We start from the raw sequence: 144179 nt of genomic DNA on the forward strand, positions 1-144179 counted from the left end.
AATCCAAAAAATTTACTCATCCGGGCCACTGTCATGTGGGCCCGGTGGATGACTTTGAATTGAATCAGGCTGAGCCTGGCGCATGTTGCGGTTGCGTTTACCCTACTCAATGCCTCCGCCCAGAAGCCCTCTTCCACCTCACCCCCGAGCTCCTCTTCCCACTTAAGCTTCAGCTCCTCGATCAGCGTCTCCTCTGCTCCCATAAGTTCTTTACATATATCCCAGACCCTCCCCTCCCCCACCCATCCACTGGACACCACCCTGTCCTGGATCCCCCAAAGTGGCAGGCGTGGGAAGGATGGAATATGTCTGCGTAGAAAGTACCGCACCTGCAAGTACCTGAACTCATTCCCTCTCGCTAGCCCGAATTTCTCCTCTAACGCCCTCATGCTCTGGAAGCTCCCTTCCAAGAACAAATGCCCCATCCTCTCAATCCCAGCCCTCCGCCATGCTCGGAACCCACCGTCCATATTCCCGGGGCAAACCGGTGATTGTCGCAGATCGGGGACCAAACTGATGCCCTCACTTCCCCCACGTGCCTTCTTCATTGGCCCCAGATCCGCAAAGTCGCCACCACTATAGAGCTGGTGGAGTACCGTGCCGGCGGGAGCGGCAGGGGCGCCGTAACCAGGGCTGCCAAGCTGGTTCGTGTTTGGAGAATTAACCACAAGATGTAGTGGCAGCAATGAGAGGGTTGTTTTTGTGAAGTTTTGACAGTGGAATTTTTTCTATCATTTCAGATCAATATTTGTTCCCAGGGGAATCTGTGATTGGAAGAAAACCCAAGGCACAGACACCAGTTATTTATCCTCCCCTCTCTCTCAGAACTTTCCCATGCAAGACCAGAAGGTGCAACACTTTCACCTTCTCCATCTGGGGGCCCAAACACTCCTTCCGGATGAAATAGTGATTTAATTTTTTTTCTGACTTAATATACTGGATTCACTGCTCATGATGCAATCTCAGCTACAAAGAGGAGATCAAATGCAGATTGGGTGATCACTTTGCTGATCACCAGCATTCAATCCTCAAGCATGACACTGAGCTTTTGGTCACTTCTCCCTTCAATTCCGTATCTCATTCCAACATGGCCTTTGGTCTTCCCACCCCACCCCCCCTCCCCCTCCCCTCAGTAGAGGGTGGATCTGAGAGGCTGGAGCAGGGATAAAAGGATTACGGCCTTGCGGGGGGAGGGGGTTAGACCATAAGACCATAAGGCATAAAAGCAAAATTAGGCCACTCGGCCCATCAAGTCTGCTCTGCCATTCAATTCTGGCTGATATTTTTCTCATCCCTATTCTACTGCCTTCTCATCATAACCCATGATCCCTTTATTAATCAAGGATCTATCTATCTCTGTCTTAAAGACACTCAGTGATTTGGCCTCCACGGCCTTCTGCAGCAAAGAGTTCCACAGATTTACCACCCTCTGGCTGAAGAAATTCCTCCTCATCTCTGTTTTGATCCCCCCGAGAACCCCGGAGGCCGCCCACGGAGCTGGGTCCCGCCGGTAGGGACCAACCTTGATATACGCCGGCAGGACCCTCGTTTAAAGGGTGGGACTTCGGCCCATCGCGGCCCGGAGAATCCGTGGCCCATTGAGTCGTGCCGGTCCCCGCCATTCTCCGAGGCGGGCGGCGGGATTCACGCCTGGGCGATTTTTGGGGAGCCGGAGAATTCGGAGGACGGCGGGGGCGGGATTCACTCTGACCCCCGGCGATTCTCCGACCCGTTGGGGGGTCGGAAGATCCCGCCGTTGTCTGTGGGAGGACTATGGGGGTGTTAAACTTTTACATTCTTTTCTTCAAGAATGAAAACATTGGGCGTCATTCTCCGACCCCCCGCCGGGTCGGAGAATGGCCGTTGGCTGCCGTGAATCCCGCCCCCGCCCCCGCCGAAGTCTCCGCTCCCGGAGATTGGGCGGGGGCGGGAATCCGGCCGCGCCGGTTGGCGGGACCCCACGCTGGATTCTCTGGCCCGGATGGGCCGAAGTCCCGCCCAGGAATTGCCTGTCCCGCCGACGTAAATCAAACCTGGTATTTACCGGCGGGACCAGGCGGCATGGGCGGGCTCCGGGGTCCTGGGGGGGGCGCGGGGCGATCTGACCCCGGGGGGTGCCCCACGGTGGCCTGGCCCTCGATCGGTGCCCACCGATCCGCGGGCGGGCCTGTGCCGTGGGGGCACTCTTTCCCTTCCGCCTCCGCTACGGTCTCCACCATGGCGGAGGCGGAAGAGACTCTCCCCACTGCGCATGCGCGGGAAACTGACAGCGGCCGCTGACGCTCCCGCGCATGCGTGGGAAACTGACAGCGGCCGCTGACGCTCCCGCGCATGCGCTGGGAAACTGACAGCGGCCGCTGACGCTCCCGCGCATGCGCCGCATTTCCGCGCCAGCTGGCGGGGAAACAAACGCCATTTCCGCCAGCTGGCGGGGCGGAAATCCCTCCGGCGTCGGCCTAGCCCCTCAATGTTGGGGCTAGGCCGCCAAAGATGCGGAGCCTTCCGCACCTTTGGGCTGGCGCGATGCCCGTCTGATTGGCGCCGGCTTTGGCGCCAGTCGGCGGGCATCCCGCCGTTGGGGGAGAATTTCGCCCAATTGTCCTTGACCTCGTAAAGCGACAGCTGAACATTCTGTGCAACAAATGTAACATTTATTTTTCAGGATTCATGGCAGGACAACTTGCCTTTTACCTGTGGGCTACATACCCTTTTAGAGGAATAATTAAATAGAAACATCTGTCATCTGTTCTATCAAAGCTATTAGAAAAGTTCAATGACATTTCAACAGACAGCATGTGCAGAACCAAATTCAAGGGAATGCAGATTTTTGTGTGAATACTCTGATGAATCCAGCACTGCTTTCCCGGCAGCACTGAAAGCGTTGAATGCATTTAGCATAAGATACTTAGGCAAAGCTAGACTTTCAACAATTACATCAACAAAACGAAGTGCTAAGCCAGAACGAACATTGGCCATGAATACACGTGGGCTTAACAAGGATTCTCCAATGTCTTGACGGAATTGTTGCTCAGCAACCTCTGCCGACGGGATTCTCCGTTCCTGAGACCACGTATTGTCGCCAGGATTGAATCAATGGTGCTCCACAACAGGAAAATTGCCGTGATTCCCAGAACAATTCAGCAACCTTGGGTCACTGTCTGTGCGGAGTTTGCACTTTCTCCCCTTTCTGCGTGGGTTTCCTCCCACCGTCCAAAGATGTGCGAGTTAGGTGGACTGGCCACGCTAAATTGCCTCAGTGACCAAAAAGGTTAGGTGGGGTTACTGGGTTACGGGGATAGGGTGGAGGTGTGGGCTTAGGTAGGGTGCTCTTTCAAAGGGCTGGTGCAGACTCGATGGGCCGAATGGCCTCCTTCTGCACTGTAAATTCTGTTAACCGTTAATGGGCTAGTACCGGCGCCATGTGGAACACGGCCAATTTGCATGAAAAACGGTGTCCGATTCGCCGGGGTCAGGATTGACGCTTGAGAGACTGACAAGCTGCAGCCGCAGACATGCACTCCACTCCCCACGCACACTCATCCCAGCCAACATGGTGACACCATGGAGAGCTGCACGCAGTTTCACTGATTCAGAACTGGAGACACTGCTGGATGCAGTGAGGAAAGGTATGTTATCCTGTACCCTGGGGTAGGGAGGATGTTACCACCCACTGCCATGCACGAGGCTTGACACAGGTTGGAAAGGCTGTGGGCAACACCGCCAGGATCGGCCAGCAGTGCTGTAAGAAACTGCACAACCTCCTCAGGGCGGCCAGGGTGAGTAAGCAGCACTGTGCCCCTGGCACTAACCCCTGACCCACACACCCGTAACATGCTCCCCCACCCCACCCCGCGGAGGACGGCCCCACCCTCCCTGCAAGCACTCATACCAGCCGCCATGGTCGGCTGCCCTGGTCACGAAGGCTACCAGCTACCCGTCCCCTGTTCTGCATGCGTTCGACTGCCTCACACTGTGCCTTTTCTGTCTCAGCCCAAGGAGAAGTTGGCCCACAACTGCCGTGAGAGGGAGAAGACTGGTGGGGGATGCCGGATTTGTGACCCCTCACTGCAGCAGAACAGCGGGCACTGGACCCGATCGGTGGGCCGGGGAGAGGGCAGTCACCGAGGTGGAGGTTGGAATCGGGCGAGAAAGTGAGATCCCCCCATGGCATGTGTACCATCACTCCCTCCACCAGCCCCACTCACACCACCTCCACACCCTTGCCCACAGCGTCCCCTCCATCACGACCACCCCACACCACTCTCCACCCCCACGCCCCTATCATAATATGCACCCATGCACATCATGAGGTAAAGACAGGCAGTGACAGACACCCAGGTTAGCCAATCAACACACAGGACAGAACACAACCAATCATCAGACAGAACACCAGAGGGGGGCTTCCTACTATAAAACACATGAGGCATCAGCATTCCGTCTCTTTCCACTGGTGACAACTGTAGTGACAGTCAGGGTGTATATATCAGTCAGCACCTTCTACACGTGGATCAGAGTTAGTCTGGTCTAGTAAGTTAGAGTTAGTACACTTAGAGTAGTAGAGTGTCAACCCACAGCCAGCTGTGTGCATTGTTACAGAAGTTCAATAAATCGAATTTAACCAACGCCTATGTTTGGTGTATGCTTTACAGTCCAACTGTATCCTGTTGCAGTCCGTGTTACCCAGGGTGAATAACACGACAGCCCCCACACTACCCCTCCCCCCGACCACCCGCACACCACGTCTCTATCCCAATCATGGTCACGGCACTTCAGGAAAATGTGAAGACCTGAGAGTGGATGCAGAGGAGATTTTCTGGAATATTCTCTGGTACTCCTTAACTGAGGGGCTTCAGTTATTTAAAGAAACTAGAGACTCTGGGATTGCTTTCTTGAGAGCAGTGAAGGTTCAGGAGAGATACCATAAAGGGGACATCACAGCAAGTTCTGATGAATATTTAGGTGAAATTGTTTCCAGGGGCAGAATATTTGGCAACAAGAGGACAAAAAAGAACAAAGACGACACGAGGGGAAAAAAAATACTCAAAGGTTTTTATGACCTTGAATGCACTGCCTGAAAAGATGGTGGAAGCAGTCTCGTTGATAACCTTCAAAAGGGAAATGGATAAATATTTTAAATTGATAAAAATGCTGGCCGATGGACAAAAGACGGGGGAATAGGGCTTATTGGATATCTCTTTCAAAGCGCCAAATGGCCTCATTACGAGCTCTATAATTCTACGATCACATTGATAATTCTAAAAATAATCCTACCACACAAAATCAGTGACAAATATGTTTAAAATTTCTCATGCTTCTCTGTAATGTATTGATGCAAATTTGGACACTAGAGGGTGGTATGGTGCAAGATTTTGTGCTTGGAAATACTTGGATTGTGCAAGTAACTGGTGGAGTTTTCAAAGATCAAAGAACTATACAGCACAGGAACAGGCCCCTCTGCCCTCCAAGCCTGAATACCACCTTTGGCCAAAACCCTCAGCACTTCCTAGTGCCATATCCCTCTATACCCATCCTATCCATGTATTTGTCGAGATGCCTTTTGAATGCAATTAATGTATCTGCTTCCACAACCTCGCCTGGCAGCGCCTTCCAGGCACTCACCACCTCTGTATAAAAAACCTGCCTCGCGCTTCTCCTTTAACCTTTGCCCCACGGACCTTAAACCTATGCCCATGCAGTCTATCCATGCCTCTCATAATCTTGTAGACCTCTATCAGGTCGCCCCTCAACCTCTGTCATTCTAATGAAAACAGTCCGAGTCTATTCAGCCTTACACATAGCTAACACCCTCCAAACCACTTATTCTTCAAGTCAAGTTGTTAAATTGCCTTATCTGTGTTCAAGGACATACAAATTCATTGATATCATCAATACTTTCCAGGCCAAACCACCATAGCTACAATAAAATACAATGAGGCCCTTCAGAAAAAGTGCCATAAATAATGCAATGCAATTATCGGGCGATTTGCAACTGGATTCTGATACAATACATCTCGTTCCTGTTTATACTGAAGAGTCACATGGGGCATATGGAAGCTTTTAATGAATAAATCTGGAATTAAAAGCGAGTAATGGTGAGCTTGAAACTACTATATTGTCATAAATAACCCATCTAGTTCACCAGGGGCTGGTTTAGCACAGGGCTAAATAGCTGGCTTTTAAAGCAGACCAAGACAGGCCAGCAGCACGGTTCAATTCCTGTACCAGCCTCCCCGAACAGGCGGCGGAATGTGGTGACTAGGGGCTTTTCACAGTAATTTCATTTGAAGCCTACTTGTGACAATAAGCAATTTTCATTTTATTTCAATGCCACTACAGAAGGAAATCTACCATCCTTACTTGGTTTGGCCTAGGTATGACAGTGGCCTAGGCTTGACTCTTAATGGCCTAGCAAGCCAATGAGCTAAGCTGGCCCATTTAGTAAGGACACTGGAATCCACAGAGAGTAAGATTAAAGAATTTTGATTTATTTACAGTTAAGTTATGTATAACTCCCCGTAGATCTCCACAGGATCTCTCTTCGTTCGGTGCCTTACTGGTAGACCTTTTATATATAGCTGACTGGAGTTTCCCCACCCTTCAGGGAGGAGTCTGTGCTCTGTGAGAAACAGGGGAAGATACGCATTCCCATCCCATAAGTCCCGTGAGGGATATCTCAGTGATGGAATACTCTCCACTTGTTTGGATGAGTGCAGCTCCTCGAACCCTCAAGAGTCTTGACGCAATCCAGACGCAGCCCGCTTAACTGGCACCCCATCCACCAAATTGACCATCCACTCCATCCACCTCGGGCATGCAGTGTGTACCATCGAGAAGTTGCATTGCACCAACCTACCAATGCTCCTTCAATATCATCTTCCAAAACCATGACCTCTATGAGCTAGAAGGACAAGGCCAGCAGATGTACAGGAACACCACCACCTACAAGTTCCTCTTCCCAGCCACCCTCCAACCTGGCTGGGAACTATATCACTGTCCTTTCAATGTCGCTGGGTCAAAATCCTGGAACTCCCAACCTAACAGCACGGTGGATGCACCTACGTTAGATGGACTGCAACAGTTCAAGACGGTAGTTCAGCATTGCTTTCTTAAGTATAATTAGGGATAGAAAACACACGTTGGCCTTGCAAGTGAAATAAACCACATCCCAGAAAGGAATTTAAAAAGGAATTTAAAACATACTGACCGGGATTCTCCGTTGGCAAATGGCAATCGCAAAATGCGATTGGATGGAAAATGAGTTTTGACGCTGAAATCATGGCTGGCGCCGGGTTCATGCCAAATCATAATTCTCCAGTGCCTCTGTAGCGGCATCAATGCATTCCATTCGGCACGTAAAATAAACGCCATTGGCGTATCATTAGCGGGCCTGACACAGTATTCTCCGGGACCTCCACGATTTTCCGCCTCCACTGGGGGGAATTCCCGATGGCGAAGTTCTCTTGTGCTTTCAAAAATCTTGAAACTGGCGCTGAGGGTGAGAGCGGGGGTTCGAAAAGTGTCCAACATCACCATAGTTTGCTGACAGTTGTGCCGCTGGCTGGGAGGCTTCTGCCAGGGCTGGGGGGAGTAACGGAGGGTGGCCAGGCAGTGGGCGGTGGGGTCGGGGTGGACTGGCACGGAACACCATTACTGCAGCATGCCAGGCAGCCATGCAGCTGCACACGCTGCTGACTGCCCACTGTGAACCTAGCGCCATGGGTTATATGGGTGCCTCCCCACCAAGCAACCCCATCCTAGGTACCAGCTGACCCATCAATGGGATGAACGCGCTTCAGCGCAACCAGTACTATCTTGTTGGCTGGGATGAGTGTGTGTGGGGAGTGGAGTGCTAATATGTGGCTGCAGCTTGTCAGCCTCTCGAGTGTCAATCCCAACCCCTGCGAATTTGACACCATTTTCCATTGGAATCTATCGCGTTCCACATGGCGCCGGTGCTAGCCCCTCAATGGTCGCTGATCTCGAACTGACAAATATTAATGGTTTGACTGTGCGCATGGTGCACACACAATCTGCCCTATGGAATTCCAAAATCCAGACCACTCCCCCAATACTCTCCCAACACTCCACTTTCAGGGTGAGAGATACTGTACTGATATGTATGCAATGTTTTGAAGGTTGAAGTTGGCTGAAGTGGTTGAATTTGGACTGATCATCGATGCTGTGCCAACTTGCTAAACTTCCACCTTCCCCAAGATCTGAGGTAATGCTGGGAACCTTAACTGACACATAAGCAATTCTGCTTATTCATAGAATCATAGAATTCATAGTGCAGAAGGAGGCCATTCAGACTACTGAGTCTGCACTGGGCCTTGGAAAGTGCACCTACCTAAGCCCAACCCTCCACCCTATCCCCACACCTCCATCCTATCCCCGTAACCCCACCTAATCTTTTTTTTGGGACACTAAGAGCAATTTAGCACAGCCAATCCACTTAACCCTGCACATCTTTGGACTGTGGGAGGAAACCGTAGCACCCGGAGGAAGCCCACGCAGACACAGGGAGAACGTGCAGACTCCGCAGAGACGGTGACCCAAGCCGGGAATCGAACCTGAGACCCTGGCGCTGTGATGTCATAGTGTTACTGTTCTGCCTGTATGTGTGTGCTAATTAGTGTTCTTGGATCACTTGTGGGCATCACGGTAGCCTTGTGGATAGCACAATTGCTTCACAGCTCCAGGGTCCCAGGTTCGATTCCAGCTTGGGTCACTGTCTGTGCGGAGTCTGCACATCCTCCCCGTGTGTGCGTGGGTTTCCTCCGGGTGCTCCGGTTTCCTCCCACAGTCCAAAGATGTGCAGGTTAGGTGGATTGGCCATGATAAATTGCCCTTAGTGTTCAAAATTGCCCTTAGTGTTGGGTGGGGTTACTGGGTTATGGTGATAGGGTGGCGGTGTTGACCTTGGGTAGGGTGCTCTTTCCAAGAGCTGGTGCAGACTCGATGGGCCGAATGGCCTCCTTCTGCACTGTAAATTCTATGATAATCTATGATCTTCCTTCACAGCAGTTTTTGCACTAGTGATAACATAAGGCTGATTTAAGCTGATTTAGCACAGTGGGCTAAATAGCTGGCTTTTAAAGCAGACCAAGGCAGGCCAGCAGGACGGGTTCAATTCCCATACCAGCTTCCCCGAACAGGCACCGGAATGTGGCGACTAGGGACTTTTCACAATAACTTCATTTGAAGCCTACTTGTGACAATAAGCGATTTTCATTCATTTCATTTCATTCAAGGCTGTGAAATGTCCTGTGGTGTGCTGTTACTTAGCCATTGTTAATTTCGATGCCCTTTAATTTACAATAATCGGATTCTCCGCCATCACACATTTTACAGTGCATGCTGCGCTTTGTAAAGCTGGTCCTGCTGTTTAAGACTTTTAACTGATAACAGAAAGCAGAACATGTATCATGATGTGGAACATTGATTGTTCCTGCTCCTCTTCAACACTCAGATCAGGTGTAGTTTGTCTATGATCTTCGGTATCATTCTTTACATCCTGTTGTTGAAATTTTATTCCAACAGTTTTCCGTAACCCTGTCTCATTGTAATCAAAGCGTAAGAACTTTAATTGAGTATTCTAATTGCCAATTATATCAAAAGTGCAGTGAGTTTACAAACACAGAAGCCTGCTTCTGAATCTTCACCATTGATGCACTATCAATTACCACAAAGAGAGTAGTGGCATAATCAAGGCTTTATTGAGCAAAGATGTTGTGCCTCCTGTAGCTGGAACCAGAATGGCTGCAGCACCGGCGAGCACACACATTTATACACCACCTACAGGGCGGAGCCAGCAGGCAGAGATTTATCCATGCCTCTATTATACGTGTCTTACCGTAATACATATAATACTGCTAGTGGTGACTACCACAACCATGTCAACGTGAATTTTCCTGGGTGGGTTGGGGATCAGGAAGAGGAAGTAGGGGGACATTGGAAGCAATCTTTTGGAGGTGGTCAATTAAAAAGCCAGCTCTGGAAGCCGTGTCCAAATAGGGACAGCATCGAGGTTTCTGCACACCTTGTGAATAGGACCACTGCCACCCTTGCAGTGTGGTTGCTGCTGAGGTGCCAGCAGCATGTGTGTCAGCAATGTCATGGAGGCATCTACAGTGGGGGGGGGGGGGGGGGGGGGGGGCGGGGATCAGCTGCCATTTCAGCAAGAGCTACATTATTGGAGACATCAGTGCAATGACATCTGGTTGAGGAGAAATAAGCACATCACAATGTCACAATTGAATATCTGAGAAAATAATCAACACCTGAGAAAACTTTTTTCAATGTCCATTCTGTTTGATTAATGACAAGCAGTAATGTTGGCTGTGGGGCAGTTTTGATGTTAGCAGTCATCAATATTGATTAACTTGTTTATAACAGTATACTTTGAAGTTGTATAAACTTCCATCAAGTAATGGAATTGCATTTCAGCCAATTATAGATCACGATTTTAATATCACCATCTTCAGATTTATGGCTGGTTTATTTAAAAGAACCAAATATGGCTCTCTCCCAGTGATATCTTTTCTTTGTTTTCCTCTCCTCAGTCTTCATCACTTCTTTGTTTCCTCGAGGCAGTGTCCCATGATGAATGCAGGTTCACAATTGTTGGCAGCCCGCCAGTATTTCTCATGAGTAACTATTCTTCATGTGTGACCCTGGACAGTGAATTTTTATAGATAGGAGGACATCTCCGGCATGTCTGACCCTGGTCCTCACTCAATGCTGACATGAACTCAATGCACCGGGAATACCAGATAGTGATTAACAACAAGAAAACTGGATGATTTTCTTTCCCTCCCTTGCCTGGAGCAAGGAAACTTTAGTGTTCCAAACACTGCCTTGACTCAGAATGGACTGAGCAAGCGAACCTGGTGTCAGTCCCGAAGATCAGCCAGTTGGCAAAAGTGGGTCCCCGGAATAAAAGTTTGAAAACTCGGAAAACTGCTTGGAATAGCATTTCAACGACAGTACGTGAAGCATGATACTGAAGATCATAAACCGATTACACTGGCTCTGAATGTTGAAGGGGAGCAGGAACAATCAATATTTCATAGCATGCCTGAGAAATCGAGACTGGCGAGTTAATAATTGAGAACACAGAATTGACAAAGACCCTTAATCAATATTTTGCCTTGGCTTTCATGATGGAGGACACTAGAACCATCCTAATAGTAACAAATAACTGGTGGTGGCATAGTGGTATTGTCACTGAACTAGTAAACCGGAAACCTAGAGTAATATTTGAGGACCCAGGATCAAATCCCGCCACTGCACGTGGTGGAATTTGAATTCAATAAAAATATGGAATTAAAAGTCTAATGATGACCATGAAACATTGTCGATTGTCGTAAAAATCGATCTGGTTCACAAATGTCCTTAGGGAAAGAAATCTGCCATCCTTACCTGGTCAGGTCGGCCTTCCTGAGAGTGAACCTTCAGAAGGCGATGAGTCCGGACGGGGTCCCTTGTCGTAAACTCAGATCCTGAGCGGACCAGCTGGCAATTGTGTTCATAGACATCTTCAACCTCTCCCAACTCCGTTCCGAGGTCCCCAACTGCTCCAAGGAGACCACCATCATACTGATGCCAAAGAAGAACCAGGCAATGTGCCTCAATGATTAACGTCGGGTGGCCTTGACATCGATCATAATGAAGTGCTTCGAGACGTTAGTCATGAGGCACATCAACTCCATATTCCCAGAATGCCTAAATCCACTGCAATCGACATACCGCCACAACCGGTCCACAGCAGATGCCATCTCCCTGGCCCTACACCCATCCCTGGAGCATGTCGACAACAAGGACTCCTACATCACACTCCTATTTATTGACTACAGCTCCACCTTCTATACCATATTCCCAGCCAAGCTCATATCCAAACTCCAAAACCTAGGACCCGGCTCCTCATGCTGCAACTGGATCCTCAACTTTCTGGCCCATAGAACACAAACAGTAAGGATAAAAACCAACACCTCCTCCACGATAATCCTCAATAACGGGCCCACGCAAGGCTACGTACTTAGCCCCCTATTATACTCCCTATACACACACGACTGCGTGGCAAAGTTTGGCTCCATCTCCAAGTTTGCTGACGACAAGACCCTGGTGGGTCGGATTCTCGAACAATGACGAGTCAGAATACAGGAGGGAGATAGAGAACCTAATGGAGTGGTATAACGACAATAATCTCTCCCTCAATGCTAGAAAAACTAAAGAGCTGGTCATTGACTTCAGGAAGCAAAGTACTGTACACACCCCTGTCTGCATCAATGAGCCCGAAGAGGTGATGGTTGACATTTTCAAATTCCTAGGCACATCACCAAAAATCTGTCCTGGTCCACCCATGTCGCGCTACTTCCAAGAACAGCAGAACAGCACCTATACCTCCTCAGGAAACTAAGGAAATTCGGCATGTCCACATTGACTCCTACAAACCTTTACAGGTGCACCATAGAAAGCATTCTATCTGTCTGCACCACTGTCTGGTATGGCAACTGCTCGGCCCAAGACAGCAAGAAACTTCAGATAGTCGTGCACACAGCCCTGTCCATCACACGAACCCGCCTCCCATCCATTGACTCTGTCTACACCTCCCGCTGCCATGGGAAAGTGGGCAACCTATTCAAAGACCCCTCTCACCTGGCTTACTCACTCTTCCAACTTCTTCATCGGGCAGGAAATACAAAAGTCTGAGAACACGAACAAACAGATTAAAAACAGCTTCTTCCCCACTGTTAACAGACTTCTAGATGACCCTCTTATGGACCGACCTCATTAACACTACACCCCTATATGCTTCACCCGATGCTGGTGTCTATGTATTTTATAATAATCTTTCTTATCACAGGTAGGCTTACATTAACACTGCAATGAAATTACTGTGAAAAGCTCACATTACGGCGTCTGTTCGGGTACACAGAGAGAGAATTCAGAATGTCCAAATTACCTAACAGCACGTCTTTCATTGTGTACCTTGTGTTGACCTTTTGAATATTTTCTTTTCTTGCACTAAGTGATCTATTTGAGCTGCATGCAGAAAAATACTTTTCACTATGCCTCGGTACAAGTGACAATAACCAAATCCAATCCAATCCAAGTCTGGCCTACATGTGACTACAGATCCACAGTAATGTGGTTGACTCTTAATTGCCCCTTCAAGGGAAATTAGGGATGGGCAATAAATGGTGGCAGAGCCTGCGACAACCACGTCCCATAAACAAATATAAAGAAAAGGAGGAACTTAAAACAATTGTCATCACTAGGGAAAACGTACTGCATAAACTATTGGGTTTAAAGGCAGACAAGTCCCCAGGGCCTGCTGGCCTCTATCCTAGGGTTTTAAAGGACGTGGTAGCAGTGATCATGGAGGCATTGGTTCTAACATTCCAAAATCCCCTGCATTCTGGAAAGTTTCCAGTGGATTGGAAAAAGGCTAATATAATGCCTCTTTTCAGAACTCAAGCAAAGCAGAAAGTAGGGAACTATAGACAAGTTTGTTTAACAGCTACTGTTGGGAAATTGTTAGTATCCATTATCATGGAAGTACTAACAAGGCATTTGAAAAGTCAAGCAGCAATTCATCAGAGTCAGCATGGTTTATGAAAAGTAAATCATGTTCGACTAATTTGTTAGAGAGTTCTTCGAAGATGTAACAAGCAAAAAAAATAATGGGGGTCCTGCAGATGTAGCGTATCTGGACTTCCAGAAGGCATTTGATAAGGTGCCGCACAAAAGATTAATACACAAGATAAGATCCCACAGGGTTGGGGGTAATTTATTAACTTGGATAGAGGATTGGCTAACCAACTGAAAGCAGAGAGCAGTTGGCAAGCTGTAACTAGTGGTGTGCCACAGTGTTTGTGCCTACTGCCCCAAATATTTACAATCTATATTAATGACTTGGATATAGGGATCGAATGTGCAGCAGCCAAATTTGGAGATGGCACTAAAATCGATGGAAAAGCAGGTTGCAATGAGGAAATAAGAAATGTATAAATGCATATGGATAGGTTAGGTGAGTTGCCAAAATTTGTCAGGTGGAATTTAACATGAATAAATGTGAGGTTATCCATGTGAGGAATAAAAAGGCAACTTATTATCTAAATGGAGAGAAACTTAAAAATGCTTCCCTGCAGAGGGATCTGTGTGTCCTCATGTACGAATTGCAGAAAGTTAGTATGAAGATGCAGCAGCTAATAAGGAAGGTAAATGGAATTTTGGCATTCATTGCTAATTGAATAGAGTTTAAATGTAGGGAAGTGCTGGTGAGACTGCATCTGGAGCACTGCACACAGTTTTGGTCCCTTACTTGAAGAAGGACATAAATGCATCAGAGGCGGTTCAGAGAAGGTTCAAAGAACAACAAAGAACAAAGAAATGTACAGCACAGGAACAGGCCCTTCGGCCCTCCAAGCCCGTGCCGACCATGCTGCCCGACTAAACTACAATCTTCTACACTTCCTGGGTCCGTATCCCTCTATTCCCATCCTATTCATGTATTTGTCAAGATGCCCCTTAAATGTCACTATCGTCCCTGCTTCCACCACCTCCTCCGGTAGCGAGTTCCAGGCACCCACTACCCTCTGCGTAAAAAACTTGCCTCGTACATCTACTCTAAACCTTGCCCCTCTCACCTTAAACCTATGCCCCCTAGTAATTGTCCCCTCTACCCCGGGGAAAAGCCTCTGACTATCCACTCTGTCTATGCCCCTCATAATTTTGTAGACCTCTATCAGGTCGCCCCTCAACCTCCTTCGTTCCAGTGAGAACAAACCGAGTTTATTCAACCGCTCCTCATAGCTAATGCCCTCCATACCAGGCAACATTCTGGTAAATCTCTTCTGCACCCTCTCTAAAGCCTCCACATCCTTCTGGTAGTGTGGCGACCAGAATTGAACACTATAAAGAAGCCACCGACCTCGAGGCCGCATCGGACGCCAGGAAGATCGCACTATTCCTCTCCACAGCCGGGAACCACGCCATCCACATCTACAACTCCCTTACGTTCACTGAAGGCGAAGACAAGACAAAATTTAAAACAGTCCTACTGAAGTTCGACAGCCACTGCGACATTGAGGTGAATGAGAGCTTTGAACGGTACGTTTTCCAGCAGAGACTTCAGGGTAAGGATGAACCTTTTCAATCCTTTCTGACCCATCTCCGCATCCTCCCGCAGTCATGGAACTATGACTCGACCACTGATTCCATGATCCGGGATCAGATCGTTTTCGGGGTCCACTCCGATTCCCTTCGCCAGCAGCTCCTGCAAGTCAAGCAGCTCACCCTCACCATCGCCATCGAAACGTGCGTTCTCCACGAACATGCTAACAATCGGTACTCCCACATCAGGGCGACAGAAACGGCAAAGCTAACCTCCCACGAGGTGAACGGGTGCAGGCCATCGCACAAATGCAGGGCCTAAGTATCGACGACAGTGGCCATTCCGCGCGCTTTTCTCGGGCCCCTGCACATGCGCGCCACGACCGAGGGGACGGCGAGACCGACGACCAGACTGCGCAGTTGCGTACGTCATTCAACCGCACTGCGCATGCGCAATGGCGCACGGAACGCGCTGACGTTGACGTCATGACGTGTCCAAATTGCGGCTCCGCCCATTTAAGCGGCAATATCCGGCAAAATCACGACGGTGTCTACAGTGTGGCAAGCTTGGCCACTACGCAGCCCTTTGCAGATCTGCTCCACTGCCCAGCATCCAGCGATCCCAGCCGCGGCGCAGAAGCGTCCGGTCAATACAGCAGGCCATGCCAGACTCCAACCCCGACAGCCCAACAGATCCTGATGCTGCGTGCCGCAAATCTCCATACCGGGGGGGCATCATTACGAAGCATGCGCTGCCTTTCTCCAAGACAGCGAAGCACCTCCCGATCCTCAGCGTGGATCCCGACGATGAGTGGTGTGCTGTCCTCACAGTCAACAAGGCTCGCATCCGGTTCAAACTGGACACCGGCGCATCGGCGAACCTCATCTCCAAATCCGATCTCGACACCATCTGCGTCAGACCAAGCATTCTTCCACCGGCCTGCCAGCTCCTTGACTACAATGGCAATGCCATAGCTGCCAGTGGCTCATGCCAACTCAGAGTTTCCAATAAGTCATTTAAAGCGACACTGCGATTTGAGATCGTGGGACCTGACAGAGCATCCCTGCTCGGTGCTCGGGCCTGCAAACTCCTGAACTTGGTTCAGCGGGTCCACACAATGTCATCCTCACAGGCGACGGCCTCACCTGATGAGAACTTCCAGGCTGAAATTGATGACATCATCACACAGTACCACAGCGTGTTCGACGGAATGGGCACACTCCCATACCGATACAAAATCCTGCTCAAACCAAACGCCACCCCTGTGATCCACGCACCACGTCGGGTGCCGGCACCCCTCAAGGACCGCCTCAAGCAGCAGTGACAGGACCTCCAGGACCAGGGCATCATATCAAAGGTCACAGAACCCACGGACTGGGTCAGCTCCATGGTCTGCGTCAAGAAGCCGTCAGGGGAGCTACGAATCTGCATCGACCGCAAGGATTTAAACCGCAACATCATGAGGGTACACTCGGATTGAGAAGGAATGCCTGGGCTTCCTAACGAATCGACAAATTTCCCGACTATGTGTATGACCTCCCAAAATTCACAGTTGAGACGGACCACAGGCCATTAGTCCACATAATCCAGAAGGATTTTAATGACGTGATGCCTCGGTTACAACGAATCCTTCTCAAGCAACGCCGCTATGACTTTGAACTTGTCTACACGCCAGGCAAAGAACTCATTGTTGCAGATGCCCTTTCCAGGTCTATCACCACACCGTGTGAACAAACGGACTTTGTCTGCCAAATCGATGCGCAGGTGCAATTGTGTGCCTCCAACCTTCCGGCCACTGATGAGAGGGTCATCCAAATTCGTGAGGAAACGGCCAAGGATCCTCTGCTACAGCGTCTGCTGCAGCACCTCACGACTGGCTGGCAGAAGGGACAGTGTCCCCAGTTTTACAACATCAAGGACGACCTGACGGTGGTGGACGGCATCCTCATGAAGCTCGATAGGATTGTGATTCCGCAGAGCATGCGAGCTATGGTGCTCGGCCAACTCCATGAGGGTCACCTGGGGGTCGAGAAATGTTGACGCAGAGCTCGAGAGGCAGTCTATTGGCCGGGCATCAGCCAGGATGTTGCCAAACCAGTCCCACATGTCAGAAATTTCAGCCAGCTCAACCCAAAGAAACTCTGCAGCAACATGAGATAGTGACCTCCCCATGGTCCAAAGTCGGTTGCTTCCATTTTGGAGTCTGTCCACGAGCTCGCTGTGGAGGCTTGTGTCACTCTCTCTGGGGAGTCTTCAATTGGTCTTGCAGTGGAGACTGTCATCACTTCTTGTGTGGAGGCTGGGACCCTTCGTGATGCGTGGACCACTCTCTGTGCGGAGCAGTTTCATTAGATTGATTCCACAGATGAAGGACTTATCTTATGAAACAAGATTAAGCAGTTTAGGCCTGTACTCCCTGGAGTTTAGAAGGATGAGAGGATATCTAATTGAGGTATATAAGATGTTAAAGGCACTGACAGGGTAGACATAGTGTGGATATTTCTCCTTGTTGGACATTCTAGAATGAGAGGACATAGTTTTAGACTAACGGGTGAAAGATTTAAAACAGAAATGAGGACGAATTACTTCACTCAAAGGGTCTTGAATCTGTGGAATTCTTTATCCCAGAGTGCAGTGGATGCTGGAACACTAAACGAATTTAAGGAAGAGATAAATAAGTTTTTAATTAATAGCAGGATGAATGGTTATGGGGAGTGGGTAGGAAGGTGGAGGTGAGGCCACGATGAGATCAACCATGATCATTTTGAAAGACGTAGCAGGCTCAAGGGGCTGAATTGCCTACTCATGCTCCTAGTTCTTCTGTTCTTATTTAACCCTCCTTCGAGAAAAATAATGCCATGGAATCCTTTCTAATACATCCAGCCAAGCAAGCAGATTGGGTCTCGGTTTAAGGTCTCATTGGAAAGATGCAATCGCCAACAATGCAACATTCCCTCAGTGCTGTACTATTTTTATACTGAAGCTTTAGAGTGGGAATTGAATCCAGGATGCTGTGACTGAAAAGTGAAAGTGCTGTCAGCTGATACACAGCTGACACTTACATGATTCATAAGCAATTTGAATTTATCAATATCTTGCCCTTGTGTGATGACCATCAGGATTGAGGGTTCGCATGTTGGAAAGGTAATGATCTGTGACATCCAGATGTAAGAGGGCAGGAAATGTAGAAGGGTGTTTCCCAAGACATCAAGACTGTCCTCACTACAATCGTGGCTCATACAGTCTTGTGACAACCATAGGAGATGCAAACATAGGAGTACATTACACTCAGAATGAATATGAAACATACCATTAATGATGTTAAGTTGTTCAAGCTTAGTCTGCTTTTGTAACAATTGCCCAGTAAACCCACATTATAAAACACAAACATTGTGGTCTTATCCAGAGGAAGCCATCCATTTCACTAATGCCCTACTCTGCCAGTTCTTACTGGCCATTAATGTCAAGGGCAGCACCCTCAAATGGGGTTTGGGGCTAAAGTTGCTTTGAGAGCCAGCACCTTTATCGGTTAGCTAAAACCAATTAAACACAATGTCATCCTGCAAGCCGCAAAATATATTGAAATTTGGCAAGTGTCTTAATCTTACACAATAATAATCTTACACAATTTACACAAGGCTGTGAAACATGTGCGAATTAAACACGTATAATCCAGTTTGATTAACTGACAAATATTTTTTGCATGGAGCCCCTTTAAGAACAGTTCCCTTGCTATCAACTCAGTATTTGTATATTTTCTCATTATATCTTTCCCAGAGGGAAATATGCCCATTTGTGCCAAATGTTCTTAGCCTAGTTCTGGACTAGAAGCACAGCAGAGCTAAATCCACACTTAGCTACTCACATGATTCAACAGGCAATGATCCATTTTGTTAGGACATGTGTGCTTGCAGCAGACTTTTCCTCTCCACTCAGTTACTTCTGTTAGGATCCTGGGCAAGAACCCAACTAATTTCAATTTGTAAAACTATGAAGAAAGATTACTCACCAATATGTATCTTTTATGTTAAAACAAACTAATTTAAACACAAACTTAATCACATTAACAACAGAGAAGTAGCTTTACAGTTAACAATTACCACAGTTCTTAAGTAAAAAAAGAAAATTTAACTTACTTCCTAAACCTGCCACTATCTTCCAATTAAGTAAAGCAATATAGTTCAAATACCACTCATGAATAAAGTTAACAGCCAAGTGTTTCAAATTTCCTTTACTCTGTGCAATATCTTTGGAGAGAGAACCTTTAAGTACCAAAACTGAACACCTCTGTTCAGATTAAAATCCTAGGAAGAACTAACTTTTTCAGACAGACCTGGCTCCTCCCCTTAATTATATCATCTGTACCCAGGCCTTCTTCAGTCTCCCCCCACAAGATGTCCTATGGCCTGTTTAGCCAGGACCAAACACAATGCCCCTCATAAATGATCTACACCCCTGTTGTCCTTTAAACAATATTCCATTAGCTAGTTAGCGGTGAGAAGTAAATGGTTCTCAAATCTATTATGTGATGAATGTAGGAATTTCAGATTATATATTGTACTATATGTATCTGATGCAGTAATGATTAAATGCCTGGTGTATGTAACTGATGCAGTAATGTTTTTTTAAATCTTGGTTTAAAAGACAGGTAGATACTTTGGCCACAGAAGGGATAATTAAAGCATCGTAAAAGTAAGATCATAATTCAATCCAACCTTGTATATTGTTTACCTGAAAAGGCAAATGGAATTTTGTTTAAAGAAAGAAAGTTCCCTGGGGAGTAGATAATTAGATACAATGTGTTTATCCATCGTGCAAGAAGTGTGTCCAGTTACAGCTCCTGTTAGACTGCTTGACGGCGCTGGAGCTGTGGATGGACTCACTTTGAAACATCCGCGATGCTGAGGACATCGTGGATAGCACGATTAGCGAGTTGGTCACACCGCAGGTGAAAGTTACTGAGGGAGATAGAAAATGGGTGACCAAAAAACAGAGCAAGAGTAGGAAGGCAGTGCAGGTTTTCCCTGCGGTTATCTCCCTGCAAAACAGATATACCGTTTTGGATACTGTTGAAGGAGATGGCTCACCAGGGGAAGGCAGTAGCAGCCAGGTCTCGGAGTGACTGCAGGACATTCTGGGAGGGGGGGGGGGGGGGGAGGGGGGGGAGGGTGAACAGTCAGCTGTCGTGGTGCACATAGGCACCAACGATATAGGTAAAAAAACGGGACGAGGTCCTACAAGCTGAATTCAGGGAGTTAGGAGTTAAACTAAAAAGTAAGTCCTCAAAGGTAGTAATCTCAGGATTGCTACCAGTGCCACGAGCTAGTCAGAGTAGGAATGTCAGAATAGATAGGATGAATGCGTGGCTCGAGAGATGGTGCAACAGGGAGGGATTCAAATTCCTGGGGTATTGGAACCGGTTCTGGGGACGTGGGACCAGTACAAACCGGACGGTCTGCACCTGGGCAGGACTGGAACCGATGTCCTAGGGGGGGTGTTTGCTAGAGCTGTTGGGGAGGGTTTAAACTAATGTGGCAGGGGGATGAGAAATGATGCAGCAAGTTGGAAGGTAGTAAAACAGGGACAGAAACGAAAGGCAGTAAGGGGGAAAGTGTAAGGCAGAGAATCCATAGTCAAAAATCAAAAAGGGAAACAGGACAAGGTGCAGTGACTGAGGGGAGCTCAGTGAATAGGCCCAGTAACACTGAAAGGAATAAAACGGTAAGTAAAAACATTAATGGTAAGCGACGTGGCAGGTTGTTACATGAAGATATGGGTTCAACGACAAGGAAAATTAGGAGAAAAGTTAAGAGGGAATATAACTTAGGAGAGGTTAGTGATTGAGGTGTTAAGATTCAAAACAGAGGTAAAGAAGCCAACATAAGTGTACTTTACCTGAATGCTCGTAGTATTCGGAATAAGGTAAATGAGTTGATGGCGCAAATCATCGTGAATGACTATGATTTAATGGCCATTACTGAAACATGGTTAAAGGATGGTCACAGCTAGGAGTTAAATATCCGAGGGTCTCAAACTATTCGGAAGAAGAGAGTGGATGGTAAGGGAGGTGGTGTAGCTCTGTTATTTAAGGATGACATCCGGGCAATAGTAAGGGATGACATCGGTGATATGGAGGATAAGGTTGAATCCATTTGGGTGAAAATCAGGAATAGTAAGATGAAAAAGTCACTGATAGGAGTAGTCTATAGGCCACCAAATAGTAACATTATGGTGGAGCAGGCAATAAACAAAGAAATAACGGATGCATGTAGAAATGGTACAGTAGTTACCATGGGGGATTTTAATCTACATGTCGATTGGTTTAACCAGGTCAGTCAAGGCAGCCTTAAGGAGGAGTTTATAGAATGTATCCGCGATAGTTTCCTAGAACAGTATGTAATGGAACCTACGAGGGAACAAGCGTTCCTAGATCTGGTCCTGTGTAATGAGACAGGATTGATTCATGATCTCAAAGTTAGCGATCCTCTTGGAAGGAGCGATCACAATATGGTGGAATTTAAAATACAGATGGAGGGTGAAAAGGTAAAATAAAACACTAGTATTTTGTGCTTAAACAAAGGAGATTACAATGGGATGAGAGAAGTACTAGCTAAGGTAGACTGGGAGCAAAGACTTTATGGTGAAACAGTTGAGGAACAGTGGAGAACCTTCCAAGCGATTTTTCACAGTGCTTAGCAAAGGTTTATACCAACAAAAAGGAAGGACGGTAGAAAGAGGGAAAATCAACCGTGGATATCTAAAGAAATAAGAGAGAGTAGCAAATTGAAGGAAAAAGCATACAAAGTGGCAAAGATTAGTGGGAGACTAGAGGACTGGGAAATCTTTAGGGGTAACAGAAAGCTGCTAAAAAAGCTATAAAGAAGAGTAAAATAGATTATGAGAGTAAACTTGCTCAGAATATAAAAACAGATAGTAAAAGTTTCTACAAATATATAAAACAAAAAAGAGTGGCTAAGGTAAATATTGGTCCTTTAGAGGATGAGAAGGGAGATTTAATAATGGGAGATGAGGAAATGGCTGAGGAACTGAACAGGTTTTTTGGGTCGGTCTTCACAGTGGAAGACACAAATAACATGCCAGTGACTGATAGAAATGAGGCTTTGACAGGTGAGGACCTTGAGAGAATTGTTATCACTAAGGAGGTAGTGAAGGGCAAGCTAATGGGGCTAAAGGTAGACAAGTCTCCTGGCCCTGATGGAATGCATCCCAGAGTGCTAAAAGAGATGGCTAGGGAATTGCAAATGCACGAGTGAAAATTTACCAAAATTCACTAGACTCTGGGTGGTCCCAGCGGCTGGGAAATTAGCAATCATGACACCACTGTTTAAAAAAGGAGGTAGGCAGAAATCGGGTAATTATAGGCCAGTGAACTTAACTTTGGTAGTAGGGAAGATGCTGGAATCTATCATCAAGGAAGAAATAACGAGGCATCTGGATGGAAATTGTCCCATTGGGCAGACGCAGCATGGGTTCATAAAGGGCAGGTCGTGCCTAAGTAATTTAGTGGAATTTTTTGAGGACATTACCAGTGTGATAGATAACGGGGAGCCAATGGATGTGGTATATCTGGATTTCCAGAAAGTCTTTGACAAGGTGCCACACAAAAGGTTGCTGCATAAGATAAAGATGCATGGCATTAAGGATAAAGTAGTAGCATGGATAGAGGATTGGTTAATTAATAGAAAGCAAAGAGTGGGGATTAATGGGTGTTTCTCTGGTTGGCAATCAGTAGCTAGTGGTGTCTCTCAGGAATCAGTGTTGAGCCCATAATTGTTCACAATTTACACAGATTGTTTGGAGTTGAGGACCAAGGGCAATGTGTCCAAGTTTGCAGACGACATAAGATGAGTGGTAAAGCAAAATGTGCAGAGGATACTGGAAGTCTGCAGAGGGATTTGGATAGGCTAAGTGAATGGGCTAGGGTCTGGCAGATGGAATACAATGTTGACAAATGTGAGGTTATCCATTTTGGTAGGAATAACAGCAAAAGGGATTATTATTCAAATGATAAAATATTAAAACATGCTGCTCTGCAGAGAGACCTGGGTATGCTAGTGCATGAGTTGCAAAAAGTTGGTTTACAGATGCAACAGGTGATTAAGAAGGCAAATGGAATTTTGTCCTTCATTGCTGGAGGAATGGAGTTTAAGACTCGGGAGGTTATGCTGCAATTGTATAAGGTGTTAGTGAGGCCACACCTGGAGTATTGTGTTCAGTTTTGGTCTCCTTACTTGAGAAAAGACGTACTGGCACTGGAGGGTGTGCAGAGGAGATTCACTAGGTTAATCCCAGAGCTGAAGGGGTTGGATTACGAGGAGAGGTTGAGTAGACTGGGACTGTACTCTTTGGAATTTAGAAGGATGAGGGGGGATCTTATAAAAACATATAAAATGATGAAGGGAATACATAGGATAGATGCAGGCAGGTTGTTTCCACTGGCGGGTGAAAGCAGAACTAGGGGGCATAGCCCCAAAGGGTTGTGAATCTATGGAATTCCTTGTCCAGTGAAGCAGTAGAGGCTCCTTCATTAAATGTTTTTAAGATAAAGATAGATAGTTTTTTGAAGAATAAAGGGATTAAGGGTTATGGTGTTCGGGCCGGAAAGTGGAGCTGAGTCCACAAAAGATCAGCCATGATCTCATTGAATGGCGGAGCAGGCTCGAGGGGCCAGATGGCCTACTCCTGCTCCTAGTTCTTATGTTCTTATGTAAGATGGGGATAACCCAGTTACTGGGATAGAGATGATGTAGTTAATGGGAGGAGCCATGGGCTGAAGCAGTCACATGCGTATCCCACCATCATATCTGGGTACCTTATTTAAAAGGCATCCAGCATTGCTGAACCACAATTGAAGAAAGAAAATGGATCTTCTGATGAAAGAAGATTGATCTCCAGGAACACTCTGAAGCTGGAAGATGGGTCTTAGTAATGGTGACCATGAAACAATCATCGACTGTTGTAAAACTCATCTGGTTCACTAAAGTCCTTTTGGGAAGGAAATCTGTCACCCTTGCCTGATCTGGCCCACATGTGACTCCATACCCACAGCAATGTGGTGACTCTTAGCTGCCCTCTGAAATCACCTCGTAATCCATTCATTTCAAGAGCAATTAGAGATGGGTAAAAAAGATTGCCCATGCCAAGTGATGCTCACATCCCATGTCAAAACAATACAAATATTGATTAAAGATAACTTTTCTCCATTGAATTCTCAAAGCACAGCTAGGTGAAACCTAAAGAACCTTCTCCTGGCCAGTAATCCCATACCCCTTTCTCCCTACACCCACATGACTATGAGAGTCTGTCAGAGGGAGGAGTAAAATAATGTAAAGCACCTGCAACGCTACTCACCATGGATACCAAAGTGTGGAAATAGCTCTGCAGCAATGTGGGGACCTCTCCCCTCTTCCCCCAAAGTCATGACAAACAAAGGATCCATTGAAATCTTAAATTGAGTGATATCGGCTTGCTCCAGTCTGGCTAGAATAACACCAGTTGTAAGTGTGTAATAATCAAAATCCTAAACACCTCAATCAAATCGGCCCTTAACCTTTTATATTCCAGGGAATATAACTTAATCTGTGTAATCATTCCTTATAATTTGACCCTTGAAGCTCTGGTAAACTTTTGATGAATCTATGCTGCACGAGTCTTTGCAAGGCTAACGTATCCTTTCTAAGGTATGGTGCCCAGAACAAAACAAACTGCTCCAAATGTGGTCTAATCAGGGCTTTTTAAAAAAAAATCTTTATTATTGTCACAAGTAGGTTTACATTGACACTGCAATGAAGTTACTGTGAAAATCCCCCAGTCTCCACACTCCGGCGCCTGTTTGGGTACACAGAGGGAGAATTCAGAATGTCCAATTCACATAACAGATTGTCTTTTGGGACTTGTGGGAGGAAACTGAAGCACCCGGAGGAAACCCACTCAGATACAGGGAGAACGTACAGACTCCGCACAGACAGCGACCCAAGCCGGGAATCGAGCATTGGGCCCTGGAGCTGTGAAGCAACAGTGCTGACCACTGTGCTACACTGCCGCCCACCTCCCGGAGACACCTGCCAAGTGTGCGGGCGAAGATGCGGTTCCAGGATCGGGCTCATCAGGCACGTGAGGATCCGCAGGACCCCATGGTCAGTAACACGGAGTTTCTTAGGTGGACAATGATACCCATTAGCGAGTGATCGCCGAGGAAGAAGAAAGCACATTGGGACATTTGTACGACATATATGTGCTACATAAATGCCGGTTGTTGTTGTTGAGTTTCGACTCTTGTAACCATCTGATAGCAGGGCAGAAGGGAATAATACACCCAGCCTGGGCAGATCAACAAGATGGCGAGAAGAGACTGTATTGAAATAAATCGATGACTCCACCGTTTGGAATGTTAGCAAATATATGACTACTTGTGTAAGCTTTCACTTTCGATTCTGGGAAGGCAGCACGCAGAGATGAGCATTTCCGTGGAACCTGGTGTGATTGAGCTTTCAAAGCAGAATCGCTTTGACACGATTGAACTCTCAGTCGGACAATCGCCCTCACTGACCCTTCAAAAAAAGACTCCGGAGATCGAAAGGCGTGGAGGCTGAGCCAAGGGATGGCTGGATTTCCCGTGTTGGTGGAAGGGCTGCCTTTCGAGCTGGAGTCTGTCAGAAGTAAATTAGCCATTTATTTCCAAAGTAAGAAGAAATCCGGTGGAGGAGAATGTGAGGTTCGAGCACATCAGGATCAGAGGAAGGTGCTGGTATATTTTAAAAGTGAAGAAGGTAAGGATTTAACTTGTTAAATAAATTTCGAGCCTCTGGCTTCTAATGATGGACAAAATATCGGGCAGTTTCCCGGTCATAAACCTGACAAAGTGAGGATGTTGAAGTATTTTAAGTGCGATTTAATAGTGAATGTTGACTGCCGCCACTGGTCTTAGAACCTACGTCGAGGCAACTTCTGGGAGTGTCATTTAGTGAGTGACTCAGCCTTGAGTTGCAGTTCCCTTCGAGCCCAGCTCTCCACTGACAGACTATAATCAGAGAACTTGAAGTTCTAAATGTTCTCTGGCATTCACTGAAAACCAATCTCCCACCATCACTCTGATATTTAATTGGAACCATTCATGTCCACAACAAGAATATATTTACTGACCCCCAATTCCTCCTCCTGGGGCTGCACATGTTCAAACAGACCAAGTCTGCTCAGTCAGGGGGCTGGATTCTCTGTTTTGGAGACTAAGTCCCCATGCCGGCGTGATAATGGTGGAGTTTTATGCCAGGAAAACGGGCACACAACGGCCACCCATCCGCCATTTTGCTGGGGGCCCTCAACCAGGCAGCGGAGAGCACCCGGCTTGAGCTGCCAATACGGCCCTAAGCATTTCCGGGTCCATGACCACGCATGCATGTACACCCCTTCGGCCACTCGCACGGCCCGGACCACAGTGCTCCCAGCCCCGAATGAAGCCTCCCCCTGCCTGTGGATCGGCCCTCCCCCGACTGGCGGCGCCGGACTGAGTCCGCAGCCGCCATGCTGAGTTCACGATGGTTGAGACCACACGTGTCCCACGCCATCAGTAACTCGGCCGGCCGGGGACGGAGCACCACGGGGCAGGCCTCAGGCAATGGCCTGAGGCTGTGGGTACGTGGCGTGGCGTACTCATAGAGTACACCGCTTTTCAGGGGGCGGAGCATCGCGAAAGAGGCGCCCCCAATTTTGGCATCTGCGGGGATTCTCCGCCTCCTCGCATCAGGGAGTGGAGAATACAGTCCAGGATGTTTGTGGGGGAATCTAGATCTAGATGGCTTAATCTTAAAATTTCGGCCAAGCCATCCAGGAAGGCAATTGGGAGGAATCTCTTCATTTAAAAGATGCCCTGACAGAAACCTTGAGCTCTCCCCCCCCGCCCCTGGAAAATCTGTAGATGCTGAATTAACCAAAGCCTTTTAAGAATTAGACTTTTGTGAGGTCACATGTTACAAGGAGTAATAAAAAGGGAGGGGGTGAGGTAGAGATCAGCCCCATGCCATTCAGGTCAAAGCGATGTGCCAAATTGGCAAGCACCGCGGTACCAGGCCCTGCTCTTTGAGGCATGGTATGATTGGCTTCAGGCTAATGGTGACATCAAAGATGTTGACAGGAGAGGGATTGGTGATCACGCCTTTGATGACTGTTATAAAAATAACTGGGTTGGGAATTTTCATGCTTGAGGTTACCTGACATGTAAGTTAGCTCTGCCTGCCACCTCAAGCCTGGGGAATGTCCAGGTCCTAAAGTAGCTCAGTTGAAAATAATGTGGCCTTGGTAAGAAAATAATGCAGTTAGATTATAATGATGACATGCAATTAAAAGCTGATATTCATTTTAATGATTGTCACTGGGAGTGGCAAGCCAATTGTTAAAGGATAGCAGGGAGATTATTCATAGCAGATTTGGAACAAAAATATTTAATGCTTATCCTGTGTTATCAGTGCAGAAAAACGTGGCAAAGAAGGAGCTCCACACAGTGCAACTATCAGGCCCAGATCCGGTCCAGCTTCAGGTTACACTCTATGAGTGGGGCAGTAATGGAGGAAGTTCTGTGAGCCCCGTAGGAGTGACAGCAGACACCAACAAAGAGCCAGCAATAGAACAAAATCAATTGTTGACCAGTTCACAAGAACACATTAAAAATGACCAGGTAATTCACCACTGATGTTAATGCACACTCCTGTTATTTATTCTTTCTGCCATGCTGTTTTTCATTAAATTAGTTTTGCAAATTGAGCTACTTTTACATTGTACAGGGGCAATTTGCATCTCATTTTGTTGATGCATATTTAAAGATGTAAATGCAGGATTTTAGCTAAAACTGATTGTAATGTCCAGCTGCCAAGAAATGATGACACAGAATTTAAACGTAAACTGTAAGTGTGAACATAAATCCCGCCACAGACAAAGCTGGATAATCTGCCTCTTGATCGCATCGTTTCAGGATTTTAAGGGTATTTGGTATTCAAACTGGCTTTCTTCAACTACCTAATGTCTAGAGGTTCTGGGTGAACAACAAAGAACAAAGAAAATTACAGCATAGGGACAGGCCCTTTGACCCTCCAAGCCTGCGCCAACCATGCTGCCTATCTAAACTAAAATCTTCTATTCTTGCGGGGTGTGTAACCCTCTATTCCCGTGTGGCATAGTACCAAGTTGTACAGACAATCAAGTTCCAAATTTAGTATCTGGCCTTTGCTACCTCTGCAAATGTCAACTGGGGCAGCTGCTTGGTTGTGACAATTAACTTCCCTACCTCTATTCGTAAAAGGGAAAAATTGGTTATGATTTTTGATGTACGATCAATTACACAAAGACGAGAGTAGGATGTAATTGAGGCTTTATTACACTGAGATGTGTGGCCTCCTACAGCAGCTGGCAAAATGGCTGCTGTACGAGGAGCACACATATTTATACTCCGCCTATTGGGCGGAGCCAGCAGGCAGGGAACTACCCCCGTACCTGTAGTACAGGGGCCTTACCGAAAAGCACCTATACCGACATCCTCTATATACAATGTATACATCAGTGGTGACTACCACATTAACCCCCTGTTAAAATTGAGTCCGGCGGGGGTGGTGGAGAACTATATACAGGCAGACGTTTTAAAGTACAGAGAGAAAACAAATTGAGTCAAGCGGGGTGGAGGGGGTAATTATATACAGAGTGATGATGTTTTAAAAGTCCAGGTCATGTTACAGATTCAGTCGGTCCGGAGCCTTGATCTGCCGTTGGGAGCGCCGCAGTGCTGGCAGCGATTCCGGTGTCGATCTGGTCTTCGGTGGCTCCGGGAGCATGTCGAAGTCCTCTTCATCCCCGGGTGTGGGCAGGGGGAGGACGGATTGTCCTGGGGCAGGGGTTGCGGCTGGGTGCGCCGGGGGAGGGGGGGTGGTGCCGGGCCGTGGGGGTGTGAGTGTGCGGAACCAGCTGGTGCCAGGTCCCTGAGGGGGTCGTATCTTTGCGGCCATTGGGGTACGCTACGTAGGAGTACTGTGGGTTGCCGTGGAGTAGCTGTACCCTCTCAACCAACGGGTCCTCCTTGCGGAGTCATACGTGTTTACGGAAGAGTATGGGTCCTGGAGCTGCGAGCCAAGTCGGGAGCGACACCCCGGAGGTGCACTTCCTAGGGAAGGCAAAGAGATGTTCATGGGGCGTTTCGTTAGTCGCAGTGCACAGGAGCGACCGAATGGAGTGGAGTGCGTCGGGGAGGACCTCCTGCCAGCGGGAGGCCGGGAGATTTCTGGACCGTAGGGCCAGCTGGACGGCCCTCCAGGCCGTCCCATTCTCCCTCTCCACCTGCCCGTTACCCCGGGGGTTGTAGCTGGTCGTCCTGCTCGAGGCGATACCCCTGTTGAGCAGGAACTGACGCAGCTCATGAATGAGGATCCCCTGTCCCTGACGTAGCCGGGGAAGCCGAACAGAGCGAAGATGGTGTTGAGGGCTTTGATGATGGTGGCAGACATCATGTCGCGGCATGGGATGGTGAAGGGTAATCTGGAATATTCATTGACCACACTGAGGGAGTACGTGTTACGGTCAGTGGAGGGGAGGGGCACTTTGAAGTCCACGCTGAGGCATTCAAAGGGGCGGGAGGCCTTCACCAGTTGTGCACGGTCTGGCCGGTAGAAGCGGTTTGCACTCCGCGTAGTCCTGACAGTCTCTGGTGATAGCCCTGACTTCCTCGATGAAGTAGGGCAGATTGCGGGCCTTGATGAAATGGTAAAAACGTGTGACCCTCGGGTGACAGAGGTTGTCATGCAGAGTCCGGAGTCGGTCCACCTGTGCGCTGGCACATGTACCTCGGGATAGGGCATCAGGAGGCTCGTTGAGCTTACCTGGGCGATACAAAATCTCGTAGTTGTAGGTGGAGAGCTCAATCCTCCACCTCAAGATTTTATCGTTTTTGATCTTACCCCGCTGTGTGTTATTGAACATAAAGGCAACCGACCATTAGTCAGTGAGGAGAGTGAATCTCCTGCCGGCCAGGTAATGCCTCCAATGCCGCACAGCTTCAACGATGGCTTGGGCCTCTTTCTCGACGGAGGAATGCCGAATTTCGGAGGCATGTAGGGTTCGTGAAAAAAAGGCCACAGGCCTGCCTGCCTGGTTGAGGGTGGCGGCTAGAGCGACGTCTGATGCATCGCTCTCGACTTGGAATGGTAACGTCTCGTCGACCGCGATGTCGGCCTTTATACGGTTGAAGGCCTGGTGAGCCTCGGCCGTTAAGGGAAAAGGAGTGGATTAAACGAGTGGGCGGATCTTGTCCGCATAGTTTGGGACCCACTGGGTGTAATAAGAAAAGAACTCCAGGTATCGTTTGAGGGCCTTGGGGCAGTGGGGGAGGGGGAGTTCCATGAGTGGATGCATGCGGTCAGGAACGGGCCCCAGAACTCCGTTCTGGACCACATAGCCGAGGATGGCTAAGCGGTTTGTTCTAAGTACGCATTTCTCCTTGTAGGTTAGGTTGAGGAGAGTGGCGGTGTGGAGAAATTTGGCAAGGTTGGTGTCATGGTCCTGCTGATCGTGGCCGCAGATGGTGACATCCCCCGTACCTGTAGTACAGGGCCTTACATTAAAGCGCCTACACCGACATCCTCTATATGCAATATATACATCAGTGGTGACTACCACAATTTTACTGATAACTACTTAGTGAGACTGACTGGAAGGTATGAATCGGTGGCTCTTGAGTGAGAATAGAGGTAGGCTTACTTGTGAGGGCAAATCACAGTCAGTAGCTGGTGACAGTGCTATCCATCCCCATTCGGGAAGAATGTCCACTTAAATTGGATATCAAGGGTATAACTGCGTGAAAAAATGAGACCCCAGCATGAGTCATCACATTCAGGAAAGGAGGAAAGAAAATTTGTGGATAAATAGAAAGCAAATTGACTATTTTCTGATTCATTTACATTCTTTGCTTTCATTTACTGTGCATCTAACGACCACTACTTTGTCTCGAACAATGCAACAGCTTCCTGTATGCAGTACTCTTTTTCTGTTTTTCCACTGCAGAGTCCATCAAAGGAAGTTCAAAATCGAGGATCCACAGATCCCGTGGAAGAGCCAGGTACGGATTTTACTTCTGCAGAACAAAGTACATCCTGCCATGGCCATCGTTACGTGTCACAATTTTGGGCAGCACGGTAGCACAAATGGCTAGCACTGTGACTTCACAGCGCCAGGGTCCCAGGTTCGATTCCCCGCTGGGTCACTGTCTGTGTGGAGTCTGCACGTTCTCCCCGTGTCTGCATGGTTTTCCTCTGGGTGCTCCGGTTTCCTCCCACAGTCCAAAGACGTGCAGGTTAGGTGGACTGGCCATGATAAATTGCCCTTCGTGACCAAAAAGGTTAGGAGGGATTATTGGATTGGATTGGATTGGATTTGTTTATTCACGTGTACTGAGGTACAGTGAAAAGTATTTTTCTGCGAGCAGCTCAACAGATCATTCAGTACATGAGAAGAAAAGGGAATAAAAGAAAATACATAATAGGGCAACACAACATATACAATGTAACTACATAAGCACTGACATCGGATGAAGCATACAGGGTGTATGTGTTAATGAAGTCAGTCCATAAGAGGGTCATTTAGGAGTCTGGTGACAGTGGGGAAGAAGCTGTTTTTGAGTCTGTTCGTGCGTGTTCTCAGACTTCTGTATCTCCTGCCCGATGGAAGAAGTTGGAAGAGTGAGTAAGCCGGGTGGGAGGGAACTTTGATTATACTGCCCGCTTTCCCCAGGCAGCGGGAGGTGTAGTTGGAGTCAATGGATGGGAGGCAGGTTCGTGTGATGGACTGGGCGGTGTTCACGACTCTCTGAAGTTTCTTGCCGTCCTGGGCTGAGCAGTTGCCATACCAGGCTGTGATGCAGCCCGATAGGATGCTTTCTATGGTGCATCTTTAAAAGTTGGTAAGAGTCAATGTGGACATGCCGAATTTCCTTAGTATCCTGAGGAAGTATAGGCGCTGTTGTGCTTTCTTGGTGGTAGCGTCGACGTGGGTGGACCAGGACAGATTTTTGGAGATATGCACCCCTAGGAATTTGAAACTGCTAACCATCTCCACCTCGGCCCCGGTTACGGGTTATGGGGATTATTATATATATGGTGGAAGAATTAGAGCATCTAGTGACCAGAATTCCATTTTGCTGGTGTTGGGGGTTGTTCGATACAGAGGGGAGAGCTTGTCACTTCCACCTGAAATTTTTGCAGTCAGCTGGTGTTGGGACGCCTGAACCATTTCTCGGTTTGAGCCTCATTTGAATGCATATTTGTTTTGCCAACTGAGATGAGATGGTGAACTGTTTAATGATTATTGGGTTACGGGTTATGGGGATAGGGTGGAAGTGGGGGTTTAAGTGGGTTGATGCAGACTCGATGGGCCGAATGGCCTCCTGCTGCAGTGTATATTCTATGTTCTAATCATTCCCTGAGGAAAGAAAAAAAAAATCACTTCAGGTGTACATGTTTCTCTTTCAGTTTTCGACACCTCCGAGAGAGAGAAAAGCAATTTCAGCCAGCTGCTGGTTTGCAGTGATGGTCCCGTCGACACAGATATTATTGAGATGTATTTTGAAAGATTTGTACCAGATGTGGAAATCTCTGAAAATGATGAGTGCTCTTGGTTTTTGACTTGTCCAAGCAGTGATGGTAAATGTTTATATTATTAACTGTAGCATCTGAGGGAAAAAAGTGAGATAGAATATGTGGCAAAATGAAAAAGATAGAGCCGAGTAATGATTGCATTCTGCAGATACCTACCACTTCATATACCATTACTTTGTCGAGCATCTGTGTACTAGTGCTGTCCACATGAATCCTTAGACTGGTTTTTAATGATGCAAATGAGGCAATCTTCAAATTTTTCAATAAAAGGACTTGCACTATACAATTCATATTCTAGCAGGGAACACATTCTCTAATGCATATTTGTTTTGTCACCTGAGATGAGATGGTGAACTGCTTAATGACCCTGGTCATCCTGGCCAATGGATGCTAATGTTTTTTTAATATTAAGCTTCTCGTTTAAAAGAGGGAGATGGAGAAAGAAAGAGCCACAGAAAGAGAGGGAGAGGGTTGAGGGAAATGTCATCCATTTCACCCACAAACGTTCTACCAATCATAGCCGCACTTCTTTAGACACATAGATTAATCCCATGATTTGTAACAACCCACTGAATTGCATACCGTGTTTTGGGTCTTCCTTAGACATTGTCACAATGTAGTTAGCCCTGGTCACTCTCATATGTCTTGTGAACAATATACTGCCCAATATCTGATCAACTGAAAATGTAATGTAGGAGTGGAAGAATTAGAGCATCTTGTGACCAGAATTCCATTTTGCTGGGGTTGGGGGTTGCTGGATACAGAGGGGAGAGCTTTTCACTTCCACCTGAAATTTTTGCAGTCAGCTGGTGTTGGGACGCCTGAACCATTTCTTGGTTTGGGCCTCAGTTGAATGCATAGTTGTTTTGCCACCTGAGATGAGATGGTGAACTGTTTAATGATCCTGGTCATTCTGGCTAATGGACCTGGGATGAGACAAAAGATCCCTAATCCATCAGTTTCAGATGGAAGGTGAGTTGTGACATTTCATAACCTGGCTCATATGCCGTTAGTACATGTTATTAAATATCTATTGCCTTTGCCTACTTCTTTTTAAATCACTAGCAAATCATTCTGTTTTAAGACACAACTAAACATAATTCAATCTCAAAACCTTTTTTGCAAAATATTCAATCAAAACACTTACATGGTGACATTATTTACACAACTGAAGGGAAGGGACAATAAAACTAGTTTTATACTCATCGAGGTGAGAGAATATTTAATGGATCAGTTCCCCCTTTTGACACTTGGCATCTGAACAAACATTTTCTGATGCGTTTTAACAGCAGGGCAGAAGGGAAGCAATATTTCTTTCGCATTACTGAAAAAAAGACACAAATTGTCAAAGATTTTCATTTTGCACTCATCAGGACAATTCATAGGAAGACCAAATGTCATGGGAACAACTATTTATACGGCATGAGAAGTGAGTGCTGATTAGTTGGCTGGTGGAATATGATTGCTGGTGGCATTGCCTTAAGAGAGTGCACCAGTTAATTGACGATTGATAATTAACCGCCAAGCTTTGTTTAAATTGAAGCCAGGCAGGTTGACTCTGATCGGACAAGGCATTGCCCTGGGGAATAAACCAGAGAATGGTTGTTGCCAGTTTTGTTTAATTGAAAAGGGCACAATGTGTGTGCATGTTCTTTCTGTCTGAAAATAACTGAGCCCTGTGGATTAAGGTGTGTAGTTTGTGGCATGTGCAAGAGCCACACTGTGAGCCCGACTGTCAGCATAATTCTTAGCACAATCACGATTCTTAGCAAATGTTGTCATTAGCAATTGCAGAATAACATCTTATGCTGGACATATGATGGACAGTATATGGACAGTATATTGTTCACAAGACATATGCTTGAGTTTTGCGAGTACGGGCTGGTTGGGTACAGTCAGTACCTTGACTGTTGTGAACTGTCGAAGGGACATACTTTTTGATAAGATCCACCAATTATTGGCATGTACAGTCTGCATAACTAGAATCAATTCATGTACCACCATTATTTATTTATGTGATAGGAAGAACATCTTTTTGGCTTGATCACAGCATTCTGTTAGTGGAGGACACCACACATGGTGCAACTGAATAGTAACAGCGTGAAATAGCTAGCATCACCTAAAATAAAGAACAAAGAACAGTGCAGCACAGGAACAGGCCCTTCGGCCCTCCAGCCTGCGTCAATCATGTGTCCTATCTAGACCAACCACCTGTTTCCTTCTATACCCCGTCTGTTCATGTGCCTATCCAGATACGTCTTAAAGGTCGCTAATGTATCTGCTTCAACCACCTCACTTGGCAGCGCATTGCAGGCCACCATCACTTTCTGTGTAAAAGACTTCCCCCGCACATCTCCACTGAACCTATCCCCCCTCATCTTGAACTTGTGCCCCCTTGTAATTTTCAATTCCACCCTGGGAAAAAACCTCCATATGTTCACCCTATTTATACCGCTAATAATTTTATAAACTTCTATCAGGTCACCCCTCAACCTTCATCTCTCGAGGGAGAAGAATCCCAGTTTATTCAATCTCTCCTCATAGCTAATACCCTCCACACCAGGCAACATCCTGGTAAACCTTTTGTGCACTCTCTCCAAAGCCTCCACGTCCTTCTGGTAGTGTGGTGACCAGAATTGGACACAGTATTCCAAATGGGGCCTAACAAACGTTCTATATAATTGTAACATAATTTTCGAGCTTTTATACTCTATACCCTGTCCTATGAAGGCAAGCATGCCACATTCTTTTTTTACCATCATTTCCACCTGTGCTGTCACTTTTTAGGATCTGAGGACCTGCACGCCCAGATCTCTCTGTGTCTCTAAGCTCCTGATGGTTCAGCCATTTATTTTATAGTTCCCACCGGAATTCTACCAAAATGCATCACTTCGCATTTGTCCGGGTTAAATTCCATCTGCCATTTCTCTGCCCAATTTTGCAGCCTATTTATATCCTGTTGTATTCTCTGACCATCTTCATCACTATCCGCAACTCCTGCAATCTTAGTATCATCCGCAAACTTGCTAATCAGACCAAAGTAATTTACGTATATTACAAAGAGCAGAGGTCCCAGTACTGATCCCTGTGGAACACCACTAGTTACAGACCACCATTCGGAAAAACACCCTTCCACTGCTACCCTCTGTCTTCTATGGCCAAGCCAGTTCTGAATCCATCCAGCTAGTTCACCCCTGACCCCATGTGATTTAATCTTTTGCACCAGCCTGCCACGAGGGACCTTATCAAATGCTTTACTAAAGTCCATGGAGGCAAAAATCATTTTTGTCACCTCCTCAAAAAACTCAATTAAATTAGTGAGACATGGCCTCCCCGTACAAAATGTCTGTCGCTAATAAGACCATTCACTTCCAAATGTGCATAGATCTTTGGCGGGACTCTCCCGTACCCGGCGGGGGTCCCGGCGGGACAGAGTGGCGTGAACCACTCCGGCGACGGGCCGCCCCAAAGACGCGAAATCCTCCGGACCTTCAGGAGCTAGGCCCGCCCCAGAGTGGTTGGCGCCCCACCGGCCGGCGGGATAGGGGCTTGGCGCCACTCCAACTGGTGCTGAAGAGCCTTCGCCGACCGGCGCATGCGCGGGAGCGCCAGCGCGTGCTGGCGTCATCCCCGCGCATGTGCGCGAGGGTTCGTCTCCGCATTGGCCATCGCGGATTAACACAGCGGCCGATGCGGAGGAATAGAGTGCCCCCACGGCACAGGCCCACCCGCAGATCGGTGGGCCCCGATCGTGGGCCAGGCCACCCTGGGGTCACCTCCCGGGGCCAGATCCCCCTGCGACCCCCCCAGGAACCCCGAAGCCTGCCCGCGCCGCCAGGTCCCGCCGGTAAGGACCTACTCCAATTTACACCGGCGGGGCGGCTACAGACGGGCGGGACTTTGGCCCATCGCAGGCCGGAGAATTCGGGCAGCCCTGGCGCCCATTGAGTCGTGCCGGACCCCGCCATTCTCCGAGGCGGGTGGTGCGACTCACGCCGGGCCGGTTTTTGGGGGGGCAGGAGAATTGGGAGGACGGCGGGGGTGGAATGCACGCCAACCCCCGGCAATTTTCCGACCCGGCGGGGGGGTCGGAGAATCCCGTCCCTTATCTCTAAGAATCTTTTCCAACAATTTCACTATCACTGACATCAAGCTCACTGGCCTATAATTACCTGGTTAATCCTTGCAACCTTCCTTAAATAACATTGGTACAGCATTGGCTACCCTCCAATCCTCTGGGATCACACCTGTGGCCAACGAAGACACAAAGATTTCTGTCAGAGGCCCAGCGATTTAATCTCTTGTCTCCCTCAGTAATCTGGGATAGATGCCATCTGGGATAGATGCCATCTGGCTCTGGGGATTTGTCTACCTTAATCTTCTATCTGTTGCTTAACCTCCAAGGACAATTTGAAGTAGAACGTACTCAACCATCCCGTGCTTGCAAAACTTAAAACATAGTGTCCAACATTAGATGTGATTCTGCGATTGAACAACATTTTGGGGGCTCAAAGTGGCGGCCTTAGGTTCATTCATGTGTTTGTGCGATATAAAGTGAGCAGTTTTTGATCAGGGTAGCCATTATTTTGCAGGATGGCTTTGATGCACCTGATTTCAGGACCAAATTTGCACTGTGAGCAAATGGCTCAGGCCCTATTTATGAGATTGCCGATCAGATCAAACTTATAGTGCATGGAACTGTAGGAATCCAGCATGTATACTTCCTTTGTATATAAGGTTTTCAAAGCAACACACTACCAGTGCAGTTTATTTCATAAACATGTTCAAGAGTTTGATCAATAAGATTGACAGCATTTGAGGAACCCTTTCTTTGTTCATTATGTGCAATGAATATAATAATCCTCTATATAAAGAAGACATTTACAATTCCAATTCAAATAATAAATGCAGTAAACCTTGAACTTATTGACTTAATTTCTACAGGTGGCACAATAGATTGCTGAGGATACATTAACATAATGTATACATTGCTGCCTGCTACATCAGGTTATGACGTGAGTTATTGTGTCAAGTCAGTTTTCTATAGAGCGTTATGGTTGTGGTGGGAAATACAAGGGATGTAAGGTACTAAGAGAAATTTGGCTGGGTGATTTTGTTGTCTTTATGGTTTATGTTTTACAGACCTGGACAAAATAATTTTGCTAAAGCAGCACAAGCTGGGTGGAAAAACTCTGAAAGTGCAATTATATGACCAAGCCAAAGAAGATGAAAAGTACGAGCCCCGGACATTTCTCCTGAGAGGTTTCGATGGTAACTCGAGGTTAGGGCATGTTGCTCTATACGTTGACAGCCTCAGCAATAACACACAACATCATATTGAACCTCTGCAAGATGGTGAATCAGTGGTGGTCATTTTTGAAACTGATTTAGGTTGGTATTCTCACATTTTATTCTTTTCTAATTTTTCTTGAGGTAATAGTAATTGTTTCATTTGCATGTTTGGGAATGATGCCGGGATGGCTGATATGTGGGGCTGAATGAGATGGTTTCACTGAGGCCTGTATTGAAGATTATGATTAATGTGGCTGTATGCAGGAATGTAGAATTTTTCATGATGTTTCTTTCTCAGATGCCAAATCCTTTCTGAAGAATTGTTGCCAGAAACCATTTGAAAACCGGCCTATCACTGCCCAAAGAATGGAAAAGACAAATTCACTGCAGGTTGAAGGAATTCAACCCAGTGTCAGCGATGATTTCCTGGACTTGTATTTTTCCAACACCAAACGCAGCGGTGGTGGCGAAATCACAGAAATCGTTTTTCAAAGATTTTCAATGGCAGCTATTGTTTCTTTTCAAGATCATGAGGGTAGAGTATTCCACTTGTTTTCCAAAAATATTGCTGTATTTCAAACATGAAAATTAATTTTTATTGCCCACCAGCCATCTTTTCTAGCATAGAGTTCGCTTAAGTTTTAAGATGCATTAAAACCCAGTCCTGATTTTAACCTAATCTTCCCAATACCAATGTGTGGTTATAATCAGGAAAATTGTAGCTGCCCCATTCCATTGCCATTGTAACTCTGGAATTGACGGAATTACCCAACCCAGCGGCAAATCCACTGTTGAGGCCTAATGGAATTAGCTTTAAAAAATTGAATGACATGACCGGAAACTGGATTTACTGGGGTATCATTTGCAAGCTCTCAGGTCTTTATGATCTTAGTGCTATTGTGAGTAGTGCATTTTCTAGACAGTTCTGGGGTTGCTTTTTCATGATGTTTTCTTCCTTCCTTTCCCTGGTTTAGCACCCTGTACTGTTTCTGGTGTTTTTTCCCCCTTTGGATGGATAACTAATTTGAGGAAGAGAAGCAACAAGAATCTGAGTAACCACAAGCAGTTATGTGAATCTGTTAGAAGACAATAAGTGGGGGGAGACTTGCTCATGAAAGGCATTATACTTCATGCTCAGGGTCAAGAGGCTATGGGCATCCAGTCAGTCTATTTCTTATTTCTGAGGAGCAGTACTTTGTCAGGTTGTTGCTGTAGGAACTGTGCTCTACTGGTGGCTCCCGATGTGACTAATATGCTTAAATTTCAGATGGATACAACAGACACTGAAGCATTTCCCAATCTGTAATGTGCGGCTGTCTCTGACAAATCTGACAAATGGTCTCATTACCAAGGCAAAGCAGTACATTGGCATCTCAGTAGATTCCAACAGCCAGAACTCAGCCAGCTAAGGTATTTTCCAATGGGGAAGATATTAGTGGTCAGGTCAGGTGGGCGAAATGGAATGCAATCCAAAGAACAAGGCAAGGGGTTAACACTGTTGCTTCACAGCACCAGGATCCCAGGTTCGATTCCCGCTTGGGGCACTGTCTGTGCGGAATCTGTACTTTCTCCCCGTGTGTGCGTGGGTCTCTTCCGGGTGCTCCGGTTTCCTCCCAAAAGTCCCAAAAGACATGCTTGTTAGGTGAATTGGACATTCTGAATTCACCCTCCGTGGACCCGAACAGGAGTCGGAATGTGGCGACTAGGGAAGTTCGCACATTCTCTCTGTGTCTGCCTGGGTTTCCTCCGGGTGCTCCGGTTTCCTCCCACAGTTCTAAGATTTGCAGGTCAGGTGGATTAGCCATGCTAAATTTCCCCTTAGTGTCCAAACATGCGGTTAGGCGGGGTTACGGGGATAGGATAGGGAAGTGGGTCTCGGGTACTCTTTCAGACGATCGGTGCAGACTCGATGGGCCGAATGTATTCGTTCTGCACTGCAGGGAGTCTGTGATCTAATAAATGGTGGGACATTAAGAAGTGCAGGTAAACTGAGGAATCTTGGATTGCATGTCCACACAAGGTAGCTAAAGCGTATGGGATTCTTTGCTTTTTTAGTCGAAGCTGAGGGGAGATTTATTTGAAGCATGTAAAACTATGAGAACCTAGATTGCGAGGGACAGCAAAGCTATATTTCCATTGCCAGAGAGGTCAATAACTGAGGGGCATGGATTTAATGTAATTATGAGAAGGATTTTAGGAGAATTCAGATGGGGATATTAGAACTCACTGCCTGAAAAGTTTGTAGAGCAGAAACCTTCATTGGATTTTCAACCATGTGGAGATGCCGGCGTTGGACTGGGGTGAGCACAGTAAGAAGTCTTACAACACCAGGTTAAAGTCCAACTGGTTTGTTTCAATGTCACTAGCTTTCGGAGCACTGCTCCTTCCTCAGGTGAATGAAGAGGTATATTCCAGAGACATATATAGAGACAAAGTCAAAGATGCCAGACAATGCTTGGAATGCGAGCATTTGCAGGTAATTAAGTGTTTACAGATCCAGAGATGGGGTAACCCCAGGCTAAAGAGGTGTGAATTGTCTCAAGCCAGGACAGTTGGTAGGATTTTGCAGGCCAGATGGTGGGGGATGAATGTAATGCGACATGAATCCCAGGTCCCGGTTGAGGCCGCACTCATGTGTGCGGAACTTGGCTATAAGTTTCTGCTCGGAGATTTTGCGTTGTCGCACGTCCTGAAGGCCGCTTACCTGGAGATCAGAGGCTGAATGCCCTTGATTGCTGAAGTGCTCCCCGACTGGAAGGGAACATTCCTGCCTGGCGATTGTCGCGCGATGTCCGTTTATCCGTTGTCGCAGCGTCGGCATGGTCTTGCCAATGTACCACGCTTTGGGACATCCTTTCCTGCAGCGTATGAGGTAGACAACGTTGGCCGAGTCGTACGAGTATGTACCGCGTACCTGGTGGGTGGTGTTCTCACGTGTAATGGTGGTATCCATGTCGATGATCTGGCACGTCTTGCAGAGATTGCCATGGCAGGGTTATGTGATGTCGTGGTCGCTGTTCTGAAGGCTGAGTAGTTTGCTGCAAACAATGGTTTGTTTGAGGTTGCGCGGTTGTTTGAAGGCTAGTGGGGGTGTGGGGATGACCTTGGCAAGATGTTCATCTTCATCGATGACGTGTTGAAGGCTGCGAAGAAGATGTCGTAGTTTCTCCACTCCGGGGAAGAACTGGACAACGAAGGGTACTCTGTCGGTTGTGTCCCGTGTTTGTCTTCTGAGGAGGTTGGTGCGTTTTTTTGCTGTGGCGCATTGGAACTGTTGATCGATGAGTCGAGCGCCATATCCCGTTCGTACGAGGGCATCTTTCACCGTGAATTTACAAATTTTCTCTTTTAAAACTTAACTGTTTTGCATCTGTAACGTTGTTACAGTATTACGCCAGTAACGGTATTACACGTGTGTGCACAAGGCTGGATAGTTAATAGATATATCTATTTCTACTCAGTAAAATTGTTTGTTTTCTTCTATTTGTGTTTTTGCAGTGGTACGAAGAGTCATTGAAAGGGAACATTTCCTAAAGGGTTTTCAGCTGACTGTTAGCCGTTATTACCGTGATCTGCAATTATCTTTGTACAGAAATAATGGTCCAAAAATCAAACAACCTGAACAGTTTGATATTTGCATCAATCCCGCACTTCTAAATTATATCCAGAAGACATATCCCCAGAGGCAAAAGTTAGAAGATATTGCAAAGGATGTTTATTGTGACATTACTATCACAGACTCTCCAAATTCAAAGCAAATGCTCCTGAAGCCGTCTTTTGGTGCAGACATATTATTGTGCTATAAAATTGCCAAGGACTGGAAGAAGCATGCTGAAGAGGCAATCTGGAAATTCATCGGGAAGTTTGACTTCAGAGACTTTCCAATAGATAAAGATTTGTGGCAAAAAGTAAAAAACAAAAGCAGGGGGCTGAAAGCACCTGGCTGTGATGTTCTTTACTGTTCGACAGAAAACAAGATTGTCATTGTTGGGGAAGAAAGTCAAATTTTGGACACTTCCAGAATGCTACAAGAAATATTGGAAAAGGCAGGAGGAGAGTTGGAAGTTGAAAGGAACACTGTTGAAGAGCAAATTTTATTGGGAAGTCTCGAGGAATTGGAGTTCGTGTACAGCAATGTCAAAGACACTGTTTCCTCTGTACAAATATCCACCACCACAGATCCCCCAGCCTTCAAACTGAAAGGATTAACGGAGGAAGTTGGCCAAGTTCGCAAAGACATCAGACAGTTTCAGTCCCAGTTAGAAAGCAAACCTCTCAATCAGTCTTCACACCTGATAGATTTTATCAAATCGCTGGACCTCAAGAAGTTTGTGCAAACTCACTTCATTCAAAAAGACATCAAGGCCACATTGGTGCACAAACAGTCTGTTGAGCTCTTGGCTCTGAAGGCAGATGTAAAGAAAGGAGAAGATAAAATAAAGCAGCTTTTCCAGGAAGTAAGGATCGACTTCACCCCACAGCAAATCAAAGTCGCTGAAGGTGACAAATGGAAAAGGTTCCTTGATGAGTTGAAATTTGACTTGAAGTCAAAGGATGCGGGCTGCAGAATCATAGCAGAGGCAAATCAAGCTGCTTTAATAATCATAGGATATGCAGACATTGTTTCTGATGTTGCAAAAATAATAAACAGTTACCTGGACAATAAGAAGGTGATCACACAACTCATTCCTGCCACATTGAGGCAGGTGGACTATATGGAAAGTTCCTTGGGTCCCTTAGATTTGCCTGAAATCCAAAACAAAGGTGTCATCATATCATATATCAGAACAGCTTCTCCAGGTTTAAAAGTATCTGGTGCAGCAGAGCACATAAAGGAGGCGGTTTCTGCGATTGAAGATAGGTTATCACTGATTCAATCAGTAACCTACACTTACAACAAACCAGGAGAAGCCAGAGCCCTCTCTGAGCACAAGGACATCCTGGAAGTCAAAGCTAAAACACATGGGTGTATGTTGTTAATTAAAACCAAGGATGAAAGCCAGGCTGCACTGAACTTACCAAAACCTGTAAGTGTATACGAACAATCAAATGGCTTCAATCTATCCAATACAAAATCATTATACTCGACTTAAAGTTAGATTATTTTTTGTGACAAGTAAATAATTGCCTAGGCTTAGACACCAAGCCTGTAATATTAGCAGGAAGGCAGGAAAACCCAGAGAAGCTTGAAAGACAAGACCTCTAACAACTCTGTTTCCTGCCAGGCGGCCAGCCAAATAAACAGTCTGGCTTCAGGGTGGAAAGATGTACAAGCGCAAGAGGCCCTAGTCAGTTATTTTGGGGAGTAAGCAACTGAGACGTCAAGGAGACAGGGCTAGTTATTGGGACTGGGGAAAGACCAATGGCTTCCTTGAGGGGCCCGAGGAAGAGCCTCTGCTCCTCCTGACCCACAAGCAGTGCTGAGGAAGACCTTACCCTGCAAAGTTGGCAGTTCCTGCCTCTCTTTCATTGCCGGGTCTCCAAACCATGTGGAAACCTCTGCAACAGTGAATGCTGAATCAGGAACCCAACTGCACTGTGTGACCCTGATGAAAATATGTAAATTAGGTGTCCTCCCTCCGCAAGGTCAAAATTGCAGCAGGCTAGGATTGCGTTCCCTGTATTTAACTCTTTAACCGCCAGTCCCCCCTTCCCATCAATCCTTTCCTGTCTGTCATGGTGGAGATGGTTTAAAATCCCGTGTTGTGATGGCGAAGTTGATTCCAACTACTGGAGGCCGCAATATTCAGTACAATATTGATAAAGTTAGAAAGCAAATGTGGATCCACGCATCAGGGCAGGTGCTGCCCCAAGGTATTTCAAAGGGCTCATTGTTCTCGTGCTCAATAGCCACGAATATGGCAGGTAAAAGGTGTACACCCATGCTGCTGCAACGTTGCTGCTGGAAAACGGAATGGCGCCCAAGTCCCACTCCCAAAAGGTGCACCACGGATACTGAACTCCACCCCTGGCAGTGCCACACTACTGCCTGGGCATGACCCGCCCCTCCTATCCCCCGGGGGTTGTAATCACCTGTGTGCCTCCAGCAGCTTCTGATCACTAGGTGCACATCATGGGGGACCTACTATGAATTGACAGCCCAGTATTGGGAGCGGAGGGGAGGGAGGAGGGTAGTCAGGTGTAAATGCCTGATATGCATTGTAAATTAGATGTAAAGATGTACTTTTTAAGTAGTTTTTAAGGCCCCACTTTTGTCACTGGGGACAATTGAGCGGGGAAATCACACAGCGTATAAGATGCCTTGGGTCTCCCGCTGGGTTCTCTGCCATTCCCGCCCCTGAAAACAGGGGTGGAAAATTCCTCCCCTTGGTATATTCAAGTGAGGGATCTGCCACCTGTTTGAAGATTCACCTGCAACTTCGGGTTATCCTGAACACTTTTACACTTTTGTGGTTTATTTCAGTTTTTTATGCAGTGGTGTGAGAATTCTCATTTTCTGCCTCAGTCAGATTGCCCAGGTTAGAAGTAACAGTGCTTTTCGCATCATGAGCCCATTGCTCATTAGAAATTGGAAAAAGATTGTCCAGACTCAACTCCCATTCCATTCCATATCAAAAGAATAAAATTATTTTCATCCCGTCAATTTGACCTGTATTTAAACCCAGAGGGCAGTGCGCAGGCTCACCTTTGCCAATGAGGGTGATATTGCCAGCCTAGTAACCAAGAGGCCGAGACTAACAAGAAAAAATATTTGGATGAATAATGAATGTTGCCCTGACCAGTGACACTCGCATCCTGAACATAGGAACATAGAAACAGGATAGGCTATCAAGCCCGCTAAGCCTGCTCTGCCATTCAATTAGACCATGGCTGATCATCTACCTCAAAGCCACCTACCCGCACAATCTCCATATCCTTTGATGCCATTAGTTTCTAGAAATCTATCAATTTCTGACTTGAACATTCTCCATGATTGAGCTTCCACAGCCCTCTGGAGTAGAGAATTGCAAAGATTCACCACCCTCTGAGTGAAGGAATTCCTCCTCATCTCAGTTATAAATGGCCTACCCTTTACTCTGAGATGATGTCCCCTGGTTTAAGACTCACTAGCCAGGGGCAACATCTTAGCTACATCCACCCTGTAACAATTTTGTAAGTTTTGATTAGGTCACTCCCTCATTCTTCAAATTTGAGCATGATTTAAAAAAAAAGAGAATGAGAGGATCTTCACCAAAACAATGATAGCGGCAAACCCAGTTTTATTGAGCCAGAATTGGGCTTGGTGAGTTAGAATTAGCCGAAGGTTATCTGGGAAGGTAGAGAACCAGGGTGTGGATGAGAAGGTTGGGCATTAGCCTCAGGCAGTCAGGTCTTCAGAGAAAAGAGAGGCTGGCTGTGTGTGGAGTGGGAGAATGTGGATTGGTCTTTAATGCATAGGTGAATGGTACCACAAGAATGCTAGTACTGCTACCCATGAACCATTCAAATCACTTCAAGAATAATACGAATCCCATTGGGCAATTGGATCTAAAGAAGCTGATGCAGAATGAAAGATTCAAGCAAAGGATACGACTCAATATATTTTCTGCAAACAATAGATATTCAGAATTTGTTGAACGATTTACAGAAAAAGAAACATTGTCGGGAACAAATCTGCACTTTTTAAAACATTTTTTTCTTTTGCTCACCAGTTTATGGACGATAAACAAAGCCTTGCGTCACCAATGCCTTTTCCCCACGGTAAGAAAAAAATGTAGACATACTTAATTTCTGCACCTTACTGAATGTGATTATAGGTTTTGAGTGGCCCTCTAAATCTACTTGCTGAACTATCGGGTACATTTGTGTCTCCTCCCACTCAGCATGCCAATTAAATGTTACTCATTACTTTTCGAGCCACTCACTGCCCCATAGATGCTTAGATGTTTACAGCATGGAAACAGGCCCTTTGGCCCAGCTTGTCCATGCTGCCCAGTTTCTATCACTAAGCTAGTCCCACTTACCCGCATTTGGCTCATATCTCTCTATAGCCTAGGACAGCACGGTGGCACAGTGGTTAACACTCTGCCTCAGGGCGCCGAGGTACCAGGTTCGATCCCAGCTCTGGGTCACTGGCCGTGTGGAGTTTGCACATTCTCCCCTTGTTTGCATGGGTTTCGCCCCCACAACCCATAGATGTGTAGATAGGTGGATTTGCCACGCTAAATTGCCCCTTAATTGGAAAAAATAAATTGGGTACTCTAAATTTATAAAAACAATATATCCCTCTATGCCGACCCTGCCCATGTAACTATCTAACTGATTTTTAAAGGAAAACAATTGTACCCGCCTCTACCACTGCCTCTGGCAGCTCGTTCCAGATGCTCACCACCCTCTGTGTGAAAAGATTTTCCCTCTGGTCTCTTTTGTATCTCTCCCCCCTCACCTTAAACCTATGCTCTCAATGTGGAGAGGGCTATGCCCTCTAGTTCTAGACCCCTCTACCTTTGGGAAAAGATGTTGACCTTATCTATGCTCCTCATTATTTTATAGACCTCTATAAGTTCAGCCCTAAGCCACCTATCCAGCCTCTCCTTATAACTCAGACCATCAAGTGCTGATAGCATCCTCATAAATCTCTTCTGCACTCTTTCTAGTTTAACAATACCGTTCCTATAATAGGGTGACCAGAACTGCACACAGTATTCCATGTGTGGTCTTACCAATGTCTTGTACAGCTTCAACAAGACGTCCTAACTCCTGTATTCAATATTCTGACCAATAAAACCTAGCATGCTGAATGCCTTCTTCACCACCCTGTCCACCTGCGACTCCACCTTCAAGGAGCTATGAACTGTACCCCTCGATCCCTTTGTCCTGTAACTCTTCCTAACTCCTGACCATTAGCTGAGTAGGTCCTGCCCTGATTTGATCTACTAAAATGCATCACCTCACATTTATCCAAATTAAACTCCATCTGCCATTCATCGGCCCACTGGCCCAATTGGTCAAGATCCTGTTGCAATCTTATATAACCTTCTTCACTATCCACTATGCCACCAATCTTGGTGTCATCTGCAAACTTACTAACCATGCCTCCTACATTCCCATCCAAATCATTAATATATATCACAAACAACAGTGGACCCAGCACCGATCCCTGAGGCACACCGCTGGTCACAGGCCTCCAGTTTGAAAAACAACCCTCCACAACCACCCTTTGGCTTCGGTCACCAAGCCAATTTTGTATCCAATTGGCAACCTCACCCTGGATTCCGTGAGATTTAACCTTTTGCAACACCTACCATGAGGTACCTTGTCAAAGGCCTTGCTAAAACCCATGTAGATAACGTCGACTGCACTGCCCTCATATACCTTCGTGGTCACTGTCGTGAGAGTAACAAAGAACAAAGAAAATTACAGCACAGGAACAGGCCCTTCGGCCCTCCCAGCCTGCGCCGATCCCAGATCCTTTATCTAAACCTGTCGCCTATTTTCCAAGGATCTACTTCCCTCTGTTCCCCGCCCATTCATATATCTGTTCAGATGCATCTTAAATGATGGCCGCCTCTACCACCTCCGCTGGCAAAGCGTTCCAGGCACCCACCATCCTCTGCGTAAAAAACTTTCCACGCACATCTCCCTTAAACTTTCTCCCTCTCACCTTGAAATCGTGACCCCTTGTAATTGACACCCCCACTCTTGGGAAAAGCTTGTTGCTATCCACCCTGTCCATACCTCTCAGAATTTTGTAGACCTCAATCAGGTCCCCCCTCAACCTCCGTCTTTCCAACGAAAACAATCCTAATCTACTCAACCTTTCTTTGTAGCTAGCACCCTCCATACCAGGCAACGTCCTGGTGAACTTCCTCTGCACCCTCTCTAAAGCATCCACATCCTTCTGGTAATGTGGCGACCAGAACTGCACGCAGTATTCCAAATGTGGCCTAACCAAAGTCCTATACAACTGTAACATGACCTGCCGACTCTTGTACTCAATACCCCGTCCGATAAAGGCAAGCATGCTGTATGCCTTTTGACCACTCTATCGACCTGCGTTGCCACCTTCAGGGTACAATGGACCTGAACTCCCAGATCTCTCTGTACATCAATTTTTTCCAGGACTCTTCCATTGACCGTATAGTCCGCTCTTGAATTAGATCTTCCAAAATGCATCACCTCGCATTTGCCTGGATTGAACTCCATCTGCCATTTCTCTGTCTAACTCTCCAATCTATCTGTATTTTGCTGTATTCTCTGACAGTCCCCCTCGCTATCTGCAACTCCACCAATCTTAGTATCATCTGCAAACTTGCTAATCAGACCACCTATACCTTCGTCCAGATCATTTATGTATCTCACAAACAACAGTGGTCCGAGCACGGATCCCTGTGGAACACCAGTAGTCACCTTTCTCCATTTTGAGACTCTCACTTCCACCACTACTCTCTGTCTCCTGTTGCCCAGCCAGTTCTTTATCCATCTAGCTAGTACACCCTGAAACCCATACGACTTCACTTTTTCCATCAGCCTGCCATGGAAAACTATATCAAATGCCTTACTGAAGTCCATGTATATGACATCTACAGCCCTTCCCTCATCAATTAACTTTGTCACTTCCTCAAAGAATTCTATTGGGTTTGTAAGACATGTCCTTCCCTGCACAAAACCATGCTGCCTATCACTGATATGTCTATTTTCTTCCAAATGTGAATAGATCCTATCAGTATCTTCTCCAACAGTTTGCCTACCACTGACATCAAGATCACAGGTCTATAATTCCCTGGATTATCCATGCTACCCTTCTGAAACAAAGGGACAACATTAGCAATTCTCCAGTCCTCCGGGACCTCACCCGTGCTCAAGGATGCTGCAAAGATATCTGTTAAGGCCCCAGCTATTTCGTCTCTCGCTTCCCTCAGTAACCTGGGATAGATCCCATCCGGACCTGGGGACTTGTCCACCTTGATGCCTTTTAGAATACCCAAAACTTCCCCCTTCCTTATGCCGACTTGACCTAGAGTATTTAAACATCCATGCCTAGCCTCAACATCCGTCATGTCCCTCTCCTTGGTGAATACCGATGCAAAGTACTCATTAAGAATCTCACCCATTTCCTCTGACTCCATGCATCAATTCCCTCTTTTGTCTTTGAGTGGGCCAATCCTTTCTCTAGTTACCCTCTTGCTCCTTATATACAAATAAAAGGCTTTGGGATTTTCCTTAACCCTGTTAGCCAAAGATATTTCATGACCCCTTTTAGCCCTCTTTATTGCGCGTTTGAGATTTGTCCTACTTTCCTGATATTCCTCCAAAGCTTCATCAGATTTAAGTCGCCTAGATCTTATGTATGCTTCCTTTTTCATCTAAGCTAGTCTCACAATTCCACCCGTCATCCATGGTTCCCTAATCTTGCCATTTCTATCCCTCATTTTCACAGGGACATGTCTGTTCTGAACTCTAATCAACCTTTCCTTAAAAGATTCCCACATTGCAAATGTGGATTTACCCTGAAACAGCTGCTCCCAATCCACATTCCCTAGCTCTTGCCGAATTTTGTTATACTTGGACTTTCCCCAATTTAGCACTCTTCCTTTAGGACCACTCTCGTCTTTGTCCATGAGTATTCTAAAACTTACGGAATTGTGATCGCTATCCCCAAAGTAATCACTGACTGAAACGTCAACCACCTGGCCGGGATCATTCCCCAATACCAGATCCAGTATGGCCCCTTCCCGAGTTGGACTATTTACAGACTGCTCTAAAAAACTCTCCTGGATGCTCCTCACAAATTCTGCTCCATCTATGCCTCCAACACTACATGAGTCCCATTCAATGTTGGGGAAGTTAAAACCTCCCATCACGACCACCCTATTGCTCCTACATTTTTCTTTAATCTGTCTACATATTTGTACCTCTACTTCATGCTTGCTTTTGGGAGGCCTGTAGTAAAGTCCCAACAATGTTACTGCACCCTTCCTATTTCTTAGCTCTACCCATATTTCCTCAGTGCTCGAATCCTCCATCGTGCCCTCCTTAATCACAGCTGTGATATCATCTCTGACCAGTAATGCAACTCCTCCACCCCTTTCACCGTCCCCTCTATCCCTCCTGAAGCATCTATACCCTGGGATATTTAGTTGCCAGTCTTGCCCTTCCCTCAACCAAGTCTCAGTAATACCAATAACATCACGTTCCCAGGCACTAATCCAAGCCCTAAGTTCATCTGCCTTATGCTACACTTCTCGCATTAAAACAAATGCACCTCAGACCACCTGTCCCTTTGCGTTCATCATCTCTTCCCTGTCGACTCTTCCCCTTAGTCACAATGAGTTTATTATCTAGTACCTTACTGGCTTTAGTTGTTGCCTCTTTACTGAGCTCTAACTTCCCAACCTGGTTCCCATCCCCCTGCCACATTAGTTTAAAGTCTCCCCAACAGTGTGAGCAAAAGCACCCCCTGGGACATTGGTTCCAGTCCTGCCCAGGTGTAGACCATCCGATTTGTAATGGTCCCACCGCCCCCAGAACCGGTTCCAATGTCCCAAAAATCTGAAGCCCTCCCTCCTGCACCATCTCTCAAGAATTCTGACTATTCTTGAATTTCTACTCTGACTGTCTCGTGGCACTGGTAGCAATCCTGAGATTACTACCTTTGAGGTCCTACTTTTTAACTTATCTCCTAACTCCCTAAATTCTGATTGTAGGACCTCATCCCATTTTGAACCAATATCGTTGGTGCCTATATGCACCACGACAACTAGCTGTTCACCCTCCCCCTTCAGTACATCCTGCAGCCGATCTGAGACATCCCTGACCCGTGCACCCGGGAGGCAACATACCATTCGTGAGTCTCATTTTCGACCACAGAAACGCCTGTCTACTCCCCTTACAATTGAATCCCCTATGACTATAGCCCTGCCAGTCTTGTTCCCGCCCTTCTGTGCAGCAGAGCCAGCCATGGTGCCTTGAGCCTGGCTACTACTGCCTTCCCCTGGTAAGTCATCTCCCCCAACAGTATCCAAAACGGTATACCTGTTTTGGAGGGAGATGACCGCAGGGGACACCTGCAATGCCTTCCTGCTCTTTCTCTGCCTTTTGGTCACCCATTCCCTGACTCCCTCACCAATCCTAATCTGCGGTGTGACCAACTTACTGAACGTGCTATCCACGACCTCCTCAGCATCGCGGATGCTCCTAAGTGAGTCCATCCGCAGCTTCAGAGCCGTCATGCGGTCCAGCAGGAGCTGCAGCTGGACACATTTCCCGCACATGAAGGAGTCAGGGGCATCGGCCGCATCCCTGAACTCCCACATTGAGCACGAGGAGCATAACATGGGACTGAGATCTCCTGCCATTTTTAAACTTTACCTTAACTGATTACAAATATAATATCAAATAATGAATAAGTTAAAGGAATAAAGATTTGACTTACCAATCACAATACTTACCAACACACGAAGAGTTAAATCTCTCCCAGCCATTGCTAATTGGAGCACCTTCCTTACCAGCCAATCAGGCTCTGCTTTGCTGTGATGTCACTCTTCAAGGTAAGTTTTTAAAGTTTTAAAAGAGGTAAACTTACCTTCCCGACAGACCCCTGGCCACTGCCCCTGCCGAAAATCTGAGGGCCGCTTCTCTTGCAACGTTTTTTAAAGAGGTAAATTTAACTCCCCGACAGACCCCTGGCCACTGCTCCCGCTGAAAATCTGAAGGCCGCTTCTCTGGCAGCTGTGTCCCTGCTGCTCTCCTCACGCTCTTTCACTGTGTCCCCGCCGCACTTCTCGCGCTCTTTCACTGTGTCCCCGCCGCTCTCCTCGCGCTCTTTCACTGTGTCCTCGCCGCTCTCCTCGCGCTCTTTCACTGTGTCCCCGCCGCTCTCCTCGGGCTCTTTTATATTGTGTCCCCGCCGCTCTCCCGCTCTTTCACTGTGTCCCCGCCACTCTTCTCGTGCTCTTTCACTGTGACCCGCCGCTCTCCTCGCGCTCTTTTATCCTGTGTCCCCGCTGCTCTCCTCGCGCTCTTTCACTGTGTCCCCGCCGCTCTCCTCGCGCTCTTTCACTGTGTCCCCGCCACCCTCCTCGCGCTCTTTCACTGTGTCCCCGCCGCTCTCCTCGCGCTCTTTTAATCTGTGTCCCCGCCGCTCTCCTCGCGCTCTTTCACTGTGTCCCCGCTGCTCTCCTCGCGCTCTTTTATCCTGTGTCCCCGCCGCTCTCCTCGTGCTCTTTCACTGTGTCCTCGCCGCTCTCCTCGCGCTCTTTCACTATGTCCTCGCCGCTCTCCCCGCGCTCTTTCACTGTGTCCCCGCCGTTCTCCTCGCGCTCTTTTACCCTGTGTCCCTGCCGCTATCCTCGCGCTCTTTCACTGTGTCCCCGCCGCTCTTCTCGCGCTCTTTCACTGTGTCCCCGCCGCTCTCCTCGCGCTCATTTACTGTGTCTCCGCCGCTCTCCTCGCGCTCTTTCACTGTGTCCCCGCCGCTCTCCTCGCGCTCTTTTATCCTGTGTCCCCGGTCCCCGCAGCTCTCCTCGCGCTCTTTCACTGTGTCCCCGCCGCTCTCCTCGTGCTCTCTCACTGTGTCCCCGCCGCTCTCCTCGCGCTCTTCTATCCTGTGTCTCCGCCGCTCTCATGATCTTTAACTGTGTCCCTGCCGCTCTCCTCGCGCTCTTTTATCCTGTGTCCCCGCCGCTCTCCTCGCGCTCTTTCACTGTGTCCCACTGCTCTCCTCGTGCTCTTTCACTGTACCTTTAAGAAATGGGTGTTTAAGAAATGTACCTTTAAGAAATGGGTGTTTGTCAGTGATTACCCCTTCAAAAAACTCAATCAAATTTGTGAGACAAGACTTTCCTCTTATAAAGCCATGATGACATTCCCTAATTAGTCCTTGCCTCTCTAAATGCCTGTAGATCCTGTCCCTCTGAGCACCTTCTAACAAATTACCCACAACAGAAGTAAGGCTCACCGGTCTTCTTAAACAAGGGCACAACATTTGTTACCCTCCAATCTTCAGGCACCTCTCCTGTGGCTGTTGATGATTCAAATATCTCAGCAAGGGGGCCGACAATTTCCTCCCTAGCCTCCCACAATGTCCTGGGATACATTTCATTAGGTCCCGGGGATTTATCTATCTTGATGTACTTTAATACCTCCAGCACCACCTTCTCTGTAATATGTACACTCCCCAAGACATCACTTTTTATTTCCCCAATTTCCCTAACATTTGTGCCTTTCTCAACAGGAAATACTGACAAGATATATTCATTTAGGACCTCTCCCATCCCTTGTGGATCTGCACATAGATGACCTTGTTTATCCTTAAGAGGCCCTACACTCTCCCTAGTCACTCTTTTACCCTTTATGTATCTATAAAAGCTCTTTGGATTTTCCTTTGCCTTATCTGCCAAGACAATCTCATGTTCCCTTTTTGCCCTCCTGATTTCTCTCTTAACTCTACACCAACAAGCCCTATACTCTTCAAGGAATCCACTTAATCTCAGCTGCTTATGCATGTCATATGTGGGCAGCACGGTAGCACAAGTGGTTAGCACTGTGGCTTCACAGCACCAGGGTCCCAGGTTCGATTCCCCGCTGGGTCACTGTCTGTGCGGAGTCTGCACGTTCTCCTTGTGTCTGTGTGGGTTTCCTTTGGGTGCTCCGGTTTCCTCCCACAGTCCAAAGACGTGCAGGTTAGGTGGATTGGCCATGATAAATTTCCCTAGTGACCAAAAAGGTTAGGAGGGGTTATGGGGATAGGGTGTAAGTGAGGGCTTAAGTGGGTCGGTGGAGACTCGATGGGCCGAATGGCCTCCTTCTGCACTGTATGTTCTATGTTCTATATGCCTCCTTCCTTTTGACAATGGTCTCAATATCCCAAAACGTCCAGGGTTCTCTCCTTCTACCAGCCTTATCCTTCACTCTAAGAGGGATCTGCTCACCCTGAACTCTAGTTCACACCTTTTTGAAAGACTCCCACTTACAAGCTGTCCCCTTGCCTGCAAATAGGCTGCCCACAATCAACTTTTGAAAGTTCCCGCCTAATACCCTCAAAATTGGCCTTGCCCCAATTTAGAATTTTAACTTTTGGGCCAGAATTATCATTCTCCATCACTATCTTAAAACTAATGGAATTATGGACACTGGTCCCAAAGTGATCCCTCACTGACACTTCCATCATCTGCCCTTCCTTATTCCTCAAGAGGCGGTCAAGTTTTGCCCCCTCTCTAGTTGGGCCATCCACAAATTGAATGAGGAGTTCTTCCTGAATACACTCGAAAAATTTCTCGCCATCCAAACCCCTAGTGCTATGACTGTCCCAGTTAATGTTGGGAAAGTTAAAGTCCCCAACTATTACCACCCTCTTTTTCCGGCAGCGATCTGTAATCTCTTCACATATTTACTCCTCAATATCCCACTGACTATTTGGGGGCCTATAGTACAGTCCTATCAAAGTCATCTCACCCTTCTTATTTTTCAGTTCTACCTGTGTAGACTCAGTGGGCGAACCCTCAGATATATCCTCTCTCTGTACTGCCATGATCCTGTCCCTAATCAAAAATGCAACTGCCCGTCCACTCCTATCTCCTGGCCCCAGAATGTTTTCTCGGGTTATGCTGCCCAGTTTCAATTACAGTCCAGTGGGCTGCAATCCAGGCCTCTTGACCGTTCTTTTAAATTACATGCACCCTTCCCCCACTACAGTATAAATCTGACCCCATTTCCAGTTCTCTCCAGCTTTGACAAGGAGTCATCCAGGCTCAAAACATTAGCTCCCTTCTCTCTCCACAGATGCTGTCAGACCTGCTGAGATTGTCCAGTATTTTTTGTTTTTGTTTGAGACCAAATTATGTACTTTACCCACCAACCCCACCTTACCACCTATGGGTGGACTTCCCTTATAGGTCTAAGATGAGCAGGAGTGTTCCTCTGGGTTCAACAAGGAATATTTAGGTTTCCCTGACCTAGATAGACCCTGACTCCCACTTCACTCCCATTGCGTGTCCCAATCACAAAGTAAATCGAGCATTGTGTATAACGGACTGCCAATTCACCATTAATGCTTTTGCACCCATCACCCAAAGTTAAAATTACCAAAAGCCTGTAAATGTTAGCCCTGTACCTTTGGTTATTTCTTTGACTTATTAGTTGCTACCATCCTAAGTACTTAGCACCATCCGTCGTCCATCAATTTGAAGCCAATTTAATCCCAATGTGAAAATACATTACTATCCTTATGAATTGCTCATGTAATCACAGTATTGATTTAACAAAATGTAATGTGGCAGAAGTTGTTAAAACCTTGTTTTGGAATAAAGCATGTATTAAAGTGTGTCTCCCATATTTTAAAGCACCATTTTGATTTTTAAAATCACAAATAAGAAATGCTCCACAATATTATGGCCAGGATTTTCTGGCTGTGTCTTGGTGGGACCCTTGAACAGAGTAAAGCTGCATCCTTCAAACCTTCGACCCATCTAAAGAATTGATATTGACCTTTCAACACCTCTCCGTATGGTGTTGGTGAGGTGTTGTCCCATGAGGGCTGTGAAAGGCAGATAGGACATGGGTCAAGAACTCTTTCAGGGGTTGAAAAAAGCTACTCATAAATCAAGAAGGAAGGACCATCAATAGTCTTTGACAACTGCCGCACAATGTTGAAGAACATACGAGCCTAAGAAATAGAAGCAGACGTGGGTCGTTTGGCCTCTCAAGCCTCCTACAATATGATCATGGCTGATCTGATTGTGACCTTGATGCCACTTTCTTGCTTGTCCCCAGTAACCATTAAGTCCCCCGTTGATCAAAAATCTAACTCAGCCTTGAATATATTCAATGACCCAGCCTCCATTGCTTTCTGTGGAGAGTATCCCTCTGAGAGAAGAACTTTCTCCTCGTTTCAGTCTCAAATGGGAAACCCCATATTTCTAAACGGCGATTCTAGTTTTTCTGCGCGAGGGGAAACATACTCTCAGCACCTACCCTGCCAAGCTCCCTCAGGACCTCAGACGTTTCAATAAGATCACCTCACATTTTTCTAATCCCCAATGCGTATGGGCTCAACCCACTGAACCTGTCCTCAAAAGACAACAACTTCATCCTGGGAATTAGTTTAGACAACCTTCTCAGAACTGCCTCCAATGCAAATATATCCTCCTTAAGTAAGGAGACCAAGTACTCGATGGGTGGTCTTATTAATGCCCTGTTCAGTTGCAGCAAGACTATGCTCCTTTCCCTTTGTAATGAAGGCCAACACTCCATTGCCTCCCTAATTACTTGCTGCACCTGCAAGCTACCTTTTTTGTGATTCATGTACAAGGACACCCAGATCCCTCTGTACCACAGCATTCTACAGTCTATCTCGCTGAACTTATCTATTCTCTTTGCATGCCCCTCACTACTTGCTTCCTACCTATCTTCATATCATCGGCAAATTTGGTTAAAATACAGTCAGTCCCTTCATCCAAATAATTAACATAAGTCAAAAATACCACCTTTTACAAATTTTCACCTTTTGCAAATTGTCATGTAGACATAGAAGGTGATTCTAAAACTGTAGTCTGCCCCTCTCTAGATGTTTGACAGCATTTTGAAAGGCACACAGGTAAGATGAATTATGGGTGATTGTACTCTTCGTCCATTAATTGACTATTTCTGATGCTATGAACTGGACTGTAATTACGATGTTAAGTGAGAACATATCATTTTGTTACTCTCTAGCTCAACAGCGAGCATTGTTGCCGACACAGCTGACAATCCATGATGTTGTGGTGGAGGTGAAGCAAGGAGACATAACCCAGGAACGTGTAAAAGCAATAGTGAATTCCACAAATACAACACTGGATCTCAATTCCGGTAGGATATTTTATGTTTGCATTTAACCCATCAGACCCTAAAATATAATTTGGAAAAATCTTTAAACATTTGAATAAAAGATTCATTCAGGGCAAAAGATTAATCTGCAGATCACCAGTCCTGGTGATATGGGAGCAGGATTTACTGGAAATGACAGATGCAATCGATGCAATGCACTATGGTAGTAAAGATGCGAGTGTGGGAATGCCAGACGTTTTCATATTTGTGCAAATTGTGGTGTCAATAGTCTCTTCGGTTGATTTCTGCCAATTTAGTCTGCACGGGTTCAGTTAACACCATGCACTATAAATTCCCAACTGAACAGGTATTCAACTATGTGGAGAACCCCCAGTAGTATTATTTAAAGGGCTTGCCATACAGTTTGCAAATATGGCACTGTTGACTTAATTTGACTCTTGCAAAGTTTGTGGAATTAATATAATATATTCTTGGAAGAATTTTGGTCATTTGGATTTTGTAGGTGTGTTACTGCTTGTTGACAGGGAGGGCTTTTCTGGCCTGTCACTAGAAATTCTGCTAGAATTATGGGGGCTATAGTTGAAGTCCCTCTTGGCCTGTAACAGGGCAGGAACCTGGAGCATGGGCTGCAGAGAGAGGGAACCTATGCAAAGAGGGAGAAGGAGGAAAGCTTTTCACTAAAGATCGTAGACATCAAGGGCTTTCCCTACTTCCACTTCAGCCAGGAGCAATGTTTGAGGCATCTATGATTCAGCAATGAGGTGGTCCCAAGGTCCTTTTGGCCAAATGCTTATAATAAAGACCACCAATTGAAATTTCCATCATAACCTTATCCAACAACATATCCAGCAATACATACAAAACTAAATGATTTATCCTTGTGCATTCAGGCCCTGAATCTATTCTACCCTCTAAAATAAGTGCTACCCAAGCACTTGAGTTGTTGGCTGCAAATCAAGAGGCAGTTCTTCTTAATCAGAGGTCTGGTGAATCTCTCCCTCTTCTTCATGAAGCTGCTTTGGTTGGCCAGGTGACAGATCTTGGGTATATGAAAGCATAAGTTCAGAATGGGAAGGCTGGAGTGAAGGTTGGGATGAGGAGAGGATTTGGAGTAGATAGCAAGAGGTACATGGTGGCACCATCTGTAGCTTGCACTTCATGCCAGATATCAGGAGAAGATTGAGCTGAGCTTTGAGAGAGAACATAAGGCAGGAACGTACTGTCATTTTGAATGTGCTCAGCTACTCTGGAGATAATGTGCTTTGTCACAGCTGGCCTCATAATGTAGAGTACTGTCTTCTCGAGGATACAGGTGATGTTGGCATACCCTGTTCCCCCCAGCTCAGGTCTTCTCCCTCTTGTTATGTGCCACCATGTCCTGCAAGACAGAGAGAGAGAGACGAATGTCAGGGATTGCATTTAGGTGATGTGTGCAGATCATGGAGAATAGTTGGAGGTATGTGGCTACGTTCAAAATACACAGAGGAAGGAGATCAACTTGCCCTGGAAATATCACAATTAGACCAAGAAAGCAAAGACTGGTGTGAAAATTCCGAGTCACGAGTAGGCTGATGTCCACCAGCTCTGTCCCTTGGAGGCTTTTGTGAGGGCCACGAAGAATCCAGCACGAGTTTCAAAGATACAAAGAAATAACATTTATTTACAATAACATATATATGCAGCAGCTTCGCTTGCTGCTTACTCCTTCCTGCTGGTTCCAAACTGGCCAGCTTTATTTATACATTCAGCTCCCTCCCTTCCTCATTGCCTCTGATTGCAGCAGAGAGCAAATGGCACTGAATGAACAGTAGCTCCACACCTTATTTGGATCTCACATTTGGGAGAGCCATGAGTCGGCAACAAACCAATTGCCATGCAGGCTTCCCCTCAGATAGGAGCGCACACCTGAGCATGGTTGGCATTCAGTTGCCTCATAATCATTAGGGTTCCCCTTTAAGTTAGCCATTTTGAAATCCACCCACCCAAAAAGATCCTCTTCCCCCTTCAAGAGATCTCAATTCCACAACTGCCTGACCAATTTCAGATGTTAAAAATGACGTGTATCATCTTTCGAACTCACTCTTAACACCCTTCTACTAAATTGGGGGAAGGCTAACTACAACCAGATTAGGTAGGATTTGGAGGCTGTTGTTTGGGAGAAGGTGTTTGAGGGTAAATCCACTTTTGGCGTGTGGGAATCTTTTAAGGAGCAGTTGATGAGAGTGCAGGATAGGTGTGTGCCGGTAAAAAGGAAGGTCAGGAAAGGCAGGATTCGGGAACCATGGATGGATGACCAGGGAAATTGAGAATCTTGTCAAAACAAAAAAGGTGCATACGTGAAGCACAGGCAACTAAAACCAGATAAAGCACTTGAGGAATACAAGGAAAGTAGAAAAGAGCTCAAGTAGGGAGTTGTGAGGGCAAAAAGGGGTCACAAAATGTCCTTGGCAGGATTAAGGAGAATGCCAAAATATGTATATTAGGAACAAGAGGGTAGTTAGAAAAAGAGTTGGTCCAGTCAAGGACAAAAGAGGGAAATTATGTGTAGAACCAGAGGAAATAGGTGAGGCCGTTAATGAGTATTTTGCATTGGTATTCACAAAGGAGAGGGACACCTTGATTGATGGTGTCTCAGAGGGAGGTGTAAACGCTTTAGAACAGGTCATTATTACGAGGGAGGAAGTGTTAGGTGTGTTAAAAAGCATGAAAGTAAACAAATGCCCAGGGCCTGATGGCATCTATCCCAGATTACTGAGGGAGACAATAGATGAAATCGCTGGGCCTCTGACAGAAATCTTTGTGTCCTCATTGGCCACAGGTGAGATCCTAAAGGATTGTAGGATAGCCAATATTGTACCATTATTTGAGAAGGGTTGCAAGGATAATCCGGGTAATTATAGGCCAGTGAGCTTGACGTAGTGATAGTGAAATTGTTGGAAAAGATTCTCAGAGATGGGGGCGAGATTCTCCGACCCCCCACCGGGTCGGCGAATCGCCGGGGGCTGGCGTGTATCCCGCCCCCGCCGGTTGCCGAATTCTCCGGCACCGGATATTCGGCGGGGGCGGGAATCGCGCCGCGCCGGTTGGTGGGCCCCACCCCCCCGGCGATACTCCGGCCCGCGATGGGCCGAAGTCCTGCTGCTGGAATGCCTGTCCCGCCGGCGTGGATTAAACCACCTCTCTTACCGGCGGGACAAGGCGGCGCGGGCGGGCTCCGGGGTCCTGGGGGGGGGGGCGCGGGGCGATCTGGCCCCGGGGGGTGCCCCCACGGTGGCCTGGCCCGCGATCGGGGCCCACCGATCCGCGGACGGGCCTGTGCCGTGGGGGCACTCTTTTCTTTCCGCCTTCGCCACGGTCTCCACCATGGTGGAGGTGGAAGAGACTCCCTCCACTGCACATGTGTGGGGATGCCATGAGCGGCCGCTGACGCTCCCGCGCATGCGCCGCCCGGCAATGTCATTTCCGCGCCAGCTGGTGGGGCACCAAAGGCCTTTCCCACCAGCTGGCGGGGCGGAAATCAGTCCAGCGCAGGCCTAGCCCCACAAGGTTATTATTAGTGACAGACAGCATTTTGTACGAGGGAGATCATGTCTCACTAATTTAATTGAATTTTTTGAGGAGGTGACAAAAATGATTGATGAGGGAAGGGCTGTGGATGTTGTCTCCATGGACTTTAGTAAAGCATTTGATAAGGTCCCTCAGACAGGCTGGTGCAAAAGATTAGATCACATGGGATCAGGGGTGAACAAGCTGGATGGATCCAGAACTGGCTTGGCCATAGAAGTCTTACAATACTTCTATTGTATTAAAGTCCAACAGGTTTGTTTCAAATCACTAGCTTTCGGAGCACTGCTCCTTCCTCAGGTGAATGGAAAGGTATGTTCCAGAAACATACATATAGACAAAGTCAAAGATGCAAGACAATGCTTTGAATGCGAGCATTTGCAGGTAATTAAGTCTTTGTAAAGACTTTGTACACCGTTAAAACACAGATTCTGGAATTTTCCACAATCCAGTAAAAGAAGAATATTTGAGGGATTACACCATCGTTGTTTTTGATTGCTTAGTGGAAAATGATTGGATAACAATTTCATCACCTATTGCCAGATGCCAATTTGACAATATTTAATGAGAAAAATATGGATTTTCATTAGAATTTGTGGTTGTCAGTATGAATCTGTTAATAATGGTTGTGGCTGCTTTATTGAGAGATAAGATGGATGTCCAATCCTTTGTATTAATATATGAACCATCTTAATTTGTCAATTGTTGATAATGTGTTTGTGAATTGCCAAGATATGGAAATTAAATAGAAAGGGGCATTGGAGTGAATTTTAATCAATTAATTAATTGATTGTTTGATTAAAACAAATATACTGAGATTTGTCCCAGTGCGGGGATGGGGGAAGGGGTGAGAGGTCTGTAGTGGGGGAAAGGATTTCCTCGTAAGCCAGCCCCTGGGCTTGGCGAAGTTGGCCTTTAGCAGGTCCAGGAAGCGGGCAATCGAGGAGGGTCATCCGACTTGACTGTCTACTCCTCTACTGCGGCTACGTTTTTGGCCAGGTGGAGGGAGTGCATGGCGTCTATCTGCATGCTTCAGGCCTTCCGCAACCGGCGGACGCCACAGGGGCTGGAGTGCATCATCATTCCACTAATGACATTTCGATTTAGTTCGTTAAGTTTCCTTTGATGTTTTGTGTTAGTTACAGGGCCCCACCAGAAGCTCTCTTCTTTTCTCCAGTGCATTGAGTTTTGGTTTACACAATGAAAGGGGTGCACTTAAATTTGCAATCAGAATCAGGCAGGTATTTTGAGTGGAGTTGTCAGAAAGGTTCGCTCAGGCTATTTCTGTATTTAGAATTGCTGGTAAACTACCTCACTTGTTTTTGTCTTCCTGATCTCAGTTTGCACATCCACTGCGTTTGAGGTGAGGTCACGAGGGGCTGGAGAATAGGAGGCAATTGTCTATCTGGAGATGACGCTCTTGATTTTTCCTCCCTCATTTTGGGGAAGTTCCTTTGTTGTGGGGAAGATTGTAATTTAGGCTCCAACTGAAATTAGAAACTCTGGGGTTTCCAGATTAAACCATTCCACCTTCTGTACATTCATCTCTTTGCTGTAAGAACATTATATATAAGTGAAGGAATCAAAGGCTCTAAGTTGTGAGCACTGTCATGACTAAAAATGAATTAGATATCAACGTATTTGTTTGCTATTGTTTTTTTAGGTGTCTCTGGGGCAATATTTGCAGCAGCTGGCAGTACTGTCATGAATGAATGCAAAAAATTGGGTAAGTTACAGACATATGCACACACACATATATATATATATATTATATATATAGATATAGCTAAATCATATTAGCTTAAAAACAATCTCTAGAGTATTGCTGAAAAAAGACACAAGTTGTCAAAGTTTTTTGTCTTGCACTCATCTGACACTTCATGAGAATAGTAATTGTAAAGAGAACAACAATATATACTGCGTGCAAAGAGACTGCTAGTTTGTTTTCAAGTGAACTCTGATTGGTAGAAGCATTGGCATGGAGATGACAACAGTTAACTGATGATCTGATGAACTAATAATCTTCAGAGTACTAGAGGTATATTACTGATTGTACTTAAGAGTAGGAGGCATGATTGGGAAATTTGCAGATGTCACATAAATTGGCGTGTAGTTGATAGTGAAGAGGATAGCTGTCAACTCCAGAATTATATCAATGGTTTGGTTGAGTTGGCAGAAAATTGGAAAATTAAATTCAATCTAAAGAAGTGTGAGGTCATTTGTTTGGGGAGGGCAAACAAAGCTAGGGAATATACAACAACGTGATGATATTGAGAGGATTGGAGGAAGGGAGAGACATTGGAGTACATGTCCACAGGTCCCTGAAGGTGGCAAGCCAGGTGGACAAGGTGGTCAAGAAAGCATTTGGAATGCTTTCCTTTATTGGATGAGGTATTGAATACGAAAGCAGAGCTGTAATGATGGGACTGTATAAAACACTGGTTAGGGCATAGCTGGAATTTTGTGTACACCATACAGAGCTTGCTGCTGCCCTCTATGTCTGAGCCTCTACTCCTTGCTTCCCGCCCCCTTTCCAGATGGCCTGAGCTCTCTGTGTAGAAGGGAGAGGCATAGTGGCCACTCCACTGCAGAGTGAATGGACTGCAGTGGGACTATGAGGCAAGATATTATGGTGTTGCCACTGAGGCCCTTTTTCCTTGTGGAATTCATTGTGATCAGTGTGAGCAGCTGAGAATTCACTAACCCTGACAGTGTGGATAAGGATGATCATCTTCTTGTGGCACTGGAGGGCTGACGTGCATTGGAGGCCCTGGGCACTGACTGGTGGCAGGACTACTTGGGGTTAAACTACAAAGAGGGAGTACACAAATTATGCCTGTTTTCAGTAGATTTCAGGAGGTTAAGGGGTGATCTGATTGAAATCATCCAGATATTAACAAGAAAAGACAGGTTCGATAAAGATAAACTATTTCCATTGGTTGGAGATTTTAAAACTAGGGGGCATAGTCTAAAAATTAGGGCCAGACTGTTCAGGAGAGATGTTAGGAAGCACTTATTCACTCAAAGGGTGGTAGAGGTTTGGACCTCTCCCCCACAAATAGCAGTTGAAGCTCGAACAGTTGTTGATTTTAAATCTGAGATAGATAGTTTTGTTAAGCAAAGATATTAAGGGATATGGGCCAAAGGCAGATATATGGAGTTAGGCCACAGATCAGCCATAATCTCATTGAATGGTGGGACAGGCTCGAGGGGCTGAATGGCCTACTCCTATTTCTATGTTCCAATGACCTGCTCCCATGCAGGGTTGGTCTTCTTACTCGCCCCCCCCCCCCCCCTCCTCTCCACCCCCTTCGGCTGGGTACCAGACATCTCTCCTGTCCTCCACCTTGTCAAGGAGGGTTCCCAGGGATGAGTCGCTAAACTTTGATGCACCCCCCCCCTGCCTGCGTGATTCATCGGTGACTCCCAACTGCATAATTACTGAGCCCAGTTCACACGATAGTACTGAAATGTCTGACAGCCTGAACTCCCCATCCATATCCCGGCACAGAACCAAGTTCTGTATGGAAAAATTCCACCCCTTATCCGTGGTTTACATGGAGACTTTCCACTATGCACTCAAATAGTTTCTAAACACTTTCGTAGGAGACAGTGAATTGTTGAGGTTAATCCACAAACTTTTCATTAGATAATGAAAAGCATTTTTTTGAAATCTTTGTGGTTTCTAGAAACAGTTCCTAGACTCATTTAGAATCATAGAATTTACAGTGCAGAAGGAGGCCATTCGGGCCATCGAGTCTGCACCGGCCCTTACAAAGAGCACCCTACTCAAGCCCACGTATTTACCCTATACCCGTAACCCCCACTTACCATTTTTGGACACTAAGGGCAATTTACAATGGCCAATCCACCTAACCCGCACATCTTTGGACTGTGGGAGGAAACCGGAGCACCCGGAGGAAACCCACGCAGACATGGGGAGAACGTGCAGACTCCGCACAGACAGTGACCCAAGCCGGGAATCGAACCTGGGACCCTGGAGCTATGAAGCAACTGTGGTAACCACTATGCTACCGTGCAGCCCCCAGTTCCAGTCTTTCTGGAGTTATATCGGCATTCTGACCTGTGAAAACACTTGTCATCTTGCCTACAGACCAGGATCGTAACTAATTGGTATGTCGTATAATTACTAAAACAACAGGGTCTGTTCATTGACTGTAAAGCACTTTGGGACACGGTGAGCTATAAAAAGCACCATATAAATGCAAGTTTTGCTTTTTCGAATACTCACAAAGCCTTTTTTGCACTCATCTTTCCATCAGTGTTATTAACTGTAATGTTATAAGCAGAGAAAATAAATCTAACTTTTATTTCATTTTCTATCTATGATTTCTTCAGGTTCTCAGCCTAATGGTGGTGTTGTAGTTACCGGAAGTGGAAATCTTACCTGCGATTACATCATTCACATGGTCGGCCAAACTAATCCTGCTCTGATAACAGCCTCGGTGGAAAATGTATTGCAGGAATGTGAAAACAATCAGATTACCACAGTGTCTTTCCCTGCTCTCGGAACAGGTAACTGCAGTCAGAATAGCAAGTTGCTCATCTCTCTTTCACCTTCGCTTCTCTCCTCTCCTGCAGGTGATGCTTGCTGCAGAGATTCAGTTGCATGAGAACCAATGTGACTCCAGCTCCTCTCCCAAATGATTGGTGTGTCTCTTGACAATGATCATCATCTGGTTATTCAGCTATAGTGGTATCACAACGAGACGTTATTCCTAATCCATTGCACTGTACTTGGAGCAGCTGTTGTTCTCAATGACAATCAGGCACAAAATACTAGGGCAAACCTTTCACCCCCTAACCCCAAAGATATTGGCGGGATTCTCCAGTCTCGGTAGTGCGCTGTTCGCTGGTAGCTGGATTCTCTACTCCCGCCGATTGTCAATGGGATTTCCCATTGAAGCCATCCCACGCCGCGGAAAAACCATGGGAGGGGGTGCGTAGCACGTGGGGAAAGAGAATCCCAATGGAAGGAGAATTCCGGCCATTGAGACCAATATTGGGAATTCCACATCCTCAACTGCTGGCTTGGCTGAGATTAGCCGAGCAGAGATAGGAGATCAAAGTGGAGACCTGCTGGTTTGCATGGCTCAGTCTGCCTTAGTGTCTGACCACCAAATGTTGCTTCCTCATTACCTTCAGCTTCCACATTAGAACTTTATCTTCCTGACTTCCATCCTGGATAAAGTACATCACGTTAACAATGCTCGAATCATGAGCTCTATGCCCGCTCAGTGCTCATTAATAAGTAGTGAAAAGAGATTCCGAATTAATGTCTCATTGAATTTGATACTATGGTGGAAGCCGACAATCTGACTTACATTATTGTTGATTTATAGGAACTACCAGTACTTGCACAGCCCGTACAAAATTATAAGTGTAGGTATAGTAGAGGACACAGTTTCACAATAGATCTGCAGTTGATCTGTAGAGCTACAGATTAAATCAGTAAATAATTGCTACACTAAAAAAGTGAAATGCAATTAATTTACATATATAAATAATAAATAGGCAAACATGTAAATTCATATTAATTGATTAATTCATGCCTCATTGAATGTGTTGAGGCTTTGTGGGACAGTGGTAGCGTCCCTACAGCTGGACCAGAAGCTCCGGGTTTGAGACCAACGGCAGGACTTGTTGGCCAGCAAAGGAGCATTCAACGTGGTTCAACGGGCTTACAATCAGCTCAGACATCCTTCCACCACCACTTCCCCCCCCCCCCCACTATTCCCCAAGGCGTAAAAAATAGTTTGGGTATGAAGATACGCTTCAAACAAAATTGACTGTGATACTGATAGTAAAATTCAATAATTTGAGCAAAGATACGTTGATCCTCTTCTGGGTTCCACCCACTTTAGCTCCATTCTTCTCATGTTCCTTTGCAGGTATAGGAGGTGTAAAATCGCAAGATGCTATTGAAAGCCTGTTGACTGGATTTAGAAACCATTTGTCACAAAACAAACCATCAGCCATTAGACACATCTACATTGTTGTCTTCGATCGTAAAGTGTATGGTGCTTTTTCTGATGTCTTCCAACAAAAATCACGAAAGGTAGGAGAAGATTCAGGATTAGCTACTGCATTTTGCAGCCTTATACTGAAAACAGGCAGAGAGCCATTTAAAATGAAACGTGAGAAACATACACATTCCTTTCCTGTCCCTTTCTGGCAAGAATCCTTATCTCCGAGCCCAGAGAGATCATTTGGGCCCAATCTGGTTTGTTAATCCAAGTGGAGGAGGACTTCATTGCCAGGTCAAAACGAGGGAACAGGAGCTAGGATCAGAAGAAAACTCAGCAAGGTTAGTTTTTTCGGAAGGCAGGAAAACCAGAGGTGCTCCCTTTCCTGGACTTCACCACCCCCTGATGCAGGGTTTCCCCTCACAGCACAGGCACCTCATGCCAAAGATAGTTCACCTGGTGTCCTTGAAACAACATCTCATTGCCCTTAATGACCGTATTGGCCAGGTAGTCAGCAGGTTAATGAGATAGAAGCAAAATACTGCGTATGCTGGAAATCCAAAATAAAAAAAACAGAAAATGCTGGAACAACTCAGCATCTGTGGAGATAGAAACAGATTTAATGTTTCAAATCCCGATGATGTCTCTTGACAGCAAGTTAATGAGGCCTGGCCGTTTAAATATTCTGCTCCTCGATGGGCCGGTTTCTCATTTTGCCATCTGAAAACTAAAATCGCGTCCAGGAACAGACTGAATGCTTGCTCTCTTGGTCAGAAAGAAGAACACACGGAAAGAAAGGAAATAATCCGAATGTTTTTAAAACCCACAATTTGTTCCTTCAGACATTGAACTCCGTAGAAATAAACTGTGGGAAAGTGAAAGTGATAGCTGTTCAAGGTGACATCACAGCAGAGCACACTGATGCGATTGTGAACAGCACGACTGTCAACCTGAACCGAAAGAATGGTGAGTTATAATGCTTTGTTCAACAACAGTGGCCCGTATCTTCCAGGCAGATTTGGGGGATATCCCAAAGATGTGCTGAGGAACCCCTCTTGGGAGTTCTCTGGTGAGGGTTTACTCAGCAATTGTCCAGAAGGGCTAATTTCACCTGGACAATTGCACTGGGCTGGAAATCACCCGACAAGGCAATTAAAATCGCTAACTTCGAATGGTTCACCCGATGCTGGTGTCTAGGTATTTACAGTATGTACCTTGTGTTGCCCTATTATGTATTTTTTTTAATGTACTAAAAGATCTGTTTGAGCTGCAGCTGAAAAGTACTTTTCACTGTACCTCAGTACGCGTGACAACAAACAAATCCAATCCAATCCAATGGTTCTGCCAGATTTATCCTGATAGTCACTCTGAAAGAGTTAGAAGGAATAAAAGCACTTATAACTTCAACATAATTATTTTAAACACCCAGACCAAGCCCTCACGGGACACCTCTCACATTCCCAACCCAACAGGTGAACCCCCACAGCCCACTCAGCTGAGCACCCCACCCTCCCCATGGAATTCCCCATCCGCACGGGATTCCCCATCGCCCTCTTCGACTTGACACCCCCCCCCCCCCCCCCCGACCAAACCAGGCTCGACCCCCAACTGGTCCAACCACTCCCAACAACTCGCATCCCCCCAATGTCCGACTCCCCACTCACCTATTCCGATGCTCCCCTTCCCTGATGCCTAACCCCCTCCCCCGATGCGCAATTCTTCCCCAATGTCTAACTACCCCGCCCCCCCTTGATGTCTGAGGCCCCACAATGTCCGACTCGCCCTCCCAGCGCCTGACTCCCACCACCTCAGTGTCCAACACTTTCCCCTGATGTCTGGTTCCCCCCCCCCCCCCGATTTCCAACTGGCCTCAATCCCCGACTCCCCTCACAATGTCGAACTGCCCCCTCCACGATGTTCGACTCCTTCCTTTCCTGATGTCTAATTCCCAACCCTCTCGATGTCTGGCACCTTCCTACCCCAATGTCTGACTATCCACTCTGGCCACTTTCCATTCACTTACCATAGGCACTTACCTTCTCCCTGGCCCATTATATTCAATGGATGTTTAAACTCACCTGCTTTGCCGCAGCTAGTCCCATAAAAAAGGAGGCAAGTCCTCTTTCGCTCTGCTTCTTTTACACTGCCCCGCTGGAGCGAGGGACTCACTCCGCTGTCTGTGTCTCACTAGGCCTACGTCAGGAATGTGGGGTAGAATGTTAGTGAAGGTACGTCAGTGATGAATGGCAATTCACCTCAGATTGCTACTTGGAAGACAGTATGATCCAGTAACTTGTTTCTATCACACCTTGATCATGTTAAAAGTTCTGGGGGGCGATTCTCCGAAATGGAGGCCAAGTGTTCGCGCCGTTGTGAACGCCGTTGTGTTTCACGACGGCGCGAACAGGGCCCGGGCACAACCTATTCTGGCCCCCACAGGGGGCCAGCACGGCGCTGGAGCGGTTCACGCCGCTCCAGCGACCTTACGCGGTGCCAAATGGGCGCCGCGCCAACCCGCGCATGCGCAGTTGGGGCAGCCCAATCCTGCGCATGCGCAGTTGGGCCGCGCAATCCTGCGCATGCGCGGGGAACGTCTTATGCACCCCTCACCAACATGGGGCCGGTGTTCTGGGGCCGCGCACGGAAGGAGGTAGGCTCGGGGGGGGGGTGGGGGGGAGAGGTCGGCCCGCCGATCAGTGGGCCCCGATCGTGGGCCATACCCCATCGGAGGCCACTCCGGTGAAGGAGCCCCCCTCCCTCCCCCACAGGCCACCCCCCCAGTGTTCCCGCCAGCAGCGACCAGGGATGGACGGCACCTGTGGGAACCTGTCGTATAGTAGCGGCCGCTCGGCCCATCTGGCCGGAGAATCGCCACTCGCCGGTTCTCCGAGCGGCCCGGTGCGAATCGCGCGCCGCTGGTTTCCGGGGGGTGGGAGAATCGCATGCGGCGGTCAGGGCGCGTGGCGTGATTCGAGCGGTGCCCTGGCGATTCTCCCACCCGGCGTGGGGGGGGGGGGGGGGGTAGAATAGAGCCCCTCAAATTTCTTAATGGAGATGTTATAAGAACATAAGATATATGAGTTGCATAGAACCGCTCCAACCTACTGTGTCATTTAATAAGATCATAGCTAAAATTCTACATTGATTCCACTTTCCTGCTCTGTCGCCATATTCCTGAATCTCTTACAGCCCAAAAATCTATCCATTTCAGTTTTGAACATACTCATCAACAGAAGCCCAAAGTCCCTGCATTAGAGAATCCCAAAGATTCACAACCCTCTGTGTGAAGATATGTCTCCGTATCTCAGTCCCTGATCTTGACACAATGACCCTAGTTCTAGACACTCTGGGCTGGTTTCTCCGATTTTGAGGCTACGTCAGGAGGATCTGTTGCGTTTTACGTGGGAAACATTGACGCCGCCCCAGCACCGATCCTCCGACCGGTGAGGGACGAACAGCCACGTCACGTAAAAGGCCGAGCCTCCATAAAATAAACGGCTGGAGAATTGCAGGATCTGTGGCCGTACATGCGCACGGCGGTGACCTACAGCGGTACAACATGGCACTGGCCATGCACAGACTAGGCCTGCCAGATAGTGCCCCCTAGACACCCCCTGGCCACTCCTCACCAGTTCCCCCTAGCCCTCGCCGAAGCCCTCCCAGCCAGCAGCCCGCCCGACTGTGGCAGTATTGGGCACAGTCCGCACCTGCCACGTTGGGTTCCCGACTTATGAGACCACACGTCAACCGCGCGGTCGGGAACTCGGCCCTACGGGGGGCGGAGTATCAGGGGAGAGCTTTCAGGTGACGTCCTGAGGCTGTCCCCACAGCTTGCGCTGCGTGCCATGATGACGCAGTTTTGGAGGGAGCGGTGCATGCGCAACCTGTGTAAAATAGGCGCCGCCCCAATTCGGTCATAAAAATGGATTCTCTGCCTGATCGCCGATTACGAAATTGGTGTCGGGAAATGGAGAATCCCGCCCCACATCCTGGGAAACCTGCCTCTCGGCATCTACCCTGTCAAGCCCTGTAACGATTTTATGTTGTTGTTATTTATTCATAGGATGTAGGCATTTCTTGCTAGGCCAGCATTTATTGCCCATCCCTAATTGCCCTAGGAAGGGGGTGTAAATCACCTCTCAGTCATTAAAACTGCAGAGAATATAGGCCTGTTCTCCTCAATCCCTCCTCATCTGATCCCAGCAATAAATGTAGTGAAAGTTTGTGCGCTCCCTCAAGGGCAGGTGGTCACTTCCCGAGGTAAGTAGGCCAAAACTGTACATAGGACTCCAAACGTGGTCTCATTTCCTTAATCTTATAAGGAAGCCCCACCACAATTGTTCAAGACCTTCATGAGATCTCACTTGGAGTACTGTGTGCTGATTTAGTCTTCGTCGGCAGAAATTTATGGCACCCGCCGGGCTTGCGTTTTTGTCGGTTGGTGAGGGGGGCACATAAAATATGCTAGCTCACCACCTTCCCACTCACCACTGATATGCCCTCCATAATATGGCAGGTGAGTAAGGTACATGCCAGCTGGCCAACCTTTCTATCAATTGAGGCCTTTGATTACGGGATATCTATGTACCTCATTCTGCCTCAGCCGGAATAATGAGGTGGAAGGTGGATGCGAGAGGGCCGGCCACTTTTTCCACTGACTCTGGTGAAAAAAGCAGGAAGAACCTCATTTGCGGGGATGCTTTCTCAGTGCGCATTGGGGGCACGCTACCCAGGCTGTGTGCCCCATTATGTGCCTCACCCCTGTCCTCCAAAGCGCGACCCCCAATCCCCTTCACACCACTTCCTATAGGGTGACTGATCTTTCCCCGCCCAAAAAACCCGAATTAGCTTAGTTTGGGATCCATTTTTTCTTCAGAAGCGCCCACTACTGAGTTCTGGGAATCAAATTGGCTGGCAGCTCTCATGGACAGAACCTCCTGCTACTCAGGGACATAAGTCCCACACTGAACTTGCTATGGCCACCCACACTGTAATAGCGCTGTGGGGCAGCCATTTGATTTTTCAATGTGAAATTGACCCCTGCCTTTAAGGAAAGATGTATTTGCATTGGAGGTGGGAGAGCAAAACATCACTCTGTTAGTTCCTGAGGCTAGAGGGTTGTCCTATGATGAAAGGTTGAGTAAATTCGGCTCCACTTTTTGAAGTTTAGAAGGTTGAGAGGCAGTCTCAGTGAAGCATGAGAGATTGTGGAGGGACTCAGCAGGAGTGACACTGAGAAGTTGTTTCACCTGTCATGGGAATCTAGAACATGAGCCCTGGTCTAGTGATGAGAGGTTGATCATTTAGGGCTAAGACGAGAAGAAATGTCTTGTCCCAAAGAGTTGTGAATCTGAGGAATTCTCTACCCCAGGGTTATGGATGCTCCATCACTGAGTATATTTAAGGCTGAGATAGATGGATTTTGGGTTTCTAGGGAAATCAAGGGACATAGGGAATGGGCAAGCCTGGCGGAGTTGAGGCAGAAGATCAGCTATGACCTTGCTCAATATCAAAACAGAGTCAATGGACTGAGTAGCCTACGTCTCTTATTTCTTCTGCTGTTATGTCCTTATATTCAAGGGGCTGGTTTAACACAGGGCTAAATAGCTGGCTTTTAATGCAGACCAAGGCGGGCCAGCAGCACGGTTCAATTCCCGTACCAGCCTCACCGAACAGGCGCCGGAATGTGGTGACTAGGGGCTTTTCACAGTAACTTCATTTGAAGCCTACTTGTGACAAGCGATTTTCATTTCATTTTCATATTCCAAAACTTTGCAATAAAGGCAAATATACCATTTGGTTTCTAATTGCTTGCTGTACCTGCATGTTAACTTTCCATGATTCATGAACACCAGACTCAAAAATCCCTCTGAATACCAACAACAATGGCCTATTGTTCCTTCCTCTTTTCATTTTTTCCCTTCCCCAAGTGAATGCGTTAACTCCACGCTGGAGTTCAGTTCCAGGGCTACCTCCACTCTCTTTCCAAGTGAGCTTTAGTGCTTGTGATCCTTGACAGTGAGCCTTCACAAGCTATCATAACCATGAAGACTTCAGAGCTGTCCTCACCTGATGTTCACACAAGCATACCTTAGGCAGGTGTCACAGCAAAATGATTGCCGACTTGTCTGTAGGCGAATTCTGATGCAGAGAAAGTGGAAAGAATGGGAAAAAAGGTTCATCCCCTCCTCATGATAAAATAGAATTGTGGACTTGAGTTACATAGCAGACCTGCTGAAATTTGCAGACCTACAGCACAGAAGTTGAGTTCTTTGTAGAATGGAAATTGCCTTTCAGCATCAATAACTAACTTCTCTAACTTGCAGGGGTTTCTGGTGCTATTCTAAAAGCAGCTGGCCAATCAGTGGTGGATGAGTGTAATCAACTGGGTGAGTAACTGAAGCCATCTTCCTCGATATTCATGTGGACAAATTCAAGCTCAGAATGAGCTTTATTTTAAGAGGCAGGATGATAGCCTCTGAAGAAGTCATGGGGACTTGAAACATTAACGCTGGGCGCAATTCATCAACCCCGTTTTTCCCAACGCAGATGTGTGAGCAACAGGTGAATCATGTGCAATCCCCAAATTGGGCTTGCACCAGGCCAGAAACCTTGCTGGAGTCACCTGACTTGCTCTGCCCGCCGACATCTGGATCTCACCCTCACTGGGCAAGATGCAGATCTGAATATTTAAATAAGCATTTAAATATCTGGACACCAAACATGGACCAGTCGTAACGCCATCTGTGGGGGGGGATCTCCTAGGCCATTGGAGATCCTTGGGTGGTCGGGGTCACTGGCAGGTGCCCAGATGGCACTGCCAGGGTGCCAGGCTGGCAATGCCCAGCTGCCAGGTACGCATTGCCAGGGATTGGGTCCGGGGGAGACCTTACCCCCACATCCCGTCCTGTTTTCCCTCTTTGGGTCCAGGGGAGGCCTTACCCTCACCTCCTATCCTGCCTTCCCCCTTCCTAACCTCCTTATACCCTCCCCCTCCTCCTGCCGCTGACACCTCAATCCTCCTTAAGGAAGTCAATAAACGGCTTCCACCTGTGAACGAACCCATCAACCGACGCCCTCAAGAGGAACTTGACCTTCTCCAACCTCAGAAATTCTGCCAGGTCACACACCCACACCCCTGCTTTAGGCAGCTCCGAGTCCTTCCACTCAAGCAAAATCCGTCTCCGGGCTAACAGGGAGGCAAAGGCCAAAACACTGGCCTCTCTCGCACCCCTGGACACCCGGATCTTCCGACACCTCAAATGTTGCTACCTCTGGACTTCAGCCCCAATACCTTGGATATTAGGCCCCCAAACCCCTGCCAGAACCCCTTCAGTTTTGAACATGCCCACAACATGTGGAATGATTCGTGGGCCTCTCTGTGCATCACCCACACCTGTCGTCTACTCTCTCCAGGAACCTACTCATCCTAGCCACCGTCATATGCACCCTGTGGTGAATCTTAAACTGAATAAGACTGAGCAATGCACACGAGGAGGACGCATTCACCCTCCGCAGGGCCTCTTCCCCCGTGCCGGTCTCCGCCTACACCCCCCCCCCCCCCCCACCCTCAGCTTGTACCCCCACTTCTGTTTAATGTCTCCCATTGGGGCCCCCTCCCAGTCCATCAGCTCCTTGTAGGCCTCGGACACCTCCCCCTTCCCTACCCCCTTCCTCGACAACACCTTATCCTGTAGCCCCAAGGGCGACAACCCGGGAAAAGGTGGCACCTCTCTCCTCACAAAATCCCAGACTTGCAAATACCTAATCCCATTCCCACTAGGCAGCTCATATACCTCCTCCAGGTCCTCAAATGACCAGGTCTCCAAATTGCTCGATTCCTGCCCTCTGCCACCCCCGAAACCTCACATCCAACCCCCCTGGTGCAAACCTATGATTATCACAGATCGGTGCCCACACTGAGGCTTCCTCCAGTCTCAAATTCTGCTTTCACTGTCCCCATCCCTCAAGGCTAACATCACCACTGGGCTCACGGAGTACCTGGCCAGTGAGAACGGCAGTGGTGCTGTGAACAAGCCCTTACGCTCGTTCCCCTACACAAAGCCACCTCTATCTGCCCCCGAACCGACCCCTCCCCCACTATCCATTTCCTGACCATAGCGATATTGGCCGCCCAGTAGTAATTCATTATATTCGTCAGTGTCAACACCCCCCTCCTCACCCCTGCTCCAAAAAGACCCTCTTGACCCACGAGATCTTCTCCGCCCATACAAACCCTGAGATCAATGCATTAACCTTCTCAAAGAATGCCTTTGGGACAAAGATCGGAAGGTTCTGAAATATAAACAGAAACCTTGGCAACACCGTCATCTTCACTGTCCGCACCCATCCCGCCAATGACTGTGGCAACACATTCCATCTCTTAAAATCCCCCATCGTCTGCTCCACCAACCGAGTCAAATTTAACTTATGTAGCTACGCCCAACCCCACGTCACCAAGCAGCTGATGCTCGCCCCACCACCTTAAACGGCAGCTCTTCCATAAGGCCATAAGGCATAGGAGCAGAATTAGGCCACTTGGCACATCGAGTCTGCTCGCCATTCAATCATGGCTGATATTTTTCTCATCCCCATTCTCCTGCCTCCTGTCCTCAAACGTTCCTCATATGACAAGTTCTTCATTCCAGGGATCATTCTTGTGAACCTCCTCTGGACCCTTTCCAAGGCCAGCACGTCCTTCCTTAGATATGGAGCCCAAAACTGCTCACAATACTCCAAATGGGGTCTGACCAGAGCCTTATACAGCCTCAGAAGTACATCACTGGTCTTATATTCTAGCCCTCTTGACATGAATGCTAACATTGCATTTGCCTTCTTAACTGCCGACTGAACCTGCTCATTAACTTTAAGAGAATCGTGAACAAGGACTCCCAAGTCCTTTTATGCTTCTGCTTTCCGAAGAATTTCCCCATTTAGAAAATAGTCTATGCCTATATCCTTCCAAAGTGCATAACCTCACACTTTTCCACATTGTATTTCATTTGCCACTTCATTGCCCACTCTCCTAGCTTGTCCAAGTCCTTCTGCAGCCCCCTTGCTTCCTCAATACTACCTGTCCCTCTACAGATCTTTGTATCATCTCCAAACTTAGCAACAGTGCCTTCAGTACCTTCTTCCAGATCATTAATGTATATTGTAAAAAGTTGTGGTCCCAGCACAGACCCCTGAGGCACACCACTAGTCACCGGCTGCCATCCTGAAAAAGACCCCTTTAACCCCACTCTTTGCCTTCTGCCAGTCTGCCAATCCTCTATCCATGCCAGGATCTTACCCTTATCACCTTGGTTTTAACTTATTTAACAGTCTCCCATGCGGCACCTTGTCAAAGGCCTTCTGGAAATCTAAATAAATTACGTCCACTGATTCTCCTTTGTCTAACTTCCTTGTTATATCCTCAAAGAACTCTAACATATTTGTCAGACACGACCTCCCTTTGACAAAGCTGTGCTGACTCAGTCCTATTTTACCATGCACCAAGTACCCATACCCATAGTGCAACCTGAAATATCCTGGTTGATCCGCACACTTGCGACCGGCGCCTTGTACAGCAACCGGACCCAGTCCACAAACCCCTGCCCAAATGGTAGCACAGTTGCTTCACAGGTCCAGGGTCCCAGGTTCGATTCCTGGCTGGGTCACTGACTGTGTGGAGTCTGCACGTTCTCCCTGTGCCTGCATGGGTTTCCTGTGGGTGCTTTGGTTTCCTCCCACAGTCCAAAGACGTGCAGGTTAGGTGGACTGGCCGTGATAAATTGCCCCTAGTGTCCAAAAAGGTTAGGAGGGGTTATTGGGTTACGGGGATAGGGTGGAAGTGTGGGCTTAAGTGGGTCGGTGCAGACTCGATGGGCCAAATGGCCTCCTTCTGCACTGTAAATTCTAAACCCAAAGCGCCCCAACACCTCCCACAGATATTCCCACCCCACCAGGTAAAAACCCTTCTCCGCATCCATCGCCACTTCCACGTCCTGCCCCTCTGGAGGCATCATAATCACATTAAGCAACCTCCTCACAATAGCCGACAACTGCCTCCCTTTCACAAACCTTGTTTTGGTTCTGACCTATCACCCCATGGACCCGATTCGCTAAGCCAACACCTTTGCCAATAACTTAGCATCCACATTCAGCAACGATATCGGACGGTACGATGCACACTGCTCTGGATCCTTGTCTTTTTTCATTGACAGGGAGATGGATGCATGTGGTAGTGTACAGGGGAGCTCTCCCCTCTCCCCAGCCTCATTGTATGCCCTCGCGAGCAACGGCTCCAGGTCCACCTCAAACATTTTGCAAAGTTCCACCGGGAACCGGTTCGGGCCCAGGGCCTGCCCTGCCTGCATCGCTCCCATACCCTCCATCACCTCCCTCAACCCAATAGGGGGCCCCAAACCTTGCACCAACTCCTCGTCCACTCTGGGATACTCCAACCCTTCCAGGAACTGCTGCATTCCCTCCCTCCCGGCTGGGGGCTCCAAGTCATACAAACTCCTATAAAATTCCTTAAACACCCCAGTTACCCAAACTGGGTCCAGCACCATCCTTCACTACAGCAATCTCCCTCGCCTCTCCTACTTCTAAGCTGGTGGGCCAGCATCCTACTTGCCTTCTCCTTATCCTCGTGTATTGCCCCCCTGGCCCTCCGCAACTGCCCTGCCGCCTTTCCTGTGGGCACCAATCCAAACACCATCTGAAGCCTCTGCCTCTCCCTCAAGAGCCTGGTCTCTGGGGCCATCGAATACCTCCTGGCCACTCACAGAATCTCTTCCATCAGCCATCTCTACCCGTTCCGCCTCCACCCTGTGTGCCCAAATCAAAATAAACTCCCCCTGAACCACCGCCTTGAGGGCCTCCCACAACGTGGCGGCCGTGACCTCCCCCATGTCGTTCAGCTCCACGTACCCCCGAATAGCAGCTCCCTCCGCCCACCACCCCGTTCATTCGCAAGATCCACCAAGTGCAGCAATCGACCACCCCCACCAACAGTACAATGTCCCCCACACAAAAGTCAATCCGGGAGTCCACCCTGTGCCCATGGAGAAAATACGAAAGTTCACTCTTGGCCTCCCAAACTTCCACGGGTTGACCCCCCCTCCATACGCTCCCTAAATCCCTTCAGCTCCTTCGCCACTGCTGACACCCTCCCCGACCTTGAGCTCGACCGGTCCAACAATGACCGTGTTGAAATCCCCCCCCCCTCCCCCAAGATCAACTGGTGCGAGTCCAGGAAGGAATCTCCCCCAGCACCCGTTTCATAAACTCCACATCAACCCACTTTGGGGCATAAACATTCACCATTCATCCCCCTCACGTTCCACGTGACCAGCCTGGTTGGAGGGTTCCCTGCCCTCGACCCCTGCCGATCAGCCATTTTGAGGCAGTCCCTGGCTCATGCCATGCGACCCTCCAGGCCCGCCCTCGGATATCCACCATCATCGCTTCCTTTCTCCCTGCGCCACAACAACCACAACCTTGTCAGTGTGGTATTATCATACATGAAGGTAACTTAAGGGTTAATGAAATGTTTACAGACAGCCACTAGAGGGAGTAATCCTAGAAGTATATAAGGGATGACGCTGAGCCTTGTGGAACAGAAGGTTGGGGTAGATGGTAGGAGCAGGGGCTGAGCTAGGCGTACTGAAGATAGTGAGAGAGCAAGAGAGTAGTTAATGAGTTAGATGAGTCTAGTTTATGTGTGTTTCATCAACTGTTAGTTCTTCGAGATAGGTGTCGAATCCAATTGTAGTGTTGAATAAATAGTTTTGTTAGTTTACAAGACTCGTTGTTCTCTGATCAACATGACACATCAAAGCCATCTGGTTAGAGCAAGGCAGAGAACAACAATGTCAGCATTCCCTCCCCTGCTTTCCCCAACAAATCAACAACTCCATCCCCCACCCCTACGTCTGCCTTCTGACAACTCCTTACTGTACTCTTGTTTACTAGCCCGCCCAGCTAGTATGGCAGCCCCCCCGCCCAGCTAGCATAGCAGCCCCTGCCCAGCTGGCATAGCAGCCCCTGCCAAAGGCCTCCAGACCTCCTACCCCCCCTCCCCGATTCCCCTCCCCCCCCCATCCACATTCCCCCAAGAAACAAAGAACCAGAAAAACAGAAAAAGAAAACACCCTTGATGCCAATAATACGTCTTTTTAAACATCCATTGGGTTATTGAACTTCGAGTGAGATAAACAATGTGCCCCCAGTGAGTTATTCAATTGATGACAATGGTAGTTTAACCTTAAGTTAAAGTTCTCTTTTTCCTCCCTAGGAGTCCAAAGCAGTGGGAGTGTTGTTACGACAAAGGCAGGAAATCTTCAAGTTAAATACATTCTACACCTGGTCGAGTGGACGAAGGCACAAAACACAAAAGCACTGTTTGGCAAAGTTTTGAAGCAATGTGAAAACCTAAAAATAAGTTCAGTGTCCTTTCCAGCAGTGGGAGCAGGTAGGTTTTAATACAGTTACATTTTGTAGATTGAGTGCCTTTAAATTAGCATTTATGTTATAACAAAAAAAACCACAGGGTGGAATTTTACGATGTTTTTTCAAAGTGTTGGACCCGGCGAGAAATCCGGAGAGAATCCCGTCCGTGCCATTGGTGAAACAAGGTCACCGTATATTCAGCATCTTTAACCAAAAGATTTTTTTACCACGGGTTTCATGCCGCACCCGAGGTGACCTTCCTCTGATTCGCTCGCCCCTCCACTACTTAATGGTTGCAATCAGTGGGGATCACCATTTAAACACCTCCCCAGCACTTGTTCCGAGTCCAATCTGGGAGGGTGGCTGCCAGAAAGACTGTACCACGTTTCCCCGAGGGAGCCCTCAGCAAGCTTCTGGATGGGGTCCAGCAGAGGTGGGAGAGTCTCTACCCTCAATCAGGCAGACGATCTGCCAGCAAAGTGATCAACCCCGCTTGGGAGGCTGTAGCTGTGATAGTGACTGCCAGCTCACTCCTTAAGAGGATGGGGCTGTAATGCTGTAAGAAGATTATTGACCTTCATCATTAAGCCAGGGCAAGTCAATCTTCTCTCGTGCCGCGCAGCACCCTCTAAATCACCTCTGACAGTGTTCCACGGAGATCTCACTCTCACCGACCTAGTGGGCCCGAACACTTACCATGCCCCCCCCCCCCCCCCCCCCCCCCCCCCCCCCCCCCCCGGTCCTCACTGACACTCACCTCCCACGCTTGCCACACAAAACCACCATCTGACCTGCCACGGCTCCAGCCTATACTCTCCTCATCTGTCTCATTGTAGGACAAACTCGAACAAAACCGGCATGTAGGGGCTGGTTTAGCACAGTGGGCTAAACAGCTGGCTTATAATGCAGACAATGTCAGCAGCGCAGGTTCAATTCCCGTACCGCCTTCCCGAATAGGCGCCGGAATGTGGCGACTGGGGGCTTTTCGCAGTAACTTCATTGAAACCTACTTGTGACAATAAGCGATTATTATTATTATGGGTGGGCACAGCCAGCCAGAGTGATACTGGAGCTAAAAGACCCGAACCTCATTCGTTGAATGGGCCCTTGAGCTTGCAGGCGAGGAGCAAGACTGAACCTTTGCAGAGAACATGGTGGGGGCTGAAGACGCAAGTGAAAACCCTCAACACGTCCCTCATTGGCGCATGCCTCACAGCAGGCAGGAGCAGAGATGTCCTAGGGGTCAGGCACTTGGAGGGAGTCAGAGCCCAGGGCTCTGCTGAGCTCCAGTCAGAGAACGTGCCTCCGGGTTCTCTCATCCCAGAGCTGCTGGGGCTACAATGGCAGAGTCACGTGTATCAGGAAGGGATGTTAGCATCCCTCCCCTTGTTCAAGGTCAACCGGAGGAGTCCCGTCACCTTCTGTCTGAGGAGATGCTGCTGCCACTCCTACGCAACAAGGCCAACATTGTGAGGGTGGTATCCGCAATGGAGTCATTGGCACAGGACATGCACTCCATAGCGGGGACGTCCACTCCATCATTCAGGTTATGACCTCCATGGCTGAGGGCATGAGCTCCATGGTTCAGGGATTCAACTGCATGGTCAGGCACTGGTGGGAATCCACAAGCGCCAGAGGATGGTGCGACTTCTGGATCTCACTCCAGTTACCCCCCCCTATCCCATGGAGCACTGCGGGGACAGCCAGGCACCCGCAGGGAAGCGGATCCAAGGGAGAGTAACCCAGGGCCTTCAACCCAGGAGACCCTGGTGGTACCCTGCCCATTTAACACCCTTCTCCCTGTGAGCGACACACCTCCAACCCCACACACTGAGGAAGACAATACTTTCACACCTGCGCAACCCAAAAGCAGGTCTGGACCCTCAAGGTCCCAGCCGTCCAGGAGATTCCTGCCAAGGTCATCTCAAGCAACAGGACGTGGAACGCAGCAGGCCTTGAGATGTGGATCCTGGGAATACACCGAGACACAACAGTAGTGGACTCGCCAACACTAAGGGCATTCAAATGGTCATTGGATGGACATATGGACGATAAGGGAATAGTGTAGATGGGCTTTAGAGTGGTTTCACAGGTCGGCGCAACATTGAGGGCCGAAGGGCCTGTACTGCGCTGTAATGTTCTATAACAGGAGGTTTAGGAAGACAAAGAAATGATAGGAACCTAGTGGGCATGGGTGAACCAAGGCACTTGTAGAGATAAGTTGCCACTGTAAACTTTAGCTTGCAGTAAAGTTCACTTTTTTCACCATAAAGAGCTTCCACAGGGCATGTTGTGGCGCCATAATCTGCAAACCCCTGCGTAAACTCTGTGCCTCCTCCCTTGCAGTGAGAGGATGGCAGCTCTATGTTTCTCCCACCTCTCACACTGACGAAGCAGTAATGCCACGCTGCTCCTGCTGCGGGCCCCCCAAGCCCCTCCCAACATCCCATCCATGGATGGTTCGCCCTCTCCCCACACCCCCACAGCAATGGTCAGGACTCTCATATCTGACAGAGTTCTCTAGCTATGAGGATGCCATTGGGTGAAAACATGCAAGAGTCTGTCCACCTCATCAGCAGGTGGGGAGACACACTGGGACCCCTGACATCGGAACAGGCAGTAGCAGCTCTGAAATGTGCCATTCAGCCCCTCTGGGCCCCTGGAACACCCTGTTCAGTGGCAGGCTGCGTTTACTCTCTGTCAGGCAAGAGTCCGACAGATCAGAGATAATAGGAGGAGCAACGCTCTGTCCTCACTGTAAGTCATCGACATTCTCCTGCAGTGTCCAGTCAATCACTTTAGAGCCCTGCCTATGATTAGTATGACCCTGACAATGACCTCATCCAGGCATCACACTAGTGAGAAGATGTAAGACCCCGTGGTGGGAAAGGTCTTGAAATCCTAGTCCTGTTTGTCCCCAAACCAAGAAGCTATGAGGGTGTCTCTAGCCCAGCGCCCCATGCAGGCCCTGTCCATCGCCTGCGCCATTCCTGCATAACTTCCGCGGGTTTCCCCTCGCTGCCCTCCTCGATATCTTCCACATCCGAGAAGATGTGGTACTCCTCCGTCTACGGTGCAGCTGCTCGCCCCGCTGCAGTGCCAGGATGTGCAGAGTGCAGCAGAACACAATTGTGCAGGACACCCTCTGGGGGCTGTACTGGAGGGCTCCCCCTGACCGTGGGCAGCACGGTAGCACAGTGGTTAGCACTGTGGCTTCACAACGCCAGGGTCCCAGGTTCGATTCCCCTGGGTCACTGTGTGTGCGGAGTCTGCACGTTCTCCCTGTGTCTGCGTGGGTTTCCTCCGGGTGCTCTGATTTCCTCCCACAGTCCAAAGAAGTGCAAGAAGTTATTCAGAGGTGGATTGGACATGCTAAATTGCCCTTAGTGACCAAAAAGGTTCGGAGGGGTTACTGGGTTACGGGGATAGGGTAGAAGTGAGGGCTTAAAGTGGGTGGGTGCAGACTTGATGGAGCCGAATGGCCTCCTTCTGCACTGTGTGTTCTATGTCCAGGCACCAGAACCGCATCTTGAGCAGGCCAATCGCCTGCGCGACCAGGGCATGCATTGATGCATGAGTTTCATTGTAGCAAGTCTCAGCGGGTGTTTGTGACCTCCGTACTGGTGTCATCAGCCACCTCCTGAGTGGGTACCCTTTGTCCCCATAGGAGTCTTCTCTTCAGCAACTGCTCACCCTTGAAAATGGCTGGGATCTGCGAGCATCCCAGGATGGAGTTGTTTGTGGATGGTCCCCAGGAAATGAACACACTCACCTGCATGATGCGCATGGCGTGGTCATAGTCTGAAAATTGAGGGAGTGGAATTCTTTCCGGTTCACAAATGGTACCCATGCTGCCATATGGAATGCAGAGTCACGTGGGTGCTGTTGATGACACCCTGCATCTGGAGCTGGCTAGGTTTGTTGGTGGAGTCCATTGCAGCGGCATCTTGGCTCACCTGGATCTGGTCAAAGTTGATGTACAGATGAGTCCTCACACATAGCTCATCTGTCACATCCCTTATGCACTTACACGTGGAAGACTGGAAAATACCGCACCGGCCACCTGTGCAGCCCTGAAATGAGCCCTGGCATGAAGGTTCAGAGTGATGGTGACTTTCAGGGCCACAGGCAATGGGTGACCTCCCAGACCATGTGGTGTCTTCTCCGGCACTGGACTTTGATGTTGGAAAATCTCTGACGGTAAACCCATGGCAGGTAGTGTCTCCTCTGAGACTCCGCCATATTGGCCCTGCACATGGTAGATCAGCGGGCTCAGCGTCCCCCCCTCTGCAGGTTGCTGGTTCTGTCCATGTGCAGCCTCATATTGAGGCATACCGCTGCTGCTACTCCACAGCTATTAACACTGGCTTCATGACTCTCAAATCAAAAACTGAAGGGAAGAGAACTAAAAGTTAGTGATGAGGAGTCCAAACAATTCCCTGACCCTTTCAAGATCTGGGACACCCACCCATTTACATCCCCCTAGAACAAAGAACAAAGAAAAGTACAGCACAGGAACAGGCCCTTCGGCCCTCCAAGCCTGTGCCGACCATGCTGCCCGTCTAAACTAAAATCTTCTGCACTTCCGGGGTCCATATCCCTCTATTCCCATCCTATTCATGTATTTGTCAAGGCGCCCCTTAAACGTCACAATCGTCCCTGCGTCCACCACCCCCTCCAGCAGCGAGTTCCAGACACCCACTACCCTCTGTGTAAAAAACTTACCTCGTACATCTCCTCTATACCTTGCCACTCGCACTTTAAACCTATGCCCCCTAGGAAAAACCCTGGGAAAAAGCCTCTAACTATCTACTCTGTCTATGCCCCTCATAATTTTGTAGACCTCTATCAGGTCGCCCCGTCAACCTCCTTCGTTCCAGTGAGAACAAATCAAGTTTATTCAACCTCTCCTCATAACTAATGCCCTCAATACCAGGCAACATCCTGGTAAATCTCTTCTGCACCCTCTCTAAAGCCTCCACATCCTTCTGGTAGTGTGGCAACCAGAATTGAACACTATACTCCAAGTGTGGCCTAACTAAGGTTCTTATATAGCTGCAACATGACTTGCCAATTTTTATACTCAATGCCCCGGCCAATGAAGGCAAGCATGCAGTATGCCTTCTTGACTATCTTCTCCACCTGTGTTGCCCCTTTCAGTGACCTGTGGACCTGTACACCTAGATCTCTTTGTCTGTCAATACTCTTGAGGGTTCTACCTGCATTAGACCTTCCAAAATGCATTACCTCACATTTGTCTGGATTAAACTCCATCTGCCATCTCTCCTCCCAAGTCTCCAAACAATCTAAATCCTGCTGTATCCTCTGACATTCCTCATCGCTATCCGCAATTCCACCAACCTTTGTGTCGTCTGCAAACTTACTAATCAGACCAGTTACATTTTCCTCCAAATCATTTATAAACACAACAACAGCACTGATCCCTGCGGAACACCACTAGTCACAGCCCTCCAATCAGAAAAGCACCCTTCCATTGCTACTCTCTGCCTTCTATGACCTAACCAGTTCTGTATCCATCTTGCCAGCTCACTCTTGATCCCGTGTGACTTCACCTTTTGTACCAGTCTGCCATGAGGGACCTTGTCAAAGGCCTTACTGAAGTCCATATAGACAACATCCACTGCCCTACCTGCATCAATCATATTTGTGACCTCCTCGAAAAACTCTATCAAGTTAGTGAGACATGACCTCCCCTTCACAAAACCATGCTGCCTCTCGCTAATACGTCCATTTGCTTCCAAATGGGAGTTGATCCTGTCTCGAAGAATTCTCTGAGTAATTTCCCTACCACTGACGTAAGGCTCACCGGCCTGTAGTTCCCGGGATTATCCTTGCTACCCTTCTTAAACAAAGGAACAACATTGGCTATTCTCCAGTCCTCCAGGACATCACCTGAAGACAGTGAGAATCCAACGATTTCTGTCAAGGCCTCAACAATTTCCTCTCTAGCCTCCTTCAGTATTCTGGGGTAGATCCCATCAGGCCCTGGGGACTTATCTACCTTAATATTTTTCAAGACGCCCAACACCTTGTCTTTTTGGATCTCAATGTGACCCAGGCTATCTACACACCCTTCACGAGACTCAACATCCACCAATTTCTTCTCTTTGGTGAATACTGATGCAAAGTATTCATTTAGTACCTCGCCCATTTCCTCTGGCTCCACACATAGATTCCCTCGCCTGTCCTTCAGCGGGCCCACCCTTTCCCTGGCTACCCTCTTGCAAGCGGCTTTCCAATGAGCCTCACTTCCCTCCCCACTCACACAATGCCCATCTCAATTCCACCTGACAGAACTCTTGAGAGCCTCAGTGGGCCGCAATACCGCCCCCTCTTCCCCCTCCTCCCCGGCAAGGATGAGGCATGCGGGCAGTTGACCGCGTTCAATCCCCCACTGTTCCAACCTCATGGGGAACGAGGCGCTACCACCCATCATGGCCTGAATGGGGTGACCGATGAACATTGTTACCCTCCCACCTTGCATTAGGGGCAACATGTGTGACACCTCTCTGTCATGGAGAGGTGAATGTAAGTCGAGTGTTCAATGCTTGGGGCGATCTGCCCCCAAAGGGCTAATCATTGGACGCCAATCAGTGGCACACTCAAGCATTGCAGGACTTACAAATTGGCACACTTGACTCACCAAGAAAGAGTCAGGGAGCTAATCAGGCAACTGGCTTCGCCCCAGTGGCAGACGCGGCACACCTAATTCATGCGGAGACAGCAACTTGCAGTCACCCTCATCCTTGGATGGCATTCCCCCAGCTCTCATAACCATAACCAGTGGGTTTTCCCTTCCAGACAGCTCATGCCCTGAGGGTACAGTTTGCAGTCTGAGGCACGATCAATTTGACTGAAGACGAAGTTGAATCCAAACTGAGGCTTTATTAGTATCAGATGTGTGGCCTCCCACAGCAACTGGCGAAATGGCTGCGAGCTGGAGGCCACGCATATTTCGTGCCTTAATGAAATGGTACAACCGAGTGACCCCTGGGTGACAAAGGCTTCAAAACAAGCTAGCCAGTGCTGGAAGTCGTTTCTGGCATCGCTTGCATGTGGATCCAGCTGCAGGCGATCTGGTTTAATCCGGAGGTCCATCTTCTGAGTCTGATACTAATAAATTGAGGCACGATCAATTTGACTGGAAAGGAAGTTGAATCCAAACTGAGGCTTTATTAGTATCAGATGTATGGCCTCCCACAGCAGCTGGCGAAATGGCTGCGAGCTGGAGGCCACGCATATTTATAACCCGCATCCTGGGCGGAGCTAGCATGCAGGGGCCACAGGTGAACCTGTAGTGCAGGTTCTACCATACAACCCCTAATATCAGAACAAAGTGGTTTACCACACAGTCTGAGAGTTCATTCGGACTGCACTCACTCTCCCCCCTTTCTGCCCTCCGTAGCTGCTCACCATCCCTTTTCAGAGTCCCCCACTCTTCCCAGGCAGCCTGGCATTTCACAGCACCCATCCCAGGGATCTCATAGTCGCCCCTGTGCGGACCCTGTGATTTCACCCGCTCCCACCCACCTCCAGATGCCAGTTTAGAAGGGCAATCCCTCAGGCGAGAAATGACTCAAAGCCCAGCAAGGGGGACCCGAGAAGTGCTACCATGCAAGCCAGCCATCAGACCTCTTGAAACACGGAGGACCACAGCAGTGAACAGCCACTAAGGCCTGTGAGCAACACTCCACCCTGAAGTGCTGAGACACAAACCAGCCCCGAGTTGCACTTCTCTGGTCCCCCCACATTCTCTCTGGTGCCCCCTCGCTAATTGACACCCTGGAGCAGGGTAGCTCACAGTTCTAATGAGCACGGGGAAACAATATTCCCCAGTTGGATGAGTTGCGTGCAAATTATTACAGCCAGGTTCTTGTTTTATACAGCTGTAGTAAATCACACCAGCGTGACGTCACGCCAGCATGCAATAAATATTCAGTGAGGAGGGAAATCCCGACGGGAAGGCTAATGTATTTAAATGAGGTTCGCAACCTTGCTGGGCGGGAATCACGTTATGTCATTGGCTAAGAGCGTGGAAAATTGGAAAACGCAATCTGGCAAGAATTGCGTTTCCCGATTCTCACAAGATTTTGCGCTGATGGCTAACGTGGGCTAAAAATTCTGCCCATAGTATAACTTGATCAAGTGACCTCAGTGTGAGATTACTGCACTCAAGTACAAAACACAAGTTTGAAGGACAATGTTCGTTGAAATTGACACTCAATCCTCCTGCTGATTGTGAGGTTATTCTGCTAATAACTCCAGAATCCAGAAATCCATCGGAAAGGTGACCCTTTCCAAAACCAAGATTTGACAATGACAATTCCCAGCAAACACCCATGAAGGATAGACCCAGCTTCTATTAAAATTCATTGTGAAAAACAGCGCAATCAAATATTTGAGAGTATTTGAAAAAGCTAGTACAGGTTAAAATAACCACAAGTTGTCGCATGCTCATAGAAACCTAAATGGCTCAACCTGTGCTTAAAGGAACAAAACCTGGCATGCTTAGATGGTGGGGCTTGTATGTCACTCCAGCTCCCACACCAACATCTTAACTGCCCTCTGAAATGGCCTAGCAAGGCACTCATTTATATCAAACTGCTGTGAATTAAAAAAGAATAACAAAATGATAAATAACTCAGATGTGAACTATAGGCGGCGAGTTAGAACATGACAAAGATAAAGGCTTTATACGTTAATATCTGGGGACGCCTGCCTAGGCTGGGAGAGTTGTCTCAACTGCTTGATATCGTCATACTTACAAAACCATGTCAATCAGTCAACATCCCACAGTCCTCCCTCCCATCACTGAACATAGTCATGTCCTCCGTCCTCACTGGCTGACCAGATGTTCTTTTCATTGAAGCAGTGAAGGATAATCGAATATCTGAGAGGCGCGTTCAAAATTATGACAGGTTTTGAACAGGTAAATCGGAAAAAAGCTCCTTCCACTGGTCAAAGAGGACATAATTTTAAGACCATCACCAAAAGAGTGAAGGACGAGGTTATAAAATGTAAAATAAAAGCTTGGTGTGTTTCTCAGACATGGAAACAGTCACAATAACTTTTAAAGGAAAGTGAAAAAACAGGAGAATTGAGATTAAGCTGAAAACTGGCACAGCTATATTGAGCTGATAAACCTGCTCCTGTCCATTCAAATTCTAAGATCCTATTCCTTTCTTTTTTGAAGCTAAGTTAAATGGTAATCCATAATATTAAATTTATTTCTACACTTACTTTTATATTTAAAGGCTTTAAAATCCCTGTTTCATACTAGCTTATTTTTGAGTGTTATGGGCCAGGGCTTAGAAACTCCAAAGTGTATTATGAAGTTCACCTGACCTATAACCTTTATGTTGAATTTGGCTAGGGTGAGTACAAAAGCCTTTGTTTCAGGTGTGATTCATCAGACTTCCTAGGCGCTTTAATCAAAACAAGATTTATTCTAAGAATGTAGTTAACACATCTATATCTATAAACACAGCAATAATTTTTATCAATTACAAACATAAGGACTCCACACAGCTACAGTAATCTATATATATAACACTTAATGAATTCTCCCTTAACTGTTCCAATTCAATAACAAAATCCAATAAACCAAACCCCTTTTCAAAGGCGTGGCCCGGCAGACTGCATTTTCACTTGAATGGGACTGATCCTGTCCCTGAGATTCTGATCCAGTCTCAACCAGCAGATTCAAACTCCTTATTTTTAAATTTACCAAGGCAGTTAGCCGCAACCAATGTGTTATTTTTACTGGAACAGCTTTTAAAATGAAAACATAGAAAGACAGGGAAAAACACTTCTTTCTCCTTCTGTTGTCCAAAGCAGTCAAACTGAAACTGAAACCCAGGCACCTCACAGCCACAGCCCAGCACCACCTGCAAAATGACATTACTGAAGCCATGTGATAAGACAAAAACCTTTCTTAAAGGGACACTCACATGACATGAGTAACTTTCCCCAGCACCGAGTTTTGTGAGGACCACGCAGAGTTCAATACGTGTTTGTGAGTCAAACTAAAGTTAGCTGTATTTACACTAATATTTACACAGCACCAGTACTTCGCTACTGGTCTTCTCTCAAACCGTACCTAACTGGCTGGCTCTATTTATACAATAGGAAAGGTTAATAATTGCCCCACCTCATTATTGGAGAGCTCATACTCCCGGATATCTACCGGGTTAACCAATTGTTCCTACCCAATAGGATCTGTGCAGGTTCCAACACCAAGCAATCCTGACACCATTGGTACCCGCACGATCATCTTTTAAGATGGCTGGTTACTTTAAGGTCGCAAGTTCAGGAAATGCTCACATAAGCCAGGAAATTTCAGTGTTTAACATTAATTTGTCATTTTCAGTTTCAGTATAATTCAAAAACACCAAGCACCTATAACAAAATGTCCAGATTGCTGCAAGGTAAAAAAAAAAAACTTGCCTTTATATAGCACCTTTCATGACAACAGGACATCCTGAAGTGCTTCCAATCAATGCAGCATTTAAAAAATATAATCACTTTTATACTGTAGACACCGTGACAGCCAATTTGCCCAAAGCAAGTTCCCGCAAACAGCAATGTAATAATGATGAGGGGCGAGATTCTCCGACCCCCCGCCGGGTCGGAGAATCGGCGGGGGCTGGTGAGAATCCCGCCCCCGCTGGTTGCCGAATTCTCTGGCATCGGATATTCGGCGGGGGCGGGAATCGCGCCGTGCCGGTTGGCGGGTCCCCCCCTGCGATTCTCCGGCCCGGATGGGCCGAAGTCCCGCCGCTAAAATGCCTGCCCCGCCGGCGTAGATTAAACCACCTACCTTACCGGCGGGACAAGGCGGTGCGGGCGGGCTCCGGGGTCCTGGGGGGGGGCGCGGGGCGATCTAGCCCCGGGGAGTGCCCCCACGGTGGCCTGGCCCGCGATTGGAGCCCACCGATCCACTGGTGGGCCTGTGCCGTGGGGGAACTCTTTCCCTTCCGCCTCCGCCAAGGTCTCCACCATAGCGGAGGCGGAAGAGATGCCCTCCAATGCGCATGCGCGGGAATGCCTTCAGCGGCCGCTAACGCTCCCGCGCATGCGCCGCCCGGAGATGTCATTTCCGCGCCAGCTGGCGGGGCACCAAAGGCCTTTTCCGCCAGCTGACGGGGCGGAAATTTGTCCGGCGCCGACCTAGCCCCTTAAGGTTGGGGCTCGGCCCCCAAAGATGCGGGGCATTCCGCACCTTTGGGGCGGCGCGATGCCCGACTGATTTGCGCCGTTTTGGGCGCCAGTCGGCGGTCATCATGCCGTTTCTGGAGAATTTCGCCCCATATGTTTTTATGATGTTGATCGAGGGATAAGTATTGGCCAGAACACTGGGGATATCTCTCCTGTTCTTCTTTGAAATAGAGGCTTTCTCTCCACCCGAGGGGGCAGACAAGGCCTCAGTTTAACATACATCTTATCTGAACAATGGAGCCTCTGACAGTGCAGCATTCCCTCAGTACTTCACTGTGGGGCTTGAATCCAAAATCTTCTGACAAAGGCCCAAGTGTTAGCAGCCATGCTCCCAACACCTCTAGAACCAAATAGCTTGCTGTCACTCATTCTTTGCGTTTGCATATGGTCACTTGATTGAAGTAGGGCACTGCGACCACAAGGATATTCACAGTTTGTTTTACTTAAAAGTCATTGCTTTCGTTGAGCTTTTTCAAGACACTGTATTTAACCGCACAAATCTTCTTCCTTGTGTCTAGGGTATGCGGAATTGAGGCCCAGTGATGTTGCAAATGCACTGCTGGATGCAATAAATGATTACCTGTTAGACTTTGCTCAACCTTCACTCTCTTTGATAAGGATTATTTTATTCGACCCACGGATGATGGATCCATTTCGCCAATGTATGGAGCAGCGTTTCAAAATTTCACAGCCTGTGGGTGAGAAGCTATTTCAGCACGATACTCTTGCAGGTGTTTTCCATAATCACGAAACCCAGTTCAGTAATTTTGCTTATTTTTCACTGTAAGCTTCAAGCTGTTGCAAATCAGCTTCATCCACTCCTGCCCCAGCATCATCCATTCAGAAAAGCAATCACGGGGCCTGTGTAACGTTCTCATTTGCTGTACTAATCAGTCTTGTCACAACAACAGTAGGAACAATTTGTGTTTAGATTCACACCTTTAACCTAGTAAAATGCCTCAATATGTTTCAAAGGAGCACTGCCAAGAAATGTTTTTTACACCAGCCCAAAGTGATATTAGGGCAGAAGACCGAAAGCTTGGTCAATAAATAGGTTTTAAGGGATGCCTTAAGGGAGGAAAGCGAGGTGAAAAGGTTTAGGGAAGAAATTCTACACTTTAGGGACCAGGCAACTGAAGGCACAGCCACCCATGGTGGAGTGATTAATATCGGGGAAGTTCACGAGGCGCAAATTGGAGGAGCATAGCTATCTTGAAGGGCTGGCGAATATTACAGAGATAGGGTAGGGCGAGGCCTTGGAGGGATTTGAACACAAGGCTGCGAATTTTAAAATCAAGGCATTGTTTAATTAAGAGCCATTGTAGGTTAGTGAGCACAGGGCGGGTAGCGGGACTTGGAACAATTTAGCACAGGGACAACAGAGTTTTAGATGGCTGCAAGTTTATGGAGGGCAGAAATGGGAAGCCTACCAGGGGTGCATTGGAATCAAGGACTGTGGATGAGGGTTTCTGCAACAGATGAGCTGAGGCAGAGCCATAGTCAGGTTATATTACTGTGGTGGAAATAGGCAGGTTTAGTAACGGTATGGTTATGTACCCAGAAACTTATCTTGGAGTCAATCATGGCACTACGACTGCAAGCAGTCTGATTCAATCTCAGATACAAGGGGCGTGATTCAGTGGACACAAATGAAAGTCCGCTTTTGGGGGTGTTTGGCGGGATTTTTCGCGATGGCTGCAGCAGCGAGATTCACCCCGCTATTCATCGGCACGTTGCCAGTTTTTTGGTCCTTGGGTAGTTTCTCTTCGCCGAGGCCACATTAGACAGCTGTCCTGCACTGGCGAGCTGATCTCCTCACAGATTGGGCAACATTTTGGAAGGTTGTCCCGATCTCTACACCCCTCTTTCAGCCCGTCTTTCAGAACCCCACCCCCCAACCTTTTTTGGGGCTCGCAAACACACCTCACCCCTGATCATATGGGCAAGGCCCCTCCAGAGCCCAACCCCTGGCACTGCCAACGTGGCACCTTGGCACTGCCAATCTAGCACCCTGACAATTTAGCACAGAACTTATTGAAGTTAGGAACTTAAGATCCTAACCCATATCAAAACTTAGCAGTATGTTATACTTTCCCCTTTTTTAAATATATAGGATGATGTTAGAGTGTTGTAGGTACACCGTAAAACACCTGCTACTAATATTTTGGTACTGGCAGTTAAATTGATGTCTGCTATATACTAGAAGTGACACCATTTAATGTAGTGAGTTCTTTTGCAGACATGTAGTTATTATATTGTCGAGCCCTGCAGATCTAATTCCGTCTGATTTAGAGAGCGGTTAGGATTGGTTCCTGGAAGCCTAACATCCAGCTTATTTACTTTGGCAGTCTCAGACTTCAAAGACTCATCATTTTAAAGTTTTATATTTTGTGTTTATTGTAATAATTCCAGTATAAATTTCTTTCTCTGCACTGCAGAATGTTAGCAGGAAGCCTGTGCTAAACACGTATTATCAATTTTATTTTTCAGCACAAACAGCTTTTTCAGCGAAGCCTGCACTTGCCTTCAATCCTGTGCCTGCCGTCAATCCTGTTCCTGCCGTCAATCCTGTGCCTGCCGTCAATCCTGTGCCTGCCGTCAATCCTGTGCCTGCCGTCAATCCTGCGCCTGCCGTCAATCCTGTGCCTGCCGTCAATCCTGTTCCTGCCGTCAATCCTGCGCCTGCCGTCAATCCTGTGCCTGCCGTCAATCCTGTGCCTGCCGTCAATCCTGTGCCTGCCGTCAATCTTGCCCCTACCATCAATTCTGTCCTTGCCGTCAAATTTCCTTCTATCCTCAAACGTTTCCTTGCTCCCAGACCTGTTCCTGCAGTCAAACCTGCTTATCCAATCATTCTGAGTGCAGCAAAGCTTTTCATTTGCATGGTTGAAGTGTATGGCATAACAAAGAACGACATTGCGAAGGCTCAGAAGCATGTTGAAGATCTAATTAAAGAAAAATGCCAGAGCAAAGCAATAAAAAATAAATATGCAGCCTGTTTCTCAGATGGCGAAAAAGAACAAATCTTAGATCTCTGCGAAAAACATCAATTGAGAGTCAAAATTGAGCAAGAGAAAATAACAATAGACGGACACAGTGCCGACATTCTGGAATCTGTTATTGAAGTGAATTCGATGTTCCAGGTTGTCAAAGGAAGAGAAGATAGAAAGCAGGAAGAGACTCAGATGAAGAGGTTTGTCCAGTGGGAGTTTGTGCACAATGGAGCAGTTCAACCTTATGATCAATCTTTAAACTGCGACCTTGAGAAAGCTTACAGGGATACAAAGAAAACCTTAGATTGTACAAAAAATGGGACAAAATGCACCATTGACTTTGGCAAGATGCAAGAAAGTGATTCGAAAGGAAATGTAATGGATATTAAGAGAAGACTTCTTGAAGGAGGTATATCAAAACAAATAGTTGTCTTTATAAAATAATTATTTGGGGAACCTGATGTACACACCATGCTGTAACTTTATAAATTACTTTAGATTATCCTTCAGTTTTCATTTTACATAGAAAGATACACAGAAAATAGAAGCAGGAGGAGGCCATTCAGCCCTTCGAACCTGCTCTGCCATTCATTATGATCATGGCTGATCATCAAGTTCGATACCCTGATTCTGCCTTCCCCTCATATCCCTTGATTCCTTCAGCCCCAAGAGCTATATCTAATTCTTTCTTGAAATTACACACGCTTTGGCCTCAACTACTTTCTGTGGGAGTTCCACAGATTCACCACTCTCTGGGTGAAGAAATTTCCCCTCACCTCAGTCCTAAAAGGTTTACCTTATCCTCAAACTATGACCTCAAATTCTGTAGTATTTTGAACAACAATGTGCTTCTCTTTTTGAACAAGACTGGTTAGAAGCCTCGAAGTCCTGATTTAGTTACTTCACTGCTGGAAGTCTGGTAGGCCCCAGCAAAAACCCATCCAAATTCTGTGCATAGGGTTAGTTGCATAAAAGATCAGGGATTAGCTCTATGGTTCTTCTTGCTCTCATGCCAAGGTAACCCCTCCACCCACCCCCTGGCACTTCATACCCCCCTTGCCCAGGTAATCTCTCTCATCCCTACGGAACCTCCTACCCCCCCATGCTGCAACCAACCCCGATGGTTCTTCTTGCTCCCATGCCAATGTAATCCCATCACCCAGACCCATGGCACCTCATACCACTTCATGCCGTTACCCAGCCCGGCACGGTGGCACAGTGGTTATCACTCTGCCTCACAGCGACAGGGACTTGGTTTTAATTCCAGCTTTGGGTGACTGTCTGTGTGGACTGCATGTTCTCCCTGTGTCTGCGTGGGTTTCCTCCGGGTGCTCCGGTTTCCTCCCACAGTACAAAGATGTGCAGGTTAGGTGGATTGGCCATGCTAAATTGTCCCTTAGTGCCCAGGAATGTGCAGTTGGGTGGGGTTACCGAGATAGGGTAGGGGAGTGGGCCGAGGGTCGATTCAGACTCGATGAGCCGAATGTCCTTCTGCACTATATTGATTCCATGATTCTATGTTACCTCACAATCACCCATGCTGAGGTATCCCGACATCCACCCCTTATGGCACCTCATAACTTCCATGCCAAGGAATTGCTCACCGCCTACCCTTATGGCACCTCATGGTCCCCATGCCAAAATAAGCCCTCCCTAAAAAAATACCCCGATGGTCTGAGAGCCCAGAAATCCATTAACCTTTTGAAACACCTGAACCCCAGAGAAAACATTGTTGTTCTTGACAACTTTAGCTCTCTTTTCTCGACTGTCAATTTCACGATGTTTGTTTACACAAGATTAAGAGGTTTCAAGTGCCTACAGTTTCAGCTATTGAAACTTTAATGGGTCTGGATGTTTAGCACTTTTATTGCCTTTTAGTAAAAAGGATTGTTAATAAATTTGAAAATTATCAATGAGTGACCTTTTCTAAAGATTCCTTTTTAACAAATGTTACTGGCACTATAGGGTTCATTGTAGGTGGTGGATGAATGGGCAAGAGCCTGCCATTGCTTGATTGAAGAGATAGTTTGATGATATGATCATTAAACTCCGAAGGTGGATGGGCAAAGACTTTCTTCATTCAAACTTACTGTACCTTCAGGATGGTTAGGTTCAGGACTGCAGGATTGAGATTGTGTACAGATTGCAAAAGCACAGTGATGCTGCTGTGTTCTGACCACAAAAATATCAGCATTGGAATGTGAGCAGTCAGGCTTAAATAATATAGACTGGAACATCAGAGCGATGTGGGAGAATTTGCTCAATCTGCAGGAGTCAGAAGGAAACCTAAAAGTGTTTTCTTCTTGTAAGTTTACACTTCGAAAGTTTAAATAATGCCCCGACTGTCTTCATCTCAGTAAGCAGAGCTAAGCAGGAAAGAATTGCCTTCACAGCACTGTTTTGCTTTAATGTTAGATGACAAGAATGTCGCGCACATCAAAATTAACCTTGTTTGCAAAGATTTACAAATGCAACGTTAAATTTTGACATTAACTTTTGGAACTGCATCTGTGTCTATTTAATGTTCCAGCCAAAGATGAATTCCCAACAAATTGGACCAACATGAAAAATGAAGAGGTTTTAATTGTTACTCTTCAGCCAAGTGCAACAGAATACAAAGAGCTAGCAGAGACATTCAAGAAATCCTGTCTGCCAAATATTATTGACATAGTCAAGGTATGCATGTTCAATAAAATCTGATTACATGTATTATTGCTTTTTCCTCAACTTTGTTCTTAAAGCATTCAAGTTTCTAACAAACATTGGGGGCGAGATTCTCTGGCCTCCCCACGGCAGCAGGAGGTGGCCCGCCATTGGCTGGCAACGGGATATTTCAGTCCCGACGCTGCCAATTGGACTTCCCATTGAATCCATCCCATGCTGCCGGGAAACCCATATGGCGGGGGTGTGCCATCGGTGGGGCAGTAAGATCCCGCTGGCGTGATAGCCGAAAGAACTCGCCCTAGGTGTTCGATGTAAGACATTTAAAAAATTTTAAAAACTGATGCTTAAGGTGCTTAAAATATAATTTGTCTTTTGGTTTGATATCCATTCATTTCTTCAGCTATAGTATATTAAAAGCTTATCCCTGGCACCAGTGGTGGCATCTGAAGTTTTTCACAGTCAACTCTTCAGCTTTGGTTTCGGGAAACTTGCCAGCTAGGGCGCAGAGGAATTTCATCAGGATGTTGCCTGGCTGGAGCGTTTCAGCTATGAACGAAAGCTGGTGAGGCTGGGATTGTTTTGCTTAGAGCTGAGAACAACAAAGAACAAAGAAAATTACAGCACAGGAACAGGCCTGCCCTTTCATATATCTGTCTAGATGCATCTTAAATGATGCTATCGTGCCCGCCTCTACCACCTCCGCTGGCAAAGCATTCCAGGCATCCACCACCCTCTGCGTAAAAAACTTTCCCTGCACATCTCCCTTAAACTTTCCCCCTCTCACCTTGAAATCGTGACCCCTTGTAATTGACACCCCCACTCTTGGAAAAAGCTTGTTGCTCTCCACCCTGTCCATACTTCTCATAATTTTGTAGACCTCAATCAGGCCCCCCCTCAACCTCCGTCTTTCCAATGAAAACAATCCTAATCTACTCAACCTTTCTTCATAGCAAGCACCCTCCATACCAGGCAACATCCTGGTGAACCTCCTCTGCACTCTCTATAAAGCATCCACATCCTTCTGGTAATGTGGCGACCAGAACTGCGCGCTGTTTCCAAAGGTGGCCTGACCAAAGTCCTATACAACTGAAACATGACCTGCCGACTCTTGTACTCAATACCCCGTCCGATGAAGGCAAGCATGCTGTATGCATTCTTGACCATTCTATCGACCTGCGTTGCCACCTTCAGGGTACAATGGACCTGAACTCCCAGATCTCTCTGTACATCAATTTTCCCCAGGACTCTTCCATTGACCGTATAGTCCGCTCTTGAATTGGATCTTCCAAAATGCATCACCTCACATTTGCCTGGATTGAACTCCATCTGCCATTTCTCCAATCTATCTATATTTTGCTGTATTCTCTGACGATCCCCCTCGCTATCTGGAACTCCACCAATCTTAGAATCATCTGCAAACTTGGTAATCAGACCATCTATACCTTCGTCGAGATCATTTATGTATATCACAAACAACAGTGGTCCGAGCACGGATCCCTGTGGAACACCACTAGTCACCTTTCTCCATTTTGAGGCACTCCCTTCCACCACTACTCTCTGTCTCCTGTTGCCCAGCCAGTTCTTTATCCATCTAGCTAGTACACCCTGAACCCCATACGACTTCACTTTTTCCATCAACCTGCCATGGGAAACTTTATCAAACGCCTTACTGAAGTCCATGTATATGACATCTACAGCCCTTTCCTCATCAAATAACTTTGTCACTTCCTCAAAGAATTCTATTAGATTTGTAAGACATGACCTTCCCTGCACAAAACCATGCTGCCTATCACTGATATGTCTATTTTCTTCCAAATGTGAATAGATCCAATCCCTCAGTATCTTCTCCAACAGTTTGCCTACCACTGATGTCAAGCTCACAGGTCTGTAATTCCCTGGATTATCCCTGCTACCCTTCTTAAACATAGGGACAACATTAGCAATTCTCCAGTCCTCCGGGACCTCACCCGTGCTCAAGGATGAAACAAAGATATCTGTTAAGGCCTCAGCTATTTCGTCCCTCACTTCTCTCAGTAACCTGGGATAGATCCCATCCGGACCTGGGGACTTGTCCATCTTAATACCTTTTAGAATACCCAAAACTTCCCCCTTCCTTATGCCGACTTTATCTAAAGTATTTAAACATCCACCCCTAGCCTCAAAATCCGTCATGTCCCTCTCCTTGGTGAATACCGATGCAAAGTACTCATTAAGAATCTCACCCATTTCCTCTGACTCCACGCATAAATTTCCTCTTTAGTCTTTGAGTGGGCCAATCCTTTCTCTAGTTACCCTCTTGCTCCTTATATACGAATACAAGTCTTTGGGATTTTCCTTAACCCTGTTAGCCAAAGATATTTCATGACCCCTTTTAGCCCTCTTTATTGCGCGTTTGAGATTTGTCCTACTTTCCCGATATTCCTCCAAAGCTTCATCAGATTTAAGTCGCCTAGATCTTATGTATGCTTCCTTTTTCATCTTAGCTAGTCTCAAAATTCCACCCGTCATCCATGGTTCCCTAATCTTGCCATTTCTATCCCTCATTTTCGCAGGGACATGTCTGTCCTGCACTCTAATCAACCTTTCCTTAAAAGGTTCCCACATTGCAAATGTGGATTTACCCTTAAACAGCTGATCCCAATCCACATTCCCTAGCTCCTGCCGAATTTTGTTATACTTGGCCTATCCCCAATTTAGCACTCTTCCTTTCGGACCACTCTCGTCTTTATCCATAAGTATTCTAAAACTTAGGGAATTGTGATCGCTATTCGCAAAGCAATCACCGACTGAAACTTCAACCACATGGCCGGGATCATTCCCCACTACCAGGTCCAGTATGGCCCCTTCCCGAGTTGGACAATTTATATACTGCTCTAAAAAAACTCTCCTGAATGCTCTTTACAAATTCTGCTCCATCTACGCCTCCAACACTACATGAGTCCCATTCAATGTTGGGGAAGTTAAAATCTCCCATCACGACCACCCTATTGCTCCTACATTTTTCTATTATCTGTCCACATATTTGTACCTCTACTTCACGCTCGTTTTTGGGAGGCCTGTAGTAAAGTCCCAACAATGTTACTGCACCCTTCCTATTTCTTAGCTCTACCCATATTGCCTCAGTGCTCGAATCTTCCATAGTGCCCTCCTTAATCACAGCTGTGATATAATCTCTGACCAGTAATGAAATGAAATGAAATGCAACCCCTCCACCCCTTTTACCTGGCCCTCTAGCCCTCCTGAAGCATCTATACCCTGGGATATTTAGTTGCCAATCTTGCCCTTCCCTCAACCAAGTCTCAGTAATACCAATAACATCATATTCCCAGGTACTAATCCAAGCCCCTAAATTCATCTGCCTTACCTGCTACACTTCTCGCATTAAAACAACTGCACCTCAGACCACCTGTCCCTTTGCGTTCATCATCTCTTCCCTGTCTACTCTTCCCCTTAGTCACAATGAGTTTATTATCTAGTACCTTACTGGCTTTAGTTGTTGCCTCTTTACTGACCTCTAACTTCCCAATCTGGTTCCCAACCCCCTGCCACATTAGTTTAAAACCTCCCCAACAGTGTGAGCAAAAATACCCCCTAGGACATTGGTCCCAGTCCTGCCCAGGTGTAGACCATCCGATTTGTAATGGTCCCACCGCCCCCAGAACCGGTTCCAATGTCCCAAAAATCTGAAGCCCTCCCTCCTGCACCATCTCTCAAGAATTCTGACTATTCTTGAATTTCTACTCTGACTGTCTCGTGGCACTGGTAGCAATCCTGAGATTACTACCTTTGAGGTCCTACTTTTGAACTTATCTCCTAACTCCCTAAATTCTGATTGTAGGACCTCATCCCATTTTTAACAAATATCGTTGGTGCCTGTATGCACCACGACAACTGGCTGTTCACCCTCCCCCTTCAGTATGTCCTGCTGCCGATCTGAGACATCCCTGACCCGAGCACCCGAGAATCAACATACCATTCGGGAGTCTCTTTTTCAACCACAGAAATGCCTGTCTACTCCCCTTACGATTGAATCCCCTATGACCATAGCCCTGCCAGTCTTTTTTCCGCCCTTCTGTGCTGCAGAGCCAGCCACGGTGCCGTGAGCCTGGCTACTACTGCCTTCCCCTGTTGAGTCATCTCCCCCAACAGTATCCAAAACGGTATACCTGTTTTGGAGGGAGATGGCCACAGGGTACACCTGCACTGCCTTCCTGTTCTTTCTCTGCCTTTATGTCACCCATTCCCTGTCTCCCTCACCAATCCTAATCTGCGGTGTGACCAACTCACTGAACGTGCTATCCACGACCTCCTCAGCATCGCGGATGCTCCAAAGTGCGTCCATCCGCATCTCCAGAGTCGTCATGCGGTCTAACAGGCCGCGTTCCTGAACTCCTACATTGAGCACGAGGAGCATAACATGGGTCTGGGATCTCCTGCCATTTTTACACTTTACCTTAACTGATTACAAATATAATATCAAATAATGAATAAGTGAAAGGAATAAAGATTTTACTTACCAATCACAATACTTGCCAACACACGAAGAGTTACATTTCTCCCAGCTATTGGGATGTTCACCCACCCATTGGAGGGTGAACTGCCAGAGAAGGCCGAGGGTGTGACCTGATTGAGGTGTACAAAATTACAAGAGACATACGAATGGATAGGAAGAAATGGTCCCCTTAGTGGATTGGTCAATAACCAGGGGACATAGATTAAAGGTTAGGAACAGGAGATTTAGAGGGATTTGAGAAAAAATATTTTTTACCCAGAGGGTGGTGGGAAGCTGAAGCCCACTGCCTAAAACAATGGTCGAACCCTTGCAACATTTAAGAAGCATTTGGATGAACACTTAAAATGTCATAGCTACAAGACTACGGACGAAGTGCTGGATAACGGGAATAGAATAGTTAGGTGCTTGATGAGCATTGCAGACATGGCGGGTTGAAGGGCCTCTGTTTGTGCTGTAAAACTATGACTCTTCAAAGTGAGAGGAGGGACTGCTGGATCAGGAAGCAGTGGCATTGTGGTATTTGTGGTGATTTGCCTGTGCACAGTTTTGTATATAGTTGCCTGTCAATGTATATGGTTATCAATGCGACCTCCAACCAGCTGGTGGTGATAGAGATCTACCATGTAACTCGAAATATCCAGCAGTTGGTTGTAAGTTGCACAAGAGGATAATCGCACTAGGGGAATTCACTGAATTCATTTATTCATCACTGTTTGTGTCACAATTCGTTAGTTATCCTTCCTTGTGTTCATCTTGTTAATAAACCATCTTACTAGTCAAAGAACTCGATGTTCTGTATGCATTTGTATTACGGCCATAACAAAGAACATAACAGTATTGTCATTAGACTAGTAATTCAGAGACCCAGGGTAATGCTATTGGGACGAGGATTGAATCTCACCACAGCAGATGGTGAAATTTGAATTCAATGAAATCTGCAATTAAAACATTGTAAAAACCTGTCTGGTTCACTAGTGTCCTTTAGGGAAGGAAAGCTTTCATCCTTACCTGATCTGGCCTACATGTGACTTCAGACCCCCAGCAATGTGGTTGACACTTAAATGCCACTCAGTTCAAGGGCAATTAGGAATGGGCAGCAAATGTTGGCCCAGAAGGTGTCACACATGTCTCCGTGTCAGACACAGGGAGAACATGCTGACTCCACAAAGACAGTGACCCAAGCTGGAATCGAACCTGGGACCCTGGCGCTGTGAAGCAACAGTGCTGCCAGGATCCACTCTCTCACACCAGACACTCCAGGATCCACTCTCACATCCCTGGACACTCCTGGATTCACTCTTTCGCACCCCAGAAACTCCTGGATTCACTCTCTCACTTCAGTAATGAAGATAGGTTGGAGAAGTTGGGACAGTTTTCCTCAGAAAAAGTTTGAGAAGAAATTTGATCGAGGTATTCATAATCACGGGGGACCTGGACTGAATAGATAGGGGGAAATATTTCCCACTGGTGAAAGGATTGAGAATGAGAGGGCACAGATTTAAAGTAATCAGTAAATGAAACAGAAGTGAAATGAAGAGAAACTTTTTCACACAGAAAGTGGTTCGGTTTTGGAATGCACTGCTCGAGAGTGTGATGGAGGCTGGTCCAATTGAAGCATTCAGAAAGGTATTAGACTGTTCTCTGAAAAGGAAGAACGGGCAGGGTTACAGGGACACTATGTGATTATAGCATTCTCTGTGTTGCTCATTTGGAGAGCTGGAACGACAATGGGCCAAATGATCTCCTTCTGTGATTCCATGCCGCTGTGATGATCTTGTTGAATTGCTAAGCATGCTCGACAGACCAAATGGCCTACTTGAGATTCTCTTTATTCCGTTAAACCAGTAAAATGCAAATAGAACCCCAAAAAATGCTGCATCAGGAATCTCGTTCTGCAGACCTTTCAGTATCAAAAACACAGAGTCTTACCTTTCCCATCTGTGCTTTCTTGTAGAATTTCATCAGACATCTTCTCCAAATCCGACCTCCGAGAACAGCTCTTCCCCTCTCCTGGAAGGTTGCTCCACTTGAGCTTGGGAATGAATCCCAATTGAACTCAGTTGTATCCCATTGTCAAATCCGTAGCACAGTGGTTAGCACTGTTGCTTCACAGCGCTAGGGACCTGGGTTCAATTCCCGGCTTGGGTCACTGTCTGTGCGGAGTCTGCACCTTCTCCCCGTGTCTGCGTGGGTTTCCTCCGGGTTCTCCAGTTACCTCCCCCAAGTCCGAAAAGATGTGCTTGTTAGGTGAATTGGACATTCTGAATTCTCTCTCAGTGTACCCGAACAGGATTAGATATTTTCACAGTAATTTCATTACAGTGTTCATGTAAGCCTACTTGTGACAATAAAGATTGTTATTATTATTAAATGTAGCTGGAGTCAGATACAGAGTAAAACCACGTTTGACACGAATAAAGATTATTATTATTAAAAATCCCATTCTGACTGATGGATTCAAGCTCGGTTCAAAATTTCAAGCCCAAGATGTTTGTTTGTGGAATAATGTTCAGTCAGATTTAATAATATTCCATCCGGAATATATTTTATTAAATAATGTTAGCTTCAATTGTTCACCTATTTCTTTTTACTTTAGAATCTAATAGTGTATACTTTTCTCGTCTAGATTGAAAGGATTCAGAATTGCAAGCTTTGGCGAAGTTATTCTGTCCACAAAGAAGCTGCAGAAAGAAAAAACCCTGGGCTAAATGTTGAGCAGGTCCTTTATCATGGGACTACAATGGACATTTCTAAAAAAGTGAACAAAACTGGCTTCAACCGAAGCTTCTGCGGGAGAAATGGTAAGTACCTGAGAAATATGTTGACCAAAACTCTGCTGGAATATTCAAGCCACAAACAGTCTGACAAAGAACTGGGATCAATTCAAATTAACAAATTAAGCAGCTGCCTGTTCTGAGTTTATGTGAAGAATTTTTAAGGTGGCAAATTCAGGTGCCGATCAGATGGGGAAAATGGCACCATAAACTGCTCAAGGTTAACTGTAAGTGGCTACGTTATACGGCACAGGAATATATACAGGCAGACATGTCAACATTGGAGATAATCCAGAGGTTTCAGAACGATGATGCCAGTTATTGGAAGCTCTAGGCATGAGGGGAGATTTGAGAGAGTCTTGGGAATCACTGCTTGAAAGGATTTGAAAGGCAATAGCATTACAAGGCTACAGACCAAGTGCTGGAAAAGGGCATTAGAATAGATAGGTTGTTGATGGCCACGTAGACACGATGGGCCGAAGGGCCTTTTTCTGTGCTATAAAGCTTTATGTCTCTGTGTGTCCATGAGATGTTGGAACTATTTCCACTGGAGCCGTGAGAGATGAGGGAATTCATACAGGTTTCCCACAATGGGAAACCATAATGGCTGGCTGTGTGAACGGAGAATCTCACTGCCGGTAGGGGCGCGCCACGCCGAAAAACGGGGCTGAGAATCCCGCCCCAGATTTGTTTCAAGGTGGTTGTGTTGGAAGAGTAATGGCTGTGAATAAAACTCTGATACAAAAGCAATGCGGAAATTCTGGAAATCTGAAATAAATATCAGGATATTCCGCCCTTCCGCAACAGGGTTTCCCATGGTAAATGCGGTGAGCTGTTGGTTACTGCCTTCTGAAATGTTCAAGGGCAATTAGGGATGGATAACTGGCCTTGCCAGTGATGTCCGCAACCCATCAAAGAATGCAAAAAAATCTCTTGCCTGGGATTTTCAAGTTGCAATTTTTCTATTTGCAGTCCTTAGAATTGTCACGTTTTCAGAAGGTGCAATAGATCAGTTTGCCTTTCTAAGCAATCTAAGGCAGGAACTGAAGAATTTAGATTGGGGGTGAATGTTTGAGGGTAAATCAACATCTGACCTGTGGGAGCCTTTCAAATGTTAGTTGATTAGAATTCTGGACCAGCATGTTACTGTGTGGATGGAGGACAAGTATACAAGTTTCGGGAATGTTTGATAACGAGCGATACTGTGAGCTCAGTCAAAAAGAAAAAGGAAGCATTTGTAAGGTCTAGAAAGCTGAGAACAAACAAAGCCCTTGAAGAATATAAAGAAAGTAGGAAGGAGCTTAAGCAAGGTGTCAGGAGGGCTAAAAGGGGTCAAGAAATGTCCTTAGAAAACAGCATTAAGGAGAATCCCAAAGCATTTTATTTGTATATAAAGAGCAAGAGGGTAGCCAGGGCAAGGACAGAGGAGGGAATCTATGCATGGAGCTAGAAGAAATGGGTGAGGTACTAAATGAGTGCTTTACATCAGTATTCACCGAAGAGAAGGGCTTGGTGGATGATGAGTCTAGGGAAGGGTGTGTAGATAGTCCGGGTCATGTCAATATCAAAAAGGACGAGGTATTGGGTGTCTTAAAAAGCATTAAGGCAGATAAGCCCCCAGGGCCTGATGGGATATATCCCAGAATACTGAGGGAGGGAAGGGAAGAAATTGCTGGGGGCCTTGACAGACATCTTTGTATTCTCATTGGCTACAGGTGAGGTCTCAGAGAATTGGAGAATAGCCAATGTTGTTCCTTTGTTTAAGAAGAGTAGCAGGGATAATCCAGGAAATTATAGGCCGGTGGGCCTTATGTCAGTGGCAGGGAAATTATTGGAGAAGATTCTGAGGGATAGGACTTACTCACAAAATGACTTATAAGTGATGGGCAGCATGGTTTCACTAACTTGATTGAGTTTTGAGGAAGTGACAAAAATGATTGATGAAGGAAGGGCTGTGGATGTTGTCCACGTAGACTTCAGAAAACCCTTTGACAAAGTCCCTCATGGCAGACTGGTACAAAAGGTGAAGGTACACAGGATTCCTGTAAGAACACTATTCACGATGCCCTATGTTGCTCTTGCTCATGTATTTGCTTTGTTTGGCCCCTTGTTCTGCACTGTAACCAAACACTGTTTGTCGATGTACCATTTGTCAATGTACTCTGTTGATTCTTCTTTTTGTCTACTATGTACGTATTGTGTACGTTCCCTCGGCCGCAGAAAATTACTTTTCCCTGTACTTCGGTACATGTGACAGTAAATCAAATCAAATCAAAAAAAATCAAAAAAATCAAATCACAGGTGAGCTGGCAAGATGGATACAGAAGTGGCTAGGTCATAGAAGACAGAGGGAAGCGGTGAAAGGGTGATTTTCTGAATGGAAGGCTGTGACTAATGGTGTTCCGCAGGGATCAGTGCTGGGACCTTTGTTGTTCATAGTATATACAAATGATTTAGAGGAAAATGTAGCTGGTCTGATTAGTAAGTTTGCGGACAATTCAAAGATTGGAGGAGTTGCAGATAGTGAAGAGGATTGGCAGAGGATACAGAAGGATATAGATCGTTTGGTGACTTGGGCGGAGAGATGGCAGATGGAGTTTAATCCAGGCAAATGTGAGGTAATGCATTTTGGAACGTCTAATACAGGTGGGAATTATACAGTAAATGCCTTCATCGATCGGGACATTGAGTATAAAGATTGGCAAGTCATGCTGCAGCTGTACAGAACCTTAATTCGCCCACATTTGAAATATTGCGTACATTTTTTCATCGCCACACTACCAGAAGGATGTGGAGGTTTTGGAGAGGGTATAGAAGAGTTTTACCAGGATGTTGCCTGATCTGGAGGGCATTAGCTATGAGAAGAGGTTGGATAAACTCAAATTGTTTTCATTGGAACGACAGAGGTTGAAGGGTGACCTGATCGAGGTTTACAAAATTATGAGTGGCATGGACAGAGTGCACAGTCAGACACTTTTTCCCAGGGTGGAAATGTCAGTTACTAGGGGACATAGCTTTCAGGTGCGAGGAAGAAAATTTAGAGGAGATGTGCGAGGCAAGTTTTTTACATCGAGGGTGGTGAGTGCCTGGAATGCACTGCTGGGGAAGGTGGTGGAAGCAGATATGATAGTGACGTTTAAGAGGCATCTTGATGAATGCATGAATAGAATGGCAATAGAGGGATACGGACCCCAGAAGTTCAGAAAGTTTTATTTTAGACAGGCATCATGATTGGCGCAGGCTTGGAGGGCCAAAGGGTCTGTTCTTGTGCTGTACTATTTTTTGTTCTTTGTACTAAGCAATTCTCTAGTAATATACCTTTCATGCTTCTTAGCCACTTCCTATGGAAAAGGAACTTACTTTGCCTTGAATGCCTCCTATTCATGTAAGAAGATATACTCCAACCCTGATTCTAATGGATGCCAACACATTTATCACGCTCGAGTGATTACTGCGACACGATGCAGAGGACAAAAAGATATGCTGGAACCAACACCAGTGAATGCACAAAATGACCCAACAGACCTGTGCGACTGTGCAGTGGATAATTTAACTCATCCCACTATTTTTGTTGTTTTTTGCGATTCTGGAGCATACCCAGAGTACTTAATAAGCTTCAAAACAAAGACAGCATGAGTCTGAAGCAACCTGTCCAGCCACCATGGTTTCACTGAAACCTCTTTGAATTTCAGTAATATGTCTGGTAAATCCAGCATTTTACAAGTTGCAGCTTATGCTTTGAGGATCTGTTCTGGATACTGTCATGTTTCTGATTGCCAGTGGGCACTCTTTCCAAACCTAACGTGAAACAGCATAACCGTAAAAGACAAAAAAAAGTGTCTTGTTTCTTCATCATAAATTATCTTCCAGGATCTTGATTGAGTGGGTGGGCAAGCATTTTCAGGGACCCACAGAAATGCCCCCCCCCCCAAAAAAAAACAAGTGGTAGTCAGGGATGGGAAGGGAATGAGTAAAATCCGCGATCTGTTGAGTGGGTTTGGATCAGCCAGGGGAGACCCCAGGTATCCTTAGCAGGGCCAGGTGGAGCACTGTTGATTCACTTGGCCCACCAGTAACTTTGAGAATGTCAAACCAAAGTAAAGACAGCTGGCCCCCTGCGGCCGGGATTCTATCTGCTGCCAGTGAGCTCAAGACCGTGCGGCCTTCAGTCAGGCCTGTAGTTAGAATAGTACACACCATCCAACAATGTTATCAGCATGTGAATAAGCCATTGAAGTTTGGCTTCTGCTCCACTGGAGCAGTCACCTTCCTGAGCCTTAATTCCAGGAAATTTAGATGGATTGGAACATCAGGTGCAATAAACACGTGACCGACATTAAAACCTCTAAAGTGTTCTCATTGTTGCTGTTTTAAATAGATTAATGAACATATAGATTTGAAATTACAGTTTAGTCTACATTGTCTGCAGTTAGAGGGGTAATTTTCTGTCTTCCTCGGAATCAGGGCGTTAAAATTGAATTTTGCATGCTGCTCCCATGTAAAGTGAATCTGGAGTCAGACACAGAGTAAAACCAAGTTTGATTTGTCCCAGAAACATGCCTTCACTGAAGTCCTCAGTGATCTCTTGCCCACCCATCACACGAGTGTGAATTATTCCCTATTTCCTACACCAGCAACCTACACTGAGTGAGAATGTCACTCTCCTAACAATTTGAATGAAACCAGGAGGCTTGGTGGCTCTAGACCTGCCTCTGTTACGTTTGAACCTGTCCAATCGTGGATCACGGAGTCAATATCATCGCCAAAGTAAGGAGACGTGTTGGGCTGGATACAAAATAATGAGATGACAGAGCAGTTGATCACTCACTCCTCCCATTACAAGTTTGAAAATGTATCCTGCCCTTATCTGACCTCAAGTCCATTCCATAATTCTAAGCGTCTATACACAGAAATTGGATTTATATACTTGCTCAATGAATCATGGCATCTCTGGATGTTGGCATGAGACCTAATTTACACGAGGCTCCTGCCAATGGATGTCCTGTTACCAAAGTGACACAACCCATTCGAATAAGGAAATACAGCCAAAGACATTATAAGAAGGAACAGAAACACCAGCTTGAGGAATTAAACCAGTTACGTTTCCACAATTGTCCTTTTGGATACAAACTATTTCGGAATATTTTTCAAGTATTATGGGTAAAACTATTTTGCTGGATGACGTGATTGCTTTACTGTTAAATTAACTTCTTGCGCCTATCCATATTTTGAACTAAAATAAACATATTATTCTAATGTGCAATCGGTAGTGGTGGGAAGTTGTCATTGTAAATATCATCATCAACGATTTTGTTCATGTGCATTTAATTTAATAAAACACAAATCCACATATTGTTTGACCTGTCTTGGTTGCTTTGCTTCCTCATTGCTCTACAGGGTGCGTCTTGGGCGCCTTCACAGATGGAAATCATTTACACATCATTGGTTTGATGTGAACATCCATATTTTATTCTATTGGTATTGCTGTAAAAAAAACTTTGAAACCGTTATATCTTGTTGAATGAGGAGTAACTGTTTTTTTAACAGTGTACTAAATGATAATTACTGTTAAAATCCTCGGCCATGAAAAACAAATTTATTAATTGTAGAATGTCAAATTCTTTATTATGTGCCAAAAATCCACCAATTTCTTAAAATAGCAAACTCCTTTTTACATCTCTGTTCATTTCCGTTTCTACCTTAATCCCATGTGCATATCCCATATCTTTATGTCAGTTCCTATTGAATTGTAAAAAGTGAACAATAAAACCTTGTTACTTCCTGGTTTGCTGTCTATAAGAATTCTTCAATGTAATTGGCTGCTTACCATGCTTGATGGCATCACTGTTGCTGGATGCCAGAGACCCTCTGTAACTGACACAACAGTTAAACTACATTGGAAAAGGTGAAAATCACACCACAAAGATCATTAGATGTTTACGGGCAGCTTTCTTCAGGGTCAACATCAAAAACAATCAATTTACTGCTGGCTGTAAAATCCATTATTGTCAGTTTTCATAGCAACATGGAAGCTCACATATTTTGCAGTATTTATATCATCAGATATTCAATATATCTCCCAACAACAGATCCAGCTCACATTGTAAACAGTGTCGAACATAAATTAAGCTATGTCTTTCTTAACTGAAAATGTTAAAGTGACTCGCTCTGCCCCTGTAATGGGCCTTTCACTGATCCCTTCTCTCAGAGCCCCTGATTATCTGTCTACTTTATCTCATGTGCCTTGACCATCATTACTGATGCGGTTAGGTTGCTGAGGATATTGGGGCTTGATATCAAAATGAGAGAGAAATTCTATTTTCGAAATGCAGCATGCGGATTAGGAAATATAGTCCAGTCCAACTGAGTATACACAAAATAATAATAATCTTTATTGTCACAAGTAGGCTTACATCAACACTGCAATGAAGTTACTTTGAAAATCCCCTAGTCGCCACATACTGGCGTCTGTTCGGGTACACAGAGGGAGAATTCAAAATGTCCAAATTACCTAACAGCACATCTTTCGGAACTTGTGGGAGGAAACCAGAACACCCGGAGGAAACCCACCCAGACACGGGGAGAATGTGCAGACTCCGCACAGACAGTGACCCAGCAGGGAATCAAACCTGGGATCCTGGAGCTGTGAAGCAACAGTGCTACCCACTGTGCTACAGTAGGAAAGCTAGTAGAATGTTATTGTGAGGGGAATTGAATACTAAAGTAGGGAGGTTATGATTCAGTTATACAGGACATTGGCGAGATCACATCTGGAGCACTGTGTACAGTATTGCTCTCATTTAAGGAATGATGCAAATGTGTTGGAAGCAGTTCAGAGAAGTGTCATAATATACATCAGTATATCATGGTGCAGACACACTCTGATGGACACACTGTGGGACCAATCAACACACAACACCGCAGCCAATCACCAGTGAGAGCACACGCACCGTAAAGACAGGGGGCATCAGCTAGCTAGGAGGACAGAGCTCACAGCCTGCAACACAGACATTCACCATGTGCCGAGTGCACCGACTGGTTAGGACAAGGCAAAGGTCTTTAGTTAAAGCTAGTATTGTATTAACCCACAGTCTGAGTATGTTTAAACAGTTAATAATTCAATAAAATAGAGTTGCACTATTTCAAGTGTTGGTGACCTGTATGTGATCCAGAACACCCAACACATCATGATACCAGGTGTGGTGGGATATTAGCACTTCTTAGACCTACCTGCAAGTGATCTGCCTTCCGCCAGCATTCCGTCATCCTGCAACATGGACAACATCAGCCCGCCGCCGCTCCGCATCGCCGGCAACCTCGGGGCCAACTGGTAGATTTTGAAACAGCGCTTCCAGCTCTTCCTCGAAGCCACGGACAGGGAGGGCGCCTCGGACACCAGAAAGATTGCTCTTCTCCTCTCCACGGCCGGGGACCATGCTATCCACATTTTCAACTCTCTCACCTTTGCAGATGACGAAGATAGACGAAGTTCAAGGTGGTCCTCCTCAAGTTTGACACTCACTGCAGCGTAGAGGTGAATGAAAGTTTCGAACGCTACGTGTTCCAGCAGCGTTTGCAGGGTAAGGATGAACCTTTCGAATCCTTTCTCACGCACCTCCGCATCCTTGCGCAATCTTGCAGCTACGGGCCCACCTCCGATTCCATGATACGCAACCAGATCGTTTTCGGTGTTCAGTCGGACCCCCTACACCAGCAGCTCCTCAAAGTAAAGCAACTCACCCTAGCGACCGCCATCGAGACCTGTGTCTGACATGAAAACACCACGAGTCGGTATTCCCATATACAAGCGGCTGAAACGGCGCGGCAAGGCCCCCACGAGGCGGAACGGGTCCAAGTGATTGAGCACCCCCAGGGCCTCAGCCTGGATGAGGGGAGCATTTCGCACGCTTTTTGCGGACACCCGCGCTTGTATGCACCAAATGAGGGGACGGCGACGTTGAGGAACATAATGCGCAGGCGCGCACCACGCACGACCGCACCGCGCATGCGCGGTGGCACAACAAACGTGCTGACGTCACGACGTGCGGCAACTGTGGCTCCACCCACATAAAGCGGCAATGCCCCGCAAAATCTCAACAATGCCGACGATGTGGAAGACTTGGCCACTATGCTGCCTTCTGTCGAGCAGCTCAGCCTGCCTATTCATATCGCTTCAGCCAGCCTCGCAGGAATGTTCGGGCAATTCAACTCACGGTCACCGAGTCCGATGCGGACCTCCCACACAGCAGTGACACCGAGGACGTGAAGGCGCCTTTTTGAGTCGGTGTCGTAACGAAAAACAGGTTGTGACCGAAACAAAGACACCAGCCGCTGTCGGTATACAACATCGATCCAGACGATGAGTGGTGTGCCACCCTGACGGTCAACCGGTCCCAAATACGATTCCGCCTGGACACTGGTGCCTCCGCCAATCTCATGGCGTAGTCTGCTTTCCAAAGCCTGCCAGCTATTGGACTACAATGGCAACATCATTCCTGCTACCGGCTCGTGCCAACTTGAAGTGACGCACAAGTCACGGAAAGCCATCCTTTCGAGATCGTGGGCTCCTCAAAGGACTCCCTGCTTGGCGCACAGGCATGCAAGCTGCTGAACCTCATTCAAAGAGTTCACTCGGTCTCGCCTGATGACACGTCTGCCTTCCAGGACGCTGACTTCAGGGCGCAACTCGACGCCATCATCGACCAGCACTGCGACGTCTTCGAAGGCATGGGCACGCACCCATATACGTACAAGATCCTACTCAAACAGAACGCCACGCCTGTGGTGCGTGCACCTCGCAGAGTCCCAGCACCCCCTCAAGGACGGCCTCAAGCAGCAGCTGCAGGACCTCCAAGACCAAGGAGTGATCTCCAGAGTTACGGAATCAACCGACTGGGTCAGTTCCATGGTGTGCGTAAAAAAGCCTTCCGGCGAGCTGAGAATTTGCATTGATCCCAAGGATCTGAATCGCAATATCATGAGGGAGCATTATCCGATTCTCAAGCGCGAAGAGATCACATGCGAGATGGCTCGCGCCAAGCTCTTCACCAAACTTGACGCCTCGAAAGGTTTCTGGCAAATCCAACTCGACAAATCCAGCAGGAAACTGTGTACCTTTAACACCCCCTTTGGCAGATATTGTTACAACAGGATGCCGTTTGGGATCATATCGGCTTCAGAAGTGTTCCACAGGATCATGGAACAAATGATGGAAGGCATTGAAGGTGTTCGCGTCTATGTCGATGACATAATCATTCGGTCCACCACCCCCCAGGAGCATGTCAGTCGTCTCCAGCGCGTGTTCAAACGCATACGGGAGCAGGGCCTACGCCTCAACAGAGCCAAATGCTCCTTTGGTCAGATGGAACTCAAGTTCCTAGGGGATCACATCTCCCAGTTGGGTATGCGGCCGGATGCGGACAAAGTGGCTGCTATCACAGCCAGAGGACAAGAAGGAGGTCCTCCGATTTCTGGGCATGGTCAACTTCCTGGGGAAGTTCATCCCTAACCTCACCTCTCATGCCACGGCTCTCAGGAACCTGGTCAGGAAGACGACAGACTTCCAATGGCTTCCTGCCCACGAGCGCGAATGGAGAGAACTCAAAACTAAACTCACCATGGCCCTGGTCTTAGCTTTTTTTGATCCAGCGAAAGAGACAAAAATTTCGACCGATGCCAGCCAATCTGGCAATCCTGCAACGCGATGAGGCCTCATCATGGGCCCCCGTTGCATATGCGTCATGCGCCATGACCCCGACGGAACAGCGCTACGCGCAGATAGAAAAGGAGTGCCTGGGCCTTTTGACCGGTGTCGTCAAGTTTCATGATTATGTGTACGGCCTTCCCCAATTCACCGTCGAGACCGACCATCGACCGCTGGCCAATATAATACAGAAAGACTTGAATGACATGACGCCTCACTTCCAGTGTATTCTGCTCAAGCTCCGGCGATACGACTTCCAGCTGGTATACGCCCCAGACAAAGATCTAATCATTGCCGACGCTCTCTCCAGGGCAGTCAACACTCCGTGTGACCCAGCGGGATTCGTCTGTCAGGTTGACGCCCATGTGGCCTTCGTGGCCTCCAATCTACCTGCCACGGATGAACGCCTCGTCCAAATTCACCGCGACACAATGGCTGACCCTTTGCTACAGCGTGTCATGCGCCACCTAACAGACGGGTGGCTCAAGGGCCAATGTCCGCAGTTCTACAACATCAGAGACGATCTGGCGGTAGTCGATGGTATTCTCCTGAAGCTGGACCGCATTGTCATCCCGCACAGCATGCGCCAGCTCATCTTGGAACAGCTGCACGAGGGCCATCTTCGTGTGGAAAAGTGCCGCCGACGGGCCCGAGAGGCTGTGTACTAGCCCGGCATCAATGACGACATCGCCAACACTGCCCCACTTGTCAGCGCTTCCAGCCGGCCCAACCACGTGAGACCCTACAGCCCCATGAGTTGGTCACGTCCTCTTGGTCCAAGGTCGGCATCGACCTGTTCCACGCGCTGGGCAGGAACTATGTCTTGATTGTAGACTACTTTTCAAACAACCCGGAGGTGGTACGTTTACATGACATCACATCGTCTGCAGTCATCCGTGCCTGTAAGGACACCTTTGCTCGTCACGGCATCCCACTCATTGTGATGTCGGACAATGGCCCCTGCTTCGCAAGCCAGGAATGGTCCAACTTTGCCAGGAGGTACAACTTTGTGCATGTGACATCCAGTCCCCTGTGCCCCCTATCCAACGGCAAAGCGGAGAAGGGCGTCCACATAGTCAAACTGCTCCTCTGCAAGGCTGCCGATGCTGGGTCCGATTTCTACCTCGCCCTGCTGGCCTATCGCTCGGCCCCACTGGCCTGTCGCCAGCCCAGCTGCTCATGGGTCGCACCCTGAGGACGGCGGTGCCATCCATTCATGTCCCAGACCTCGACCACGTTCTGGGCCTTCAACGAATGCAGCTGTCTCGTGCACAGCACAAGGCGGCTCATGACTCCCGTGCAGCTGATCTCCCTGCTCTGGCTCCAGGTGACAATGTCCGTATCCATCTTCCGGATGGTGGCTGGTCTGCAACCGCTGTGGTTCTTCGACAGGTGGCCCCCCGCTCGTTCCTGGTTCGTCTACTGGATGGCTCCATTCTGCGCCGCAATCGACGTGCCCTTCGTCTCGTTCCGCGCTCGCTACGTGATCCTCCACCATTGCCACGTCCTCCTGTTGACCCTGATTGGCAGTTACATTCTGGTTGGCAGTTAAGTGTCAGTCACTTAAATCTACCTTGATCTAAAAGCAGGTGGGGGAGGGGAGTCAATTCAGGACAGTTTAAAAAGAGCAACTTGTAGACTCACTCCCAGTGAGTTCTCCCAGTGAGCCAGAGAAGACAGAGCCAGGAGTGAGACACAGCTGAGAGTGAGTTTGGGAATTCTAGGTGGGAATTCAAAGTTGGGTGGGGAGGAAGTGCTTTTTATCCCTGGTAAGTGACTGGTAAGTAGTGTTTCTGTTTTTCTGTTTCTTTTCATTGGTATATTTATTTATTTTTTCTTTGTTGTTTTTTTTGTTGAAATTGTAGTTGTTGAAGTTAACCGAAGGTTTAAGACATGGCAGGAGATCTCAGACCCGTGTCATGCTCCTCGTGTGCGATGTGGGAGCTCAGAGACACGTCCACTGTCCCTGGCTCCTTCACGTGCAAGAAGTGTGTCCAGTTGCAGCTCCTGTTAGACCGCTTGACGGCTCTGGAGCTGCGGATGGACTCACTTTGGAGCATCCGCGATGCTGAGGACGTCGTGGATAGCACGTTTAGCGAGTTGGTCACACCGCAGGTGAAAGGTACTGAGGGAGATAGAAAATGTGTGACCAAAGGACAGAGCAAGAGTAGTAAGGCAGTGCAGGTGTCCTCTGCGGTCATCTCCCTGCAAAACAGATATACCGCTTTGGATACTGTTGAGGGAGATGGCTCACCAGGGGAAGGTAGCAGCAACCAGGTTCATGGCACCGTGGCTGGCTCTGCTGCGCAGCTGGGCAGGAAGAAGAATGGCAGGGCTATAGTGATAGGGGACTCAATTGTAAGGGGAATAGACAGGCGGTTCTGCGGACACAATCGAGACTCCAGGATGGTATGTTGCCTCCCTGGTGCAAGGGTCAAGGATGTCTCGGAGCGGCTGCAGGACATTCTGGGGGGAGAGGGTGAACAGCCAGCTGTCGTGGTGCACATAGGCACCAACGATATAGGTAAAAAAAGGACGAGGTCCGACAAGCTGAATTTAGGGAGCTAGGAGTTAAACTTAATCTCAGGCTTGCTACCAGTGCCACGAGCTAGTCAGAGTAGGAATGTTAGGATAGAGAGGATGAATGTGTGGCTCGAGAGATGGTGCAAGAGGGAGGGATTCAAATTCCTGGGATATTGGAACCGGTTCTGGGGGAGGTGGGACCAGTACAAACCGGGCGGTCTGCACCTGGGCAGGACTGGAACCGATGTCCTAGGGGGGGTGTTTGCTCGAGCTGTTGGGGAGAGTTTAAACTAATGTGGCAGGGGGATGGGAACCGATGCAGGAAGTTGGAAGGTAGTAAAACAGGGACAGAAGTAAAAGGCAGTAAGGGGGAAAGTGTAAGGCAGAGAAGCCATAGTCAAAAATCAAAAAGGGCGACAGTACAAGGTACAGTGACTGAGGGGAGCTCAGTGAATAGGACCAGGAATACTAAAAGAAATAAAACGTGAAGTGAAAACATTAATGGTAAGCGACGCGGCAGGTTGTTACATGAAGATATGGGTTCAACGACAAGGAAAATTAGGAGAAAGGTTATGAGGAAATATAACTTAGGAGAGGTTACTGATCGAGGTGTTAAGATTCAAAACAGAGGTAAAAAAGCCAATATAAGTGTACTTTACCTGAATGCTCGTAGTATTCAGAATAAGGTAAATGAGTTGATGGCGCAAATCATCGTGAATGACTATGATTTAGTGGCCATTACTGAAACATGGTTAAAGGATGGTCACGACTGGGAGTTAAATATCCGAGGGTATCAAACTTTTCGGAAGGACAGAGCGGATGGTAAGGGAGGTGGTGTAGCTCTGTTATTTAAGGATGACATCCGGGCAACTGTAAGGGATGACATCGGTGCTATGGAGGATAAGGTTGAATCCATTTGGGTGGAAATCAGGAATAGTAAGGCGAAAAAGTCACTGATAGGAGTAGTCTATAGGCCACCAAATAGTAACATTATGGTGGGGCAGGCAATAAACAAAGAAATAACGGATGCATGTAGAAATGGTACAGCAGTTACCATGGGGGATTTTAATCTACATGTCGATTGGTTTAACCAGGTCAGTCAAGGCAGCCTTAAGGGGAAGTAGATTTAGGACTGAGTTTAGGAGGAACTTCTTCACCCAAAGGGTTGTGAATCTCTGGCATTCCTTGCCCAGTGAAGCAGTAGAGGCTCCTTCATTAAATGTTTTTAAGATAAAGATAGATCGTTTTTTGAAGAATAAAGGGATTAAGGGTTATGGTGTTCAGGCCGGAAAGTGGAGCTGAGTCCACAAAAGATCAGCCATGATCTCATTGAATGGTGGAGCAGGCTCGAGGGGCCAGATGGCCTACTCCTGCTCCTAGTTCTTATGTTCAGACCTGGACAATGCAGAGATTCCGGTCACTCTGCATCCTCCTCACTCTGACGCAGTCCAGCCCGCTTCTCAGCCGGCGGCTTTCGACCCACCCTTAAGGCGGTCAACCAGAATTCGTCTTGCACCTCAGAGACTTAATTTGTGAACTTTGTGGACTTCTGGAATTTCTGATTTGTTCTGTTCTTCCGTTTAATCGTCCAAGTGGTTTGTATATAGTGTTCATCTCGTTATTCTTGTGACACACTGTTTTTCTGCACCAGGCACCTTCCCATGTAAATAGCTTAGTTTTTATGTACGTAGTCCTGTAAATATTTCGCACACTTAGTCAGGAACATTCACCATACACTATTGCCATGCAGGGACATTTTTTGTAAAAGGGGGGATGTCATAATATACACCAGCATATCATGGTGCAGGCACACACTGATGGACACACTGTGGAACCAATCAACACACACAACACCGCAGCCAATCACCAGTGAGAGCACATGCACTATAAAGACAGGGGGCATCAGAGTTTCCGCTCATTCGAGTAGCAGCTAGCTAGGAGGACAGAGCTCACAGCCTGCAACACAGACATTCACCATGTGCTGAGTGCATCGACTGGTTAGGACAAGGCAAAGGTCTTCAGTTAAAGCTAATATCGTATTAACCCACAGTCTGAATATGTTTAAACAGTTAATGATTCAATAAAATAGTGTTGCACTATTTCAAGTGTTGGTGACCTGTATGTGGTCCAGAACACCCAGCACATCAAGAAGATTTACTGGACTCATTGCTGTGAGCACTCCGCTTGTTACGCATGGTTCATTTTCTGCTGAGCAGTGGTTTATGGGGGTGAGCAGCCCCTGGACAGCAGGTGGGCAGGTACACAATGCAAATTCAGGACTCAATAAATTCTTTGCATTGGGGACTATTTCCAAGAAACATGACAACGGGAAAAACCATTGTAAATACACACAATAAGTAACAGATTATTAATGCGAGCGTCAATTTAAAAAAAAACACAGAGCGACGATGCAGAACTTCTTTCATCAACTTCAACTGCAATGACTGAATGGCAACAAGGAAATGAAGGTGTGAGTAATGAACATAAAGGGCGGGATTCTCCGTCGGCTGACAGATACGCGATAAGGTGGAGAATGCCGCATGAGGCAGAAATCGTGGCTGCAGCCTGACAGAATGCCATGCTCCGGTGATTCAACAGCGGTGTCAATGCTTTCCACTCTGCTTGTACAGTAAACACCGTTGGCATATTATTAGTGATCCTAACCCAGTATTCTCCGGGACCGCCGCGATGCTCTCCCTCCGCCGGGAGTAATTAGCAATGTCAAGTTTCACTTATGGTTCTAAAAATCGGGGAACAGGTGCCGTGGCTGCTGAAGGAGATAGAAGGTAGGACATGCAGAGGCGTGACCGTGGGCTGTCAGTCTTGCCACTGGCAGGTCTGCCTGGGGAGGGGTAGGAGGGGTTTCTGCCAGGCCCGGGGGTGGGGTCAGCTGGAGTTGACACCCCCCCCAGGACCGGGGATCCATGCACGGACCGCCATTACCGCGGCCTGCAAGGTAACCATCTTGCTGTGCACCCCATTGACCACCCAGTGTGGCCCGTGATTGCGTAGGGTGACACCGGCCACATGGGTGCTCCACCCCACAAACCCCGACTCTACATCTAACCACCCCGCAGTCCACCCCCCTCTGCCCCACCAACCACCGCCCCCCCCAACTGGGCGGTGCCCGGCAGCATGTGGGCAGCATGGTAGCATTGTGGGTAGCACAATTGCTTCACAGCTCCAGGGTCCCAGGTTCGATTCCGGCTTGGGTCACTGTCTGTGCAGAGTCTGCACATCCTCCCCGTGTGTGCGTGGGTTTCCTCCGGGTGCTCCGGTTTCCTCCCACAGTCCAAAGATGTGCAGGTTAGGTGGATTGGCCATGATAAATTGCCTTTAGTGTTGGGTGGGATTACTGGGTTATGGGGATAGTGTGGAGGTGTTCATCTTGGGTAGGGTGCTCTTTCCAAGAGCCGGTGCAGACTCGATGGGCCGAATGGCCTCCTTCTGCACTGTAAATTCTATGAGCAAGGCAGCACGCGGCCCACCCAAGGGCAATGCCCACAGTAGGAGTGCGCCGGCCAGGGGCCACAGAGCATACTGCTAGAATGGGCAAGACCAGCCCGATACCCCTGTTAGCAGGAACGGCTGCTGGGCCCAGAGGTTCCCATGGTGCTGGGCACCGACAGGGCTAGGGGTGCAGTGCAGAGGGCAGAGTGTGGAGGACTGGCTGGACTTGGGGATGGGGGAGGAGGTTATGGACGGGAATATGCAGGGGCAGGGTTTGCAGTGCAGGCTGGGGCCACCGTGCAGCCCATTGGGCCTGGTTGGGCACAGGGCTATGCACCATGCTAACATGTCTGCCTTTCACATCCTGCAGACAATGGATATCAGAACCCAATCAGGAATGGTGGCCTTCATCCTGGCCACTGCAGCCCTGGGGATAAATTAGGCTGTACGAGCAGGAGCTGCTCAAAGGTGACCCTGCAGACCAGAAGCTTGCACCCAAAGACCAGGAGCCAGCTGGTGAGGATGGAGAGCCTGCTGCCCAACAGGCCGAAGAGAGGTGGGCAACTTTAGGCTTTGTGTGTACCGGCAGCACCTGTCATTGAGGACCTGCCAGGAGTGTGACCGAGCAGTGTTTCGGCATCCGGAAGGTGCAGTTCAGGTGCCTGGAACACGCTGGAGGGCCCCTCCATTATAGCATCGGAAGAGTTTCCCACATCATGGTGGCCTGCTGTGTACTCCACAACATCACGCAGCAGAGAGGCAACGTGCTGGAAGAGAAGGTAAATGCCGGGCTTCGTCCTACGAGCAGGATGCTGGGGAGTGGAAGGATGGGCCGGGCATGGGGCCCAGGCAGGCACAGGAGGCCACACAATATCTGTGCCTGGGTTGGCACGCATGGAATGCCCTAATCGCCTCTAGGTTCACCGACTAGTGAGCCTGGACAGCGACCCAAACAACCCATCCCACCCCCACATCTCCCCACCGCTTTCCCCCCTGCCGGCCGACCACCCCCTCACATGACCACCCTCCCTGTGCCACCTACCCCCCTCCCCTCCCCCTCCTCCCCCCCACCTGTGACCCTCTCTGTAATTCCTACCTACCTCACTATGGGGTACAGGCCCTGGGTTGGCAGTAACAGCAGGTCAGGTCCACGGGATGGAGAATTATGACGACCCGCTCTGCAGTGAGCTCAGGTGCTCCGCATCGTTTGGCAACGGTAGCACTTTCCACCGTCCACCTGGGTGACCCTGCATGCGAGCTGGCCATTCCATCACACCGTCCCACCGGGGGGAGGGCGGAGGGGTTTGGGGTGGAGAGGGATTGGGGTGAGGTGCCAGGGCAGTGAGCAGTAGCTGCATTGGGGTCCCTGCCTGAGCCCTCCCCCACTTCCGCCCATATCACCCCCACCCCCCAGCGCTACCTCTGCAGCCTGCCCAGCTGAGGTGATCCCTCACACCCATCTGACAGAGCACCGAGGCTGGTTGCAATGTTGTGAACAGGTGTTTATTGTGAACCAGTGAACATTTATATACAGGATTGTGCCCGAGCCCCATACCCTATCCTGTGTGCTGCACCCATGCCAAGTTAACTGATGTCTACCTTTCTGATCTTAGGGGCTCTAATGTTACGTCTAGATGGATCCCCAGGCAGTATGTCAGGAGTGGAGACGACCTGCTGTGGTTCCCACCGTGTGACATGGGTCCCCTTTGGCGGCTGTCCGCTGGGGCGACCGGGCCTGGACAAAACCTGTGCAGTGTTGGCCTGGGTGGCACAAATGGTCGGCACTGCTTCCTGCCCATGCAGGCGGTTGGACTCCTCCAACTGCACCTGCTGGCGGAGATGACTGCTGACACTCCCTTATGTAGTCCCTGGATGACACTGCACAATATGGCTATCACTAGTAAGGCTTCTACCGTGTATGACAGGGAGTACCATTTAATGAGATTCTCACACCATGTGGGGGTATCGGTGGCTGGGTCTATGTGTGGTGTAGTGTCCGGGCTGGGGGTGTTGTGTTGAGTAGTCGTGTTTGGGGCCTGTGTGGTGAGGGACGTAGAGGTAGGTAACGCGTGCAACTGTGCTGTTCCAGCGACGATCATGATGTAGATCATCAGGTCCGTCTTCATGTTGTTCGGGCTTTTCTCCGTCTGTATGTATCTTTGCATCTTAAGACCATAAGACATAGGAGCGGAAGTGAGGCCATTCGGCCCATCGAGTCCACTCCACCATTCAATCATGGCTGATTTCAACTCCATTTACCCGCTCTCTCTCCATAGCCCTTAATTCCTCGAGAAATCAAGAATTTATCAACTTCTGTCTTAAAGACACTCAACGTCCCGGCCTCCACCGCCCTCTGTGGCAATGAATTCCACAGACCCACCACTCTCTGGCTGAAGAAATTTCTCCTCATCTTCCTAGGGGAACAAGCATAATATCTGTTAATAATCTATTATTATCTTGTTTGTCTGTCTGTTTCTCCTTAACGTCAATTACCCATTAGAATCGTCATCAAGTGTGACTCCCTCATTTTTTTGTTAAACAATCATTTTGGAGGCAAGACATTCTATAAAACAAAAATTCTGTCACAGTGTGAGCACTCTCGCAGCCTGTGTTTGATGGGCTGAGTGGGCGGACAATTTCTCCGTCCTCTGCAAACTCGTTTTTGCAACCAAGTGATCCTGACATGTAAATAGCAGGTGGGGGGGATAGCAACCGAAGGATCAGCGGAAAGGGGCAAACGTTGTGGCAAAATGCATTCTTTAAACCACAGGAATGAAAAAGAGCAATGAAAGTTTCGAAAACAATTCTCTGAATGGGGCGAGTATGATACGCGGCAGAGCAAGAAAGGGTGGAATCCCCGAGTAGGGCGGTGACCAGTGCCGTTACTCCACTACCCGAGCTAGGTTGACCAAATGTATAGGGGGTCCTCAGGCAGGGCGGGGATTAGTGTCGTTACTCCACTACCTTAGTGACCTTCCAAGAGCAGTAATCATTTGAAAATATATGGGCTCCAACAAACTTGTTTCTTTAACTGCCATGTGGCGTCAGAAGAGTAGTTATGACTGTATCAAGAAAGTGTCCGTGAGGCCGACACACAAAATCGCACAAGAGAGAACGTACAACATTTAAAATAAACTAAATAAGATAGCGGGCAGGTTCCATCAGAGTATAGGACATCATAAATCTCAGTCGTTTCCTGACTCTCATCATCTGGACACCTCAAGGTCCCATTCCGAAAAGGGCTTCAAAGGGGTTACCATGGTGGGAGTCAGACTCGGAGTCATCACCATCTCCCGGGTGCCAAACTCGCGTCTGGAGTTTTCGTGCTAATGCAGCATGTGCCGATGTGGGGTCCATTTCGTCATTCCTTGTCAAACGACAGGAATTATCACCGTGCCAATGTGTCATGTTCCTTAGGGCGGTCTGGGCAAGGGGCGTGTCGCTATTGATGGGTGGTGGGTCAGGTTCCGGTGTGGGCAAATAAATCATCTCAAAGGGGCCGAACATGTCCTGGTTGGTGTCTCCGGGGCTGCAGTGACTGGGGCCTGGTCTGTGTGTCCTTTGTTCGAGTCTCTCAGGGGCTTCAGTTATGCTGTCTCTGTAGCTGTCGCTAGCAGCTGAATCAAGCGTCAGGGTGAAATTTGATTCTGGGGGCAGGGTCAAGGCCGTGTCTGTGGACGTGCTGCTTCTGCTGGGGGAGGGGGGGATTGGGTTGTCAGTGGGCGGGTCTTCATTGTCTGCCATCGCCAATGAGCGGTGGTGCGAGTGGCTGCACTGTGTTCCATAAACCGTAAGCTGGTTTACATGGAACCATCCTGATTTTCCATTCGGATACGTGATTTTATAAACTGAGGGGCTTACTTTGTTTGAGATTGAATAGGGTCCTGCAAATCTAGGGGAGAGGAATGAGCTGGGGTTGTATAAGGTGATCATCATTTGCTGTCCGAATGTATACTCTGTCGGGTGTACTGTCTTATCAAAGCAGGCCTTACTCTGCTTTTGTTTACCGCCTAGTCGAACAGCTGCAGCGAGCTGTGCTGCTTTAATATTTTCTACCATGTGCTGGACTGCTTTCTCATGGGTCAGGGCGGTGACTGCGGAGCTGGCCAAATCAAGTCCAGATAAGTATTCGGTACCCTTCATGGGTCGTCCGGTCATGAGGGTATGGGGGGTATATCCTGTTGAGCTCGACACCGTGTTTCTAATAAACATCAGTGCGAATGGGAGCACTGTGTCCCATGTCGTGTTGTACTGCTGCACCATTTTTCTAAGTGTATCCGATTCATGCGCTCCACAATGCCGCTGGACTGCGGGTGATAGGCAGTGCGGAACTTTTGCTGAATACGAAAAATTGTCATGATGTTTTTCATGACCCTATCTGTAAAGTGCGAACCTTGGTCCGACTCAATACTACGGGGGAGTCCCCATCTGGAAAAAATTGCTCGGCTAAGATCTTTGCCGTGGCCTTGGCTGTATTTGTTCTCGAGGGGAAAGCTTCGACCCATTTCGTAAATGTGTCGATTACCACCAACACATATTTGTATCCATTACTGCAGGGGGTGGGGGGCACCAATATAATCTAACTGCAAATTTGTCCACGGGCCATTTACAGGGCGGGTGTGTCATAGCTGGGCTGTCATCGCATACCTATCGGGGTTGTTCTGTGCACAAGTCAAGCAATTTTCAACATAATGGGATACGTCAGTTTTTAAGTCAGGCCACCAGCAGCGGGGTCTGAGATGGGCAAGGGTGGATTCAATCCCTTGGTGTCCATGCCCGTCATGGAATTTACAAATGATTTCATTCCTGTCCTGGGTGGGGACTATATAAATGCCATCTTTTAAAATGATTCCCTCATGGATCGTTAAAGAATTCCTAAACTTTTCGTAGGGAGCTGGGAAGTTTCATTTTAAAATTTCCTTCAATGCCTCGTGGTGGCTTCCTACTTTAACTATGCCGCATTTTCTGTCTTTCGCTGTCTGAAGCATATGTTTGAGCAGTGGGGCTGAGGGTAGAAGGAGCAGCGCTCCGAAAGCTAGTGATTCGAAACAAACCTGTTGGACTTTAACCTGGTGTTGGAAGACTTCTTACTGTGCTCACCCAGTCCAACGCCGGCATCTCCACATATGGCTACCAATTATAGCGATCAGTGGGTTTGCCCTCCTTTCTTTGATATCTATGTTCTAATGCTCAGAGTCGCCAGGCATCAAATGATACCACCACAAGGTTCAACCGGATATCGATCAAAGAGCCAAACACCAGTTAGTTCAAGGTCAAGGGTAGTTTATTTACACACAATTAGTCATGCAACATAAACACTACTAGTTAACTACACCTATCAACTAAGACAACCTGCACTTAACTTCAGGCACCCGGCTTAGGTCAGAGAAACAGTGGCCGCTGTCTGATTTTGGATCTATTGGGTCTGGAGAAGTAACTGCTGCTCAGCTAGGCTCATCCGTCTGGTAGCGGGCGTTGAACTTGGACTTGCTTCTGGTGGTGCTGCACTTGGGAAATGGTCGTAGCCGGGGCGCCAGGTCCAAGAGAGGACGAACATATGGCGAACTCTTCTTCTTATACTTGGGGGTATTCGCGCTCTTTTGGGCGGTCCTTCAGTTTGGACCCCACTAATTGGGTGATCCCTGATCACTCTGTTTGATTCTCAACCAATAAGTGGGCGGGGATCTGGATGGCTGGGCGTGTCCCAAGCGGTCACTGACCCTGTTGTTTATGCTTCCCCTGAACCGGGAGTGGCGCCGAAATGTCTGGGACTGTACCGGTCGCTCGAATACCAGTCCTTTGCTCTGGTGAAGATGGGCCATTAAATGCTAATCGGCCCATCAAAATGCTAATTGGTCGGAGTTTCGATACCGTCTGGACTTCTTGCTTGCAAATATACATTTCAGGCTCTGAGGCTGCCTGAGTCTTGCCTTGTCCATTTTACCCGCCAGGCTTTGCGAGTTTCTCTGTCCCGAGTTGTAAGCCATCCCAGATGGCTACACCACTGACCAACCGCCCCCTCAGGCATTCCTACCTCCACCTGCTGTACCGCAGCACGTGTGTGGTGTGCACCAGATGGTGTCCCAGAAGCCTCTTCATTAAAGTGCCGAACCGAGGTGAGTGTCTCTGGGATGGTGGAGGGTGTTGGAGGCAGCTGGGACGGGAAGTCGTCCCCGGACTGGTGCTCCAAGGTGTCTCGAGCTGTGGTTTGGAGCGCTCCCTTCTGTGTTCTCCATGTTGCTGGTATCCGATTGGCGTTGTGGGCGGGGGCTGGGGACACCAGAAGGGCCCACCTCGTTGCTAGGTGATCCTGAAAGACACAAGACATGACGCATGATTGGATTGCTAATTAGGGTGGTGGGTGGCTGTGGTGTGGAGGTGATGAGCAGATGGTGAGGGGCTGGTGAGGAGGTGATGTGGGGGTGGTTGTGAGCGGTGGTGAGGGTGTAGTGTGGGGTGGAGGTGAGGGAGTAGTGTGGAGGTGGTGGTCTGGGGGTGGTAGGTGGTAATGTGGGGGTGGTGGTGTGGGAGTGGTGTGACGGTGGTGACACACATGCCATGCGGAACCACAACTCAATGGGGGCTCATTTGCTCACCCGAGGCCGACCTCCTCCTTGGCGACTGCCCTCTCTCCGGGCCCACCAACCAGGTCCCGTGTCTGCCGCTCCACTGTGGTGAGGTGCCGCAGGTACGGCGGATCCCCCCGCGCCCCGCCGAGGATACCGCTAACCGCCCTCCAAGCCAGGTCCCGCCGGTACAGACCTTGTCTATTTCACGCCGGCGGGACTGGCCGAAAACGGGTGGCTGCTCGGCCCAACGGGGCCTGGAGAATTGCCGGGGGGGATGGGGCGCTGCCAACGGCCCCCGACCGGCGCGGCGCGATCCCCGCCCCGCCCGAAAACCGGCGCCGGAGAATCCGACAGCCAGCATCGGCGTGGCGGGGCGGGATTCACGCCGCCCCCCGGCGATTTTCTGACTCGGTGGGGGGGTCGGAGAATCCCGCCCAATATCTTGTTCTGTTTAGACTCATTGCTCTATACACTGAGAGGCATTGCTGCAAGACATATTGAACTAGGTATCCATGATGTTTTCAACCCAGCAACAACACTTGTTAATTTTACAAAGTCTAGAGCGAGAAGCTCCAGGGGCTAAATCGTCCCCTCAGAGTTGGGAACTGCAAGTCGGGCCATTTTCCAGTTTCACGATCCAGATTCCCATCCTGCCCTCCCACTCCCACAGTCCTTTTAAAGCCATGAGATGTGGTTTGGCAAGGTTTGGGTCTCCTGCCTCCCTCGGCAGGCGTGCGACAGCAAAGGAGGTGGGCGAGTAATGCTGGGTGGAAAACCTGCCCCAATTCATTGCAGATCGGTCCAGTTCAATTCAGGGTTGCTAGCCGCTCTTGCCCTCATGTCGCACCTCCTCACCTACCCATCCATGCATACTCCATCCATGATCCCTCATACATCACACACGCTCCCATGCCTCCTCATATTTCCAATTCCCCCCATGCTCTTCATATTACCAGTCCATTTCTTTGCCCCCCCCAAATCTTCCATATCCCCATAATGCCTCCTATACACTCTCCATGCCCCCAGCACCTCCTATTCCCTCCACCTTTCTGCCATTGTCCCCTTGCCCCCAAGTAGCCTCCGTCCCACACTCGCAGTGTCAACTATGCACAGAACCAATGAGGCTTTGGCAAGTCTTTGAAATGTTCCTGAAACTTACACAATAAGCAAAGAGGCTTTGAAAGTCCCCTTTGAAAACAACTGCTCATTACACAACCTCATAAGAGTAACAATAAACCATAGCTGTTCATAATATCAATGACAAATCCACTTCACACCTTTTAATATTATCTAAATAAACAAACAGGGATTGAAGGGCTGGTTTAGCACAGGGCTAAATTGCTTGCTTTAAAGCAGACCAAGGCAGGCCAGCAGCACGGTTCAATTCCCGTACCAGCCTCCCCGAACAGGCACCGGAATGTGGCGATGAGGGGCTTTTCACAGTAACTTCATTTGAAGCCTACTTGTGACAATAAGCGATTTTCATTTCAAAAACTGATCAAAGAAAGAATATTGCAGGGTAATCAAGATAGCAATCACTTAAAGCTAGCACTTCCCTACACACTGTATACATTCCCCTGTTAAGCTTTGCCCATCATCCATTCTTGGAGCTCAGCCAAGCATTCATTAGAAGGCCACCTGGAAATACATATACCTGGCCATCTCTTCAAACTGCATCCGTGGATAATTTCCAGAATGACTTGTTTCATTTTTGTCAGTTTGCTCAGCTTCTTGCTGAAAACGTATGGGCATGGTTTATCATCCAAAATTGTTGAGTGCATTGTTGGCTGTGGGAGGCTGTGAAGTGTCTAATTAAAAGATTGTATTGAAAGGCACAATGAACTTTACCAACCGTTGGACTTGGTAAACAATTTGCATGCTCATACTCGTGTTCCATTATGACATGCTGCCATAGGATTGTGTCATCTATTTTGGTCATTAAACATATCAAGCACCAATTATTATCTTATATTAATTAACATTGCATTGAAGAACATCATTACCTCCATCCTGCGTTGCACTGGCTGTATTCTTTAATGCTGTCTGGATTATCTACCAAATAGTCATTTTTTATTGCAGGACCTCCAGAAACTGGTACTTCTCCAGTCAGCTTTTAGGAAGATAAAGCGGGTCCATTTTCAAGGAAATCCTACCCACCTGACATACTCCCAGCACATAATTCATTCTGGCTTTAGAAGTGCCAAAGTGCGGTAGATAGATGACGTAGCACAATTGCTTCACAGCTCCCAGGTTCAATTCCCAGCTTGGATCACTGTCTGGGCGGAGTCTGAACGTTCTCCCAGTGTCTGCGTGGGTTTCCTCCGGGTGCTCCGGTTTCCTCCCGCAGTCCAAAGATGTGCGGGTTAGGTGGATTGGCTATGCTAAATTGCCCTTAGTGTCCAAAAAGGTTAGATGGGGTTATTGGGTTATGGGTGGAGGTGTGGGCTTAGGTAGTATGCTCTTTCCAAGGGCTGGTGCGGACTCGATGGGCCAAAAGGCTCCCTTCTGCACTGTAAATTCTATGATTCTATCTGTCCCCATAGCTCAATAACACATCTCTGCTAATATGAAAATAATAGACTGCAATCTGGAATTTAACAACTAAAAACAGGTGGACTTGGGTCAGGTCAGAGGTTAAAATTTTAAAACTCTCAAACACTACCCCCAACTTACCTTCAACACACCAACTTGACTTCCAGATTTAACATTGGTGGGATGAAGGGTGGACCGCCTGCCTGCTCCCAGGAGTAGGGTCGGCAACTTTAATAACGGCGTGGAGTAAATGACTTAAACCATTTGGGAAGTTTAACTTTGACCAGCTGGGTTCCCCAGGCCTCAAGAAACCTGGAAACTGAAGGGCATTGAACACAGGGAAGGTAAGATCCCTTACAGATTGAGGGCCAGCAGGAGTGCCTCAAATAAACTTTTAAAGTTTTATTTTTATAAATATTTCTTATTGTGTTTTTGAACAAAGTATATTTACAGTTATGTACACAAAATAATATATATATATATATATATATAGAAGCGAAGAAAACACACAAAAAAAAAAAACCAACCTGGTAGGGTATTATGCATTAGCTCAACAACAGCAACTCTAGACAGTTGGCAATATTATTTTTAACACACACCTCATTGTGGGGTGGGGGGAAACCAGGGATGTATTTCTGAGGCTGTATAAGAACATGGAACATTGAACACACAGTGCAGAAGGAGGCCATTAGGCCCATCGAGTCTGCACCGACCCACTTGAGCCTTCACTCCCACCCTATCCCCGTAACCCAATAACCCCTCCTAACCTACTTGGTCACTGAGGGCAATTTATCATGGCTAATCCACCTAACCTGCACATCTTTGGACTGTGGGAGGAAACCGGAGCACCCGGAGGAAACCCACGCAGATACGGGGAGAACGTGCAGACTCCGCACAGACAGTGACCCAGCGGGGAATCGTACCTGGGACCCTGGCGCTGTGAAGCCACAGTGCTAGCCACTGTGCTACCATGCTGCCCAGGCTCTGGTCAGACCCCACTTGGAGTATTGTGAGCAGTTGTGGACCCCGTATCTAAGGAAGGGTGTGCTGGCCTTGGAAATGGTCCAAGGGAGGTTCACAAGAATGATCCCCGGAATGAAGAACTTGTCATCTGAGGAACAGTTGAGGACTCTGGGTCTGTACTCGTTGGAGTTTAGAAGGATGAGGGATAATCTTATTGAAACTTACAGGATAGTGCAAGGTTGTATAGAGTGGACGTGGAGAGGGTGTTTCCACTTGTAGCAAAAACTAGAACCAGAGGACACCATCTCAGACTAAAGGGACGGTCCTTTAAAGCTGAGAGAAGGAGGAATTTCTTCAGCCAGAGGGTGGTGAATCTGTGGAACTCTTTGCCGCAGAAGGCTGTGGAGGCCAAATCACTGACTGTCTTTAAGACAGAGAGAGATAGGTTCTTGATTAATAAGGGGGTAAGGCTTATGCAGAGATGGCAGGAGAATTGGATGAGAAAATATCAGCCATGATTGAATGGCGGAGCAGACTCGATGGGCCGAATGAACAAACAAAGAACAAAGAACAAAGAAATGTACAGCACAGGAACAGGCCCTTCGGCCCTCCAAGCCCGTGCCGACCATACTGCCCGACTAAACTACAATCTTCTACACTTCCTGGGTCCGTATCCTTCTATTCCCATCCTATTCATATATTTGTCAAGATGCCCCTTAAATGTCCCTATCGTCCCTGCTTCCACTACCTCCTCCGGTAGTGAGTTCCAGGCACCCACTACCCTCTGCGTAAAAAACTTGCCTCGTACATCTACTCTAAACTTTGCCCCTCTCACCTTAAACCTATGCCCCCTAGTAATTGACCCCTCTACCCTGGGGAAAAGCCTCTGACTATCCACTCTGTCTATGCCCCTCATAATTTTGTATACCTCTATCAGGTCGCCCCTCAACCTCCTTCGTTCCAGTGAGAACAAACCGAGTTTATTCAATCGCTCCTCATAGCTTATGCCCTCCATACCAGGCAACATTCTGGTAAATCTCTTCTGCACCCTCTCTAAAGCCTCCACATCCTTCTGGTAGTGTGGCGACCAGAATTGAACACTATACTCCAAGTGTGGCCTAACTAAGGTTCTATACAGCTGCAACATGACTTGCCAATTCTTATACTCAATGCCCCGGCCAATGAAGGCAAGCATGCCGTATGCCTTCTTGACTACCTTCTCCACCTGTGTTGCCCCTTTCAATGACCTGTGGACCTGTACTCCTAGATCTCTTTGACTTTCAATACTCTTGAGGGTTCTACCATTCACTGTATATTCCCTATCTGCATTAGCCCTTCCAAAATGCATTACCTCACATTTGTCCGGATTAACCTCCATCTGCCATCTCTCCGCCCAAGTCTCCAGACAATCTAAATCCTGCTGTATCCTCAGACAGTCCTCATCGCTATCCGCAATTCCACCAACCTTTGTGTCGTCTGCAAACTTACTAATCAGACCAGTTACATTTTCCTCCAAATCATTTATATATACTACAAAGAGCAAAGGTCCCAGCACTGATCCCTGTGGAACACCACTGGTCACAGCCCTCCAATGAGAAAAGCATCCCTCCATTGCTACCCTCTGCCTTCTATGGCCTAGCCAGTTCTGTATCCACCTTGCCAGTTTACCCCTGATCCCGTGTGACTTCACCTTTTGTACTAGTCTACCATGAGGGACCTTGTCAAAGGCCTTACTGAAGTCCATATAGACAACATCTACTGCCCTACCTGCATCAATCATCTTAGTGACCTCCTCGAAAAACTCTATCAAGTTAGTGAGACACGACCTTCCCTTCACAAAACCGTGCTGCCTCTCACTAATACGTCCATTTGCTTCCAAATGGGAGTAGATCCTGTCTCGAAGAATTCTCTCCAGTAATTTCCCTACCACTGAAGTAAGGCTCACCGGCCTGTAGTTCCCGGGATTATCCTTGCTACCCTTCTTAAACAGAGGAACAACATTGGCTATTCTCCAGTCCTCCGGGACATCCCCTGAAGACAGCGAGGATCCAAAGATTTCTGTCAAGGCCTCAGCAATTTCCTCTCCAGCCTCCTTCAGTATTCTGGGGTAGATCCCATCCGGCCCTGGGGACTTATCTACCTTAATATTTTTTAAGACACCCAACACCTCGTCTTTTTGGATCACAATGTGACCCAGGCTATCTACACCCCCTTCTCCAGACTCAACATCTACCAACTCCTCTTTGGTGAATACTGATGCAAAGTATTCATTTAGTACCTCGCCCATTTCCTCTGGCTCCACACATAGATTCCCTTGCCTATCCTTCAGTGGGCCAACCCTTTCCCTGACTACCCTCTTGCTTTTTATGTACGTGTAAAAAGCCTTGGGATTTTCCTTAACCCTATTTGCCAATGACTTTTCATGACCCCTTCTAGCCCTCCTGACTCCTTGCTTAAGTTCCTTCCTACTTTCCTTATATGCCACACAGGCTTCGTCTGTTCCCAGCCTTTTAGCCCTGACAAATGCCTCCTTTTTCTTTTTGACGAGGCCTACAATATCACTCGTCATCCAAGGTTCCCGAAAATTGCCGTATTTATCTTTCTTCCTCACAGGAACATGCCTGTCCTGTATTCCTTTCAACTGACACTTGAAAGCCTCCCACATGTCAGATGTTGATTTGCCCTCAAACATCCGCCCCCAATCTATGTTCTTCAGTTCCCGCCTAATATTGTTATAATTAGCCTTCCCCCAATTTAGCACATTCATCCTCGGACCACTCTTATCCTTGTCCACCAGTACTTTAAAACTTACTGAATTGTGGTCACTGTTACCGAAATGCTCCCCTACTGAAACATCTACCACCTGGCCGGGCTCATTCCCCAATACCAGGTCCAGTACCGCTCCTTCCCTAGTTGGACTGTTTACATATTGTTTTAAGAAGCCCTCCTGGATGCTCCTTACAAACTCCGCCCCGTCTAAGCCCCTGGCACTAAGTGAGTCCCAGTCAATATTGGGGAAGTTGAAGTCTCCCATCACCACAACCCTGTTGTTTTTACTCTTTTCCAAAATCAGAATGGCCTAATTCTGCTCCTGTCTTATGGTCTTACAGAGAATAAAAGTTTCATTCTCGCACACTAAGAATGGTTGATTGTTACAATACTTCATAACTAGAAGTGGAATGGTTTGATTGGTCAAACCTCTGGGGTGGGATTCTCCATCGGCCAACGCTGAAATCGGGAAGGCGATTGGACGGAGAATCGATCTTGACATTGAAATTGTGGCGGGTGCCATGTTCATGCCAAATCGCAATTCTCTGGTGCCTCAACAGCGGCGTCAATGTGTTCCAGTCCGCACGTACAGTAAACAGTGTTTGCATAACATTAGCGAGCCTGACCAGTATTCTCCGGGGCCTCCACAATGCTCCACCTCCACTGTGGGAATTCCCGACGGCAAGGTTCACTTCAGATTTTAACATTCGGGAAACATGCGCCGTGGCTGCTGAGGGAGAGAGAGGAGGTAGGACACGGAAAGGCGCGACTGTGGGCTGCCGGTCCTGACACTGCCTGGGCTGCTTGGGGGGGGGGGCATTTGACTGGGGTGTTCATGTATGGACCGCCATTGCCGCAGCCTGCAAGGCAGCCATCCTGCTGTGTACCCCACTGACCATCCACCTTGGCCTGTGGTTCTGCAGAGTGATAGCAGCCATATGAGTGACCTCACCCCGCATCCCTGCACCCTGGCCCCCACTATCCACCACCACCCTGCCATACCCCCCCCCCCCCCCCCAACTGGCTGGTGGAGAATCATGCGTCATCCCCAAGGACAACGGCCACAGTTGCCGCTACAGGAGTTGCCGGAGTGGGGATGTGGAGCATACAGCTGGCAGTGCCAGTCGATGGTACCCCTGGCAGCCAGGGCCAGAGGCCCCCATGGTGCTGGGCACTGAAGGGACCAGGTGTGCAGAGATGTGTAAGGAGGGGGGGATGCGGGGGAAGTGTCTGCTTTGCCAACCCAGGCCACCATGTAGACTATTGCATCTGGTTGGGCACAGGGTAAGCACCATGATAACATATCAGCCTTTCACCCCCTGCAGACAATGGATATTGGAAATCAACCTGCAATGGTGGCCTTCCTCCTACTCGCTGCTGCCCTGGGAATGCACTGAGGCTGTACGAGCTGGAGCTGCTCGAGGAGGAGGGCAATGCAGCAGTGGAGCCTGCCCCAGAGAAACAGGAGGCAACTGGAGGGGATGGAGAGCCAGCCGCCTAGCATGCCGAGGAAGAGGAGGTGCAAAGGAGGTGCCAGATGGGCCCTCGTGGGTACCGTCAGTGCCTGTCATTCGAGGACCTGCCGGACCGGGCGTTCTGTCGAAGACTGCGGCCGAGCAGGAGGACACTGTAACATATCTGCCAGATCATGGCGCATCTGGCACCACGGGGGAATGGGTCAAGGTGACGGTCGTCCTAAACCTTTACGTGCCACTGCCCGCACAGATTGCCCCAGGTCTTGGACATCTTGATCCATGTCCAAAACCTTTGCCTTTAAGGCCTCCACCATGCAGTGTTGGCCTGGGTGTCACGCATGGTCGGCCCCACCTCCTGCCCCTGCAGGTGGTTGGACTCCTCCAACTGCTCGTCGTCAATTCCTCATGCAGTCCCTGGCTCTGTGACTGCATCTCCACAATCGATGGGTCCATTCCTGAAGCCCGAACCCCGTCTTGGCGGCAGCTAGTCCCTGGGGTCGGCCTGCCCTCCGAATGTCCGCCTCCTCGCCGGTTCCTACTTCCACCTGTTGTACCACAGCATGTGTGCGGTGCGCACCAGATAGTATGCCTGGAGCCTCCTCACTAATTTACCCAACTGAGGTGAGTGTCTCTGGGATGGTGGAGGGTGTTGGAGACAGCTGTGACGGGAAGTCAGTACCTTCCCCGGACTGGAGCTCTGGGGTGTCACGTGACGTGGGTCGATGCCTCCCTTCCGTGTCAGTGTCATTGTTGTTCACTGCTCGACACCTGGGATTGAGGTTGGGGGCGGGGGACACCAGAAGGGTCCACCACATAACAATAGAAGACGCAAGTGAGAATGAGAGAAGAATGCATTTCTTGGGACTTGTGGGAAAATCTCCAATTCTCAATGGCTCCTTTTCCATTCCCATGTGACCATTCCAATCATTGATCATTGCTAATTGTCCTTTCAATTAATCTTATACAATATTCTCTCCAATATTGTGACCTGATGCCACTCAGCTCATGCTTAACCTTCCATTCTGCCCCTCCCTCCACAATGTGACAAAAGCACAGAGACCTCTCACACGTGTACTGAAATTGTTTCCTCTCTCCCATCTTTCCCCAAGAGGCTTTCTTTATTTTCGAATTCAACTCTTAAAAAGATAGCCAACTTGGACAGAGAATAAGTCACATTCGCTTTTCTCCCTTCCATACATGTAATCACGACTAAAATGGTTACATTGCGTGTCAATAACATTTAAGAAGCTAGGATGCTTTCAGTTGCTTCAAAACACACCTTTATTTTTATGTTGAACTAATTTAAGATGCTCTTAGTTTAATATCCTTCCTGAAGTTTACATGACACAAAACATAAGCTGCAATGGAAGAGCACACGTTTTCCTCACATTCTCGTTCTCTCACACACTTGCTTGCATACTCAAGAGCTTCCAGATGCTGAGGACAAAGAGACAACCTCCTAAAAAAAACTGTGGTTAGAAAAACAGCTGCTCCTTTGAGCTAATGGATCCCTGCAGAGCCATATGAATAAGGAATCTTAATCCTCCCTTTGAAACTGCCTGCACCTGTCAATGGAGTTTTACGGGACAGAAAGACGCCCATCGGCCCATCATGTCTGTGCTGGTCATCAAATATCTATTGACTCTAATCCCATTTTCCAGCACTTGGTCCGTAGCCTTGTATGCTGTGGCTCATCTAAATGTTTCCTAAATGTTGTGAGGGTTCCCACCTCTATCACGTTTTGGATTGGATTTGTTTATTGTCACGTGTACCGAGGTACAGTGAAAAGTATTTTTCTGCGAGCAGCTCAACAGATAATTAAGTACATGGGAAGAAAAGGGAATAAAAGAAAATACATAATAGGGCAACACAACATATACAATGTAACTACATAAGCACTGGCATCAGATGAAGCATACAGGGTGTAGTGTTAATGAAATCAGTCCATAAGAGGGTCATTTAGGAGTCTGGTGACAGTGGGGAAGAAGCTGTTTTTGAGTCTGTTCGTGCGTGTTCTCAGACTTCTGTATCTCCTGCCCGATGGAAGAAGTTGGAAGAGTGAGTAAGCTGGGTGGGAAGGATCTTTGATTATACTGCCCGCTTTCCCCAGGCAGCGGGAGGTGTAGATGGAGTCAATGGATGGGAGGCAGGTTCGTGTGATGGACTGGACGGTGTTTACGACTCTCTGAAGTTTCTTGCGGTCCTGGGCCGAGCAGTTGCCATACCAGGCTGTGATGCAGCCCGATAGGATGCTTTCTATGGTGCATCTGTCAAAGTTGGTAAGAGTCAATGTGGACATGACAGTGAGTTCCAGATTCCCACCATCCTCTGAGTGAAAAAGATTTTTCTCACATCCCCTCTAAATCTCCTTCCCATTACCTTAAATCTATGTCCTGTGGTTATTGACCCCTCAACTAAGAGGAAAGTTTTTTTCCTATCTGCCCTACCGGTGTCCTTCATAATTTTGTGCATTTAAATCAGGTCCCCCCTCAGTCTTCTCTGCTCAAAGCAGAACAATCCCAGATGATCCAGCCTGTCTTCATAGCTGGAATGCCCCAACCTGGGAAATATCCTGGTGCATCTCCTCTGCATTCTTTCTAGTGCAGTCATATTCTTCCTATAGTTTGCTAACCAAAACTGCACGTAGTACTCTAGCTGTGGTCTAATGAGCATTTTGTGCAGCTCCATCATAACCTCCCTGCCTTGGCTAATAAAGGCAAGTATCCCATAGCCTTCTTCACCACATTATCTACTTGCCCTGCTGCCTTCAGGGCCTATGGACATGTCCCTCAAGGTCCTCCTGGTCCTCTTAGCGTCCTACCATTCATTCCATATTCCCATACCTTGTTAGTCCTCCCAAAATGCATCACCTCACACTTTTCAGGGTTAAATTCCATTTCCCACTGTTCTGCCCATCTGGCCAGCCCGCCTATCTCATCCTCTCCACGAAACCTTTCCTCCTCACGGTTTACCACACCACAATCTGCAAACTTACTGGCCATACCTCCCACATTCCTGTCCAGATGAGTAATGAGTCAGGTTATAGCGTCATAGAGGTCTACAGCACAGAACAGGGCCTTTAGTCAATCACGTCTGCACCAGTCACAAGAAAGCACCTAACTATTCTAATTTCTCATGTCTTTGCATTCCAAGTGTGCAACTAGATATTTCTTAAATCTTATGAGGATCTCTGCCTCTACCACCCTATCAGTCAGTGAGTTCCAGACTCCTACAACCCTCTGGGTTAAAAAGTTTTCCCTCACATCCCCTCTAAACCTCCTGCCACTTACCTTAAATCTATGCCCCCTGGTCATTGATCCCTCCATCAAGGGAAACGATTTCCTCCTGTCTACTCCATCTCAGCCCCTCATAATTTTAAACATCTCAATTATGTCCCCCCGCAGTCTCCTCAGCTCCGAGGAAAACAACCCCAGTCTCTCCTATCTCTCTTCATAACTAAAACTCTCCAGCCCAGATAAATCTCCTGGTAAGTCTCCTCTGCACCCTTTCCAGTGCTCTCACATCCATCCTCTTATGTGAATTCCAGAATTGCACCCAATACTCTAGCTGTGGCCTAACCATGTTTTGTACAGTCAGATGAGCCGGTTGTCCTGCCTGGAGAGAGCTGGTTTCTTTGTGGCTTGTCAGCTGGATGGTGAGACAGCAAGCTGGATGTGCAGCTCAGAAAGATAATATTAATCTGTTCAAAAGGCCAGAATTTTGGGGCATGCGCTCCTCCTTCCCCACTACAACATGAAAAAGGCATGTTTACCTGTTTATGTGTGGAATTAGCAATGTTTTCAGGACATATAATGTCTCAGCCATTATGTGTTGAAAGGGGTGCTATTTATGTTGTGGGTCTGGCATTTGGGAAGCCAATGCCTCAGTAGTCCTACTAACTCCACCAGCAAGATTGGTTTATCAATGCAAATGGCCTTCCTGTAACTCCCTTTGAAATTGGTCTGACCAGTACAATGCTGTCTGTTAGTAATCCTTTAGGCACAAGGAAGCGCAACATTCCCGAAAATGACAAGATAATTATTTTGTTCTGGATACCACTGTGGGGTGGGGGGGGGGGGGGGGGGGGTATAATTTCCAGACAGAGGGGCGACCATCTTAACTGTCTTTGTTCAGCCGCAAAATCCAGTTTGAAAATAAGAAATAGCGATAAGGATAAAGTTTTAAAATATATACAGTGTTGGCTTTCTGCTCTATGGCAGCAGAACCCAACAGATGGCAATGCATCCTGGGGGATTAAACAACTGCGTCTGCTCAGATGGCACTGAAGAATTGATTTGAGGTTTGTAATCTCTGGACAAAAATGGATCAGAGCTTTAAAAGCCAATTCAGTCAATCAATTAAATGATGTTTTAATAAAATAAGTAGCTCTTACTTATTTAAATCCTTTTGGCGGATATTTTTTTACAAATTGACAAAGAAAATACAGCACTAAAGATTTATCAGAACATTCTGAATGATTTGTAGGGAATAATTAAAATAGTACCACAGAGTAGCTGAGTGCCTGAAATTACTAACTACCAGCTGCCAGGAGGCAGTGGGCATTGATAAATCAAATGGAAAATGTAGGCCTGGGAATTTACAATGACAGAGGTTGACACAAGAGTGTGAACAAAAATGTGACATCTGGGAATAAGTTTTGTGAAGATGAAATGTACTTAGATGTCACATAATTACCAAGATACATGTGTCCTGCTATGATCTCCGGAGAGGCTAATAATGGTTGAAAGAGAAATCCAAACTTCCAGTAATTAACCGAAAGGATGAGATGTCAAGATTTCACCGTGAAAAATAATTCTTACTGTATCAATGTCTGAGGGCAAAGCACTGGGCATGATTCAGGGGCCTTGTTACGCTTGAGCGAGAGTGCGATGAGGTCGGTGAATATCGGGGGAAGCCAAAAATGAGAATCTCGGTGGGCGCCAAACCATTTGCGATGAATTGGCCCGCTCCAGTAGACAAAATCCCGTTGTAGCGTGGCAAGAAACCAACAATCACCACTTAAGCTCTATTTTCATACAATTGACGGGAACCACCGCATAAGGGAGGCACGGTAGTGATGTGCTGGGTGTTCTGGATCACATACAGGTCACCAACACTTGAAATAGTGCAACACTATTTTATTGAATCATCAATGATTTAAACTTACTTAGACTGCGGATTAATATGATACTAGCTTCAACTAAAGACCTTTGCCTTGTCCTAACCAGTCGATGCACTCAGCCCATGGTGAATGTCTGTGTTGCAGGCTGTGAGCTCTGTCCTCCTAGCTAGCTGCAACTCGAATGAGCGGGAACTCTGATGCCCCCTGTCTTTATAGTGCGTGTGCTCTCACTGGTGATTGGCTGCGGTGTTGTGTGTGTTGATTGGCCCCACTGTGTGTCCATCAGTGTGTGTCTGCACCATGATATACTGGTGTATATTATGACAGGTAGCACAGTGGTTAACACTGTTGCTTCACGGCGCCAGGGTCCCAGGTTCGATTCCCGGCTTGGGTTACTACCTGTGCGGAGTCTGCTCATTCTTCCCGTGTCTGCGTGGGTTTCCTCCGGGTGCTCCGGTTTCTTCCCACAAGTCCCGAAAGATGTGCTTGTTAGGTAATTTGGGCATTCTGAATTCTCCCTCAGTGTACCAGAACAGGAGCCGGAGTGTGGCGCCTTGAGTCTTTTCACAGTAACTTCATTGCAGTGTTAATGTAAGCCTACTTGTGACAATAATAAAGATTATTATTGTAATAATATTATTATTAGCCAACGGCGTCCCATGATCTAGCCGCCTGCCCAGCAAATGATCATGCTGATTAGTACTCCTTTTTAAAAATGAGAACCTGGCTGTAGGGCTGCTGTGGGGAGCCGAGGAGGTGAGTAGCCATCTGGGCAAAGAGCCCGGGGGCACTGGGCATGCTGCCCCTTTGCTCGGAGTGGTGTGGGGGGAAGCAGGAGAGGTGGTCCACTCGACACTGGGGTGGTCCAACATGAGTGGGGGGGTCGGAGCTAGGGTGGTGCAATCGCCCGCGGCTCTGCCATGCCAACCCCTGGATCCCTTGTACCCATTCTGGAGGCAACCTTTTTCCCTGCCTGTCTGGCCCACCGACCTCCCATAATCCCCATTGACCTTTTCCGTGGGTGGGCGTGCCATTTAGCATTTGGGAGGTATTACCTGGCATCCCAATCAGACCGTGGTGCCTGGACACTGTGCCTGAACGCTGCGAGAGACCAACATCCGAACATCCAGGGGATGGGCCCGAGCCCAGCGGACATGCTCACGCTGGAGGGTAGGTGAGTGCAACGGAGAGGGGACCAGCACCTGGTCCTGGTAACATTAGGTGTGGGTGTCTGGGCTACAGGGTCTGGGGTCTGGTGACCCCGCTGAATTTGCCCTAGTGGTGCTGCTGGCAGGCCGGGCAGCCAGGCGCCGGAGGAGGCACGGCAGCAGCAACGTCGACAGAGGCTCGAGGCGGCGCCACATCTGCAAAGCCCCGCCCCACACCCTGATGACCCCGTCGCCCATCAGGCCAGGGTGAGACCCAGAGGGGGAGGCCCATGACGGCCCAGGGTGTATAAGCGTTGCTGGTCTTTCGAGCAAATGACGGACAGCTCATGCTGCAGGGGGCTCTGCCTCAACAAGCGACGATGGGGCACTTGGCACAACTTGGGGGAGGAAGACACCCTCACTTGGTGGCCATAGAGGTCACCGCAGTCCTGAACCTTTAGGCCTAGGGTTCATGTCAGGGCTCGAACGAGGACCTGTGTACTGTCTCGCATCATTTGTGGAAGGTGACTGTGTAGCTTGGGTGTGGGGCGGTGCATGGATGAGAATGCATGAACCTGCTAATTCAGATGGGGATGTGAGGAGGAGCCTGCGGAGGGAGGAGTGAGTGGAGCTGCAAGGTGTGTTGGCCTGGGACATGCTGTGCAGGAGAATGCTGGAGAAATCAGTGTATTGATTGGCTCCATAGTGTCAGGTCACTTATCTTTCCTTCCCTCCGGAGGTCTTGAATCTCTTGATACAATTTCTCCAAGATCACGTGACCACACTCCTGCCACTGGCTTCCTCGACCACTTCCATCCATGCCTGCTTGGTTCAAGTGGCTGGCCTCTTGCGACCATCCTCGGCCATCATCGATCTCTCACAGGTCACAGCAGGACATCCAGACAAGAGTGAGGGACCTGGGGAACGGTCATCCCAGGTCTCCTCTCCATTCCTGTAGTTGCTGAGGCTTCAGAAATGAATGCACATTTCAACCATTCTAACCTGGGTAGAAATGTTTCGACAGGCATGGCCCATTATTCTGCATGCTCTCCCCCTTTAGTTAGGAAAACTGGAAGTATGATTCCAATGTCCTGACTGAATTAACTTGGCAAAGCCTGTATTCAGAACAAATGGATTCTTGATCCACTGCCCACCTCCCTGTGTCTGTTATAAGAAATTTACACCCGTAGTATTGATCTATTCTGACTGACATTCACATTTTGGACATATTAGCAACTAGGTGCAATTGTGAGGGAATCTATATTCTAGGATCGTTGTCTGTGTGTTTTTGGAGCAAAGCCATTGAGGGTTAGCACCTGTGGGAATGACCTTTGATTCACTGGAGATTGTAACATTTCAGGTACAGAATATATAAAGTTTGATACATTAGACATTGCCCAATGCCAGGGGCTGACTCTGTTGGGAGGTTTACAAGCACACCTTTCAGTCCAAGGGGTAAAGTGTACAGCAATCCGTGAGGATCAGCTGAAGAGGAGGTTTGCTTCCATGCGGTTAAAGTGCTACCATTAGTTATGTGCATCTGACGAAACGGTTGCTCCAATTAGTTTTGCAAGGCAACAGAAGGTTGCTAGTTCAATGCAGCTGAAGTGCTATTGTTAACTCTCTGCATCAGGTACAGCAATTGTTTATAATAATAATCTTTATTGTCACAAGTAGGCTTACATTAACAATGCAATGAAGTTACTGTGAAAATCCCCTAGTCACTACATTCGGGCGCCTGTTTAGGTACACAGAGGGAGAATTCAGAATGTCCAATTCACCTAACAGCACGTCTTTCGGGACTTGTGGGAGGAAACCCACGGAGACACGGGGAGAATGTGCAGACTCCTCACAGACAGTGACCCAAGCCTGGGACCCAGCGCTGTGAGGCAACAGTGCTAACCACTGTGCTACCGTGCTGCCCGTTTGGTGCTTTGTCAAGGGGAGGTTATGTCTGAAAAATCTGTTAGAATTCTTTGAGGAAGGAACAAGGAAGTTAGACAAAGGAGAACCAGTGGATGTGATCTATTTAGGTTTCCAGAAGGTGCCAAACAGGAGGCAATTAATTAATTAAGAGCCCATAGTATTAAGGGTAAGATCCTGGCATGGATAGAGGATTGGCTGACTGGAAGAAGGCAGAGAGTGGGGATAAAGGGGTCTTTTTCAGGATGGCAGCCGGTGGCTAGTGGTGTGCCTCAGGGGTCTGTGCTGGGACCACAACTTTTCACAATATACATTAATGATCTGGAAGAAGGAACTGAGGGCACTGTTGCTAAGTTTGCAGATGATGCAAAGATATGCAGAGTGACAGGTAGTATTGAAGAAGGAGAGGGACTGCAGAAGGGCTTGGACAAGCTAGTTCACCAGGGGCTGGTTTAGCACACTGGGCTAAATCGCTGGCCTTGAAAGCACACCAAGGCAGGCCAGCAGCACAGTTCAATTGCCATACCAGCCTCCCCGAACAGGTGCCGGAATGTGGCGACTGGGGGCTTTTCACAGTAACTTCATTTGAAGCCTACTTGTGACAATAAGCGGTTTTCATTTTTCATTTCAGATGGAATTTCTTCAGCCAGAGGGCGGTGAATCTGTGGAACTCTTTGCTGCAGAAGAGCTGTGGAGGCCAAATCACTGAGTGTCTTTAAGATAGAGATAGTTTGGTTTTTGACTAATAAGGAGATTAGGAATTATGGAGAGAAGGCAGGAGAATGGGTATGAGAAACATATCAGCCATGATTGAATTATAGAGCAGACTCGATAAGCCAAATGATCTAATTCTGCTCCTATGTCTTATGGTCTTATGGTCTTAGCTAGGGAGATTTGGGCCAGAGAAGTCTGTGGGATGCAGTGTCCATGTCAATTCAGTGAAGCTGGCAGTTAGCGCAAAGGAAAGCCCATGAGTAGTGGTATTCTGCTCAGAGCAGGTAGGAAACTGGGATTGTGCCGATGATTAGATGCTGGGATGCAGCCTTGGGAGTCCAGTGGGATGCAATCTTGGGAAAAGTGATTGAGCACTGGGTGGTGAATGTCATGTTCTTGTTGGATGGCCTAATTTATATAACAAGAACACAGGATCCATGCATATGCAAATATCGCCATTCTTTTTCTTTGCACAAACCATGGAGTTTACGCAGTCGGTAGGTTCTTCTTTCTTTCTGATTACTTTTTAATTTTGTCATTCTGTCTAGCTCCTTTTTGAGGCGATCCTGAAAAGGTGCAGATACTCTTCTGGGTGGCTGTACCACAGGTTTTGCATCCTTTTGTGAACACATCACTGAATTTGCTGATAATGTTCTCAGAATCGTTGGGAGTGTTAATCCAGTCCTTTGTGGATGCTATATGCCAATTGCTCTAGACCTAATTCTTCTCAGGACTGATCACCTAATAACAAATCCAAGCCCTCGGATACAATATAGAATGGGACAGAATAAACTGTGTCCTTCACCACCACAGTCAGATCATAAGCACCATAACATTTAATGCTTGAACCATTATAATCTCTCAGAGATATTTTGTGTTTTTTTCTAATCGGCTGAATTTTTAATTTTTTTTTATCAGTCATGCTGATTAAATTGGCTTTGGTACCAGTGTCTAACTTCAATTGGACCACTGTACCTTTCACTTCAAGTGGTAGCAGCCATTTGTCCTCATTAACCATATTTATTTTAAATGGAGTATCAGTTTGCATTTTTTAAATTGCTGGAGAATGTTTTGATGTCTCCAAAAAATTCTTCTTCTCTGTTATTACTCCATTAATACAGAGCAAATTTACTGACCCACCCTTCAGCCCCTTCCTCAAGTCATTGATAAAAATCACAAATAGCAGAGGACCCAGCACTGATCCCTGTGGTACACCGCTGGTAACTGGTCTCCAGTCTGAAAATTTTCCATCCACCACCACCCTCTGTCTTTTGTGTGATAGCCAGTTACTTATCCAATTGGCCAAATTTCCCTCTATCCCACACCTCCTTACTTTCTTCATGAGCTGACCATGGGGAACCTTATCAAACAGCTTACTAAAATCCATGTATATGACATCAACTGCTCTACCTTCATCGACACACTTAGTTACCTCCTCAAAGAATTCAATCAAATTTGTGAGGCAAGACCTACCCTTCACAAATCCGCGTTGACTATCCAGGATTAAGCTGCATCTTTCCAAATGGCCATAAATCCTATCCTTCAGGACCTTTTCCATTATCTTCCCGACCACCGAAGTAAGACTGACTGGCCTATAATTACCAGGGTCATTCCTATTCCCTTTCTTGAACAGAGGAACAACATTTGCCACTCTCCAGTCCTCTGGCACTATCCTCGTGGACAATGAGGACCCAATGATCAAAACCAAAGGCTCTGCAATCTCATCCCTTGCCTCCCAAAGAATCCTTGGGTATATCCCATCTGGCCCAGGGGACTTGTTGACCCTCAGGTTTTTCAAAATTGCTAATCATGGAAGATTCCACCACAGAAAAATTACAACTTTTAGCTTTTAACTTTAAATCAGTGATTAAATTATCTATGGACTCTCCTGAATTCTGTAAATGTGATATAAACACATAGCGTTCATAAATTTCACTCTTTCTGGGGGTGCAATGTGCATCAAATCTTCAACTTAATTTGTTAAAATTTTTACTCTCTTCATCGTTTACAATTTTAAACGTATTAAACACAGAAATTGCTGTTAGAAGCATCGCTACCTTACGCAAATCTGATTGATTTTCCAAATTTACTGCAGTAAGAAACAGATTAAATTGGTGTTTAATCACATGCCAGTTGCTGTTCACATTACCATGAAATCTGAGACTCATTAGTGGCTTCAACGACTCAATATTGTTAAAATCTTCAAATCTCTGGGACCTCGTGGCAGGCTTTCTAAGTGTCTAATACCATCCAACACTGGTACCATGTAATGTTTTTGTCAGGTGGCCTGATTTATA

General features: G+C 47.5%; 1 protein-coding gene across 1 annotated transcript; it reads left to right on the forward strand.

The window, feature by feature from the left end:
• The first annotated feature begins 25571 nt into the window (after positions 1–25571).
• Positions 25572–108775, forward strand: LOC140387836 (protein mono-ADP-ribosyltransferase PARP14-like). The gene is made up of 20 exons (XM_072471031.1): positions 25572–25908; positions 27601–27809; positions 31175–31229; positions 32638–32808; positions 37906–38154; positions 38354–38590; positions 41554–43082; positions 45708–45756; positions 56707–56841; positions 62048–62110; positions 64744–64920; positions 66297–66463; positions 67214–67337; positions 72698–72760; positions 78655–78831; positions 90566–90745; positions 92538–93449; positions 95571–95716; positions 102844–103018; positions 106326–108775. Exons 1-20 carry the CDS (start codon positions 25740–25742, stop codon positions 106625–106627), a joined length of 5289 nt encoding a protein of 1762 aa, XP_072327132.1. The 5' UTR covers positions 25572–25739; the 3' UTR covers positions 106628–108775.
• The last annotated feature ends 35404 nt before the right edge of the window (positions 108776–144179 follow it).

Source organism: Scyliorhinus torazame, chromosome 2 (genome assembly GCF_047496885.1).
Source record: "Scyliorhinus torazame isolate Kashiwa2021f chromosome 2, sScyTor2.1, whole genome shotgun sequence".
Taxonomy (NCBI): Eukaryota; Metazoa; Chordata; class Chondrichthyes; order Carcharhiniformes; family Scyliorhinidae; genus Scyliorhinus; species Scyliorhinus torazame.

What these genes read in the sequence shown, in the direction of transcription:
- LOC140387836 (XM_072471031.1), top strand. Translation starts at nt 25,740, where the DNA reads ATGGCTGGATTTCCCGTGTTGGTGGAAGGGCTGCCTTTCGAGCTGGAG. An exon ending in CATTTTTGAAACTGATTTAG is followed by an intron (nt 38,155 to 38,353) that starts GTTGGTATTCTC and finishes TTTCTTTCTCAG; the next exon opens with ATGCCAAATCCTTTCTGAAG. An exon ending in ACCAATGCCTTTTCCCCACG is followed by an intron (nt 45,757 to 56,706) that starts GTAAGAAAAAAA and finishes GTTACTCTCTAG; the next exon opens with CTCAACAGCGAGCATTGTTG.